Source organism: Sorex fumeus, unplaced genomic scaffold, assembly GCF_029834395.1.
Source record: "Sorex fumeus unplaced genomic scaffold, SorFum_2.1 ptg000072l, whole genome shotgun sequence".
NCBI lineage: Eukaryota > Metazoa > Chordata > Mammalia > Eulipotyphla > Soricidae > Sorex > Sorex fumeus.
The window spans coordinates 53,435,547-53,578,825 of NW_026606129.1; the positions used below are offsets into that span (position 1 = coordinate 53,435,547).

The 143,279-nt window shown below is 49.1% G+C and overlaps 2 protein-coding genes across 3 annotated transcripts; both read right to left on the reverse strand.

Moving 5' to 3' along the window:
* Positions 1–6,231: 6,231 nt before the first annotated feature.
* Positions 6,232–29,055, reverse strand: TKT (transketolase). Its single transcript, XM_056129179.1, has 14 exons — positions 28,834–29,055; positions 18,558–18,675; positions 17,716–17,829; positions 16,449–16,546; positions 13,081–13,272; positions 11,783–11,901; positions 10,717–10,910; positions 10,172–10,336; positions 9,543–9,699; positions 9,311–9,441; positions 8,499–8,582; positions 8,300–8,393; positions 7,389–7,511; positions 6,232–6,497 (listed from the first exon to the last, which is right to left on the reverse strand). Exons 1-14 carry the CDS (start codon positions 28,938–28,940, stop codon positions 6,322–6,324), a joined length of 1,872 nt encoding a protein of 623 aa, XP_055985154.1. The 5' UTR covers positions 28,941–29,055; the 3' UTR covers positions 6,232–6,321.
* Positions 29,056–46,644: 17,589 nt separating this feature from the next.
* DCP1A (decapping mRNA 1A) lies at positions 46,645–98,062 on the reverse strand. Of its 2 annotated transcripts, XM_056129088.1 has the most exons (10): positions 97,828–98,062; positions 93,404–93,444; positions 87,391–87,518; positions 68,264–68,330; positions 65,913–66,051; positions 62,833–62,946; positions 53,503–54,261; positions 51,596–51,661; positions 50,796–51,014; positions 46,645–50,520 (listed from the first exon to the last, which is right to left on the reverse strand). In XM_056129088.1, exons 1-10 carry the CDS (start codon positions 97,960–97,962, stop codon positions 50,437–50,439), a joined length of 1,752 nt encoding a protein of 583 aa, XP_055985063.1. In that variant the 5' UTR covers positions 97,963–98,062; the 3' UTR covers positions 46,645–50,436. The 2 variants fall into 2 exon arrangements, with proteins under 2 accessions (XP_055985063.1, XP_055985064.1); XM_056129089.1 differs by lacking the exon at positions 51,596–51,661.
* Between the last annotated feature and the right edge of the window lie 45,217 nt (positions 98,063–143,279).

The following is a 143,279-nucleotide window of genomic DNA, read 5'->3' on the forward strand; positions in this document are numbered from 1 at the left end:
CATCGGTGCTCAGGGGTTACTCCTGGCTCTATACTCAGGAATGACTTCTGGCGGTGCTTGGGGGAACCATATGGCATGGTGGGAATCTAATCTGGGTTGGCCACGTGCAAGGCAAACGCCCTACTCACTGTGCTACCACTCCAGCCCCTGTAGAGGGAGTTTTTAAAAGTGAAGTTCTCTTTCCCATCCTTCTGGGGGACAGTAGCTGGCAGCAGCAAGGATCGCACATGGCAACGAGGATGGTGGTGTTTGGGAAGCCCACCCGTGACTGCAGGCCCTCAGGAGAGGCCCTTAGTCACTGACCCACAGCCTTGGGGTCCAAAAGATGGATTTTGGTGAAACGCAAGCATTCAGTCGGCAAGATCCAACGAGGAAGAGCCCACCTGAAAGCCAGGTAGCACTGGGATAGGTCAGTGGTGGAGAGCCTGCTCACCAAGCGCAAGACAGCGAGTTCACCTCTGCAGCAGACCCCCACACACAGCGCAATCCAAGTCCCACTGCAGCTGGGCCCCTGGGCCACATCGATACGCCATCTCCCGTGTAGCGAAGGACAACTAAAGTGAATGGCCTGGCCCCGCAGTGAGTTTGACATGCACCACCCTCTGCCCAATCATCTTAACAACAAAAGGGAGGGAGGGAGGGAATATTTTATTTTTTAAAATAGGCAAAGAGAGGGACCGGAGTGATAGTACAGCGGGTAGGGCATTTGCCTTGCACGCGGCCGACCTGGGTTCGATTCCCAGCATCCCATATGGTCCCCCAAGTACTGCCAGGAGTAATTCCTGAGTGCATGAGCCAGGAGTAACTCCTGAACATTGCCGGGTGTGACCCAAAAAAGACGAAAGTTAAAAAAAAAAAAAAGCAAAGAGGATTGTATACAGCTGGTAAGGTGCTTGCTGTGCATGTAGCAGACCCCAATTTGATTGGGGACCCCTGGCACTGTACATAGTCCTTAAAGCACTGCCAAGAATGATCCCTGAGGGGGCTGGAGCGATAGCAGAGTGGGTAAGGCATTTGCCTTGCATGCGGCTGACCTGGATTTGATTCCCAGCATCCCATATGGTCCCCCTAGCACCGCCAGGAGTATATGAGCCAGGAGTAATCTCTGAGCATCACCAGGTGTGACCCAAAAAGCAAAAAAACAAAACAAAACAAAAAACCAAGAACCCAGTTGGAGGCAGCTTGAAGCCTGGTGGAGAGGGATGCCAGGAAGCCCAAATCCCAGCCCCAGAGAAGTCCTGGTGGTCACTGGTGTGCTTGCAGCGTTCCAGCTTCGTCCCCAGCCCTGCCAATTAGAATTAGCAGGGCTAAATCATTAAGAGCATTCCCTGTTGTTGTTTTTGGGCTAATACCCAGTGGTGCTCAGGGGTTACTCCTGGCTCTGCACTCAGGAATTATTCTTTATGGGATGCCAGGGTTGAACTTGGGTCAGCCATGTGCAAGGCAAACTGCCTTACCCGCTGGACTATCACTCCAGCCCCTCATTAAGATCATTCTTATGGAGTTTAGTCCTATACTAAGTTCCTCCCCACTTAGTAAAGGACTCCCCAATGAGTTTTTTTTCCTTCCTACTTACCAATAAACTTAAATTTTCTTTAAAAAAAGAAGGGGGGAAGGGAGGGAGGGTGAGGGAGAGGGAGAGGGAGAAAGAAAGTGAGAGTGCATTCTTATGGGAGTGAACTACAAAAATTCACCCAGAGAACAGCAGACACAATGGGGAACCTTCCTTCAGAAAAGCTTACCCTGGCCAAGGAGTGGAGATAACAGCCCAGAAGACTCTCACAGCTCCAACCGGCTCCAACCAGACTTTTGGGACACTGAGACATGAATGTTTAATGAGTTCAAAGAAACAATGGTACAGGTCCAAGAATGTAGGAGAGCAGAAATGAGAAAACTATAATTAGAAGTGACAGAACTGGGGAGGTGAAATAAAAACTCAATGGAAGCTCTCAACAGAACACATAATTGCTGAGTTCCAAGATGGGATGCAAGAAATGTTCATAAACCAATAGATGATGGAAGACTGAAAAGAAATGAACGGCACTGAGAGAACCAAGGCAAGAGGAATAATATAAGAATCATCAGGAGGGACTGGAGCGATACCACAGCAGGTAGGGCATTTGCTTTGCACGCGGCTGACCCGGGTTCAATTCTCTGCATTCTATATGGTCCCCCAAGCACCACCAGCGGTAATTCCTGAGTGCAGAGCCAGGAGTAACCCCTGTGCATTGCCGGGTATAACCCAAAAAGAAAAAAAAGAAGAATTGTTAGGAGCTAGAGCAATAGCAGAGTGGGTAGGGCACTTACCTTGCATATGGCTGACCTGGGTTCCATCCCTGGCACCCCAGATGGCCCCCGAACACCGCCAGAAGTAATTCCTGAGTGCAGAACCAGGAATAACCCCTGAGCTGCTATCACTGGGTATCACCAGAATCCCTGATGAATAGGAAGGAGAATTCAAAGAACTAGTAGTCCTGTAAATCCTAGAGAAGACTTCCCTAGTGCCGGTGCGATAGTACAGTGGGTAGGGCACTTGCCTTGCATGTACCTGACCTGGGTTCCATCCCCAGCATCCCATAGGGTTCCCTGAGCCCACCAGGAGGAATTCCTGAATGCAGAGACAGGAGTAAGTCCTGAGCACTGCTGGGTAGACCCTAAAACAAAACAAACAGAAAACAGTCCTAGGATTGAGGAGTGCACGCACCAAGGTTCAAATGCCCAAAGAGTCACAGCCAAGAGGGAACCAAATAGACACATTGAGGGGCTGGAGCCATAGCACAGCGGGTAGGGCGTTTGCCTTGCACGCAGCCAACATGACCGACACAGGTTCAATTCCCAGCATCCCATATGGTCCCCCGAGCACCGCCAGGAGCAATTCCTGAGTGCATGAGCCAGGAGTAACCCCTGAGCATCTCCGGGTGTGACCCAAAAAGCAAAAAAAAAAAAAAAAGACACATTGATGTCATTCATTAGACACATTGATCTAAGGCATACTGTAATCAAAATGACAAAATTCTATAAGTGGTTGTCCTGAATCTTATTTGAATCTTATTTCAGCCTCATCTGTAAAGCCAAAGACAGGACAAGCACAAGATCAAAGAAGGACTCAGCACAAAGGAAACCCTACAAAATTCACAGCAAATTTATTAAATGAGACCCTGCGGGCCAGCAAAGAATGGTGGATATACTTTTTATTTTATTTTTATTAGTGAGACACCATGAGGTACAAGGAATGGTGGATATACTTTAAAAGAAAAAAAAAGAGTTAAATGAAAAGAACAGTTGACCAAGAATACTTGACCCCAGCTAGATTATCATTCAACTTTGAATGATACAAAATTTCATGGACAAGCAACACTTAAGAGCTGCTACAATCTCTCATGCTGGCTCTGGGAGGTTTGGTTAGTAGCCTAACCCTGTGTGTCCTGCTGGGGCCAGCTGAGAAGAGGCTGGTGCCCCTCCGCCTATAGCCGTGTCAGTTGGGAGGCGGGTGGGGAGAAGTGGTCTCTGGGCCACCTGCCCCTCTGCCGAATCAGGCCAAGGAGAGCCTTAGGCACAGGCTTTATCCTCCCTGGGGGAGTCTGGGAGCAATGGCAAGTCTCCCGGGCTCCTACGGGAACTCAGTGGGTGGAATTCTAGCACATTCGACACCATGGACATGACTCTAAATCTCTTTAGTGAGAACGAGGAAGCAGAGTTTCAGGGGCTTCTTACACCTCTCAGTCCCTTGAGGTCCCTCCCAGTTTCCTAGCTCAGGAGTGGGTGTGTGGGCTTGGGGACACTGCCCTCTTCCCCCACATCCTGCCCTGGCCCCACGTGCATACCTGCCCAGGCCTTTGTCTTCTCCATAAGTTGTTAGGGGCTGGGGGGCTGGGGGGGGGGGGGCAGCAGAGGACTGTGGGGAGCTGTGGGGTAGGGGGAAGTAGGGACTTTGGGGGGCTGCAGGGGGCAGTAGGGGACTTTGGGGAGTGGCAGGGGGCAGTGAGGGACTTTGGGGGGCTGCAGGAGGCAGTGGAGGGACTGTGGGGAGCAGCAGGGGACTTTGGGGGTCTGTGTGGGAAGAGGGGACTATGGGGAGGTGTGGACAGGCTGGCTGGGCAGTGGAGACAGGCCTGGGCCTCAGCTCACTGCTTTGCTGCCCTTGCCCGCTTTCTGGAGGCTGTGTGGGCTCTGCTGACCGGTGTGCAGGACCTGAGTACCTGCTCAGTCTCCACAGGCCAACGTCCTGCAGAACTCAGGGCCTTTCTTCAGGGGCAAGCAGGGACAGCAGGGGACAGAGCCTGAGGTCCCTGGCTTCCAGTTCCCATTCTGCCCCTTACTCACTGACGAGTTAAGTGGTTGTTCCTGAATAGTATTTCAGCCTCAGCTGTGACGATGAGATCAGAGGGTGCACACCCGGCGCTGGCCTGTAGGGGTTCAGCCTCGCCACCGTCATCTGCAGTACCAGAGATGGCCACCGGGTGGCAGCCATGCCCAGCTCCTACCCCGCGCTGCGCTGCACCACCTGTGGCTGCTCACCCTTTCAAATTTCAGTTTACCGGTTTTTAGTTTTTTGAAGTAAAACAGATTTCATTTGGGGGTTTTGAAGGGAAAGAGGAAGAGAAATGTGGAAGAAAGTGAAGGGTAACATGCTCAAGAAAGAACCCCCGCTTCTCCAAGGGCAGAGAGAGCCCCTACACCCATCCCAGGATTAGACAGGAAAGCATGAAAATCCACATCTGGGGGTGGGGTAGGGGGAGATGCAGGCAGCACACACATATGCACCTTAGTTTTATTACTTTTTTCTTTTTGGGTCACAACCGGTGATGCACAGGGGTTACTCCTGGCTCATGCACTCAGGAATTACTCCTGGCAGTACTTGGGGGACCATATGGGATGCTGGGAATCGAACCCCTGTTGGCCGTGTGCAAGGCAAACGCCCTACCAGCTGTGCTATCGCTCCAGCCCTGCGCCTTAGTTTTAGATCATACGAGAAGGAGCGTCCTAACTGAGCCAGGGCAGGATGCGTGTCCCATCTGTCCCAGGAAGGAGGGACTTCATCCCAAATCCTGCATGTTCCCTTCGCTGCTGGGATTGTCAGACAGAGGCGTGGAGTTCCTAGCAGTCCAAACTGAGCCAGCAAGCAGTTGTGGGCAGCTGTGCAAACTGCCTCCTTCCATCTGGATCGTCAGACTAGCGGGCCTACAGGGGTTTCATCCTCCCCAGGAGGAAATCCGCTCTGAGGTTTCCCCAGGGACCCACCAACAGCGGGGGCGGAGGCCTCTCTCCCAGGTGACTGCTGTAACCGGCAGGTCTGTCCATCAGCACTCCCAAGGGGGCTGCTGATGAAAACTGCATCAGTGGGGGCCCCGGGAAGGAAGAGGTGGGGAGGGCCATGGCTGGAGAGAGTATCAGGGACCTATGCGGGGGCAGGGAGAACTCAGAGGGCGCAAGAGTTCAAATTTGTCATTTCAGCATTGCACCCCCACCCCCACCCCTGGGGTCCCTAGATCCCAAGCACAAATGGGACTGGCCACAAGCAGAGTCATGTGCAGGCAGCAGGGGCTGGGATCTGTGCGGCCCCCCATGTGCTCTATTACCTATCACTGAGCCCAAGGCCCCCCACGTGCCCTCTATCCTACCCCCGGGCCTCCCACGTGCTCTATCACCTGCCCCAGGGCCCCCTACGTGCCCTATCATCTACCACTGACCCTCACCTGTGCTCTGTCACTGACCCCCAAGCATCGCCTTTCAGAGCCGGGGAAGGCAATTTGCACCCAGGGTTGGAGGATCCTGTGCTCCGAGGCCCAGGGGCAAGACCTACTTTCTGCTGCTCCCAGCCCTGATGCACGCCCCCCTTCCCCGCACTGCCCTGACCACCTGGGAAGGAGAGGGGACAGTGAGGGATGTGGCCGTCAGGACACGGACTGGCCAGGTCTGAGGTTGTGCCAGCTCCTCTCACCTCCAGGGGCGACAGAAGTTCTGGGGTGACCACAAAAGGCCTCAGGGCTCGGGCTGAGAGAGTAGAGTAGGCAGGGCACCTGCCTTGCAAGCACCTGACCTGGGTTCGATCCCCGGCATCCCATACGGTCCTGCTGGGAGAGATCCCTGAGTGTAGGGCCAGGAGTAAGCCCTGAGCACCCCCAGGTGTGACCCAAAAGCAAACAACGAAAGGCCCAGGACACCCAGGGGAGGACCCACCGCCCTGGGCCGGCCCCACCCCGACTTCCAAGAATAAGCACTCGGGGCCACTGGGTTTTCTCCAAACATATATTTACCCTCCCAGACCTTTGCAAGCACCGTTGCCAGAACCCCTGGAATGTGTGGCCATGGCACCCCGCCCTAGGCCTTGGAGACCAGGCCCCGCACGGCCTTGGCGATGGCGTCCTTGTCGATGCCGAACATGGCCAGCAGCTCCGCCGGCTTCCCGCTGCGCGGCACCTGGCTCACGGCCAGGCGGGTGACGGTGACGCCGGGCTCGCCCACCACCGCGGAGCACACGGCCTCGCCGATGCCACCTGGCAGAGGAAGGGGAGTCGGTGAGAGAGCCTGGGGGGGGGAGGGCGGGGCCCAAGTGCCCACCCCTGTGAGACAAGCAGGGGAGGGCAGGTGGGTGGGCACCAGGCGGACGCTGCAGACCCTGCCACGTGGGGGAAGCCCATGGGGGGAAGGGCGGGGAGGGGCGCTGAGGATTTCTTTCTGGGTCACAGCCGGCAGGCACTGCTCAGGGGTTAGCCCTGGCTCTGCACTCAGGGATCACTCTTGGCGGTGCTCAGGGGACTAACTGGGATGCCGGGGATGGAACCCTGGCTGGCTGCGTGCAAGGCATACGCCTGACCTGCTTGCTGTACTGTTGTTCCAGCCTCTGAATCTTATTATTATTTTTAATTTTTTATTTTATTTTTGCTTTTTGGGTCACACCTGGCAATGCACAGGGGTTACTCCTGGCTCTGCACTCAGGGGTTACTCCTGGCTCTGCACTCAGGAATTACTCCTGGCGGTGCTCAGGGGACCATATGGGATGCTGGGAATCGAACCCGGGTCGGCCACGTGCAAGGCAAATGCCCTACCTGCTGTGCTATCTCTCCAGCCCCTTATTATGTTTTTTAAGAGGGGAGCCTTCCCAGCAGGATGGGGGCTAACCGGGGAGAGGGGGCAATGAAGCTCGCAGCCTTTCACTGGCCTGGCAGTTCCTCCCCGCCGCCCCGCCTGAATCTCTAACACCAGCCTTGGTGGAGACCTGAACCTCCTCCCTCCTCCTCTAGGAGTGCCATGCAGGGGTGGGGGTGGGGGGCTGCCTGGAGGCTGCTCTCTCTGCCCAGGCACTCAGAGTCCTGTCCTGCCCCTCCCGCTGCCCTCCGCAACCCCGCCCCAGGCTGCCGGAGAGCACCCCGCCCGAGGGGCCGCACCTTCATAGTAGTGGTCCTCCACCGTGAGGATTCGGCCCTTGGTGGCGCGGGCGCTGTCAAGAATGAGCTTCTTGTCCAGGGGCTTGATGGTGAAGGGGTCCAGCACGCGGATGTTGATCTTTTCTGGAAGGGAAGAAGGACGGAGCGTGCCAGAGCGTCAGGAGGTGGGCGCCGGGGATCCGCCCCGGTTCCCCCGGGTGCTGGACGTCCGGAGAGCACCAGCACAGAGCGAACGCCCAGCTGTGGCCTGTCCCTGTCCTGGGCGGGGCCCCTGGTCTGCTCAGGCCTGCAGCTGGGCTCCGGTTGGCCGAGCCCACCTCCGCCTCGGCTCAGTCCTGGCCCACCTCTTCCTCCAGGACTCGCTTGGCTCCTGCTCTCGGGGGCCACCAAGAGCAGGTCCCACCCCATATCCTGCCAGGATGTGCCAAGGGTGTGCTCCGAGCAAGGAGACAAATGGCTCCTCCCTCCATGCTCCCTGAAGCATGGAGGGAGGGCCAGGAGGGGCCTTGGTCAGAAAGGCCCAAAGCAGGGCCGTGGCCAGCAGCCAGGCTTTCTTCAAGCTGGGCACCTCGGCCTCCCCACGGCCCCATAGCCCGGGCTTTCCGCCTTCCTGCTCCTGCCCCCGCTCCTCAGAGCTGTTCCCCTGCCCCATGACATCAGAGCTTCTTTGCAGGACCCTCGGCCCTTCCCGGGGGCCCAGCTCAGCGCAGTTAAGACAGGGAGAAAGAGGTCTCCCTGGCGGAGGTGACTCCTGCCTGCCCCTGGGAGGGAAGCCGAGGCCCCACCCGAGGAACTGCTGAGACCAGCCGTGTTGAGGACTGCAGCTCCCCACCCCCCACTGTGTGGCCCCTAGGCTGGGCCCCCCAGGTTCAGGAGGGGGGCCGTGTGCACCGCAGCGCCTGGAAGCCCACCTGTCTTCAGCATCTCGGCAGCAGCCAGGGCCTCGTGCAGAGTCACACCAGCGCCGATCACAGTCACCTGGTCATCCTTGTTCTTCAGGACCACCTAGGAGCAGCGGGAGGGGGTGGTGAGGCTCAGGGCACTCAGGGACTCGGGGAGTGCGGGGGGAGGCGGCACTCGCCGGGCCCCATAGGCAGGCCCCGCACTGACCTTGGCCTGGCCGACACGGAACTCCTCATTGTTGTTGTAGATGATGGCGTTCTCTGGGCGGCTGGTGCGGATGAAGCAGATGCCCTGGTCGAGAGGCATGGGGGTGAGCGGGGGTGAGGACACGTCCTGTCCAAGAGCAGGTGACAGCCAGCGCCGTCCGGAGGGACCATGACCTTGGACCGGAGCCCCACCCACCAGCACCCCGTAGGGCCTGTGGAAGTGAGGGGGCTCTTGTTCTGACCTGCTGCTCGGGATGTGTGTGTGTGTGTGTGTGTGTGTGTGTGTGTGTGTTGTTGTATGTGTTATGTTTTACGTTAGCTGTGTTGTTTTGTGTTGTATGAGTGTTCCCTTTCATATGCTGTGTGTTGTGCTGTGTCTTTGTGTGTCGTGTGGAGTAGTGGCCCAGGGCCGCCTCCACCCTGGTGAGTGCCCCACACCCGCCTTCAGTTCCTTAAGGGCCCCCTCCCCCCACCACGGCTGGTCTGTAACCCCCGACCGGGACGCACGCAGCTACAGGTGACACACACGAGTCTGTGGCATGCCACTGAGTGGTGGCCACCCGCACCCTCAGCTTGGGGGGGGGGGGGGTGGTTCCAAAGGGCAGTGCTGCTAGGTGGGCGGTGCCAGGGACTGAGTTTTTTATGACCTCATGCCCGCCTTCGGGTACTTCCCACCGTGCAGCCATGTGGGGTGCCCCGGGCGGGGGCCACTGCCCAATGCTTCTCCTGCTCCCTGCTGAGCCCGTGCAGCCAACCGCCCCTCCTGTCCCCAGCCAGAGCGAGCACCCGCCCAGTGGGCCGGGGGGGACCAACCTTGGTGTTGGCGGCCAGCTCCACGGCCTTCTCCGTGGACACGCCGTCGCTCGGGTAGAAGACGGTGGCCCCGGGGATGGAGCGGAACATGGCCAGGTCCTCCAGCGCCATCTGCGAGGGACCGTCTTCCCCTGGGGCCCGGGAAAGGATGCACGGAGGGGTGAGGCCCCGCCCCGGGGAATGGAGCCTGCTCCCCCGCCCCTGCCTGTCTGTCCAGACCCCGGCCGCTCACCGATGGACACGCCGCAGTGCGAGCCACACAGGTTGATGTTGCTGTCGGAGATGGCGGCCATACGGATCTGGTCGAAGGCGCGCGTGAAGAAGGCGGCGAAGGTGCTGCAGAAGGGGACGGTCCTGTTGCGTGTGGCGCAGCCCACGGCGATGCTCACCTGGGTGGGCGTGGGGGGTGACGGGGGCTCTGTCACGCCTGCTGTCCCCACCCCTCCTGCACCCACCCACCCACCCACCCAACCCATGCAACCGCCCGCTTCCACCTGGAACGCCTGTCCCCCACGTCCCAGGAATGAGGGAATCACTTAAGCAATTAGCAAACACCCCACCCCCACGCCCCCACCACAGCAGGCTGTCTCTCCTCCCCAGCCCCCTGCAAAGCCCCCCAAGGTGCCCGCCAGCAGGCCAGCTCGGAGCTTAACAGAGTGGCGTGCACCCCTCCCCCTACCACGAGGGGCTCGTGAGCACCTGGGACCTCCAGGCTGGGGGCTGGGGGGGGATCTTGCCTCTCCCAGACCTAGAGTTCCCATGCCTTCTGTCACCCTGGGGTGGGCTGAGGGCCAGGACACGGCTGCCCCACCCCCCCTGCCCAGGTCCAGGTCCTCCTGGCCTCTGGCCCCCCGCACGCACCATGTTCTGCTCAGCGATGTAGCACTCGATGAAGCGTGACGGGTGCTCCTTCTTGAAGAGGTCGGAGAAGGTGGAGTTCTTCGTGTCCCCGTCCAGGGCGATGATGTGCTCGCTGGCGTGGCCCAGCTTGGCCAGCGCCTGCCCGTAAGCCTTGCGGGTGGCGATCTGGGGGGAGGGGGAGGGGGAGGGGGTGGTGAAGCTGAGGTCGCTCGGGGGAAGGAGAGGAGGGAGATGGGTGGACAGAAGCAGCCCACGGCAACTGACCTCCATGACCTCGGGCTCCACAGCCCTCGCCTCCCCCCACCCACCCCCGTGACGGTTGTGTGGGCCCACCCGCCCCACCAGGGCAGCCCTCCAGGCCCCTGCAGGCCGCGGGGCAGACATGGGGTAGTCCCAAGCTCAGGCTAAGGGACCCTGGGCTCTGGCCCCCTTGCTGTGTGGCTGTGGGCAAGTTCCTGACCCTCTCTGAGCCCTACGAGTCACCCCGGAGCTGGCTGGTGCCCAGCTACTCCTGTCGAGCAGAGAGGCGGGACCCATCTGCGCACCTTGTCCCCGACTTTGTAGCTGGGCGGGGTGGGCATGCGGATGTTGGCGATGTTCACGGAGGGCGCGTCCTCCTGGGGCGGCGTGGCCAGGATCTTCTTCTTGCTCTGGATCTGGCTGTAGATCTCCTGGATGGTCTGCTCTGCCATGTTCTTGGGCAGGGGCTTCCCGTGCCAGGCCTCCTTGTCTTCTACCCCTGAGGGCACGACAGGCGTCCAGCATGAGGCCAGTTCCCGGGCCGGGGACCCCATATGCCCACACCCGGCCTGGTGTCCTCCTGGCAGCCAGCGGCCCTGAGAAGGTAGCAAGGTCCCAGAGTCTCTCGCCGATGTCCGCCCACCCTGGAAGGCTCCCATGGGGCAGGGAGATGGCCACAGCACGTGGCCCAGCCAAACCCCTCAGCCCCACCACTGTAGATTCCCGGCCCCCCCCCCCCCCCCCCCCCCCAATGAGCCAGGCATGCCCCGACAACCTGCAGTCCCAGCTCTGAAGGCGTGAGGCCCTGTCTGGCCCTGGGAGCTGGCACCATCCACACTAACACCAGGAGTTAGGACCATCTACACTAACATGGGAAGCTGGGACCGTCCACACCAACATTGGGAACTGGGACTGTCTACACTAACCCCGGGAGCTAGCACTGTCTACACTATCACAGGGAGCTGGGACTGTACACGATAACACTGGAAGCTAGGACTGTCTACACTCACACCGGGAGCTAGTACCGACCAAGCTAACACCAGGAACTGAGACCCTATACCTGTGTGCCAGGACTAGCCTCACAGTGCCCAGGCATCACAGACTCTCAGCCCTGCGGGCCTCTGAACACTTTCCCACCATCTCTGGGGTGCTTCTCTTGAGGGAGCCCCAGGTTCCTCTGGGGGCGCCTGGGCAAGCCGCCCTTCAGCTCGAGGCAGGTCCTGGAGTTGAGCCTGTGCCCGCAGACGGGGAGGTCTCAGGTGTCCCTTCTCTCTCCCTCCGGGCTCCCCCTGCCCTGTCCTTCCCTCTCCTCCACACGGGCCCTGGCTCAGCCATGCTGACCGCTGAGCCGCCCCAGAGGTGGGCACAGACCTGAGATGCCCCGGCCCTTGAAGGTCTTGGCGATGATGGCCGTCGGCTGGTCCTTGGCCTGACCGAAGGCCTTGCAGAGTTCCTCCACGCTGTGTCCGTCCACGATGATGGCGTGCCAGCTGGGGACAGAGCGGGGGGAGGGGGGGGAGAGTCCATCAGGGGTCCCCCAGAGAGCCCGCCCACCCCCACCACACAAGCCTGGACAGTTCCAGGCCAGCCCGGGGTCTGGCATCTCTGTTCTCCATTTCCCGCCTTCCGAGGACTCTAAGAACAAATCCCCATTTCCGTTCTGGCTCTTCACCCCTGCGGGAAGCTGCTCTGGGGAGGAAACTCTGGCTGTGTGGCCCATGAGCCAGCCATCTCTGGACAGACTGTTTCAGGAGCGCCGTGGAGACACACCTGGTGGGGCTCAGGGGCCACTCCTGGCTTGGTGTGGGGGTCCTCGGGGCCCGAGACCAAACCTGTATCTCCCCATAGGCAGAGCAAGCGCTCCTGCCCACTGAACAATCTCAGGGGTCAGGGGAGCGTGGTGGTATTCAGGGGCGAGTCTGTGCTGAGGGTCATCCCCGTCAGTGCCCAGAGAACCATCAACTATGAACCCTGCTCTGTGGCCCCAGCGGCCCGACTACCTTTGGGCCCAGATTCCACACTGAAGCAGCCTGAGGCTGGAATCACTCAGAGAACGAACCACTGTTGAGCTCAGGGGGTGCTGGGGAGGGCAACCTTTTAAGGCAACCCCTTTGGGGGACCCCCTGACAAGCAGAGACTGATGTGAAGGAAGGTCCCAGGGGATGGTAAGCCAAGCTGGAGGTCCCACCCGGTGAAGAACGAGTGCTCGGGTTCTGCCCTGGGTATCGCTGTCTGCCTCTACCAGGAGGTGGCTGCCAGCCTGCCTGCCCTGCACCTCCACCCGCTGGGGGGCAGCCCGGGGGCCGGTGGGCCCCAGAGCCTACATCACCCAGACCTCGCCCTCTGCAGCTGGAGTCCCAGGGAAGCGCCATCCGATGGCTGCCAGGGTCGGCTCCACCACTGCTGTGAGTTGTTTGCAGTGAGTTTGTTCCCTGGGGGAGCACCTCAGAACCCCCTCCCCACCCAGGGCTGGCCTGTTCCTACTTCCCGGGCTGGTGAGGCTGGGGCGGGGGGGGGGCACCCAGATGGCTTCAGCCCCCGAAGGTCCCCATCCCTCAGCTTCCCCGAGCACAACCCAGCACGCTCAGGACTGTGCCCACTCAGAGCTGCCGGGAACCGCAGGTCAGCGGGGAGGAGCCCGGGACCCCTACCGCCCGCCCCGCACGCACCCGAAGGCCTCGCAGCGCTTCTGGTAGACGTCCACCTGGTGCTGCAGTGGGGCGGGGTCGCTCTGGCCCAGGCGGTTGATGTCCAGGATGGCGACGAGGTTGTCCAGCTTGTAGATGCCCGCGAAGGCCATGGCTTCCCACACGGAGCCCTCCGAGAGCTCCCCGTCACCCAGCATGCAGTAGACGCGGTAGCTGTGGGGGGGGACACAGGGCGTCAGTCACCTGCGCCCACCCCACAGATGCGTCCGGGGAGAAGGGCTGAGGGGGCACTTCTGCAGCTCCCAGAGGAGGGCTGGCTCCCCGAAATCAGGGCACAGAGGGGTCACATCAAGGCCCACCACACAAGGGCAAACAGGGATGAGGGTAGATGGCTGGCTGGACTGTGAGGTGCCCACTTCTGGGGGCAGAGGGGGGCTACTGTGCTGCACCTCTCCGGAGCAGGAATGCTGAGTGACCCTGGGGACCAGGACAGGTGGCCTGGAAGCATCTAGGCGGGGAGGCCCCAGGGGGAAGGACATGAGCCAAGGCTGGGCAGCGACAGGCCTCCCCTTCCCAGGACTGGCCCCTGCCCGAGCCTGGCCCTTCTCCAGGCCAGGGGCCTTGTCTTGCCCCAGGCACTGACAGGTCGAGTCAACTGATAGCACTGACAGGGGGATTACCGAGAGGGGGAGACACAGAGGGGTGCGGGGGGACAGTGGGCAGGGCTGCGACCATGAGCCCCTTCCCTCCCCCAGGCAAGTGCTCAGAGCAGAGGCAGAGGCTCAGGCCTGAGACTCAGCAGTGGGGGAGATTCACTGTTTGCCCTTGGTGAGGCTGGGGTCTGCAAGGCTGGGGGTGGGGGGTGGGGTGGGTCACTCTGCAGAAGGGTAGGCATCCAGACCCATGGCAGCAAGGCCAAGGTTGGGGGGTGCTGGAGCAGAGGCGGGACAGCAGGACTCAGCTGGTGTGGCCTCATGGGGCTGGAGCACAGGTCTCATGGGTCTTGCTCTCCGGCGACCAGCCCCATGAGCTAGAGGCCCCCTGGGAAGGGGGCCCCCCACCCCACCCTGGCCCCGTGGGGAAGGTTGGCTGCCTGCCCAGTCCCACCCACTTCCAGGGAAGGCCAGGAATGTGTCCTGTGTGCCTGAAGCCGTTAGGTTTAGGGGGGGCTGAAATATCCATTTAGGAATAACCCCAAACAAGGGGCAGGGGCCCTGAACGGGGGTCAAGTACCCGCAGCAGCTGCCTGGGAGGTTCCTCGACACACACAGGCCACAGGCACCGCACAAAACTCGTGGTTCGGGGCGTGGCGGTGTATGTGCACGTGTGGGGTGGGGGTGGGGAGGAGGAGCCAGGCGGTACTGGGGACCAGGTCCAGTGCTCCCGCATGCGAAGCCTGTGTGTGCTCCAGCCCTGGCAGCCACCTCCTGGCATCATGCAAGCAAGGTTCAGGACAGGAACTGGCACAGGGAACTGCTCAGATGTTTACACTATCCTTAAGAATCGGGTACGGGGGCTGGAGCGACAGGACAGCGGGGAGGGCGTTTGCCTTGCACGTGGTCAACCTGGGTTTGATTCCCAGTACCTCATAAGGTCCCCCGGGCATTGCCAGGAGTGATTCCTGAGTGCAGAGCCAGGAGTAAGCCCCAAGCATTGCAGGGTGTGGCCTCCTGACTAAAAATAAATAAATAAATAAATAGAATCTCCCCCTCAATAAGGGAACGGTTTTGTAAAACTGTATAAATGTTAGCAGCACAGATTGTCAGTTTTACTTCTTACTACGAAGAGCAGGAAATAGAGCAGGTTGTTGGCACTATTTAAACTGGAGGAGGCTGGCGAGAAAGTGTTTTGTTCCTTGGAATACTTTGGTCTATTTCAAATAGGCATTTTATAGCAAAAAGACAAAACGAAAAACAAAACCACCTGAAAGAAACGTGGAGGAGCTAGTGATGTGGACGGCCGGCCGGGCCACTCTGGCTGGGGTGGGGACGGCCTGGAGCAGGCCGTGGGCTATCAGATCGCCACCCCAGAAGCCTGGCACAGCCTGACAATCCCCTGGCATCCTGCCACGCCCAGCTGCCAGGGCGGCTGGTGCAACCGGCCCTTCTCCTCACTGGGGGACACGACCCTCCCCCCCTCCCCGGGGATCCTCAGGATCCTCGGGAATGAGGAACCTACACCTCTGCTTCTGGGACAAATACTCCAACACACACCCCACCCCCAGGCTTGTTCCACACACCCTGGGGAGCTGGCTTGGCCACAATGGAAAGTAGCTGCTCTGTTAGGCCAGTGCCTCCCTCTCTCTCCAGCCTGCAGTGCTGACTCCAGGCATTCCTTCGGGCCCAGCCCCCAGCCCTGCCTGCACCCAGCTCCCCCTATCCCAGCCTGCATGCACCCAGCCAGCCCAGCCCCCAATCCCAGCCTGCACCCACTAGGCCCAGCCCCCAGCCCTGCCTGCACCCAGCCCCCCCAATCCCAGCCTGCACCCAGTAGGCCCAGCCTACACCCAGCCCCCCGCCCCATCCCAGCCTGCACCCAGTAGGTCCAGCCCCCCAGCCCAGCCTGCTCCCCACTGCTCCAGGTGCAGCCTCAGCCCAGCTCCCGAGTCCTCAGCAATTGGCCACCACTAACGCCCATGGCTGCCCTCTGGCTCTGGCTTCTTCTGTCATGGTGTGGATTGCCTGGAACCAGTAACCAGCCCTAGGGCCGAGCTCTTGCTGCCAAGGTCCTGGAGCTTCCTTCCCAGAGGAACCCCCAACCACGATAGAATATGCTCAAGCCACCAACACTGCACAGAGAATCTAAGGGCTGACTGCTGAGGGTTTTCGATTCCTAAACCCCCCACCCTCGCCCCGTCTACCAGAGACCCCCATCCAAAGGCCCAGTCTACAGCAAGCAGAGTCCAGGGCCAGAACGCTGCTGGGGTGGGGGTGCTGCGGCAGCAAGCCCCACCCCCGGCTCAGGATGCCCACCCACACTAGCAGGCCCAAACCCTTCCTGAGGTGTGTTTCTCAGCCAGCTGAGCGGGGAAGGAAGCTGGGATGCCCAGAACGCTCCAGAACAGGCAGATCTAAGAACAAGGAGCTCAGGACTGGACTCAGGGTCCCGAGTCAGACAGCAGGGGTAACCGGGACTCCTCAGCAAAGACCCCGCCAGGGTATGAGGTCAGGAGTCTGGGCTTGGGGCTGGCCTGGCCTCTGGCCCACCTTTGTCCGCCCGGGGCCCATGTCCTCATCTGAAGGGGCTGTGGGGAGGCGGGGCTTGGGGCCAGGCTCGGGGGTGTCTGCAAGGACACATCAGGTAGGTCAGCCGAGGCTGGGGACCATCCTCTCCTCTGCCCTCCCCTCCCCTCCCCGGCAGGGGCTGATGAGGGCGGGTGCGCAGGTTACCTGGCTTTGTCGAAGTATTTGCCCGTGTAGGCCATCCCGCAAGCAGCGCCCAGGCCCTGGCCCAGCGAGCCAGTGGCCACGTCGGTGAAAGCTTGTTTCTGTCAAAACAGGAGGCGGGTCACTCACGGGGACAGACGGGGAAGCAGCGTGCTGCCCAATTTCCTCCCTGGACTCGCGGCTTTCAGACCAGAAGCGTAGACCGGGGCCGCCAGAGGACTGTACACCCTGGGACGCTCCCGTGCCCCCCACAGGCCGCAGGACTTGGGCGCGTTCTCCGAAGCCCCCTCAGCAGTAGTGGCAGTGGCGGGAACTCAGCCTGAGCCTGTCTGGACCACATGCCCTCAGCCTCCGGTTGTGTCCGCCACAACTCGCACGGTGGCTTAGAGTAGTCATAACAAAGCCAGCAGCACTGGCCCATTTGGGTGACCCTGTTTCCCTTTACGGCTGGGTCTCAGGAGCGGAGCCTCCTAGAGGTACCTTCTGGCTGGCTGTGCGGACCTGAGGGTTCTGAGCTTGGGGACACACAGACACACACACACAAAGCTTGAGCTTAGGACACACACACAGCTTGTGTGACCTGACACACACATACACACAGAGTTTGTGCAGACCTGAGGGTTCTGAGCTTGGGACACACACACACACACACACACACACACACAGCTTGTGCTCCAGCCACACACACACACACACACACACACACACACACACACAAACACACACACACAACACACACTGAGCTTGTGCTCCAGCCCGTCTTGATGGGTGCCAGGGAGTGTTTGTCTCACATATACAGCTTGTGCTCCAGACACACACACACACACAGAGTTGATGCTCCAGCCCCAGTCCTGATGGGTGACAGGGAGTGTTTGTGGCAACCCAGGAGCTGTGAATAGCCAAGGGACTAGCACCCCAAGGAGAAAACGGGGTGACCGGCTTCGGCTGCATCCATCTCACTATTTCCCAGTGAACCCCCGTCTGGCTCAGGAGGCCCCGCAGGGGAGAAGTCCGGCATTTGGCGGTTGAGGGGAGGCTCCCTGCAGCCTACCCTGATCCCCGCCGGCCAGAACCTGAAAGGTCCCAGCGGCAGCACCGCCATTGGGGGCGTGCCCGGAAGCCCCCAGGTCCTTCCTTCCTCCCTCACAGCCCCACTGGCCTTTCAACACTCCCAGCATCTCCGTGGGAACCCCACCCACTCCCCACAGGCCTTGGGTAACAGGAAGTGAACACAGGCCTGGGGGAAGGCGCCTGGGGGAGGGGCACTTACAGGGACGGGGTGTCCATCTAAGTCAGAGTTGATCTTCCTCAGGTTCAGCAGCTCTCCTTCGGGCAGGAAGCCGGCCTCAGCCCACACAGCGTACAGGATGGGTGCCGCATGGCCCTGCGGGGGGGGGGGGGGGGGGGGGGGGGGGGAGGAGGGGAGGGGGGGTTAGGGAAGGTGGGCAGGTGGGGGGGGGAGGGCTGCTTCCTGGGGGCTCCCTCGGCACCCAAAGACCAGGGCCTGGCTGAGCCTGCTGGGCAGGTCCCCTTCAGAGCCAGAAGCGACTTGGAGGTCACTGCCCTTCCGTTCTTCCCAGACCAGCGTTCCCGCAGCCAGCAGCCCAGGGCCGCTGGCCGCTGGACAGGTGCTGGGAGCAGCTGTGAGGTCAGCCCCTGCCAGAGCCTGGCGGGCGGGCAGCCGGCTGCCCTGATCCCTGCTCCCTGGCACTGAGCGAGCTTGGACAGACTTCTGAGAGCCCAGGCCTCTCCCCGGGGACCCAAGGCCAGGAGCCTGGCAGGGGGCCGGGCACCGCAGGATCTGCGGCATGGTGTGTGGCTCTGACTCTCCCGGGTATGCATCTGTGGGGGCCGGGGAGCCCACGAGAGCCAGTGGCAGCCTTGGGACAGCGGCTCAGCCTGATACACACAGCAAGTCACAAAGCTGCACCCCAGACCCGGACGCACGTCCCGCCCGCCCAAGCTTAGAGACGGGCAATTCTTCCCCCATGTCTTCCCGCCACGCTGCCAGGTGGGCAAAGTCAGATGCCCAGGGAAGGGCAGAGCTCAGCCAGCACCCCTTCATCCCCCAGGGCCGGAGGTTAGTGGTGGGCGGGCTGCCTGGCCCCCTACCTTGGATAGCACGAAGCGGTCGTTGTGAGGGTTGCGGGGGTCCTGGGCCTTGTAGCGCATGGTGTGGAAGAAGAGGACGGCCATGATCTCGGCGGCACTGCAGCAGGACGTGGGGTGGCTGTGGCCGGGAGAGAGACACGCCTGAGTCATGGCCCCTGGCCCTGGCCCCTGTGCGGGGACCTCACGGCAGAAGGTCCCCACGGGTAGTCACGGCCCGGTTTTTCCGAAAGCCACACGCTCCTGCTCCTGGGACGGGGGTACCCGGGGTCACGGAGAATCACAGGTTGTGGCCTAGGGCAGCTGGGGGGGTGTCTGAGATGGCAGTGACCCTCAGGGCCACAGTGGGTGGTGGGCAGACCTGCTTCCCACCTCGGGCTCCAAGCAGGGCCCAGACTGACTGCCGAGCTGAGCGGTATCTGGGGGGGTGGGGGAGGAGGGCTTGGCCCACTCAGCAGGGGTGCCCTGCAGCTCCTGGGCTGAGCCACCATGAACCTCTCTCTCCCTGCTGCCTCCACCGTGGCGGTGGATGTCTGCAAACTGGGCCCTGGTTCCCTTCGAGCTTCATGGCCCAAGTCAGGGGCCATATTCAGAAAAGGACATTCTGAGGGGTGCTTGGAGTCACACTTCGGGGGCAGAACTTCCTGGGCCAAGTGCACTGCCTTGTCTCCTACAAAGGGTATGTTTACACGGAAGCACAGATTCCTTCTGCCCCTGGACAAGAGCCACTTGTCCTTCGGGGGCTTGGGGGGGGGGCACGTGCTGAGGGGTCCCCGACTCTTGTTCTAATAATTGTTCTTACACTTACAAGACGAAGGAACTGGCCCTAGGACATGCCAGAACCACATCTTACAGAGGCAGCTCGCTGAGGCCTTCCAAGCTTCCCAGGGCTTGTCCAGGCCTCAGACGAACCCTCCGATCGCGGACCGCATGCATGCAGCCTGCTCCATGCGGCCTCCGGGGCTGCCAAGGCCTTTCACCCCGAAACATGCCCTTTCACCCTGAAACACCCGCGGCCCACATGCAGCGTCGCGTTCACGAGAGCTTGGCGCCTCCCCAGTCCTCGGTTCCACTTACGCCACCCCGGGCCCCCCCCATCCTCCCCCAGCAGGTTAGGGGTGAGTCACTCCCAGCACAGACACGTTCATTAGTAGAGAAATCCGGAGCGGTCCATGCCGGTTTAGTCGCCACACCCCCCGGCACACGAGCACCTCAATACTTAGCCTGTCTATGGACTCCTGGCAGAGGGAGAGGCACTAGACCTGGAAGAGGGAGGTGAGCCAAGGTCAACGAGAAGCCCTGGCCCACCGGGTGGGGCCCCACGCCACCCTGCTCAGCGCCAGCCTCCAGCCGAAGTCCCAGCACCCCTCAGCTGGACCGCTGCCCTGCCTACCCCAGGGGCAGTGGGCACCATCACCTAGGGACTGGAGAGAGGGTACGGCCGGCTGAGAGGCGACCCCAGCACCCAAGCCCACCAGGAGTGATCCCGGAGTGCTGAGCCAGGAGTCACCCCTGAGAACTCGGGTGTTCCACCCCCCCCAGCCCCCCCCCCCCCCAACACACAAACACACAAAACAAATCGAGACCTTGTGGGTCAGAGCTAGGAACGAGGTAGGGTGCCGGTCTTCCATGTAGCTGACCTGGGTTCGAACCCTGCCACCACACTGCTGGCTGCCCAGAAACGCTGGAAGTAACTAAGCGTAGAGCCAGGATGAGCCCCAGCCCTCCCAGGAATACCCCAAAACCTAAACTTCCTCGCAGTGCCCCCCCGCCTCAAAGCCAAGACCTTGTGCCGGAGACCCAATAACGGGGGCTAAGGCACGTCCCTTGCATAAGCTGCCCATCCCAGTTTGGCCCCCAGCACCTCACGGTCCCCCCACGGCTGCTGGGGTGGCCTAGGTAATGGCCGAGACCGCCGGGCCCAAGCACCAGTGCATCCTTGGGCCTTTGTATTGGACCTCGGGTCCACTTGGCCAAGAACCGCCAGGAGTAGCGCCAGGGTCCTGGAGCACCACCTCGGCGGCCTCCCAACGAAAAGAAATCAAACCCCCAAAGTCACAAGGCTGTCAGAGAGAGAGCAGAAAGGAGGCACAAAGGAGGGTGAGGGGGTAGGAAGAAGCCCCCGCTGCCCTGTCCACCCCACCGGGGACAGACGTCAGGGCGCACGCACTGGCGCACATGGCAGGAGCGTGCCCAGGCTGGCAGAGTGGGGGAGGGCGGGCAGTCCGTCGTGAGAGCACAGGTTGCACAGTAGCTGGGCCGTGGCCGCCACCTGCCCCACGAGGCCCGTGAGGTGACGTTTGGTTCCCGCCCCTGCGCAGGCTAGGCTGGCATCCTGCTGGCCCGTCTCCATCTCTGCTGCTGGGAACAGAATAAGGGAGCCCGAGGGGCCAGCGGTGCTTCCGGGGACGCTCCCTCTGCCGAGGAAGGGTGAGGGCTTGTGCCATCGAGCTGGGTGACGCAGGCCAGGCTCCATCACAGGACTAACAGGCCAGCCAGGGACGCCAGCACTCTGACAGCCTTGGCGAGATAAGCTGCTGTGCTTCAGAATACAGACAAGATGCCCATGAAGAGAGCACCGACCACGGGGCGGGAGAGAGAGGGCAGCGGGCACGGCGTCTGCCTTGTAGCCAAGCCAGGTTTTGATCCCTGGCACCTCACCCACTCTCCTGAGCCCTGCCAGGAGTGATCGCTGAGAGCGCAGAGCCAGGAGTAAGCCCTGAACACTGCCAGGTGTGGGTGGAACGAACGAAAGAAAGAAAGAAAGAAAGAGAGAAAGAAAGAGAGAGAGAGAAAAAGAGAAAGAGAAAGCAAGAAAATAGGAGAAAGAGAGAAAGAGAGAAAGAGACAGACATTATCCAAAATTGGGGGGAGGACACATGAATGAAAAATCAATCGCTAAGATCCACTAGGAAAAGTTGGAGAAAGATAAAGCTCAAAGGCAAGAGGAAGATCAACGTGTGAAACTGGAAGTAAATACGGAATTAAATAAATCGGGTTGAAAACAGAGAGTCAAAATCTAAGGAATGCCTGATAAGGCGGGATCTCGAAGAAGAAGGGGTAAGAAGGTGGAAAGAAGGGGCACAGGAGCATGTGACAGCGGGGCCGAGAGGTGACCCGGCTGGTACGGCCATGCATGCGGCTGATCTGGGCCCCATCCCCCAGCATCCCATTCGGGCGGGCCCCAAGCCCCACCAGGAGTGACCCCTGAGCCCAGCCAGGTGTGGCCCCCCCAAATAAACACCAACCAAAGGCGAAACAAAAGCGAGACGGGGCTGGAGTGAGAGCTAGCGAGGGTTGGAGGTGTTAGTGTGGCAAGCTGGACGCCCTCCGCCCCCACCCCAAGTGGGATAAAAGACTCCCAACAACCAGCTGCAAATACACTCGGAAAGAGAAAATGGAAAACAACTGCGTGCCCAGAAGGATTCAGGAAGAAAGGGAAGAGCAGCACCGCCCTGAACTCTCACCAACAACGTGGGGACGACAGGGCTCTGCCCGGGACCTGCTGAGGAGTAGCCGCGGGTGTCGCCGTGGAACGAGGCCCCTCACCGAATCCAGGGGCAGCACTTCCAGAGAGGAGGAGGGGGCTGCCCAGAACTGCCAAAAGCCCCGTGACAGCCCAGTGATGCCTGTGGATGGGCTAGGGGGTCCACTACCTAGAACTCGCACGTTACTAACTATAGCACTGTCCTCCCGTTCATCAATTTCCTCAGGCGGGGCACCAGTAATGTCTCACAACGAATCGTGAGACTTGCTGTTACTGTGTTTGGCATATCGAATACGTCACGGGGAGTTTGCCAGGCTTCGCCGTGCAGGCGGGATACTCTCGGTAGCTTGCCGGGCTCTCCGAGAGGGGCAGAGGAATCGAACCCGGGTCGGCTGCATGCAAGGCAAACGCCCTACCTGCTGGGCTATCACTCCCGCCCACACATTACTAACACAGGCACTTAATCTCCTCCTGGTGGTGCTCAGCGGAACCTCGTGTGGTGCCAGGAATTGAACCTGGGTCGGCCATGTGCAGGGAGAGCGACCTCCCTGCTGTACTCTCTCTCCGGCCCACGCGGCCCTGTGTGGCATCTCCAAGACCCTTGGTCTTTCCTGATGCTCCCAATCTGACGCCTGAGCTGGGTTCTCCCTGGAAGAACTCTTTACATCCCTGAAGACAGTTTCACGCCAACCCGCCAACCTCCGCACCACATCACCTCCTCCAAGAAGTCCACCCTGACCAGACTATCTCAATAACGCTTGTCATCGCCGGCTGGCCCTCTCTCCTGCTGTAACCTGAGCTCAGGAGGGCACTCGAAGCCTGAGGCACGTGCCTCACCCAGCGCTCCCGGTCAAGTGGAGACTGGACAGTAAGCGGAACCCAACAGAATGAGGGTCAGGTTTCCTGCACCTGCAGAATATTCCTATTTGGGATAATTTGGTAGGAATGTTAAAAAAAAAAAAGTTTCCCGTAAGATTAACAGTAATGCATAATACTCAAAAGGACAGAAAGAGCAGGTGGGATTGTGCCTGCCACAGAGGCAGGAGGTGGGAAGGGGTGGGGGTGGGGGGAGGGATACTGGGAACATTGGAGGTGGGGAATGGGCACTGGTGGAGGGGTGGGTACCTGAACATTGTTGGACTGAAACGCAATCATGAAAGTCTGTAAATGTATCTCACGATGATTCATGAAAATAAAAAATTGAAGGAAAAAAAAAGATTAACGGTAATTGCACCCTCCGACTTAAACAACAGCCTCCCAGACCACCCCAAAGAGGAGCTCCACGTGTGGGTGGGGCCCAAGCCTCAGGGGTCTGTTTCAAGGGTCTGGCACAGTGCACAGAAAGCGGCAACTGCTCAGCAAATAATAGCACAGCGGTAGGGCGTTCGCCTTGCACGCGGCCAACATGGCCGACCCGAGTTCGATTCCTCCGCCCCTCTCGGAGAGCCCGGCAAGCTACCGAGAGTATTCGATATGCCAAACACAGTAACAACAAAGTCTCCAATGGAGACGTTACTGGGCCCACTCGAGCAAATCGATGATCAACGGGAGGGCCTTTACCTTTAACTTTTACTATAGCAGACTGCGTCCAATCTATTCTTTTTTCTTTTTTTTTTTTAGATTGTTTTTTGGTTGTAGGGCCACACTTAGCGGTGTTCAGGGTTTGCTCCTGGCTCTGGCCTCAGGAATCACTCCTGGCAGGCTCAGGGGACCAGACGTAATGCCAGGGATAGAACCTTGGTGAGTCACAGGCAAGGCCAGCGTCTTATACACTGAGTGACCTCTCCAGCCCCAAATCTATTCCTCATCTTGAGGGACGGGGGAAATAACCGGCCCAAGGGCAAACTGGGGAGCGGAGGATAAAACACAGCACTCAGCTTCTTTACTAACGGCCTAATAATGGCCCCTGGGCCCTGGGTAACTGCCCCAACCATGCGCTCCAGGGCAGGGAGGCCAGACCTGGGGGGACTTCGTGCTGCTCTGGAAGAGGATGAGGAGCAAGTCAGGGGTGTTGCTCGAAGCTGGGCTTGGGGAGGGCTTGCCAAAGAGCGCCATGGCTTCCCGTGGTGGCACGGGGCAGTCCTGACTCGGGTGGGGTCCACTCAGAGAGGCTTTCTGAACACTACCTTGGATGGAAGTTGCTGAGTTAACTGAGCTCAACTCTCAAAGTGCTGGTATGCAGATTACCCCTCGGTTAAGGAATTCTCGCCTGGGTTTGTTTGGAGGTCACACACACACACACACACAGGGGCTCTGGAGCCAACACCTGCCTGCCTGTCTGCCCGGATGGGACCCACCCGGGGCCCCGGGTACACACAGCACGGGCTCAGCCCTTGGATTTGACATCCTGGCATACCACCAGGGGCTCACACTTGAGTGAAGCTTAAGTAACATAAGTTACAGCTGAAGTCAGTGTGTCAGGTGTGTTCAGTCTAGTCTACCCTGAACGGAAAGGCTTTAAAAGGAGGGGGGGGGGTGTGGGGTGTGTGTGTGGGGTGTGTGTGTGTGTGTGTGTGTGTTAAGGGAAGTGCACTTGCCTTAACACACACACGTGGCCAGCCCCAGTGTCTCCCTGGCACCACATACGGTCCCCTGAACACAGCCAAGTACACCTCCCCTGCAAATACATAAGCATTTTTTAAAAAGGAGGTGTGTGTGTATGGGGGGCGGATTGATAGTACAGTGTATAGAAGGCTTGCCTTGCACACAGCTGACCCAAGTTCAGTCCCCGGCATCCCACATGGTTCCCTGAGCACAGAGTCAGGAGTGATCCCTGAGCACTGCCGGGTGTGGCCCCAAACAAACGAACACACAAACAAGCAAGCAAAAGGAGGTGAGCTGCTGAGAGCGCCACAGAGAAAACTCGAGTGTCCTATTTGGTACGGCCCTCAGAGACGACACCCAGAGTCTGCCTGGGTGCGACTGACCCCTGAACAAGAAGCCCCAGCCGGGGTGGGGGTCGTCCCAGTTCTCACCAGCCCCCGCCGAGTTGCGTCCACTGTGCAGCACCATCCAGGGGCGTGCAGAGTCCGCGGGAGGACCCGGCGGGGCGCAGAAGGCTGCGTGCAGGGCAATAAGGAAGCTCCTGACTTGGCGGGATCAGGGTCTGCGACAGAGGCAAAGTGCAGGGGTCAAAGGGGCGCTCAGGGTCAGGGGAAGCCACGAGAACCCGTCAGCCTGGGGCTGGAGCAACAGCTCAGCGGGTAGGGCGTTTGCCTTGCCTGCGGCCGACCCGGGTTCGATTCCCAGCATCCCATATGGTCCCCTGAGCACCACCAGGAGTGATTCTTGAGTGCATGAGCCAGGTGTAACCCCTGAGCATCGCCAGGTGTAGCCCAAAAAGAAAAAAAAAAGAGAGAGAGAGAGAGAGAACATGTCAACCTGACCCTCCTTCGGGGCCAGGCTGGGCTCTCAGCTGCCCCTCAGCCCCGTGGAGGTCAGGGGGGTGGGGCAAACGGCCTCCCCGGAAGTCAGTCAGGGAGCCCCACAGTGCATTGGGCAATGCTGCGGCCCGGGCAATCCAACGGCCGCCCAGGCGGGGAGGGGGGCCACACGGGGTCAGAGCCAGGCTGCCGCAGGCCTGGTTGCTAGGGCAGGGGGTGGCGGGGCATTTCCTGTCCTGCCAACTCTCCCAGGTCACTGGGAGCACAGCCCCTCGGAGCAGGCCCACAGCCGAGAGCCCCAGTTTGAAAACAACCTGTCGGGCAGGGCAACCTCTTCCAAGATTTGGGGAAACCGAGGTCGGAGACGGGCCCACCAGCCAGGCCAGGAGACGCCCCCCCCATACTTTCTGAGGCCTCCTGAGGCCCCTCAGCCATGCTGGACGATGCAGTGTAGCCCCCCTGCGCTGGGAGAACTTGACTGACTGCCCGACTGTCCCCCCGCCCCACCCTGGAAGTTTCTCACAGGGGAAGCTGGTGTCACTCTTCACACACCTAAGTGAGCTGTTGGACCCCAACTGCTGCCCACCCACTGCACCCCCAACTCCACCCCGCCAACAATGAGCCTCTGTGTGCGCTGTCCCTCCTCACTGGGCCCAGCTCCCGAGAGGTCAGTGTTCTCCCTGTGCGGCCCACGGACCCGGGTCACCAAAGGCCGGAAGCCACGAAGCCAGCTGACCCCCCTCGGGCCCTCCGTGACAGCTCGTCTCAGTCCAGCCCTGGGCAGCCACGAAAAGGCTTCACCAAGCGGAAGCCCCTGCCCTGACCTGGTCACTGCGGCTAGGCCAGCGCCCACAGCACCCAGCTTCCACTTGAGGGAGCTCATCGCTGCCCCCGCCCCCCCGTCTTGCCTTCCTTTACTACTTCTGGGGCACACAGGGCCTCCTGGCACACCCCTTTCAAAATCTCTCTTGTGCCAGGGCTTGCCCTGCAAGGTCACTTCCTTCACTGGACTCTCTCTTTTCCTGTGTCTTCCACACACAGCAAGCACAGCCCACCCCCCCGGGTCCGGAGCCTCCCCCGAGGCCAAGCCAACACCCTACGCTGAGCTGTCCCCCACCAACCAGAGCGCTTTGTGGCATCATCACAGTGGAAACACACCCCGACCCTCACTTGCCACACACACTGTCTATTATTTTTCAGGGGAATGTTTGTTACAGGGATCAAGGCCCTGCCTTGCACGTGGGCAGCCCGGGTTAGACACCCGGCGCTGCATACAGACCCTGGAACTGCCAGGAGTGATCCCCGAGCACAACCAGGTGTGGTCCCCTCCCTAGTCCCCCCCAAACAAACAAGAGCCAACGAGACCCAAGACCCTTCTTCTCTGGAGCCCCTCCTGCAGTTTTAGATATTATTTTTGTGTCCTTTCAAACGGTGATTCATCCCTGCACCTGCCGGTCCCCTCCCCAGTTTCTCTCCATTCTCGGACCGTGCGGCCCACCTGCCTCAGGGATCTCCCAGGAACGACTGTCCATGTGGACCATCCCCACTCCTGCTCTGCCCCAGTGCCAAGGTAGGGCAAGTCACAGAACCAAAGACTCAGTTTTCTGGTCATTCAAATGGGAATGAAAGAGGCTGTCTGGAGGGTTATGTTCAGGACGTAGGACATGCTGCTACTGACGAAGGCTGTTGTCACAAGGGGTCCCTACCACGGATCTCAGGTCACCAGACCCCAGAGAGCCTGCTGCCTGCCTATAGGGGGTTCAGCAAGGCTCTGTGGGACAAATGGCCCCGGAAATGGTCAAGGGAAGTGGGTTTAGTCACACGGGGCATCTAATGCAAGGTGTGTAGGCCTACTCTGTGCAGGGCTGGGGGCTGGGGCCGTGGCTCCCCAAGTCAATGGGGGTCAAGTGGATATAAACCACAAGAGTCCGTCCAAAGGGTGCATGGGAGGGAAGAGAGAGCAGCCAGAAGAGGTTCTATCCCTTCTGAGAACTTTTTCCTTTTCCTTCTCAGAACTAACTTCTCTATCACACTATGTAAAGGTGGGGGTGGGGGGGCAGGGAGTGTCTCACTGACTTGGGGCAGGACCCAGATGTCTAAAAGGCACAAACGGGGAGTATGGACTCATCCAAAGACCAAAACCAAACTTCCTTATTTTTTTTTAACTTTTTTTTCTTTTAAATCGAATCATCGTGAGATAGCCCATTACAAAGCTGTTCATGGAAACTATTTTTACCTATTAGTAAGATACATTCTGGGGGCAGGAGTGACAGCATTTGCATTGCACGCGGTCAACCTGGGTTGGATTCCCGGCATCCCATATGGTCCCCTGAGCACCGCCAGGGGTAATTCCCGAGTGCAGAGCCAGGAGTAACCCCAGTGCATCGCCAGGTGTGACCCAAAAAGCAAAAAAAAAAAAAAAAAAAAGGAAAAAAGACACATTCTGTATGAGACTGGCCACAGGTCCGCCTTTCTTTCCTGGGAGGGCAATTTGAATGAAAAACGCCCCTGGGAACCACACCTCCCTCGCTCGGAGCCCTCGGTGTGCCCCCCAAGCCCCCACCCGGGTATCTTTTCCCCGAACTGGGGGTGGAGGGGGGGGCCCTGCGCTCAGTTTCCTGGGATCCCCACAGCCTCCCGTGGGCGTCGTCGAGAGGTTCCCATTTTACAGGCCAGAGAACGGGCAAGGCTGGGACCCTCTCGGCCCCGCTACCCCCGGCCCTCGGGCTGCCCGGCGGCCACTGTCCGCGTCACCGGACACCTTCCCGGAGGGAGGGAGGGAGGGAGGCTCCCGGGGCTCAGCGAGGGCCCTTCGCTCCACCTTCGGGGCCGGGGGGAGGGCGCTGGGGGTGGGGCGCGCGGCGGCCGGCCCGGGGACTTCATTCCGGACGGGTGGCAGGGCCCGGCAGGCCTCCCCTCCCCCCTCCCGTTCCCGCCGGGGGCCGGGCCCCGCACACCGCACGCACACACACACGTGGCCGCCGTGCCCTGCACGCCCCGCACCCGGGAAACCCCCCCCACCCTCCTGCCGGGCGCGCTCCAGGCGGGCGGCTCGGGCTCCAGCTCCAGTGCTCGCCGAGCCAGACCCGAGGAACAGTTGCTGCTGGGGGTGCGGGGGGGGCGGGGAGGGCGCGCGGGAAACGCGGAGCGTCGGTTTATCCTCCCCGGCCGCGAACGGGCGGGCGCGGCGGGTGCCCGCGGGGAGCCGCGAGGGGGGGCGCGCGCGGGCGCGGGCGCGGGCGCGGGCGCGGGGTCTGCCCGGCGCGGCGGCCCCGGCGACCCGGCAGGACCGGCCCGGGCGCCGCGGTCGGCCCGGCCGGGGGCGCGGGGAGCCGGGCCCCGCGCGAGGCGCGCGCCCCCACCGGCGGCGCGCCCTACAGCCGGGCCCCGCGCGCGCGCGCGCACTCACCCCGAGCCCGCCGCCGTGGTGGCCTGGATGGAGCTGATGCGCAGGCGGTTGGCCGTGTCCTTCAGGGCCTGCAGCTTCTGCTGGTCCGGCTTGTGGTAGCCCTCCATGGCGCGGCCGGGAGCGGGAGGATGCGGAGACGCGGGCGGCGCGGACACGCTCGGGCGGCGACAGGCGGCGGCCGAGGCGCGGCGCCGCGCGGGGGCGCGTTAAGACCCGCGGGGCCCCGCCCGAGGGGGCGGGCCGGGGCGGGGCGCGCGCATCACCCCAGCCCCGCGTCGCCGCGCGCCCCGCCCCGCCCCTCCTCGGCCCCGCCTCGGCCCCGCGGCCCGGACCGGGAAACTGAGGCCGCCCTGGGCCCGGTTCCGCCGGCCCGGGCTTGCCCCCGCCTTTTCCCTCTGCCCCCCGCCCCCCGGGCGGGCGTTAACCTCCGGTTCTGTGCTTGCCTGCTGGGGGCTCCAGTTTGCCCGCGCGCTCGCGTCTTCGGGGCAGGTGGCTGCCTCCTCCCTCCCTCTCTCCCTCCCTCTATAGCCCTGCGTGCAACTGAAATGGAATTTCCTTGGTCATCCCACGGCTCAGACGAGCGAATCCAGCCTGGTTCGTGCAGGTGCTCTGGGGCTTTGGGGCTCTGGTCGCTCTGGTCCAGCCCTGTCTGCACACCCCATCCCCAAGGGAGAGAGAAGGGAGAGCCCAGGACCTGGAAGAGGGACAGGAATTATGGAAAAGAATAACCTCAGGAAGAATGTGTGTGTGTGTGTGTGTGTGTGTGTGTGTGTGTGTGTGTGTGTGTGTGTAAGAGAAAGAGAGAGAGAGAGAGAATGAATGAATACAGGTCAGATGTGTGTGTGTAAGAGAAAGAGAGAGAATGAATGAATACAGGTCAGATGTGTGTGTGTAAGAGAAAGAGAGAGAGAGAGAGAGAGAGAGAGAGAGAGAGAGAGAGAGAGAGAGAGAGAATGAATACAGGTCAGATGTCACCCGAAAACTTAAAAAAGAAATAATAGTGTGGACTGGAAATCAGTAGAAGCTTGTTCCTAGGGCCTCAAGCGCTGCTGACTTTCAGAGAGGTGACCGGGAGTTTCCAAGTCTACTGCAGCCTTGCTTGTAGACCCTGGATGATCCCCCAGGGTGCCCAGGGGCATCGAGGGCTCTCAGACTGGGCCAGGAGGGACCTGCATTAAGTCCACTCACTCACAACATGGAAGAGAGCATAAAGCAACTCGCCATAGCCATGCTGTAGAACCCGCACCAGGCTGTTTCATTCAGGGCACCCTGGAGGGGGTGGGCGAGTGAGGCCCCTTCCAACTCCAAGGGACCCAGCCCTGGCAGCTGACTATTTCCAAAACTCAACTGCCGCCATGCCCACGGCCACTCTCCACTCTCTCCAGCCAAGCCTCACCCATGAGTGAAAACTGTTCCTGGACTGTGCACATGGCTGTGCGTCATCTCATACCTCACACCACTCATAATACAAGAGTAGTGCACCACCACATATGATGGGGGTTTAAAGTAGAAGGCAACCAATCTTAGAAGAAAATATACTTTTACAGATACATAAATAAGCACACAAGGCTCAACCTTTAACAATATGTTAGTAATCTCTTATAGAAGGACTTAAAGGCCCCTGGGTGAAATACAACAATCTTTGCACACTCTCCTCTAAGGAAACTTTTTCGGAGCATTTTCAGCGGTTTATTCATAACAAATAATACCAAATAAATTATTTTGGTTCTGCTTTGGGGCAGGGGTTGGGGCTCAGGATGGAAACATCCGAAATATGGTGGTGGGAAGATGTAATGGTGGTGGGTTTGGTATTGGTGTTCGAATATTAAATGTAATCAAACATTGTGAACTACTTAATAAAAAAAATCCACTCACAACATAGGCCCGTGTGTTGATGACATCAATGAATGACTGGCAGGAGGAAGCTTGGCTGAGCTGGGGCCCTGCCTGCTCAGAGGCTGAGCCCCAAGCCCTGCCAGTGTCCCTCTGGGTCCTTTCTGTCACAGTCCTCAGAGCTTTGGGTCATATGGGACAAGGGACTGAATGTGGGTGGATCACCCACGTTGGCTACTCCTGAGCTAGTCAGGCTCCCAGCGGCCCACCCAGACCCCAAGTTTGGCATCACCGGCACATGGGCTCCTGATGACTCGGCCCACAGACCCACCAGCCTGAGGCTGGCCCCACTGCTGCTCACTGCAGGCTTGGGGTGGGGGGGAATAGGGGGAACCCCCAGGGACCACCTCTGCCCTCAGGCTGTGCAAAGTTGGAGAACAAAGAACACTCCTCTGAAGGCCTCTGCAAAGGACCACAGCAAAGTCGCTGTGCCTTCCAGTGTGGTAGTCCTGAGAGCAGAGGTTCCGGTTCCGGTTCTCAGTTTCCCCATGTGCCTGATGGGGCTGACCCCTGCCACTCAGATCCTACCCTTGCCTGCCTGGTGCTGGCAGGGGACTCCTGAGGTTGAGCCCCTTCCCCCTGACTGCAGGAGGGGGAGCTCTGCCCTGCAGGGGGGTGGAGGGCAGAGGTGGGGTCTCTCAACCTCCCCTGCAGCCTGGGTTTCAGCACAGCAGCTCTTGGGCTTCCCTGGAGTCTGCTTCAGAGCCTGGATCTGAGGCTGGTGGAGAGAATTTTTTCATTTTATTTTGAGTTTTGAGCCACAGCCCACGGTGCTCAGGCCTTACCCTGGCTCTCTGCTAAGGAGCACTCCTGGCAGTGCTCGGAAAACCCTATGGGATACCCAGGTTGGCTGCAGACAAGGCAAGCAACCTGAACTCTTTTTCCTCTGGCCCAGAAATGATTTACAGTAAACCAAGAATGTGCATAAGTTATATTCAAATACTATACCTTTTCACTTAAGAGACTTGAGCCCCATGGATTTGGAGGTCCAAGGGCGGGGAGGGGGGTTCTGTAACCAATTCTTTGAGCATACTGAGGGAAGGCTACTAGGGGGTTGTTTGGGGTCACCTGAGGGTGCTGATGGGTTGTTAGCGATTGCCTAGGGGGAAATGTGGAACAGCTGAATTTGGGGGAGTGTTTCAGAGGAAAATACCACAGCCTTCAGCGATGCTGACAAGGAGAATGGGCACGCATACTCCCCTCTGCCTGGCGCTGTGGGGTCCAGAGTCCAGCACGTGGCGGGAAGATGTACCAAGCGTGAGGAAGCTGAGGTTTTTGGAACTCTCTCTTCCTCCCTGGCTCTTTGCCTGTCTCTCTCTCACACGCACGTGTGCACACACACACACACACACACACGCACACACGCACTCCTCACTGTCCCTGCGCTCGGCTCCTCACTCTCTCCCGGGGTTGTGGCAGCCCTGAGCACGCTGGTGCCCCTCACACCGCTCCTCACTGGCCTCCCACCAAGGCTGTGTGCTTGGCTAAGGCGAAGGGCAGAGCCAAGGTCCAACTTCTTCCGCCGCTCAGTCCCGGGAACCTGGCCAGCTCTTTAGACATGGAGGGCCCACGTTGCTTGTTCCTTTTCAGTAAGAACTCGGTGCCCGGGAGATATCCCGAAAGAAACCCCACTTGAGGACTTGCTGTTGCATCCTCCATAGCTGGAGAGTGTCACTCCAGCATCAACAGTGACAATAAAAGGTAGAAGGGGGTTAAGAGAGAGTGGGGGGCAGGGCCATAGTATAGTGGGTAGGGCATTTGCCTTGCGCAAAACCAACCTGGGTTTGATTCCCCGGCACCCTATATGGTCCCCAGAGCCCTGCCAGGAATGATCTCTGAGCTTAGAGCTAGAAGTAAGCCGTGAGCACTACCCAAAAACTTCCATATGGCATCCCTCATATCCCAGATGGCCCCCTGAACCTGAAAGGGGTGATACCTGAGCACAGAGCCAGGAGTTAGCCCTGAGCACTGGCAGGTGTGGCCCTAAACCAAAAAAAAAAAAATACAAACAGAGAAAAGAAAGAAAGAACTAAGAGAAAAATATAAGGTTAAAATCTAAGGCTCGCTTGATACCTATATTGCAAACCGTAACACCCAAAAGGACAGAGAGAGTAGGAGGGAATATGCCTGCCACAGAGGTAGAGGGTGGAGAGGGGTGGGGGCGGGGAGGGATACTGGGAACATTGGTGGTGGAGAATGGGCACTGGTGGAGAGATGGGTACTTGAACGTTGTTTGACTGGAACGCAATCATGGAAGTGTGTAAGTCTGGGTCCCAGAGCAATATTACAGTGGGTAGGGCATATGCCTCGCATGCGGACAACCTGGGTTCGATCCCCGGCATCCCATATGGTCCCCCGAGCACTGCCAGGAGTGATTGCTGAGTGTGGAGCCAGGAGTAACCCCTGAGCATTGCTGGGTGTGACCCAAAAAGCAAAATAAATAAAGTTTGCAAGTCTGTAACTGCATCTTATGGTGATTCATTAAAATAAAAAAAAATTTAAAAAATTGGAGCCACACCTAGCAAAACTCAGGGTTGACTTCTAGTCCTGTGCTCAGGGATCACTACTGGCAATGCTTAGGCCATATAGGGTGCTGGGGATCAAATCTGGATTGGCCACTTGCAAGGCGAGTGTCTTGCCTGCTGTGCTGTATCTCTCTAGGTCCGTTTTGTTGGGTTCATTTTCCCTTTAATTTCCCCAGGTTCAGAGGTGTGTTTCAGAAGCCAGGCTGCTTGCCTGGGATTTTTTTTTTCTTCTTTGAGGGGGTTATTGGGAGGTGGTGAGTTCTCACAGGTGTGGGCCCCTCCTTCCCACGCTTCACTGTCATCATGAGACTGGCAGATGCATCTCTTGCACATCCGCTGAGCAGGCACAGACGAGGTGGGACCAGCCGGGCAGATGCTGCCTGAGTGACAGCACCGAGCATTACTTTGGCAGGGGTGGCCCACGCGGGCCCTACGGGGCAGGTGGAGACCGAGGCCCAAGAGCCTGCATGGGGTTAGCATGGAGCCAACACCCCAGTCTGGGTCCTCAGGACCCTTTTCTTTTGGCTCTGTGCTGGAGCCACATCCACCAGTACACAGAAGCTGCTGAGGGCCCAGGGACTATTCCTTGCTGGGGATGGATCTCTGGCCCACAGTCCTTGAACTCCCTCCTGGCCTTTGGGGTCCTTCCTGTGATGCACCCGTGGGTCTGCTGGTCATACACAGGCTTGTAGGTAAACTGATGGAGTTGTATAAAATCCTCTCTTAGCAGCCAAAATTTCTTCCATGAGGTCTTTCTGCTGCTCTATAAGAGACACCCATCTTTAAGCTTGTAATATTTTGCTGGACCCGGGAAGGTGAGATCAAATACAGTCCAGCTCACTTGGAAAAACTGATTTTTTTTCCTTCTTGCCTTGGTGTTTTGTTTAAAAAACAAAGAACACTGGACCTGGGAGCAATCTCAAGTGGCTGAGCCTGTGTGGGGCCCTGAGTTCAATCCTGGCCCTAGACGTTTCCTTCAGGCGCTGCCAGGTGTGGGCTGCCTTGTTCAAGCACCAAGGGGCCGAGCACTGCCAGGAGTGGTCCCTATTAAAAAATGAAACAAGGGGCTGGAGCAATAATATAGTAGGTAGGGCATTTGCCTTATAAGTGGTCGACCAGGGATCAATCCTCGGAACCCCGTATGGTTCCCTGAGCGCTGCCAGGAGTGATTCCTGACAGCAGAGCCAGGAGTAACTTCTGAGCATCACCAGGTGTGACTCAAAAAGGCAAAATAAATAAATAAACAACAAACAAATAAATAAATAAATAAATAAAGCAAGGTAGAGAAAAGACCCAGTGCCACATCTCCAAAAGAATATGATACGCCAAATCTTCCTGGGTAGATGGGTCCAGGCTGAGATCTCTGGGGCCTTCTGGGAATGGGGACAGGCAGATCCCCCTTTTTCTGCCTGAAGAAGCGGCAGCCCACAGCCGTACCCAACACCCTCTAACTTAGAAACCGTCCAGTTTCACAAGTAAATCTCCTCCACTGCCAAACCACCAATTTGTTCCAGTTCTGTAGCTCCTGAACCACAGGCTGTGTATTTCATAGTACTGCCAACCCAGTAGGATCATAGTGAATCTGATGGTAAAGATGCGGAGAGCCCACCAAGCTCAGTGAACATGAACAGGAACCCAGAAGGCTCGGCTCGCACCAACCAGTATCGCAGGTCCTCAGAGAGCGACGTCAACGTCATTGTGAGACATAACAATGATCACAAATGGACTTATTGATTTAAGTTTTGTTAATTCCATTTGCCTTTGTGTTGTAGTAAAACTGTGAAGTAAATTTGTTTGTGCCTGTCCCCAGGGGGCCGACTCGGGTGGTGGGTGAGGGACTGGGGACATTGGTGGAGGGAAGGGTGCTGGTGGTGGGATTGGTGTGGAACATTGAATGTCTAAAGCAACTGTATTATGAACTACTTGTTAAATCAGTGTCATAATGAAAAAATTAAAACAAATAAAGCAAAATAGGGGGCCAGAGTGATAGTTCAGCGGGTATGGCATTTGCCTTGCATGTGGCCGAACCGTATTTAATCTCTGGCCTCCCATAGGGTCCCCTGAGTACTGCCTGGCATAATTCCTGAGTGCAAAGCCAGGAGTAACTCCTGAGCATTGCTGGGTGTGACTCAAAAAGCATTAAAAATAGATAGATAGATAGATAGATAGATAGATAGATAGATAGAACAAAATTGTGGGGCCAGAGAAATAGTTCGGTGGGTAGGGCACCTGCTTTGCACAAATTTAATCCTCAGCACCACATATGGTTCCTTGGGCCCCTCCAGAAGTCATTTCTGAGTGTATAGTCAAGACTAAGCCCTGAGCACTACCAGATGTGGCCCAAATCCCCTCTTTTCTACACCACCCAATAATTTTTTTAAATTGGAGTATGTAGAAAGTAAGTGTAAGGGAAATTAAAATGATGCCTAATCCTACCCGAAGTCAATCCTCAATTTTTTCACTTAGTTTTGGTTTGGGGTCACACCCAGGGGTGCTCAGGAGTTACTCTTGGCTCTACACTCAGGAATTACTCCTGGTGGTGCACGTGGGACTATAGGGGATGCCAGGGATTGAAGCTGGGTGAGACACGTGCAAGGCAAATGCCCTACCCACTGTACTATGACTCTAGCCCTAAAAAAAAATTTTTTAAAAAAGGATTCCTTAGGGTGGAGCAATATTACAGCAGGTGGTTTGCTTGCCCTGCACACGTTCCACCCAGGTTTGACTCCCACATCACTGGTGGTTCCATTGCCAGGAATAATTCCTGACTTCAGAGCCAGTAGTAACTCCTGAGTATCGCCGAGTGTGACCCACACCACACACCCTCCTCAAAAAAAAAAAGTTCCTCTGCAGGTCTGAGCACTTCTCGTAAACCTCTTGTAACCCAAGATTAACATCCATTGAACTTCTTGAAGAAATGCCCTCCACAAGCTAGGTGAGGGTTACAAGCAAAGCCAAAGCTTGAATGTGCCCCAGCCTCCAAGATATTTGGCAAAAATGACTTTAATAGCGGTTGTCTTGGGCTCAGTAGACTGAGATGGAGTGCAGGCTTTACATGCAGGTGGCCCAGATTCAATCCCCAGCACCACGTGTTCCCTTGAGCACTACCAAGATTAACCCCTGAGCACTGAATCAGGAGTAGACCCTGAGCACCACTGGGAGTGCTCCAAAACCAACGCTAAATGAACAAATTAAGGATTGACTTTGGATGGGATTAGGCATCATTTTATTTTACCTTACATTTACTTTATATACACTCAAAACGAAACAAAAACTATCTTTTGAGGCAGCGTGAATTACAAGGCAGCTCATGACAGAGTTTCAGGCGTACAATGTTCCTACACCAATCCCTTCTCCAGTGTCCACTTCCCTCCACCAATGTCCCCAGTTTCCTGCCTCTATGACACTATGATTTACAATACTATTACTGGGAGGTTTTTGTGCGTAATACTTTACCACCTCCCAAACACATTCACAGGAGGAATTATTTTTGTTTGTTTGTTTTGTTGTTGTGGTTGTTGTTTGGCCTTACCTGGAGATGCTCAGAGGCTAATCCTGGCTCTGCACTTAGGAATTACTCCGTGCCGTACTTGGGCCGTCAGGGATCAAACCTGAATTGGCTGTGTGCAAGGCGAGTGTCCTACCCCCTGTACTATCACTCCAGCCCTGAACATGAGGAATTCTTATTTTTTTGGGTGTTTGACATTTATTTTTATTTTTGACACACATATCGCTTGAGGGAAAGGAATGTCAATTCAGCTTCCCGGTTCAGCTTTCCAATTCAGCTTCCCTGTCCTGGAATCCTAAAAATTACTTAATTTAGTAAAAGCAGGGGTATGCAGGAGGAATTCTTGAAGCTTCCTTCTTTTACAAGGGCCAAACTCATCTTTGTGAGTTTGCATCAGTTGTGATGAGCCCGTGCACCCCGCGCTGTTGGAGCCCTTTGTGCTAAACCCCAAGTCGGTTCAGTCAAGGTTGATGATGAGAAGAACTAGGGGAAGCAGAGGCCTCTGCGATCACAGAAGTTTGGAGTCCAGAGAGAGGGTGTTTGGAGGGTATCAGGACTGTGTCGGGGAGGCCCAGGCCAAGGATGATGTCCAGGAACACTCCAAATGCAAGAGATGAACAAATAAAGAACCTGGCACTTGTTCCTCAAAAGACAAATAAAGAAAAAGTCATTTGTCCATTTGACCAATATTGACTTACTACAATTATTATGAATAAATTAAAACAAGGTTGAGGGTCAGGGTCAAGAGGTGAGAGGAAGTGGGGTACATTTGGTCTTTTTTTGTTTTTCTTTTTCTTGTGGACAATATCTGTCTGTGCTCAGGGGTTACTCTGGGCCCTGTGCTGGGTCACTCCTGGCAGTGCTCAGGGGACCATGTGGTACTACTGGGCATCAAACCTGACCCTCTTGGTACAAAGCATATCCTCAGTCGATTAAGTTATTTCTCTGGCCCTGTCAGGGTACCTTTGGACCTTAGGTAATCAGGCAAGATGAAAACAGACATTTATCACTCCGTATTTTCTTAGTTAATTTTTTTTTTTTACTCTGTCAGGGATACATAAGATTTGCCATTTTGGGATTTGGAAAGATAGTACAGAGACTAAGTTACTTGCTTTGCATGCATCTAACCTCAAACAAGTTCCCAGCACTACAAATAGTCCCCTGAGGGACACGAGGAGTAACCCCTGAGCATAGAGCTGAGTATGATCCAAATACCAAAAATAATAAATTTAAAAAATTGCCATTTTTCCTTCTACACTTTCACATTAACATTCCAAAATTCGTCAAAAGTGTCACCTCTATCACTAATAAAAATCTAAATAAAAAAATTTCAGGGACTGGAGCAATAGTACAGTGGGTAGGGCATTTGCCTTGCAAGCGGCCGACCTGAGTTCGATTCCCAGCATCCCATATGGTCCCCTGAGCGCCGCCAGACTGCAGAGTCAGTAATAACCCCTGTGCATTGCTGGGTGTGACCCAAAAAGAAAAAAAAAGTGTCACCTCTACTAGCTGTGTATTGTCCTTTCAGAGAGTTATACTCCTTTGTTTTCTGAGGAAGAACACTCCCAGGGCTGCTCAGCGGACCATGTGGTGCTGGGGATCAAACCTGGGCACGCAGAACACATGCTCCAGCCCTCTGGGCCATCTCCCTGGCCCCAACCTCATCTGTGAGGTGGGTACTGGACTCTGTTAGTGGTGGGTATTGGAGTTTTCCCTTCTTGCCGCGTTTATATATTGCCCTAACATTTTGGTACTGAAGTCTTTGTCCTTCTGGGAGATTATCTCCAGAGTCAAGGTTTGGAGTGACTAACTTGTGGGTCAGAGGGTGGTAGCCCTTCCAAAGCTCTTGGCACATATTTGGCAAAGTGCCCCCTGGTAAATCTGGTTCTGCAACCTGGCCACCTTTGCTTCTGACTGGAGAGGTCCCAGCGTGTGGTAGGAAGAAAGCAGAGAGAAGGAAGCCAAGATCTGCCTCAGTTTCTTCAACCTGAAAAATGGGCTTCTCTTCCCACCAACATAGAGGCTGGGTTGCACTTTGTGTTCAGGGACCCCTGACCCAGAGGAGGACCTTTCTGGCAGAGGGAGGCAGATGCCACTGAGTCAGGCAGGTCTGGAAGGAGGCTGTCAGCTCCCCAGGTCGCAAGCTCCTCCTGGCACTGGTCCGGGGGCAGTGGGAAGTGTCCCCCATGGCCAAGTCCAGTAAGCAAAGGGATGGGGGGGGGTTACAGGAAAGAGAGAAATCTGAGATTTTTGCATATGGCTTTCTCAGGGACATATGCAGACTCTGGGGTCCTGGGAAAAAACCCACAAGATGAGAGAGGAAGGCAAAAAAGGAAGGCAGGAAGTGGGTAAGGGGATGCAGAGAGATAGTACAGTGAGGAGAATGCCTGCTTTACATGCAGCCAACCTGGGTCTGATCCCTGACACCCATATGGTCCCCTGAGGCCCACCAGATGTGATCCCTGAGCACAGAGCCAGGCGTCAACCCTGAGCACAGAGCCAGGAGTCAGCCCTGAGCACCACCGAGTGTGGCCCAAAGTAAGAGAGAAAGAAACAAACAACCATTAGAGGAACTGTCAAGCTGTTACCCCAGGTGGCCTTACGAGGGTCAGAGATTGCTCAATAGGCTGCACACGTGCTTTCCATGTTAGAGGTCCCTCGTACTACATGATCTCTCGAATACCACCAGGAGTGACTCCAGAGCCACTAAGCTGGGAGACGCCTTGAGTACTACCACGAGTGGCCCCCAAACCAAAGAACAATAACAAAAACCAAGGTGGCTGTCCCAGCTAGGGAGACAGCTCCAAAGACTGGGATGCGTGCTATGCGTGGCAGAATCCTTGGTTTGATCCCCAGCATCTCATGGTTCCCTGAACACTGAGTTGGGAATAGCTCCCAACAGCACCAGGCATGACCTCAAAACCAATAAATAAAAACAAGTGCTAAAGGGGCTGAACCGTTTTATAATTTCATCAGTAATGAGTGAAAGTGGAGCTGGAGTTGTACTTCAGGGGTGAAGGTACTTGCCTTGCTTGACGCCAAGCCCAGTTTGAGCTCCATCACCGCATGTCATCTCCAGGAGTGAATCCTGAGCACAGCTAGATGTGGCCCCCAAACAATTTATTTTAAATTTTTTTAAAGATTTTGGGTTTGGGAGCCACACCTAGTGGTGTCCAGTGCTTACTCCTGGCTTTGTGCTCATGGATAATTCCTGAGAGCCCAGGGGACCATATGGGTGCCAGGAACTGAACCAGGGTTGGATACATGCATAGCATGTGTACTATCCACTGTACTATCTTAACAGCCCCATCTATTTTTTTTTGTTTTGGGGTCACACCCAGAAGTGCTCAGGGCTTCTCCTGCCTCTGTGCTCAGGAATTATTCCTGACAGTGTTCGGGGAACCATATGGGATGCCGGGGATCGAATCTGGGTTGGCCACTTGCAAGGCAAGTGCTCTACCTGCTATACTTTTGCTCTAGTCCCAAACCTCTCCCCACCCCTATTTTATTTTTTAGGGAAGAGATCCTTCTGGTTCTGTGCTCCAGGGTCACTCCCGGCAGTGTCTGGGGCACTGTGAGGTGCAGGAGATCAAACTTGGTCCTCCCCTATGTATAAGTATTTACTTTTATTGTTATGGGAGCCCGTGTGGTGTCCAGGGGACCATGAGGGAGTAAACCCAGGCCGCCTGCATGCGAAGCAGCTGCTCAGCCCAGTGAGGCCTCTCTAGTCCTGTACGGCTGGCTTAAATCTTTTCCCGCAGTGCTGCTTGCTTTTTTGCTTTAGAACTGCCACTGACACAGAGGAAGGTCACCGTTATGGCCTTTGTTTGGGCATTTGCATGGCTTCCGCTTTTTGCAAACGGTGCTGTGCTTTCGTGCCAGTCTGCAGGGCTTCTGGGAGAGCGCTGTTTCCGGTTGTCCCTGCAGACAGGACTGTGTGTGTCCTTGGCCAGACGCGGCTTTAGTCAGCCCCAAAGGCCTGGGGCTGGAGAGACCTGCCTTTCTCGAAGGGGAGCAGCGGCGGGAGCCCTGCCAAGCCTACAGGCCTGCTTTTCCTTGAGCAGAAAGAAAAGGTGCCTAGTCATTGCGACTTGCAGTTTTAGTGGTGAAGCCTGGGCACCTCCCTGGGCAGGGAGTCGGGAGCCGCCTCGGCAGCCCTGTTAGCTCCTTCCCAGGGGCACGATGCCAGGTGGGGCTGGGGTGGGGTTGTTGACAGGGCACTCACTGAGTGGGGAGGTGGCCCTGCTTTCTATCTGCCGGGCAGAGCCGTGAGACTCTTACCTGGGCTCCTTTCCAGCAGCTCCGGGGTGCTCTGGTGCCAGGTAGGGGAGGCGGAAGCAGGCATTTTGTTGGCGATATTGGAGAAGGGTGTTTGGGTTTCACTGGGGGTGGGGTGGGGTGGGGGGAGATTACGTGGATTTTCTCCTGGGCTGAGGATGCAGATTTGCACCTGAGCAGGTGGGTCAGGTGAGGGCTTGGGGAGGGACTGCCCAGGGTTCTAAGCCCTGCCTGGGAAACGGGGAGTCTAGCCTGCTTCTCGCAGGGATTAGAGGGGAGACACTCAAGGGCCACGGCCAGCTTAGTGACCCTCCAAACACAAGCAACAGGTCCCCATTAGCAGCCTGCTCCAGTGGCTTAGACCTGCCTCCTTCCACTCCCGCCTCTCTTCATCCCAGAGATGCAATCCGGGCTGAGCACTGTTGGAGACAGCTCGGACTCAAGAGGGGGGGTAATTTTGTTTGTTCTTTTGTTTTGGGGTCACACCCAGCAATGTTCAGGGCTTACTCTTGAAACTGCACTCAGGAATTACTGCTGGCGGTGCTTGGGGGACTATATGGGATGCCAGGGATGGAACCTGGGTCGGCTGTGTACAAGGCAAATGCCCTACCCGCTGTACTATCGCTCTAGACCTGAGAGGTGGTTGATTTTGAATGAATTTTCTGCCATTGTTCCTCAGAAACCTTTTACTGTTGTCATATTTTTTGGACCTCTCTCCACAACACCCCCAACCCCACTTTGGTGACCCACTGTTTCAGAAGCCTGGACAAAGTTTTTGCTGGGTGTGGCTGTGTCAGTGCGAGCGGGTCCAGGGAACTAGCTGCTTCCTGGGCCCTGGTGCCGTGTGACACCTCTGGGAGGGAAGACCGGCCAGTGTTGGAGGAGTGACCGTTGGGCGGGTGGTGTCCTGTGTGAGCTGCTGAGGCTGAGGCTGCAGTGAGGGGAGTGGCCACAGATGGCAGTATACCTCCCACTGCAAAACTGACCTGGGTCAGCATGGCAGGGAGAAGGCAGCTGTGGCCATCAACCCACTTCAAATGGGTTGCTTGAGCATTTTGCAAACAGTGCTGCTTTAAGACCTTAGAAGCTGTGATGGTGGCCTGGGCGGGGAGGAACCAAGTAGGCTGAGACTCCCCCTCCCTCCCCGTCTGCATCCTCAGCCAAGTCCCGGATGCCTTGGGGCGACCTTTCACTGCAATCCTCCAGAGCCTCGAGGCCGTCTCCACATTGCAGGAGTAGGTGTGGGGCTGGGGTGGAGAGGTGAACCCACTGCAGCATAACCCTTGCCTGGCCGGCTCTCTGGCTGGTCAAACTTGGACAGGAGGCCTGGGGTGAGACACTCACTCTCCAGTGCCCTCATCTAACACAGAGGAAATGACACGCTGGCCAGGGGGTCACGTGGGTGAGTCCACTCAGGTCGGGCAGCGTCAAACGTGCTGTGGGCACAAACATTTGCAAGTTGCCCGAATTCCCCGCAAAACACGAGCTAAGGGTGAGTGGTGCGTGCATGCGTGTGTGCTCACGTGAGCACGTGCGTGTCCGTCAGCATGTATGTGCTTGCATGCCCTGTGGCCTCAGCCCTGGGGCTCAGATGAAGGTTAATAAATGTCAACTGCTAGGGCTGCCTGTCCCTTATCTGCCCTCTCCATGGGACACAGGAGGAGAGATGCTGGGTGATCCACGGGGCTAAGCCTCCAGCTCCGGTGCAGGCCCGTCATTTAGGGTAAAGTCCTCCGGGAGACAATTAATTAATAACCTCACTGTTGTGGGCTCAAAGGCGCTGCAGTTTCCTTTTTGGGCTGGAGCCCAGAGGCGGCAGGGTGAAGTGGGCAGGGTGAAGTGGACTTCTGGGCCCTGCAGGCGGCTGGTGTGAGCACTGTGATCTCTGAAGGGCGGGGGAGAGAAAGAGCAGGGCTTCTAGGGCCCTGTTTGCAGAATCTGTAGTTGGGCTCACGCATTAACGTATTTACTGCAGAACGGCTCATTAGTAATTATGTTCAAAAGCTCCTTGATGTCATAATTAGAGTATGACTTTCAAGTTGTATTTGTATGGATTCCAGCCCCGGTGGTACAGGGGAATTACAAAACATTGCTTGGAAAGGAGGCAGGGGCGCCAGGGAGGTGGCAGGCTCAGGCGGCAGGGTTCAGTTCCAGCACCCGCGCCTCAGACCCCCTCAATGGCCTGGGCTCACTCTGCAGTTCCTTGAGCACCACTGGGTGTGGCTCCCGTTTAAAAAAAAAAAGCTGGAGAGAGATCAAAAGGCACCTGCTTTGCTTGCAGGAGATTGGGGTCTGACCTCCAGCACCCCAGGGGCGACGCCCCACTCCTGCTCAGCACAGAGCCAGAAGAGCCGGGCACATCACTAAGTGGCCTCAACAACAAAAAAGTAAAAAAGGCGTGTGGGGGGTGGGGCAAGTGCCTGGAGCTGTGGCTCAGTGGGAGCTTTGCAGGCATGAGGGCTTGGGTGATGCCAAAAGTGTGTGTGTGTGCACATGCATGCACAAGTGTGTGTGGGGCACCTTTGAAGTTCTAGAAAGCATCAATGACATCTCCCCTTCCTTGGCAGACATGTCTAGATCAGTCTCCTAAAGAACCTAAGACCCACATCAGGACGTGGAGAAGGGGTGGGGATGAGCTGAAGTCGGAGGCTCTGTTACCCACAGGATGGGAACAGAGTGCTCACCAGTTGATTCAGGGGACAGACCACCCTCAGCTCTACCCAGGGTCGTGGGGGCACCCTCTGCTGGCAGATAGAGAGATGGGAGCAATAGAACGTGGCCACAACAGTCATCTGACCCCCACCTGCTTCACCGCTGAAGCTCTCGAGCGGCGCGGCAGCAAAGGGAGGGTGGGTTTGTGGGGCTTCGAGAGCTGCAGAGCTCAGGCACCCACGTGGTTGCGGTGAGAACACACAGGTACCTGCCTTCTGGCCCCATTTCCCGGGTCCCTTTCCTGGTGACAGGGAGCTTGCAGTGGTGTGTGCAGGGGGCCGTGTGGCCCCTTCCCCAGACTGTACCGTGAACGCCCACCTCAGGGGTGTGGAAGGGGCTGTAGGGGAAAAGCACGAGCAGCCCACAGCACCATGCACTGCGGCAGCGACACGTCCCACTTGTGGTTCAACCAGGTGGGCTCCATATCACCTCCATTCAGGCCGTTCTCCCTCTTTAGATTGGGGCCAGAGAGGACAGGTGTTCAAGTGCTTAAACTTGCTTGACTTGCAGTGCAAGGCCCCAAGTTGAGGTCAAACACCTGCAACGTGTGGGTTTCGCCAGGTAAAGTCCAGAGGCCCCAGGGCTGCTGGGTCTAAGTAGCACCAGATCCTTGGGCCCGGCCATGGAACCTCCTGATAATGCTGGCAGTCCCCCCACTCCCCATCTCTTGGGACGGCGTAGCCTGCTAAACCTGAAGACTCCTAAGGGGTTTCAGAGCCATCCTCCTCCTGTTTGGCCAACACAGGTCCTCTGGAGGTGCCAGTGGTGTAAGCATGGCAGTTGTCTTCTGGTCTGACCCAAGAGAGCAAACTCGAAGTTTAGAGTCTTGAATTAATCAGATAGGTCCTCTGGCAATCCGTTGGTCTGTTCCAAGTACGTGAATTAGATAAGCCAATGGGCGTGATGGGAGGAAGGGGGCGGGGACATGTCGGGGTGGGCTCATGTAGCGGCTACTTCTTACTGGCTGCAGGAGGACCTGGTTTCTCCTGGGCTTGCCTCACAGTGACATGTCACTGCCCACTGTCCAGCTTCTCAGCCTGGAGAGGGCTGGTTTCTGGTAGCTCTCACAACTTCTCTTTCATGTACTCTTTACTCAGACATCAAGGCCTGGAGAGTGCTGTGGGCTGAGTGTGTATTTCGCATGCAGGAAGCCAGGGTTGGGTCCTGGCATGATCCACTGAGCATGTGATCCTGCCCCCTCTTCCCCCCACCCCCCACCAGTGCTGGGAGAAGCCCTCTGAGCACTCTGCAATGGAACCCAATCAAAGCAAATTAACTTCTGCCAGCCCAAACATCTATTAATCTTTGAAAAAAAGATCCACTGACAGTGAGTGAAACATCATCAGAAACTCGAGTTGCTTATGCTGCCTGAGCCCATGTGCTGCTTGTGCCCATGTGGCTGGGCACATGTGTCGCCCGCATCTCCCCTCTCGAGATGTGGACTTTCATGTTTTCCTCTCTAATGCTGGGGGGGGGGGGGGTGTAGGGGCTCTCTCTACCCTTGGAAAAGCCCAGGTTCCCTTTTGGGTATGTAACTCTCCACTCTCTTCCACTTTCTCTCCCTTCAAGAACATCCAAATAAAATCTGTTTTACTTCAACTGAGAAAACCTCTATGGCTTCCTTCACCCTCAGGATCAAACTAGAGCCTTAAACATGAGGTGTTTTCTCTACCACACCCCCTGGCCTGTCCCAGAGACTCATGCAGAAACCCACTGATCTTGGTTTATTAATCTTTTGGATTTGGGCCAAACCCAGAGGTGCTTAGGGTTTTCTCCTGGTTTGCCATTTGTGGTGCTGAGGGGTCGAACTGGGTCGGCCACCTGAAAGGCCAGTGCCTTAACTCTCGTATTGTTAACCCCACTGATCTTAGTTTTTCATGAATTCCAATGAAGTGAGCTGCATGTCTTCCTAAGACATGGAAAACAGCGTGCTACTCCAGCTCTTCTAAGCAACGGTAAAGAGTGACCTAAGAAATCATAGAAAGCAAGCTAGGATAATTTACTGTGGAGGAGGTAAAGAAAGGAATTCTAGTTCTAGTTCTCTGATCTCAATGGTCAACACCGTCTGGCACGTTTGTCCCTCTCTCCAGCTTCAACTTCTCTCTAAAATTGATTACTGCAAAGAACTAGAAAATTCTGGGTCCTTCAGTGTTGACCTCAGCATTGAGCGTGGCCCTAAATGACTGGGCTGTGTATGGAAGCCAGTAATGCCAGGGTCTGCTCCGTTTTTAGAGCAGGCAGCGATGCGGATAGCTTAGCGAGCTCTGGGGGAAGATGCTGAAGCCTCATCAGGAGCCACAGTGAACTGCTGTTTCCGGTGTGTCTCTTTTCCATAGGAATCCTATTGGACTTTCCTTTTTTTTTTTTGCTCAGGGCTTACTTCTGGTTCTGTGCTTAGAGATCACTCCTGGTGGGACTTGGGGCACCAAAGGCATGCCAAGGATTGATTGAACCCGGGTTGGCTGTGTGTGAGGCAAGAGCCCTACCTACTGTACTGTCACAGCTTTTTTTTTTTTTTTAAATCAGCCTGGATGTCTGGCAAGAGACCATTCAGTATGTGTCCATGGAATCAATGTGGGAAATGGTCCAGACTGCAGAGTCCCCTGGAAGGCCATTTGGGGCGTGATGAGTGATGTGCCTTGACCTGGGGAGCCCGTCTGGGAGTAAGCGAAGTTTTTCAGGTGCCTGCCTGTAGGACTCATGCACAGAAGGGTGAGATCCTGGGGGCCTGTGTGGCCCACATCCCCACAGCTGGGAGCAGGCAGAAGAGGGTCTTTGTTGGTTTTGTTCTCTGTCCCTTTTTATCCCTCCAGCGCAGGGCTCTGTGAGAGTGTGGCAAACTCATTACAAGTTCCCGTTTCTACGAATTAAAATAAAACACAACTAAGATTTGGTAGGTGCTAAAAGTTGGTTTTGAACTTTTATTAAAAAAATATATTTGCAAACATATAAAATTTAGGATGAAAAATGCTCATTTGAAAACATGTAATAACTTAATATTTGCAAACATACACAGATGGTATAAAATTCATACCGTTAAAAATGTTAGTGATGAAGTATTGCGCTTGTGGAACAAAAATCTTGCTGCAATTCCAGATCTTCTCAGCCCTCCCTTCCAGGGAGCTGAGAATCTGGCACAACCAAAGTCATGAGAACCACAATGCCAAAGCAGAAATACAGACTAGAAAACCATTTAGAACACATAGTTAAAAAACACTTTCTTAAGGAATCACACAGATAAAAGGGAAACACAACCTTGCATTTTCCCCATTCAAAGTGAACAATATTGCATCATCTTAGCGTTTCAAGCGAAGATGTGAAATACAACACCGGGTGGAACATTGCACACACCTCTCCCGCTGGAGTTGCTGAGAAACGGGCTCCTCGAGGCCCCGGCCCTCGACGGGAAATGTTCTCAAGCACAGCCTTTCGGGGTGAGTTGTTTGACTTGGTTCAGGTCTTAAAACTTTAGACACCTGACAACACAGGGCACTGTTGGCTCCAGAAGGTACTCTGACTACAACCCGAAACAACCGGAGACAGGCAAGCAAAAAGCATGCTCAGTAGCAAATGTGCAGCAAGAACGTGGGACACGCACGGGGTCCCCTGGGTCCTTGTCTTCACTTACATGCGGAGCCCACTGTGCCCGTGCACCCGCTCGCTCCTCTGTGTTTCTCCATTGTGACACGAGTTACAGTATGATGGCTGATTTTGTGTTATAAGCAGTTAGGCACCTTCAATTTCATGTTGCATTATTAGTAATACAATGGCAGTTATGGCCTCTACTACCAAAATGAGAAAATTTCAAACTACATTCTTTGGGGGAGGAGAGTAATAAAGCTGCATGGTTTAAACGTATATACCTAGGAGAGGATTCAGTAACTCTGACAAGGGAACACCCGCAGAAAAGGAACAAAGGCTTGACATGCGAAATCTGGCCATTTTCTAAACCAAGTCTGTGCGCTCTCTGGTGGAGAAGAATCCAGGTCAACTTGGCTGCTTCTCAAAACATTTCCCTCCCGCTCCCCCGTGGTGGGATGGCTGTGGCCTCAAAACTTCTCCTGAGCCTGAGAGTCACACTGCAACTCAGGGTCCAAAGGTCCGGCTCACTCAGGAAGCCCCAGAGCGAGGAGGAGCTTCTGCTGCAAAAGAACAAGGCAGTTTGGGAGGTGCAGGAGTCCATACAAAGACAGCCCAGAAACTACAACAAAAGAAGCGCAGGACCACCTGCTTGGGGGTACAGAAGGGGCGTGCAGGGTGGCCTTAGCGCAGGCCCCTGAAGCCCTGCAGGACTCAGCAAGAAGCAGCTCTGTCTGGGTGTCCATTTTGACTCAACTAAGATTTCAAACTAAGGTTAAAGTAAAGACACTGCAGCAATGTAAACATGCAACCTATGCTAGCATGAGGTTCTGGAGAGTAAGCCTGAATGAGGAATAAGGCAACTGAACTGTGACTTTTGGGCCAGGGTTAATCCAACTGCAACTGACCAGGGTTGGCCTGACTCTGAGCCTGAATAGTCAGAATGATGATGGTGAACTTCTGGCTTCTGAATTGGAAGTGAATGGTTTGAATATAAAAATTTGGGAGCTGAAACAGGGTTACCCTTTTCAAATCTCCATGACTTGGGCACTTAAGAATTTACTCTCACGCTGAGCCAACCTTATCATAGATCCTTTTTACCATCCTGCATTATTCACTCCTGGAACTGAAGCTTGGAAAGTAACAGATTTGATTACAGACCCTCGTTAGGGTATCTGCTTTAAACGCTCATAATATTATGCACACTCAAAAGCATCATTTAAATGTCTACTCTAACAAGAATCCCTTGATTCTTCCACTCACCCAAGCCCACGAGACGACACTTTGGGTGTGACCACCCCACCTGGTCCAGCCTCTCTCTGTGGCCAGTCAAGGGGCTCCCACCCACTGCCAGTGGTCAGCGGCACTCCTGACTTCGGCGGCTTTCCCGGGGATGCATGAGCAATTCATTTTTGGTTGCTGAATTTCCCACATCACCTTTAAAAACTAATCCTAGAGAGCATGAAACTTTGTAAGCTTCCCTGACCTCTGCACAATTTACACATTACTAGGCAGACAGCGAGAGAGAAATGAGATTGAGAAGCAGGAAAGCCAAGGAAGCACACTGAGATGAAGAGAGTCAATCAAGCAAAGGATTCCTTACACTAAAAAGTCAGACCAAACTAAAATGAGTATAATTCACAAGTATTCTTTAAAAAATTTTAGCTAGGGAAAAAAAAATCTATGGACTTATGATTGAGTTACCATTAAAGCTTAAATGACTGTTCCCAAGGAACCATCATATCTGTCAGCATTATTCACAGCTAATTCTTACGCTAGCTGGTTGAGCCAATTGGGTTTTTACCCCATCATTAAATAGTGCTCAGAAAAGTAAGCAGTGCATCTTAATTGGTTAAATACTACAAAATGACCTGTATCATAGAAACGAAGACACTTTCATTCAAAGAATTATCTTAAAATTACCATTACAGAAATAAATCAAAATCTACATTAAAATATTACTAATCACCATTACATGCCATAAAAGAATAAATATAAACCATGGCAGATCAATAGCAGCATAACGAAGCATCTTTACATATTTTCACACCTGGGACTAAAAAAGTACTCACAGCCTAGGGTACAATGGTAGAGTTCTGAATTTCACCTCTGTTTTGAATTCCATCTCCCACAATAAAGTAAGGGCAGTGTGAAATAGCTCCCTTTTCTGCATAGCTTTGAAACTATTCTCAGTAGACTTGACGAACGGAACCAGAATGGCTTTGTCAAGATTGGTCCACTGGTCCCTTTTGTCAGAAAAGCCTGAAGGAAAGCTGAAGGAAAACAAACAGTGACTTCCGTGTTTAGAGAGAAAAGAAAATAAGGCCATGCGCCACACAAAAACGTAACATGTCCAGAACTACCAGAGTTTCAAGTGAAGGTTTCTGACGGTGTCCAGCTCCAGGTAGCCGGCCTGTGCATCTACTCTGACGTGCCCGCTCCCAAGCCTCCAGGGGCCTCGCAGGGATGCGCTAACGGGCACGACCAGGACGGGCGTCTGCTGTGCTGAGCTGCAGCGCTGGCCACACTTAAAAACAAAACACGAGGAAGAAATTCCACAACTTTTAAGGCCCAGTGGGCACGCGTAAAAAACAGACGTCACCTGCAAAGATCGTTTCTGATTTGCTAACTCTGATCCTGAACACTGGCAGGTCACTGCACGGCGCCACCTTGACTCTGTTCAGAACCTCATTCAGAACTTCACCATGGGCCTGACGCCCAGGGGCAGGAGGTGGGAGGGGCGTGGCTGGCCTGAACCCTAGCTGCTGCAAGGCTGGTGACTACTCTTCCCTAAGACCTGGAAAGTGAAAGGAAGTGGGAAAACCAGACTCATTTCACATACTTGTGTACAGCTGATAAAAACACCCATACAACGCAATGGCCCGTTTTTGTTTTTGCCAAAACAAAGGTCTGCTGGTGATGCTTCACAGTGAAACCTCCATGATCACTGAGAACGTCACTTGGAAAACATTCGTAAGAGAGGAGTCTCTATCTCACAGGCTCAATGTCAGGAATCTCGAAACTCAAATGTTCGGCTTAGAAGCTTCCAGGATGAGGCCTGTCTGTTTCTGAGGTTGCCAGTCTGCCTTCGCGTCATTCCGGCTCCAGTCATAGGTTGAGGGGGTTGTCTTTATTCTTGGTCAGAACCTGCAAGTAGACTTCATGGAGGGTACTGAGGAAGCTGGAATCATTCTGGAACGAAACGTCACATTTACCTCATCAGTACTTATTTCCTCAGCAGCTTAAAAAAAAAAATAAAGCCGTGCTAATGATTTGTGTAACGACTTACTCAAAGGTAACCATGATCAATACTTTGGAATCTGCTCGCCCTGGCCCCCACCAGGAGTGTGTGTTTCCGGAGAAAAATCTACAACAACCTAGTCCTGAATCTATGAACTGATTTTCTAAGCAGCAATGACAACGGAAACCAACGACGAGAATCCACACTGAATGGAATCCCTCCGTACCTTGATCAGGTGGATCAATGTATCTTGGAGCTGCGACTTGCTGAGGATGAGGGGAGGCTTTCTCGGATTCTCCGAAGCCCCGACAGTGAGGGGAGAAGGGGAGCTTGCTTTCCTTTCAAGGTCAGTGGGCCTGGGAGCTGTCTGCTGGAAAACGCTGGGGGACAGCAGGACTGAAGACACTGCCGTGGTTGCTGCAGTAGCCAGTGGAGGACCTGCAACCTGTGGGGGACAACGGTCACTCACACCCAAGGGCAGGAGCCGGCAGCCATGCCAGCCACCGTAAGCAGCAGCAGAGTAGGGCGCAGGGGTGGAGCAACAGCACAGCAGGGCGGGCGCTTGCCCTGCAAGCAGCCGACCCGGGTTCAATCCTCCGTACTCCAGAGGACCCCTGGTCCACCTGGAGCGACCTCTGAGCAAAGAGATGAAAGTAAGCCCTAAGCACCACCGGGTAAACAAACGAAAGAACAGCGCAGAGCCCTACCCTAGCTCCTTGACTGCGGGTATAAAAGCTGAGTGCTTTGCATTCAGCTATGAGCTTGTTAATGAAAGGACCAGGAGTCTACGGATATGGTAAGAATGCCTCAGAGTTCACTCGTTACTGAAGGGGAGCGTGACAAACAGAGGCACACAGGTGTGACGTGCAGCAGCACAGCTGTGTCTCAGTCCAGAAGAGGGCCGCTGAGATGGGTCTCTGCCTGAAAGCGAGCACTGGGCACTCAAAAGACAAAATTTTGCTTCATACTCAGCAGAATACCTTAAACGTACTTAAGGACAGTCTTCAGAAAAAAGGGAGTCCTTACCGGCACAGCACTGGGTAACACCTTAGACTGGGCAAAGACTTCAGGATCCTGGTTTTGCTGCATAGTCTGCAACGTTGAAAAACGAAACAAAACACAAAGGTGAGAGAGAGGTGCCAGGGAGTGGTGGGGTGGCTCAGTGGTTTAAGGTGCTTGCCAGACAAGTAAGAGGCCAACTGTTCCAAACGCAATGCTGCTTGCAAGATCTGAGGGGAACCTGACAGTCCTGCTCGTAGGGCTTCCCCACGCGAGAGAGCCTGAGCTGGCTCCCACACAGTTCCCAGTGTAAGAGGGAGATCATGAGCTTAACCACTGCCTGACCCTACTGTGGTCTGGGCTCCCCAGTGGTGGGCAAGATGAGTAAGTTTTAGTTCGCAGTGGGGGAAAGGTAGCTTAGTGATACGGAGTGAACGGTTCGGGCACCATCACACTGACCCAGACTCCTGAGGGAGAAGGCATGGCCAGCACTGCTGGCTGCTCCGCACCACGGGCAAAGGACAGGCCGCCTGCCTGAGAGACAGCCTTCTCCTTGCACTGGAGGGAGCCTCAACGGAAAAGTCCAGTGAGGGAGCCACGACACTTTCCTGTCTTTCTCCGTGAGTTTCCAAAGGAAAGAAATAAAATAACCCATGAGCTAAGACATAATTAAAATAAGCTCTTCTATAACAGTATCTGGTAAAGCAGTAAGCTTGGGGATTATCATCAATGGGAATAATATGGTCTTGACACTGGAAAGAACCCTTTCAGTTCTGTGTTCTTACACAAGTCATTTCAATTCTGAGCCGATTTTCGCATAAACTCACTGATTTTTTCCATAAACTCATTTTTCTATAAACTCACTGATCTCATAGATTAATGGGTTTGACAAACCTCCTTAACTCCCATACACAAACCGTCTCCAAATCCCATTACAGGACCTTTGTTGAGCGGTGGAATGGGGTGTCTGGTCACACCCAGAGGTGCTCAAGAGACATTCCTAGTGGGTTCAGTGAACCATTTGGAGTGGCAGGGATCAAACCTGGGCTGGCCATGTGCAAGGCAAGGGCGCTGTGTACTACTGCTTAGGCCTCTGATAAGAGGTCTTAATAACCTCTTATGGGGTCCACAGCTTCCCCATTCAGGGCTCTGTTGTCTCAAGCCTGGTGACCACTAGCCTCTCTCTTCAGGGTCAGCACTTCCCTTTCCTAGCAGGTTACCTTTGTTCAGAGTCCTTCAAAGACTGCCCAGGGCTCTGGGGACAAACCTTTAATCCGCAGGCTTGCTCTCCCTCGTCTACACTCTAGTGGTTGAAGTTCTGCAAAAGCCTCCTCATCACCAGGCCTCTGAACCCGTGGCTGTCCCTCCCTCTCCCCTGCCGCTAGGAAAGGCCTGAATCGCTGGCTTCCAGCTCACTTTACACCTCCACATCTGGGTGCTCTGGTGCCATCCCTATCGCACCTGGCACAGGTAGGTACTCAGTGAGGGCAGTCAAGGAGGCGGAGTCTCTGGAATCTGTGGCCCTGAATCAAATGACACCTGAACTGTCAGGCAAAAACAAAAAGCCTTGAAATGCAGACCCTGACAGGGAAACGCAAATCAAGTTTTTTAGCTTGGCTGAGTTGAAAAAAAAATTTTTTTTTTTGGTAGGGGTGACAAGGGGGTTACACCCAGGGGGCCATAACAAACATAAGGCTCTACCACTGAGCTGCAGCCCTAGGCCTGTGTGGAAAAGACTTTGGGAAGTGGAATTAGGTACAGCACCACTGAGGTCAGGGAGGTGGCTGGGTTGGATCCCCACACTGGGAGGGAAAAAAAAAAGGTGCACCACTATGTCCTCATGTACCATAAAGTATTTACTCCCTTCTCTGAATATACAATCGGTCTTACAGGAGTTAACATTAAGATCTGCTCTGATCCACAGCTGCCAGTACCTGGAGGGGAGTGAGCGCCATGCTGCCCAGGGAGGCCGAAGCCGCTGCTCTGGCTGCCGCCGTCTTCGAGGAGGGCTCGATGAAGCTCTCAGGAGTGGCCAGCTGGCCGGCCGACGCTGAGAAGCCGGGCACCACTGCGCCTTTTGCAAGAGGCTGTGTCTGTATTTGGTCATGCTGTGGGGTCAACCTGAGTTTCTGGAGAAGATCAACACTCGGCAGGCATGGCCCAGCTGCACTGGTCACACCCAGGGGGGTCCTGAAGGGGCTCTGGCCGGCAGTCAGACTGGGGTGGCCCAGGTCGGGAACTGGCTGGCCAAGCAGCGGAGACCTCTGCCTGGGCGTGGTCTTCACCGCCTGCATCGTGGTGGTGTTTCGAGGTAAGCTGGGGGGAGCCTGGGCAGCAGGAGCTTCTGCGGGCAGCGTGGGGCTGAGCAACGGGCACAAGGGGACCGGATAGCTGGGGGCCTGCTTCTCACTGGACTGCGCGATGGAGGCGGGAGTGATTAGCACCGGCGTGGTGATGTCAGGCTGGAGCGAGTGGTGGAGAGCAGCATGGACACCCAGGTTTTCAGACTGAGAAGGTCCACCCGGCTGCTCGAAAGAAAACGGCAGGAAGGAGCTGGGCTCTTTCTGGGGGGCATCGCCCGGTAGCTTGTCCGCTTCTTCTGAATCCAGACCCCCAATTATTGGCTGTTCCTTTGGCAAAGAGGTCCCAAATAATTCTTCCACTGTCAGATGCTTATGTCCAGATGGAGCAGACTGAGAACCAAACAGAAACCAAAGAAACAAATCTCAAACCAAAGCAACCAGTGGAAACATCCCTGTGGAAACCAGTGGAAACATCAGTGGAACCAAACCTTTTTTTCTGCCAAGCCTGGCAGTGCTCAGGGCTTACTCCTGGCTCGTAAGAATCACTGAATCACTCCTGGTGGGCTCGGGAGACCATCTGGGATGCTGGGGATCGAGCCTGGGCTGGCCGTATGCAAGGCAAGCGCCCGACTCACTATACTATCACTCTGGTCCTGAACTCTTTTCTATCAACTTACCTAACCTGCAAAGGGCCAGAGATACAGCTCATGCACATAACATGCACATGTGAGATGCTTGGGCTCCACCCCTGGCACAGCAAAGGCAAAAAGCTGGCAGAAGCAAGGAAGCAGAGTTTGAAAATAAGAAAACGGGAGGAAGAACAGGTAAAACAGAGGTGAAGGCCACAATGCACCCGTTTCTCCAAGCTGGCACACAAATCTGCATCAGGAATCAAAATCCAATTCTAGGGCCCCAAATAGTATCAGAAGTAAACTTTATTTTCTAGCAGAAGGATCTAAGTGAAAGGGCAAATATCTCACCGTAAAGTGAACTGGCTCTGGGGCCGGAGTAATAGTACAGCGGGTAGGGCGTTTGCCTTGCACGTGGTCAACCTGGGTTCGATTCCTAGCATCTCATATGGTCCCCCAGCACCATCAGGAGCGATTCCTGAGTGCAGAGCCAGGAGTAACCCCTGAGCATCGCCGGGTGTGACCCAAAAAGCCAAAAGCTAACTGGGTCTTCCTGCCCCCCCCCGTAATACATGTAGGGAAATGACCCTGAGAGAACAGAGAGACCCGAGGCTGACCAAGCACTTCTATTTCCAAATGACAGAAAGCAAATTTAACCTGTTTTTGAACAGCAGACCATCCTTCCTCTAGACCCCCAACTTGCAGATTCCCAATTTGTAGAAAAGGTAGTCATTTAAGCTTGCAAATACCAAGTGCACATACATTTCAGCCATCTGGCTTATTGATGCCACTGCAGATATCCCAGAACAAACATCCGGGCTTTCCACATGGGGCTCTCCTGCACCCATTATCCTATTTATTTTTATTTTATTTAATTAAGTTTTTATTAGTGAGACACCATGAGGTACAGTTGTAGACGTACATATTTTTGTGCTTGGGTTTCAATTATACAATGATCAAATATTTTTTTCAACTAAGCCTGTAGCTGTGAAGGTGACACCTGGCAGTGCTTCGGGGGTCAGCCACACCCAAGGTGCTGGCTGGAGAGGCAAATGGTGTTGGGACTGAGCCTTAAACATGCTACTTGGGTCACGTTACTGGCCCCTCCGGAGGAACTGTTCAGCCCTGGGCCAAGAGACAGGAACACACAAAAATGTTCCCTTCTAGTGGGAGGCAAATTTTGAAAATATAAGCAGCTTCAACTTACACTTTTACACTTAAAAGTGTGTGGGCTACTTATGTGCTGGATATAGTTTATATAGTACAAAAATAGCCACCGCAGCACAGGATTCTCAAGTCTTCAGAAAGTCTACAAAGGTCAAAGATTATACTGCATCTAAAATACGATAGTACGTCATATTTCTATAGGAGAACCCATGCATTTTCCCTAGACAAGCTTTTGCTTTCTTATCCACCTAAGGAGGAATGGTCGAGTTCACCAGGTGGCAGAGACACTGGGCTGTGAGCGGAAAGATGCAGAGCAGGGCTGGAGGAGGCCACTGGCAGCAGCTGCCGGGGATGCTAACGGACAGGACTGCACCTGTCAGGACTCACAGCTCAGAGACAGGAAGGCAGGTGAGCCCATTGGGTATTTTCTTTTTGTTGTTTTGGGGCCATACAGGGATCACTCCTGGTGGGGATCTGGGGATCGTAAGGGATGCTGGAAATGAATTGGTGGCCGCATGCAAGGCAACCACCCTACTACTGTACTACTGTTCGGGCCCCACTGTGTTGCTTTCTTTTTTGGGTCACGCCTGGTGATGCGCATAGGCTACTCCTGACTGCGCTCAGAGGACCATATGAGACGCTAGGGATCAAGCTAGGCTGGCCATGTAGAAGGTAACCGCGCCACCCACTGTACTACTGCTCCGCACCGTCCCCTCCCCCCACCCCCCCAACTGTGTATTTTCTACACCATGTAAGTGCTGAACCAACTCCCAGGTGAAGCACATTCTCCTGAGACCTGCTCTGAGGCTGCCTCAGAGCAGGTCTCAGGAGAATATGGCCAGATGAAGTAATTTGAAAAGGAAGATGAGACTCTTCCTCCATCTGTGACAAATGGTAATTTCATAACAAACCATTTTTATCTTAGAAAATATTCAATAAAAAATTCTAAAAAGTGAATAAAATATATCTTGGCAAGTTAATGTGACAAGAAGCTTTTGTTTAAGTAACGAATTCTCAAATGGTAAATTCAGGCCCCCCACTAATAATGCTGAAGTGAGACTAGGAAGACATTCTTGTCACAACACTCTCTATCACTTTAAGGAATTTTCCCATAATCTCACTTCAAATAAAAAGCAGCACTAATATCTAATTATAAACTGTACAGATAAAATATATGCAGAATAATTTTTATACCTTTTATTTCTTAACATTTTTACTTCTGAGAAAATTGTAGGGTCTGAAATGAAAGATATCCAGGTTCAAATGCCATCTGCTTACTGGGAAAATGACATTGAAATCTTTCTACTTAGTACCATCACCTGAAGAATGGGGACAATTTTAACTACCTCAAAGAGCTGCTGTGAAAATTCAGTTCTCAATATAATGTTTGACTCCCAGCATTATTCAACACATGAAGCTGGTTCTTTTATTTTTATATCATTTATATCGTTAGGATTTTTTGATCAAGAATCAGGGACGCTGTCTCATTTGCCAAGGTGTCGAAAATCAGATGGGCTGGTCACGTAATGAGATTTAAAGACGACCGCTGGACTAGAGCTGTTACCGACTGAATTCCACAGGATGTCAAAAGACCGCGTGGCCGCCCACCTACCAGATGGTCAGACTTCTTCGTCAAGATCATGAACGATTGGTTTGAGGCCCTTCATGTTCCCGGAGCGAACAGATGTCATTGGGCTACACTAGCACGCAACGGGGACAAATGGAGACGTTACTGGCGCCCGCTCGAGCAAATCGATGATTAATGGGAAGTCAAGTGATCAAGGGTTTTTTGGGCTTTTTTGGGCCACACCTGGCAATGCTCAGGGGTTACTCCTGGCTTCGTGCTCAGGAATTACTCCTGGTGGTGCTCAGGGGACAACATGGGACGCCGGGATCAAATCCAGGTCAGCCGTGTTCAGGGCAAGTGCCCTACCCACAGTACTATTGCTCTGGCCCACAATCAACACCATCTTCAATAGAAAACACCACCCTGTCTTGTTTTTCTGGGGTGGTGGTGGTGGTAGCTTAGGCCACACCAGACTGGGCTTAGGCCTACTCTTGTCTTGTGCTCAGGAATCACTCTGGCATTGCTAAGGAGACCGTATGTGGTGCCAGGGATCAATGCCGGGCTGCACGCACTGCACGTACCTTAATGCTACGCTATCTTGCTAGCCCCACTTCTGCCCATTTTTGAACTTTATACACAATATGTTTAGAAAAAATAATCAAGAATGCTTGACTGGAAATAAAGTACCAGAAAAAGTACTAGAAAAATCACATGGATTCTTGTTCATTAGTATAAAGTATAGAGATCTTAAACAAAGGGTTCTGCATGTAAACCTCAATTACATATTTCCTACTTTGAAAAACACAGACCATACGTGACGCTGGGGATCAAACAGGGGTCAGCTTTGTGCAAAGCAAGTGCCTTATCTGCTGTACTATCTCTCAGGCCCGAATATTTATAGTTATAATGATTTTACATTCTTTGAAAAATAGACATTCTAGGGGCTGGAGTGATAGCACAGCGGGTAGGGCATTTGCCTTGCACACGGCCGACCCGAGTTCAATTCCCAGCATCCCATATGGTCCCCTGAGTACCACCAGGAGTAATTCCTGAGTGCAGGGCCAGGAGTAACCCCTGTGCATAGCCAGGTGTGACCCAAAAGGCAAAAAAAAAAAAAAAAAAAAAAAAAAAAAAAAAAAAGACATTCTAATGAAATGAATTAGCCTACTTCATTTTAAAAATATGAAACTGTATGCTAAAACTCTGAACTCAAAAGAAGCAGAAAGTCACCAAACTCAGCAAGCTGCCTTCTTACAACTGAGAAGCTGGTGACAGATTCTCAGAGCGTCTTTGGAAGCTGGTGAGTGGCACAGTTCTAGAGTTGCAAAGATATCCTGTGTGAGGCTGGATAAAGGCTCACTTTGTGGGGAAGCTGGGCTGCACGTTTTATCTGCATTATTCTATTTAGCAGCAAAGGCAGTACTGTAAATGCCCAGAGATGATGCCCAAGTTTAACAACAGATTAAACTCAGATCTAATGCTGGAGTCTACATTTTTCTTCTGGTGTTTGTACCACACTGAGCTCTGCTGAGGGATCACGGGATCCAGTAATCAAATCCAAGGCTTCACACATGCCAGGCAAGTGCTCACTGAGTCATATCCCTGGCCCCTGTCCACATTCTGAATGGTTAATGCCACAATACTAAAATGCCAAGAAAGCAGATAATAGGTTACCTATCAATTGGATAGTGACACTAATCGCTGGAAAACAAGTGCTGCTAAAACTTGAATAACTAAGAGGTAACTTATAGTCAGTTACAGGTAATTATGTGCCAACTCTGGGAGGCCTGCCTAACTGAATCTGTCACGAAAGGCTCAGTGAACAGAGCCCACTTCTCCACTCCCCAAAGTCCAATAATCTCTGCATGGAGAGAAAGGTCCTATTGAACACTTCTGTGCCTATAGTAAGGAAAATAAATGGCGGAAGCCACGTATTTTCTAGCAGTTGGGTATATTCCTTTACAGATTCATCTTCTATCAACCACACTATAGCACTGTCCTCCCGTTGTTCATCGATTTGCTCGAGCGGGCCCAGTAACGTCTCCATTGTGAGACTTGTGACTGTGTTTGGCATAGTCACAAGTCTCGCGGGGAGCTTGCCAGGCTTTGCCGTGCGGGCTGAATACTCTTGGTAGCTTGCCAGGCTCTCTGAGAGGGGCGGAGGGATGGAACCTGGCTTGGCCAGGCCGGTGGCTTGCAAGGCAAATGCCCTACCGCTGTGCTATTGCTCCAGCCCCATCACAAAGTTTAGTAAAAATCCTTGCCTCAAGCCTGAATTTATTTATAGTTTAGAATACAAGTGCTTTTTTTTGGTGCCACACCCAGTGGTGCTCAGGGCTTACTCATGGCTCTATGCTCAGGGATCACTCCTGCTGAGGCTCAGAGGACCATATGGGGTGCCCAGGATCGAACCCGGGCACAAAGCAAGCTCCTTACCCACTGCACTATTGCCCTGGCCAGGATTCTGAGTTTTACACGCCTCCTTTAAAAATAAATGTTAATATAACCCGTATTCTGGAGAAATGGAATTCAGTGAACAGTTTATAAGGGACAAAAACCCTTGTACTATCTCTTCAGCTGGGTTTGCAGTATCTGTAATCACTGTCACTGTCCTCCCGTTGTTCATCGATTTGCTCGAGCGGGCCCAGTAACGTCTCCATTGGAGACTTTGTTGTTACTGTGTCTGGCATATCGAATACTCTCGGTAGCTTGCCGGGCTCTCCGAGAGGGGCGGAGGAATCGAACTCGGGTCAGCCATGTTGGCTGCGTGCAAGGCAAACGCCCTACCGCTGTGCTAATCAAAGAAACCAAAAACAACACAAACTATGAAATAGTGTCAAGGGAATTTTTAGAAAGTAAACTATAGCATTTCTTTAATTTTTGTTCCTAGGCCACAGCTGAGGCTACTCCAGGTGATAACTGGGGATTGAACTCGGGCCCCTCACATGCACACTAAGCCTTCTCCACCATCTCCCCGGCCCCTAGAGTGGAATTCTTAGGCCTGGCAGCCTTACAGTACTTGTTCCTTGGCACTAGATGGCAGTGTTATTCAACAAATGTACCATACAGGGCATACCAATATCCAGGTCTCAATGTTTCACCCCTGTGGCCTGTGGGCTGGCATCTAAGCAGGAAGTGAGAAGAGCAGGGATCTGCCTGGAGGCCTCTGGAATGCCGAATTCTCGAATGCCGAATGCCATCTGTCTGTCTCTAGACCTGTTTCTGGTGCTGTGAGAGGGCTGCATCACCTTTCTGGTTGTCAAACTCAACTCTAACCATTCAACAGAGAGGTAAACCAATCCCCTTTATGTTTTCTTTTTATTGGCGGGTGTATGTAGGGGGGAATAAACACATCCAGCAATGCTCAGGGGTTACTTTTGGCAGTGCTGGGGGAAACCGTATGGGATTGTGGGCATCAAAACTGGGTTGACCATGTGCAAGGCAAATGCTTCTCTGCCCCAGTCCTTTGGGGTTCAGTTCTTCCTTTAAGTCAGCTAATGCATGAACTCTTAGCACCATGACTCAGAAAGGAAAGATCTGGGATTCAAAACGGGGAAAAAACTGGTCTGTTTCACCTGGCAGATCATACAAGAAGGAATCCAGGGGCCAGGGAGAGAGTACAGAAGGTAGGGGGTTTGCCTTACACTCGGCCAAACTGGATTCAATCCCTAGTATCCCACATGGTCCCGAGCCTGTCAGGAGTCATGCCTGAGCACCCAAAAATAAATACAAAACATGTCCAGGGAGACAAATCCAGGGAGCCCCTTCTTCCATTTCCCTCTGCCCCCCTCCATCAAAATATATTGAAAAAAAAAATTTTACATAGTACCACTTTTAGGTTTAATCTTCAGGATCCTTAATCCAAATACAATAAAAATGGAGTGTAGGAATATAGTCTATAAAATCTAGCTTAAACTAATTATCTAAGTACCAAATGACTTTATGGATACATTGTTGATAGAATTATCAGAAAGTGTGGCAGTCTCATTAAATGAGAACAATTACCAAATGAACGAACACTTCTACTCTCGAGATTTAATCCTGGAGAAATGAATATATTACTTATGTAAAAGAAACTGTACACAAATGTTCATAAAAGGGAGCTTTATATGTAATGGCCAAAACCTGCAAACACCCCAGGTGTCCTTCAACAGGTAAATTGTTGAATATGTTTCATACAGGGGACCTGGAATGACAGTAAAGCAGGTAGGGCACTTGCCTTGTATGCAGCCAACCTGCATTCAATCCTTGACACCCCATGTGGTCGCCCAAGACTGCCAGGAGTGATCCCCACCTAAGTGTAACCTAAAGATGAAAAAGTAACTAAAAGATAGTACAAAATTAAAGTGTTTGCCTTGCACGTGGCCAAGCCTGGTTTGATCCCTGGAACTGCATGTGGTCACCCTGAACACCAGCAGGCGTGATCATCCTGAACAGAGCTAGGAGAACCCCGAGCACCGAGTATGTGTGGTCGCCTCTCCCACCCCCTACCATAACACAAAACTGAATGTTAACACAATGCTGCAAAAAAGGGGAACAAACTTGATACAAAAAACAATTTCAATGAACCCCCAGCAATTATGTCCAACAGAGACAATCCCCAAGGGTCGTATGCTGTAAGATGCCACTTTCATAGGAAAGGATTTCCTATGAAATTTCATAGGATTCTTGAAATTAAAGCACTAGAGACGGATGAGGATGTTTGGGCTAAAGAAGGGAAGAGCTGGTGTGTCTCCAAAATTGACACACAGATCTCTGGAGACAGGGAGGTGAGAGGAGCCTTGGCACTGCGACTGGATGCTGGACACATAGCACACGAGACAAAATTTGCCGTAGTGTAAACACAGACACAAGCCAATAATAGGAGTAAAGAAATGTGAAGATGGGAGATTGTGTCACCTTCGGATTTTCATACAAAATCTTGTAAAGCTGTTATCAAAAAGGAACTGGCTTTGGAGGGGTGAGGAATAGTTCAAAGGGATGGAAAGCTGCGTGCCTTGAGCCCTGGTACCAGGATCCCCTGAGCGCCACCAGGTGTAGCCAGGTGGTCCCAAAGTACTGACAGGCATGGGCCTGGGAGCACTGCAGTCCTTGGTCCCTAAGCACTGCGGTGGAGAGCACTCTTCCCCCCCCCAAAAAAGAGTATTGGCTTTTGAATGAGATGGGACACTCCTGGGAGTTTGAAGCAGAAGAAATCCATGATGTAACTTGTGCTTTGCCAGGATTACTTTGGCTCTGGGTTAAGAACTGAAAAGGAAGTGGTAAGGACAAAAATGAGGTAAAGAAATGGAAGTCTACAAGAAAACCCAGATGCAAGACAGATAAGGGGAGGTGTGCTCCCAGAGGCTCCGGTAGCCCAGGACCCGCACACTGAACTGCTGGGCCTGCACTGCTCGCTGAGTACCACTGGAGGGGGCCATTTGCCGTGCCTGGCGACCCTGGGGGTGACCCCTACTTAAACAAAAGAGTTGTCACATGAATCAGGAAAAACGACATTACTTCAGTAGATAAATGACAAACCAAACTTGTACTCATTAAAATCTTTCCATAATATTTGTTTGGTCACCTGGATAAAATTAGCACGCTGGCTGTACAGACCTTATCTTGCGACCCCGGCGGCATCTCTTCTAAAGTCTCGGTGCTTCCCAGATTGGAGAGCTGAGAAACGGGCTGTAACCCAGGGCTGGAGATATTTGAATCACCCATTTGATTCTGAAATCAAAAGGAAAAGTTCATCTTGTGAAAAAGTTTGTTGCCTACTATTTGGCTCACAAACAGCATTTGAAGTGATCAAAGATGTTTTTTATTTATTCCTCTTTTGTTTTTCCCCTGGCCTTCTCCGGCAGTGCTCACAAGACCAGGTGGAACTGGGGACTAAACCCGGACCCCCTGCAGAGAAAGCATGTGTTCAGGCTGCTGACATCTCTCTGTTCTCTTGGGACATTTTTTGATATAAAAATTTTCATTAATAATAAGTACTGCTTACAAGTAAGAAAAAAAAAGGTGGTTCTATTTGTTTTGAATTGCTTTTTCGAGGTTTCTGTTCCTAGTGATACCTGGTCCCAGCACTGCTCAGGGGCCAGTGGTGCCTGGGGGTTCTATGTGGTACCAGCTACTGAACCCAGGGGCATGCAATTCCTTATTTTTAAAGAAAAAAGAAAACCTGGGTTTAAAGTCCAGTGACTGATGACAGGAAAATGCAGACAGAAACAGTTTTTGAGGCTTGGGGCTACACCTGTCAGTGGTCAAGGCCCACTCCTGGCTCTGCACTCAGGGATCACTCCTGGTGAGGCTTGGGGGATTCTATGAGGTGCTGGGGATGAAACCTGGCTTGGCCGTGCGCAAGGCAAATGCCCTATCTGCTGAACTATCGCTCTAGCCCCTAAACTAAACTTTCAAGAAAGCTCTACCCTCCTTAATAAAGTTTCAAAAACTGAAGTCATTATGAACAGGGAAGATTCAACTAAACTATTAAAGGTTTGATCTAACACAGATAATATTTCATTAATTTCCACAGAAGAATTTTCTTTTCAAGAAAAATGATTGTGTCCTTCATAGTCTTTACATAGTCCAGTATATAGAAATCACAACAGATTTTCAAGTTGCCCACTTGACCCTAGAGGTCCTTTGAAAGCTCTCTCTATGAAACCAAGCTTTAACCCAACTTTCCCTTTGCAGTTCCTTGCTTCTCAGACTCTGCAGTCAGGCCTTCTCCCCAATGTCCGCTTGACTGTGGAGTGCAGCATCTTCACGTGCTGTCCCTCTCATCGCTCTGGGATGTGTAGATGCTTATTCCTGGCTCTATGCTGAGAGCTCATTCTTGGCGAGGCTGAAGGGACTGGGCGGGGGGGGGGGGGGGGGGGAGAGCATACGCAGTGCCATGGACTGAACCTGGGTCAGCCACATGAAAGGCAAGCAAGTTACCCTCTGTAACCATGGCCCCTCTGCACGACACCATGATCTAGTCATCACCTGTAATGGGTGACAGAGGCTCAGATTTAACAGAAACATGCTGTGAGACAGGTTTCTGTGAGACACAAAGGTTTCCACAGAAAAGAACAAGGGATCTATGGAGATCATCCAAGTCTCACAAGGGCATGAGAGGGAACTATGGAAACACAGTTAACTGTAACGTTTGAAATAGGACTCCTATTGGTGTTGCTTTTTTTCTCTGTAGCTTCAATACAGTTCACTGTGAATGTGACTATTTTGATTTAGAGAAAGCCACTCTCTGGGCCACTATGTCCGAAATTTGTTTCATTCTCCAAACTCTAGATTCTTGAGACTGTAAAATGTAGACCACAAAAATATGTCCCGGAGCAATAGTAGAACAGGTGGGGTGTTTGCCCTGCATTCGGCTGACCTGGGTTTGATCTCTGGCATTCCATATGCTCCCCTGAGCCCTTCAAGAGTGAGAGTGCAGAGCCAGGAGTACTGAGCACTGCTAGTTGTGGCCCCCAAACCAAAACCAAATAAAATTTTTAAATAAAATAAAAATGGCCCTGTAGTTGAATGAATCTGGGAATGGTGTTGCTGTGTTCTTTATTTCAGAATCCTGAATGTGTAAGTCACAAGAGCATGGGCGCAGGACGCTAACAGTACTTCCTTAACTCATTTTCAAGAATGGCCTTAACAGCAGAGAGGTTCTTGTTAGAGTGGGAATGATTGTGAATGTGGTCTGAGATTATTCCTACCTTGATCCTTCAACTTTTGGAAAGAAGGATTAAGCATGAAATGAAAAGAGGACTGGGGAACATTCAGCCTGCAGATAGTGAAAGGCCCAAGAAATCCTCCAGTCTTGCTCTGGTTTATGACAGGGACAGACATATAAGCTTTTCATAGGCCTGTATTATATGGCTTATGAATGCTGTTATAAACATCCAAATGCCTTCGGCAAAAAAAAAAAAAAAAAAAAAAAAAGGTTCAAAAGGTTCTTTCCAGCCCTGCAGGGTGAAGTTCACGTACCAGTTATAATGAAGGTCCCAAGTTGGATCCCGGCATTGCATGGTTCACCAGGAACCTCGGGGTCAGCCCTGTGGCCCCTAGCACCACAATCTGACTGACCTATGAAGTCAGACTGTGTACCACTGGGAGAAGCCCTGAATACACGCTGAGCACCGCTTGCCCTTCTTCCCACCCTTACCCACCCCCAGTGAAGAGCAAGGTGTCAAGTGCAGTTTTGCAAACAATGTAGCAGCAGTCGAACTCCTTAGTCTTGTTCTAATAAGTATGAGGTTTGGGAATGGTGAGGCCAAATGGAAAGCCAGGGCAATTTCCAAGTCACAAGGTTTAGGAACACTGAGGCAGTGTCCACTTCTTGGCATATAGTGGACATTAAGTATACACTGTAGTAACAAATCAATATACCAAGATTCCCGTTTCATTCAAACTTTTGGGAGAGAACAGTTCACTTTAAAGCTAAACTATGAAACAGCAATGGGTGTCTTGTGATGCAAAATTAATGTAAAGTAAAATAAAATGCTCAGCAGAAAAAAGCATGAACTTCACTAATGAAATTCTGAATACCGAACGAAGGCTGCAGCCCTGTACACTGATCTGTCTGAGGCATAGACTCTGTCCTCCTGCAGGTCCTGGTGGTGACCTTCCCAGCACTACCCCCCCCCCCCACCGCGCCTCCTCCCCCCCTTCTGGTCCTCCCTGGGCACTGCAGTGCTCACCCTCTCATACTCATCCTTGGCTCTGCTGAGCATCTCCAGGATGTCGATGGGCCTGTGGTCACTACAGCCGTTGGCTTGGCTGGGGCTCTGCTTGTCCCGAGCAGCCTGCTGGGACCGCCGTGTCTCCTCTTCTACCACACTGGAGGACAGAACCAGGTTTTAGCGAGGCCTCTTTATGCACAACCTGAACCCCAAAGACATTTTTTAAAAAACTGTTTATTCCCCCAAAGCCCTTTGTGTCCACCTTGGAAGAACAGAACAGGAAGAATGCCACATGGTAGCACTGTGTGACAAAGAACGGAGCCTTCATCAACTATCTCACCCCACTCCTCATTTACAAGAGTGTCAACCCACAGATCGACCAGTAGAAGGACAACCATACAAACTGCCTCTTAAGATTTGCTGGAAACAGATACATTAAAACTCCACTCAAAATTTCTTCCCTCCCCCTCCACTTACCCTCCCCCCCCATCCCCAAATGTGCCCTTGAAGACTCTGGAAAACCAAGACAAAGGTCTGCTCTGTGACCTCTCTGAACATTACCGTCAATGCAGTTAGTAGACACTCAAATTCTACTTATTTAGAATGGTTACCAAGGGCTGCAGACAGAGTCCAATGGCCTGGAACCACATAGTTCGCATGCAAGGAGGCCTGTAGTTATTCCCCAGCACTGCACGGTCCCTGAGTAAGCCCTGGGCATGGCAAGGTTTAGTCCAGGCCCCTGTCTCCCCAAATAAAACGTTTCTGAGGCTAGGGAGAGAGCTCAAAGGATAGAAATGTGTTGAATACTTTAACCCTGGATCTGATCCCTACTACGAGGAGCAATCTAGGAGCATTGAGCAAGGAGTAGTCCACACACAATGCCAGGAGGTATGGCCCACAAATGAAAATTGCAAAAACGACTTTTTTGGCAGGGGGGTGTGGTGGTGGTGGACAGGATTTCCTCCTTAAGTCAAGCCCTCCAAATTCAGTGGGCTTCCAACTTTGTTACTAACCAAAGAAAATCTCCAAATACAGTTCTAGAAGTCTGACACTCCTCTCCGTGGTTTCTCGGTTTTAGCAAATACCTTTTGGGATAAGTATTTTTTCCCTTGGGAATTTTTTAAAATTGTATTTCAGCTGTCAAAATCATTATTTAAAGAACAAAACCGAGTAGAATGAACAAAATTTTAACCTGTGTTTCTGTAAGGTTAGCAAAGTTGATTATTTTGAATTGTAGTGAATAGAAGTTGTCTGAAGGCAAAGTTAGCACAAAGAAAGATAAAGTAGACTTTTTTTTTTAATCTTTGGTGACCAGAACACTATTCATCACAAAGTTAATGTTAACATAAAAGGTATTCTCTTCTGCCATAAATAGGCCAGACACTTGAAAACTTCCTATCAACAGTTTCATGAGGACATTCTCAAATTGCTTTCAGTAACATCTCCCCTGCTTCTAGTAGAGCAAGTTGAAGGCTTGAGCAAATCCCCCTTCCCCACTCTCTCTCTCTCTCTTTTTTTTTGGCATTTCTAGGAAAGGATCCTGAAGGCTCTTTTCTTTCTCTATACCCTGTTTCTTCTACTTTCTCAACCTATTTTTGATTCAATACAATATTTTCACATAGGCTTTCAATCTTCCACTTCATTTACCAACTTAAGTCCTACATTAAAAGTACTACTCAAAATAGTTTCCTTTGAATAGTTGCTTGAGTTAAAAAAACAAAACAAAACCTCCCCCCCAAACCAAAAAAACAAAAAACAAACAAACAAAAAAACAACCAGATTTTCTCACTAAGGGTCTAAATGCTCTCTATTTGTGGAGTATCTATTTGTATCCTGAAGTTCAAATAATTATCATTCTAGATTTCAGGATAACCAAGAATCAAGACATCTTCTAAATAGCCAGAAGAAAGCTAATTTTGTTGTCACTTTCATTTTTTTCGTTTTTTGTTTTGGTTTGGGGGGCCTTATCTTGTGATGCTCAGGGGCTACTCTCAGCCTGTACAAGAGTAACCCTTGGTGGCGCTTGGGGAACCATATGCAGTGCTGGGAACTTAACCAGGGTTGGCTGCACGCAAGTACCTTACTCCCCTATACTATCACTCTGGCCATCAACATTTTTTAAAATTTAAATTAAGAAACTAATGCCTCTCCCAAGTGATTCTAGGGACCTGGGTCACTCCCATGGATATTTGAACAGCCGGAGGATTACAGATCCTTTTAGATTTCCTTTAATTTGTTGGCTTTTCTAAATCTTTGACAGTAAGCAAGAAGTTGGGAAAATACATAATTAACAGACACTAGCAGCAATAAGAGAAAAATCATCTTTTCATCTTACATCATGAGTTAAAACTACGAAATAATATACTTACTTGGCCATGAGTTTGGCTATGCGGTGACAGTCATTCTTGTCATAAAACCAGATACTGTATATTGACACTTGAAAAACAAAGGAGAGAAAAGATGAGGGAAAATGAGGTTTCATCTGGTTTTATGTAATATATTAACACTGAGGAATGTCAGAAATTTGTTAATTGTTTATGGTTCCTCCGGAGGAAAAAATACCTATTCCCAAACTGTTTAATTAAAGTAAAATCAGCACAAGTAAAACAATTAGATAAAAATTATTTCACAAACAGTTTTTTCCCCCCGGGGGGGAGCCCCCCCACCCCCAGTGGTGTTCAGGAATTAGTCTTGGTTCTGTGCTCGGGAATCACTCCTGGCGGTGCTTGTGGGAACCATATGGCATACTGGGGGATCAAACCAAGGTCAGGTGCATGCAAGACAAGTGCCCTACCTGCTGTACTATCTATCTCTCTGGCCCCCAAATAGCTGGTTTTCACTGAACCAAAGATGCCACTAAGTGTAAGATGAACAAGTATTATGTATTGTCAAGAAAAAAAAACTGCCAATTTAACTAAGAATCAGTTTGATTATAAGATGCATTATAAATTGACATAAAATGAAAATTGATAGAAAAAAAAGGCACTTCAGTCATGAAAACCGAATTTACTGACTAGTCAAACAAAGAATTTTCACTAGTATCTTTTGCAACTTAAATGCTGGGACTGTATTTATTCTATTGTACCTTCCCCATACTTTTTTACTCCCAGTCGAAAGAAAGCCCTTGACAGATACTTGGTGAATCAATGGTCTGTATTATTAAAGGTTAACAATCCATGAAAAAATACCTCAAATGCTTTCTAGAAACACTGAGTAAGTCAAAATAAACATATGGATGGCTTTGGCACTCACCATGACACAGATGGGCGAGTCCCAGGGGGCACTCCTCTCATACTTACAGTGACTGGCACAGAAAGAGCAGGGACCATCACGCCCTTTCCTCAATTAAACTTTTTGTTTTTGTGACACATCCGTTGTACTCAGGGGTTACTCCTGGCAGGGGTTGGGGACCATATGGAATGCTGGGGACTAAATGCGGGTTGGCTGCGTGTAGGGCAAGCACCCTACCCAATGAGCTATCACTCCAGTCTTTCAGGTTTTTAAATTATCCTTAACGGGAGAAGCAAGGAGAGACAAGTCTGTGCCATGCTGACTGGACTAGAATTCTCACATGGAAAGCAGAGATTTATATTTTCTCTAATAAAGCAGAGATTAGAGAATAAGTCTGCCCTTAAAACTGTAACTTAGTTCTTCTGATTCTTTTCTCTCTTAACCACTGAGATACACACACACACACACACACACACCCCTTTTCACATTGCCCCCCCCCACACCCCTTTTCACATTACACACACACACACACACACACACACACACACACACACACACACCCCTTTTCACATTGCCAGGAATCAAACTCAGGTCTCACGCGTGTAAAGCAGGTGCTTTGTTTGTTACTGCTTTATGTTTCTGGCCCCCAAATACAATTTGTTGGTAGAAACTGAAACTTAATAAGCTTCAGATTTAAGACTGAAGTGATAATTGAAAACATTAGGAATTATACATGCGGGTGAGGGAGATGGTTCAAAGGGTAGGAGCGCTCTGGATTCAATTCCCAGCACTGTATCCACCCCCCTCCAAGTACTGCTGAAGTGGCCATGCACCATCAGGCATACACACAACCTCCAAAGAATTACACATGAAAACAGTAACAGAAAATATATATACAGGTACAAGAAGCTAAAAAAACCCATCCCCTTAATATTTAAACATTCCAAAGATACTATCAATATATATTTATGGGCTGAGCAACAATCTAGCAGTTAGAGAACTTGCGTTGCATGCGGCTGACCCAAATTTGGTCCCCAGCATCCCCCAAATGGTCCCCTGAGCCCTGCCCAGAGTGATCTCTGAGTGCAGAGCCAGGAGTAAGCCATGAAAACCACTAGGCATGGCTCCCTTCCTTGTGTGTGTATATATATGAATATATATTCATTTAAAAAGCTATTATATATAATAAATGCTATTTTTATTAATTTTGGAGGCTTAATTAAAATTAAATTTTATTAATTTTTTGGTGAAAGTTTGGGGCATATCTGGTAGACAGGGCTCAGGGGACCATACGGTGTTGGGACTCAAGTCAGGCCTCCAGCATGCAAAATGAGCCCGGAGCCCGGTGGGCTATTTAACTCTCTAGGTCCCAACAAAAAATATTTTAAAGATGAATTGGTTTTACCCAAATTAAGGCCATTAGATCCTGGAAAGACTGCATGCCCAATCACAGCTTTCAGCACACCCTGCCTTTTCACAAGTGCACACCAACCCCAGAGCCTCCCACTTGCAAGGCCTGTGCTCCACTGCTGAGCTGCAGCCAGATCCGCCATCCAGAAATTTCCTCTTCAATGGAAATTAGTTCAACTGGATTTTCTACCGTCACTGGAGAGTGACTTAAAAATTATTAACATACAGAGCAAGTGAATGTCTTTTTTTTTTAAAATGGATATACTGGGACCGGAGCAATAGCATAGAGGGTACAGTGCTGCCTTGCATGTGGCCAGCCCTGGTTCAATCCTGGGCACCCCAATTGGTGTCCCGAACCTGCCAGGAGTGATCCCTGAGTACATAGCCATGTGTGGTACCCAGACTTAAGGGAAAAAATAAAGAAGCTTTCTCTTGCAGTGTAAGTCCCTGGAACCAGCGGGGTGGTGCTCAGTGTCACAGAGCTACACAGAGCCATGCTGGGAAGGGGAGGACTCGAAGAGCTTAGAGACTGAATTCAGGGCCTTGCACATGCTAGGTGTCCTCTACCACTGCGCTAGCAATTGTGGCCAAACAAGTGAAGCCCACTAATAGCAGCGGTTTTCCTTACCCTGCTGACAGGGCTTCTCTGGCAGGGGAACCTTGCAAAGGCACCAAGACTGTCAGCACTATTGTGGCTTTGTGTCCGAGCTGCCAGCTGGCTGTGAGTAGCTCCCCGGCTTGGAACTCGTATTCTGCAACCCTATTCTGTCCACAGAACTTCAAACCACTATCAATGCCTCAAAAGAGCGGGCACTCAATGACTAACAATTCTGGAAAACTTAGATGATGTAAATGAACAGATTAAATTTAGCCTTGACACCCCAATGGAAGGAGCACAGAAGCAGCCTTCTCACAGAGGGAGTAATTGTTAAGCATTAGCTACTGCAGGGTTTTAGTTACTGTGCTTATAACACAGAAGGATGGCCCAACACAGAGTAAATCAGACCCGAGTTTGAAAACAGATTCCAGATATGGCAATTGCACAATTAGCACAGTTACACACAACTAGCCTTCTCTAAATACTCTTCTTCTAACTTTAAAGAACACCCAAAGTTTAAAAGTCCAAATATAAAAGATTTCAGTTTTTTTCCCTAGTGGATAACTTAGAAGAAATTTATGATATGCAATACAACAGTCTTAGGAATACACAACAGAGGCATTTTGGGGTTAAACAGGCATTTTAGAATGTCTTCTAAATGGGCTTATAAACTAAACTCAGGAAAGCAGTCCATATTTGATAATCAAAATAAGCTCACTGGAGTGGTCTGTCAACTTAGAACAAATCTTCACTTAAGTCACCCTTCTCCTTTGAAGAAATGCACAGTAATTCAGAAATAAGATGCCTGTCTTTCACTCTTGTGCATTATCAAGCAAACTGCCAAAAAAGAATCAAACACTTTCAAAGGCATGTTTGCAGAAGAAATAAAGATAAGGAAGCCATAATGATAGCTTAATGGGTGAAGGATAAGAGTCACACTCAATTCTGCCAAAAGCAGACCTGTAGAGGTTCAGACACGCATCCAAAAATCAACTCTGTCTGCCAACATATCAAACGTGCAGTGCATGCAACTGGGAGTAGGTCCAGGGGTGGGGGGTGGGGGTGCCTCTGAGCCTGTCACCGTCACCAGTGAGGAAAGACAGACAGACTCGCCTGATACTGTGGAGGATCTTGTCTCCAAAGCAAAGTACTCTTCCCTTAGGAGTATTTAGATGGAAACACCCCAAAATAATTTTTAACTCCTTCACAGAGGGTTTTAGCAATACATTATTTTATTATGGCAAACAATGGTGGCATCTTATAATTTGCTTTCTCAAGATGAAGACAAACTAGTGTGTAGCCTGGCTGTTCGAAGATGACCCAAATACGTTAAGCAATCTAGGCAAGTCTCTGCAGGGTTAGGTGTGTGACAGGACACTAAATTATCTTTAGTTGCACCTCCATTAAAAAAGCAAAACAAAACTTGATGCTGACAATAGCCAAAATGAAATTATTTCTTTCATTTTTCAAGACAGTACTTTTAAAAGTGTGAAAAATAAGACAAAAACCCCAATCCTTGGATAAGTTATTTAATGCTTGAAAAATAAAAGGGTATAAGAGTTTTCTATTTCACTACAAATCCCCCAATCTAGCAGCCTACTTTCTATCTTATCTGGAGTCGAATAGGGGACACACAAAAATAAAGAAATCCATAATAACTTGGGGTCTTTGTGATATTCCTTGAGACTTCCAGAAATCCTGTGAAATGCCACAAAAGCAGATCTGGGAATCACTAATGCATGTGTTATCTTTTTGATTCATTTGTTATTTAGATCTGACCTACTTTCTAAAAGGATCTGAGGCTCCTGGAGATTTTCTCAGTATGGTGCCAAACAGAAAAGGGATTTGATCAAAGCTTTTGGGGAATGGCTTTCACAGCTAAAGCCTATGAAACTTCTACAGATGACACTGACAAATACTCCCAACACTAGGAAACGAAAATAAGAAAACGGGCTTTGAACACAGCCCAAAAAACTTTTACTCTAGATATAAAGAAGATCCTTCTGATCATAAAAATAATGTAAGAATGGTACAGACTGCAGAAACAAGCCTGTTTTGGCAAATGAAAAGCAAATGCCCATGTTTTTATAGTTCATTTCCTTTAAGGCAAGAATAAGCCTCATGACTCCACATCAATATCAAAAGATTGGGAAGAAGAGCAGAGAAAGGCACTGAGGTGGCAGGACAGAGCACACACACAGAGGAGAGGCATGGAGCCGAAGACGGATGGACCCGGGCCCACAATAAGCGATGGGTAGGTAGACTGTGGCCAATGGGCAGGTAAGGAATGCCACGAATCTCTAAGGCAGGCTAGTAAATCTTAGCAGTGTCCTATTTTTTTGGCCAAAAGAACCTACATCTTCAATTTATTTAGGGCTGGGGACAGGATAGTGGCTAAGGTATTGCCTTGTACGTAGCCAATCCAGATTCAATCCCCGGCTCCCCATATGGTCCCTTAAGTCCTCCTAGGGGTGATGGTTGAATACAGAGCCAGTTCTGTGTGCCTGTGAGCACTCCCCTCCCCCCCCATAAAAACCAAAATAGGAAAGTCAATAATCCTATTGATAAAACTGTCAATCCTGTTGATAAAATATCCATCCTTAATGATGAGCAATTCCAAATAAAAGTGTGGTAGGCTTTTATCTCTACTCTTAGGTGTAATGGGCAGCATTCTTCACACACAGTACTTGCCACTCCTTCACACAAAGCTTCCCCTAGTCATGAGTTGCAAGTGATACTGCATAGGACACATTGGTAAATCCATCCAGCTCCCACTGGAGGTGTGTTCACCTTCATATTCTACACAAACATTGCTGTTCGTAAGTGTCACAGGGGACAACAAAGTGTGAGAAACATGAGCCTTGGCCTCCATGGAGCTGCGTTCCTGTTTCTCGGGCCTCTAAAAAACTACAGTCAAGGGGCTGGAGCCATAGCATAGAGGGTAGGGCGTTTGCCTTGCAAGCAGCCAACCCGGGTTCGATTCCCAGCATCCCATATAGTCCCCCAGGCACCGCCAGAAGTAATTCCTGAGTGCATGAACCAGGAGTAACCCCTGTGCATCACTGTGTGACCCAAAAAGCAAAACAAAACAAAACCAAAAAACTCAAAAAACTTACAGTCAAGATTTTGGGAAATGTGTTAGTGGCATTAGAGAAAGGGGAGCTGGAGTGGAGTGACAGTGGGTGAGACTCTTCCCTGGCACCCGGCTGACCCAGGTTTGATCCTCAACACCCACATAGCAAAGCTACCAGCTATGACTACTGGTTCCATCTTCTTGACTCCTTCAGAGGACTGAAGCTCAATACTCAGGTTTATTCTGCCTCTCCCCGAGTGGCTTCAAATCTTACATGGTAGCTACTGCCCCCATTTTTTATCTCTATAATGAACTTCACTATATAAACACAAGACTGAAAACTAAGTACATCTATATTAAGGAAACATTACCACTTAGCTGTAAGAAATTACTGCTTTCCTTTTGGAATTTTACAAGAAAACTCTCCAAGTGATAAATGAGCGCGCATGCTGCCCAACCCCATGTACTGCTTGTTCCCACGTGGCTCAGCACACGTGTCACCTGCATCTCCCCTCGAGATGTGTGCTTTCACGGTTTCAAATCTAATGCTGGGGTATGTGTGTAGGGGCTCCCTCCACCTTTTGGAGAAGCCCACATTCTTCTCTCTCTCAATCCTTCCCCTTCCTAAAACCCTCCAAATAAAATCTGTTTACGTCAAAACAAAAAAATGACAAATGGTGTATACAGGATAAACTTTTAAAACCTATTCTACAAGGGCTGGTGATAAAGTACAGGGGCCGAGGCACACACCTGGCATGTGGTTCAACCTGCTTTGATCCGGTCCCCACACGATCCCCAGTGCATCACTGGCTACAGTCCTAGAGGCTCCTGAGTACACCCCGGGCTCTTGCAATACTGCACATTTCAGAACCCCTGGCCAGGTGGGTTTAGAATCACTGAGCACTGCTTGGGAAGTCAGCCCCTCCAGCCACCCCCACCTCCCCAATATTTACTGTTAGCATCACATACATAAAGAGAAAAAATTGCTCTTTACCTAGTAACATTCCCTTGGCAAAGCAGCACAAGGCAGTAATAAGAGACGCACAATGAAAATGATGTACCTTGGAAATTCTGAAATGCTCACAGACTTGCAAAGTCCTCAAGAAGGTATCTGATAGAGGCTCAAGCAGCCAGAATCCTAAGCTACGGCCTAAAACAGAAAACAATCTAGATCCTGAGACATTTGACCTAACAGTGTCGCCAGGTCAGCAGTGCTGCGTCTTTATGGGGTTTTTACCTCCCCAATCTACAAATGTGGCATACAAAGGCTCTTCCCTTATCTTGGTCCAGAAGGTCTGGCTAATGCAGTTGCCAGAGATGCTTTTTCCTTCACTGATTACAGACTCACATCAACCACAGCAATGCTGCGGCTGCGGATGGCGGGAGACTGACTTTTCTTCGGACTAAGTGTGAAGTACCGTCGTGAAGCTAAGATCACACAGAAGCAACCACAGAACTTTTCAAATCATTTATAAACTCACCCTTCAGTTTAGAGGTGGAACTCATTTTTTTTTCGACTGACAAAATACACATTTCTCTTGCAAGAGAACTGACTGCACTGTGTTTTAAGTCTGAAGATTTGTGCCAAATGCCTCCAGCCATCAATCCTCTCTGTCGTTCCGAGTCTTGCCCTTGAGCGGAGAAGGGCAAAAAAAGCCAGCGTACAGGATTTTTTCCACGAAATTTTCCACTTGGGCAGCTACATTTTCAACACTATGGAAATGAATCTCCCGACTTTTTCTAGTGATCTAACTCTAATCAAAAAAGTTTTACATCAAGAGACAGATGCCCGATATAAAGGAAAAGTTATAAGTGAAGCAGAAATGAAGGGGTACTTCTCACAGGTTTCTGAAGGTAAGTTCTTATGAATACTTAACAGCAGTATTTCTGCATTCAGTTGTTCTTGTTTTGGTGATCTGTTGTGGTTTTAAAGCAGGTTATAGAACAACACACTATAATAAGAGATGGCATTACTGTCAGATTCAGGACATTTCAGAATAGACTGTAGCCATGCAATCACTGTGTGAGTGTTTTATACAAACGGAAAATCTGTTACTGCTAAAAAAAAGTCAAGGAAAACTAAATTCAGGAAATATTCTGGAAAACTAAAAAGGATTTTTTCCCCCCAGAATTACTTTTGAATTAGTGAAGACATTTTAGACTCTGAAAAGTGTCTTTGGTGGGAAGGTGCTGCTGGGTGGTGGAAATATGAAGAGCTGCTGTCTGTGTTAAAATGATGATCTTCCATGAAAAAGCTGCCAAGCCGAACACATACCTAAAGTACAACAATCCCTTTTTTTCTGATTAAAACCACCACCGCACACTGGTGTCAAGACAGTAACGCCAGGCCTGAGAATAGGAAACTAAGCTGGTGCGTTCTGAATTAGCGATGGGCATTACTGATGAACACAAGGAAAATCCCCTAAAAATGCGCAGTCTTTCAGGCACACTCCGTTTTCAGTACTTCTAGCTTTGCTGCCTAAACATACAACTGATAATTCTCAAATCACTGATATTCCTTGATTTTTACCCTTGGCTAACAGGGCTTTGTTGTTTGTGAAGTCAATAATTTTATTTATAAAACATAAGAAGAAAGAGCCTGATAAAGTAAAGGAGGGAAATCTTGGACTCCGAGTGGGGTACAGGCAACTCTGGAATGGAGGGTGCCAATAGGATTGTTAGCAGAGTAAATATCCGTAGCATTGGGCTTAGTACAGTAGGAGATTTCATTAAGAATCTCCACTTTACCAGGAAGGGAAAGCTTGAAAACAAAATTTTTAATACATTCTGCTTATAATCTTCTAAGAAATCTGCAGTCCTACGGACTAAAGGAGAAAATAACCAAATTCCTTAAAACACAATACTCTGAATGAAAATGGTATGGTACCTGCTGAAGTGCTTGGCAAAAGGGAGAGCAGCGTAACTAACAGCTTATTAAGGTGTGTGTCTCAATTAAACAATTAGGGGCCAGACAGAGAGTTGGCTTGTAAGCAGCCAACCCAGGTTTGATCCCCAGGATCCCGTATGGTCAAACAAGCCCACCAGGCATGATCCCTGAATGTAGAGCCAGGTGTAAGACGTGAGCACCCCTGAGTGTGACTCTAAAACCAACCCCCCCCCCCCAATAGAAGCCCAAACTATAACCCCCCTAACGAAACACTATTAAAAATGTAGTTGTAGGCTGGAGATATTATAGTGGGTTAGGCAGCTTGCCTTACGTGAGGTTGAACCGGGTTTGATCCCCAACAATCCCCAGAGTGTAGAGCCAGGAGTAACCCTGCACACTGCTGGGGGTGTCCTCAAAACAAAAGCAAAAATTTAGTTGTAGGACTGGAGTGACAGTACAGTGGGTAAGGCACTTGATGTCTTACACACTGCTGACCTGGGCTTGATCCTGGTTACCCTATATGATCCTGAGCATTGACAGAAATGATCCCTGAGCACAGAGGCAGAAGTAAGCCCGGAGTACTGCCAGGTATGACCAAAATCAAACAAACAAAAAACCTGGTTGTACTAGGCATGTTTCAAATGCTCGAAAGCCATGTAACTAGTGACCACTGCACTGCATAGCACTACTTCAGAAGTTCCTTTAGCAAGGGTCTGCTTTTGCCGAAAAATGTCCTTTTCCAGGAGGCCTGGGCTTAATCCCTGGCTGTACTGGGTGCAACTCCTGAATACAGAAGTCAGAGCAATAGTACAGCAGGCAGGGTGCTTGCCTTGAACACAGCCAACCTGGGTGCGATTCCTGGCATCCTTGAGGCCAACCTTAGGGTGTAACAGTCCCATGTCTGACTTCATATGATCCCCTGCGCAGCAGGTAGGAGTAACAAAACAACACTAAATCCCCATCTCATGAGAGGGAGAAAAAAGGCCTTCTTGTTTTTCTTAATTACAGAAATTCCTCCCAGTACACTGAGAATACTTCTACTTGCTCTTCTCATCTAAGCATGTGCAATTAAATATGCTGTAGGTTTAATAGATGCTACTTTGTAAATAACCTGTCCTAAGCAGTCTTTGGTTGCTTCTGGGTCTTTCTGTACCTTACTGTCTTGTTTTGGGGCCACATCTGGTACTTGGAAGACCATTAAGATCAGGTGGAACCCAGGACTCCCACTCCCAAAGCCTGTGCTCCAGCCCTGTGAGCCATTTCCCTGACCTACCTTTGATGTTTTATCAAAATAAGTTCAAATATGTACTTGCTTCTGAATCTTATGCCAGAGGACTTACTCTAATGCCCAAACTTGATATTTATGTCTTTCATGGATTCCAAAAAATTCTCAATCATAATCTCTTAAAATACTGCCTCTGAATCTTACTTTATCAGTCACAAATTCTTTGTCCTATTAGGCGTTTAAGAGCTCTCCTATTTTCCATTTCTTTTCTTTTCTGGGATACATCCTGAATAATAACCTCAGATGTTTTTGCTAGTATACCAACCTCAAAAACCAAACCCAAACAAACAAACAACAAAAGATAAAGTTGGATTAGAGTACTCACCAGTGATGACCTAGTATTTTTTTGGTTTGTTTTTGGCCACATCCAACAACGCCCAGGGATTACTCCTGACTCTGCTCAAGAATCACTACTGGTAGGCTTGAGGGATAATACAGGGTGCTGGGGATGAACCCAGGTCAGACATGTGCAAGGCAAGTACCCACCCTGCTATCCTATCACTTTGTCGCCAGAGAAGATTTCTGTTAGAAAATGCTGAAGTTCTATTCCTCTAAAATGTGAATGGAACTTTAAAAATCCCCAAATAGCCAAAGCAATTAAAAAAAATTGCATTCCTTGACAAACTGTATTATAGGGGCCGGAGAAATAGAACAGGGGCCAGGGTACTTGCCTTGCACGCAGCCAACTCCAGGAGTGACCCATGAACACAGAGCCAGGATTCAGCCCTAAGCACTGCAGAGTGGGGTACCAAAACAAAACAAAAACTAGTATTATAAAGTGATAGATCAAAACAGTGTGGTACTGGAGTCAAAACAGACTTTCAGACCCCTGGAACAGAATTGAAAACCCAGAAGTAAATCCTTAATTTATGACACAGGAACTAGGAGTATTAAGAGGAGTAAGAGAACCCTCTTCAACAAATGGTGCTGGGAAAACTGATATTCACATGCAAAACAAAAACAACCAACAACAACAAAAAACCCCAAAATGATTAAATACCTTAAAGTCTTAAGGCAAGCATCCTAGCTGCCATAAAAATCACTTTTGCCCCATGATTTCTTTTTAAGGTAAGTAAATCAGACCAACGGTTAAGTGATTTATCCAAGGTTACAGCTGATAAAATGGCTAAACCAAGAATAGGATTTTTGTCTGCAAACTAAATTCCATGCCAAAAGATGTTACCATGACAAAACCACCCCTGGGGATATTTTCTGCGCCTTTGTATCTTGAAATCATTTATAAATTTTAAAGAGAAATTTATAAATTACTACCTGGAAGGCATAAAGACTGAATCCAAAGCTTAATAAGTGGTTGTTCAATTCAAGTATGGCACAATGAAAGAGGCATCTGAGTTTGAATTTATGCTCAGTAGCTTTTAGGCTCCTATGACTATTAAAATTCATGTTGATCAAATTAAATAAGCATAGGAAAATTTCCTTGGTTGCACAAGACACATCTAAGGAGCTGAACAAATCACATGTGGCTTGCCAAAAGCTGCCTGAAGGCGGGGTACTCACACAGGGCATGCCCACTGTCACAGAATTCTACTGCACAGCACTACTCTGGAATAGCACTTCCCAAAGTGGGGGAGATGGCCAGCTGGCAGACCCTGGTGGCCAGTAGTAGACTTGGGGGTAACAGGAGCATGGATTTGATAGCAGGGGGTGTTTGCTGTTTGTCCCCTTAAATGTTGGTTTCTGTGGGGTGTCGAGTAACTCCCCCCTCCACCTCCCCAATTGAAGTCAAGTAAATTTGGGAACTTGGCTCTAGAACGTGGATTGATAGGGAAGTTTTTAACTTCTCTGGGACTTTAGTAGGGAATCAGAAACAAGGTGCTGGAAACATCCCTTTTTGCTCCATCACTGCAGAATCTGCAATCTCCCTAACCTTAGGGGCAGGCCCAGTGCAGTCTTGTGGCTGGCTGCCAAAGGCCCTTGTGAGGACAGAGATACATATTGTTTATGAAAGATTCAAGAGACTCACGAAGCCTAAGCCACTGGCTTGTATAAGAACTTCCACTTACAAATTTTAGCCCTCCCCCCCCTTTGGCTTTTAAGCCACTCCTGGTGGTGCTTGGGGACCATCTGTGGTGCAAGGATTGGACCAGGGTCAGTGACATACAAGGCAACTGCCTTAATCCTTACTACCTCTGGCTCTAGATTTACCTTTTCTTGAAGGGTATTCTGTATAAAGGAAAAAATAAATGTAAGAAATAATTAAACTGGGCTGGCGATATAGAGTAAGCTAGAGCACATGCTTTGAGGAAAGTATGTCGGAGCCTTGGGTTTGATTGCAGACACTACAGGCAGACTCCCATTCCAGCCCTGCACCTCCAAGAAGGGCCACGTGTGGCCCAAAACTAGTTCGTGTATATAAGCTAATTTAAATAAAAACAGAACTAGAAAAAGATAACTTAATTGTGGATCATTAACTCTGAAAAGCAATCTGAGTGAACCAGTTGGATGTGAAGGTAGAACTTAAGTAAAATGGGTTTGGTGTCTTAGTGATTATTTCCCCAAAGAAAAAGACAGAAGGACATCTACAGAATAGACATAATTACCTGAAAACACAATCAGAAACTAATTAACTTTTTATTTAAAGAACAAATCCCTAAACAACTCAATAAGCATGCTGACCTGACAAGACAGTTTTCCACTTTCAAGACTGGGTAGACAAAACATAGACTCCAGAGAAGACTTAACCGTGTCAGAATTATGTATACTGCCTTGTTACTTCTCCCTGATAAGCGATTCTTTAAATACCATCTCCCAGCTCTTCTCCTAGACTGTTATGCACATACCCACAGTGTTGTACTTAACCTTTCCAGGCTTTTCTCTTGTCTGAAAACAAGATGACATGCTACTGAATTTCTAATTAGCAATGTTAGAAACGACATAGCCCTTCGGAGGTGGAGAGATGGTATAGCTGGCAGAGCTTTGGACATCGCTGACATGGGTCTGATCCCCAGCATCCCATATGGTCCCCTGAGCACCACCAGCAGTAACCCCTGAGCAATGCCTGGTGTGTCCCCCAAACCAAGCCCCACGCCCCCCCCCCCCAAAAAAAAAACTACATAGCTCTGAGATAATGAGATGATTCAGGGCCCAATTAAGCTAGGAATAAAATGACTGGGTTAAGTAGCATTTCAACTAAATTAAGGGATCCTCTTTGAGCTCTGATTGAGCATCTTTTGAATTTCTTTTTTTGGGCGGGGGGAGGTGGAGGATGGAGGAGGACCCTGGAGGGCATGAACCTATATCCAGTGGTACTCAAGGGTTACTCCTGGCTTGGTGCTCAGGGATTGTATCTGGAAGTACCTGGGACTGTATGTGGTGTTAGGAATTGAACTTCAGCCTCTTGTATACAAAGCATGTGCTGAGCCCATTGTGCCATCTCCTGGGCTCTGAAAATCTTTGCATAAAACCCAGGTCTCCTGGTCTGAGCCCCCAAAACTTGAATGTTTATTCTCAAAACAAAACAAACCACCAAAAACAAATAAAAATTTAATCTATGATACTACAGTATGGATAAGGCTTTATTAATGCTAATATTTTTCTTTTTTTTTAAATTTTTATTAGTGAAACACCATGAGGTACAGTTGTAGACTTACAAATTTTTGTGCTTGGGTTTCAGTTATACAATGATCAAGTACCCATCCCTCCACCAGTGCCCATTCTCCACCACCACGGGTCGCAGTATCCCTCCCACCCCCCATTCCCCCCATCCCACCCTGCCTCTGTGACAGGGCATTCCCTTTTGTTCTCTGTGTCCTTTTGGGTGTTGTGGTTTGCAAAAGAGGCACTGAGTGGCAATCATGTTTGGTCTATACTCTACTTTCAATGCTAATACTTTTAGACTGATCTCAAGTTCCTAAGTTTGAAGTCCTAAGATTTAAGATCTCAAATCCTCAAATTTGTAGGAGTTGGAGGTGGGGGAGAGGGGCACACCTGGCATTGCTTAGGAGACTTCCTTCTGGCTCTGTGCTCAGGGATCATTCCTGGAGGGGCTACAGGGAACCATACAGGGTGCTGAGGACAGACGTGGGTCATTCATAGGAAAGGAAACCACCCTATCCACTGCATATCTCTTCAACTCCCTAAGTGTCTAATTTTACAAAATAAAACCTAGCATTTGTCCATACTTGTGAAAGAAATACAACATGATGCAATTCAGGCTTATGCTAAAAGATATTAAGTCCTCATAATTTCCCCAACTACTTTAAAAGAACTTTTTTTGGAGGGGTGGGGAACACCCAGAAGTGCTCAGCTACCTCCCCCGGCAGAAACAAGAGGATTCAAGGAATTGTATGAGATGTGGGGGATCAAACCCCTGCAGCTGTGTATGAGCCAAGTGTCTTACCTGCTGTACATCTCTCTGGCCCTGAATAAACAAAACCTTCCTTCCTTCTCTCCCTTCCTCCCCCCGTGTGAAGCAAGTAGGTGGGCTTTTTTTAAAAAATACTGAATCACCATGAGATACAGTTACAAAGCTTTCATGCTTGAGTTTCTGTCATACAATGATTGAATACCCATCCCTCCACCAGTGCACATTTCCCATCACCAATGTTTCCAGTATTACCCCCCACCACTCCCTCTTCCCAACGCCCCCCCCCCACCCCCCCGGCTCTATGGCAGACAATTTTCCCAATATTCTCTACTTTTGGGCATTAAGGTTTGCAATATAGATACTGAGAGGCTATGACGTTTGGTCCTTTATCTACTTTCAGCACACATCTCTCATCCCAAACGATTCCTCCAACCATCACTGACTTAGTGATCCCTTCTCTATCTCAGCTGCCTTCTCCCTGAGCTCATGAGACAGGCTTCCAACTATGGAGCAATATCTCTGGCTCTTGTGTTTACTGTCCTTGAGTGTCATTCTCATATTTTGTTATTTTATATTCCACAAATGAGTGCAGTCATTTTATGTCTGCCCCTCTCTTTCTGACTCATTTCACTTGGCATGATACTCTCCAAGACCATCTACTTAAAAGCAAATTTCATGACTTCTTCTCTCTTAATAGCTGCATAGTATTCCACTGTGTAGATGCAACAAAGTTTCTATAACCAGCTGTCTGTTCTTCGGCACTTGGTGTTTTCAGATTCTGGCTATTGTGAAGTGCTGCAATGAACATACAGGTGCAGATAGTTTTTAGTGAATGAAAGTCACTTAGATGTGAGGAGAGGAAAAGAGAGAAAGTATGTATTCAAGAGAGAACACATGCTTGTTCAGAGAGGAAAAAAGCAAGCAAAGAGACACAAAGATAGAAGTTCAAGGAAGAACACAAGCTTGAAGGAGCAAGACTAAATAAACTTTTCTCAACAGCAATACTTAGATCACGGTTCCTGATAGTAAAGAGGAGTATTATGCCACTTTCATTAAAATAAATGGGTCTATGTCTTTTAACAGAGTATTACCACAAAGAACCAGCCATGTGACAGGATTCTTAATATTAGGTTAAATAAATCTATCTGAGCTTATAAGTATTAAAAAGTGTTCCTAATATTGATGTTTCTAATATTAACAAAAATCTATCTCAAAAATTATATGATTACGGGGGTATGGTGCTGCTAGCAGGTCAATCTGTACCTGTGAGGCGAGTGCATCAGCAGCCTGATGGCGCCTTCAGACTTCCAGATACCCCAGAATTGCTGCTGTGCCTTTGGCCAGACCCCAAAAACTTGGGGCAAAGTTTACCAAGAAAGTAAATGGCCAAAAGTTAGGGATGTGGGAGACACACCCACAAACCACCTTGGGCTCAGCTATATAACTGGAGGCATGGCCTCTCTGGTTCCTGATTGAACTGCTTAATGGCCATGATCCCAGAGACTCAGAAACAAATTTCAAAACCCAGTGGCTTTTGGCAGAAATGCGTCCGGTCCTTGCAGTAGGTTACCGGTGCTGGGCGACCCCAGGTGGGAATAGGTTTTGTGCCTTGGCCTGTTCCCCTTGGAGGCCCACTGGCTGCCATCCTCCAGAGGCCACTGGACAGATTTGGGCCTGCAGTGACGAGACACGCAGGGCCTCATGGGATGGGGGTGGAGCCGGTCCTTTCCTCTCCACCCCAACGAGATCCCAAGTCATCGTCCACGAATGACCTCTCTGGCTCCTGATCAAGCTGCTTAATGGCCATGATCCAAGAGATTCAGAAACAAATCTCGAAACCCAGTGGCTTTTGGCAGAAATGCGCCTGGACCCCTCAGTAGGTTACTGTCGCTGGGCCACCCCAGGGAGAAAAGGGTGCTGTCCCTCCTCCTGCTCCCCCTAGGCGGCTCAGTGGCCACCATCCTCCAGAGGCCACTGGACAGTCAGGTTTGGGCCCTCAGTGACAAGACACGCGGGGCCTTATGGGATGGGGGTGGAGCCGGCCCTATTCTCCCCGCCCCAACGAGATCCCAAGTCATTGCCCACAAATGGCCTTTCTCGCTCCTGATCAAGCTGCTTAACGGCCATGATCCCAGAGACTCAGGAACAAATCTCGGAACCCAGGAGGTTTTGGCAGAAATCCCTCCAGATTTAAGTGTTAAAATTTTGGAATTTCAAAATCACGCAGCCACTACTGCTGCCACACGACATCATATGTTATTCCTAACCAGCAACAGAAAACAAATTGTCTACGGTTGCCTTTTCAGCAGATATGAGTGTTGGGGTAAAATCCCAAATAATAATGGTGGGTCTGGTGTTAAAATATTGAATGTGATCAAAGTAGAGAGAGAGTAATGTGGAAATCATCTGCCCCACAGGTGGGGGGGGTGCGGGATGGGGGTATACTGGGTTTGTTGGGGGTGGAGAATGGGCACTGGTGAAGGTACGGGTGTTTCATTGTATGACCGAGACTTAGACCCGAAAGCTTTTTAACTGCTCTCACAGTGATTCAATAAATAAAATTATAAAAAATTGAAAAAAATTATCTGATTAGCTCATTAAAAATAATCAAAATTTTATTTCACTTAGATATTTAAAAGTGAATTTAGAGAGTGAGAGAGAGAGAGAGAGAGAGAGAGAGAGAGAAAGAAAGAAGAAAAGTGCCTGCCATAGAGGCAGGCTGGTGTAGAGGTGGGAAGTGGTGGTGGTGGTGAAACTGGGGACACTGATGGTAGGAAATGCACACTGGTGAAGGAGTGGTTGTTGGAAAATAAATTAAGAAATAGAATTATATATAGCACTGCACTGCATAGCACTGTATAACTCCTGTTGCTCATTGATTTGCTCAAGTGGGCCCAATAACGTTTCCTTTGTGAAGCTTTTTACTGTGTCTGGCATATCGAATACGTCACGGGGAGCTTGCCAGGCTCTGCCGTGCGCGCGAGATACTCTCGGTAGCTTGCCGGGCTCTCCGAGAGGGGCGGAGGAATCAAACTCGGGTTGGCCGGGTCGGCTGCGTGCAAGGCAAATGCCCTACCCGCTGCGCTATCACTCCAGCCCAGAATTATATATATAACGTATATATAAAAGTGAGCCTAAGAATAATCATTGGGGAACAGACTGATGGTACACGTGCAGGGCACTTGCCTTGCACATGGCCAGCCTGGGTTGAATCCCCAGCATCCCATATGGTCCCCTGAGCCTCACCAGTAGTGATTCCTGAGCACAGGACCAGGAGAAAGCCCTAAGCACAGTCAGGTATGGTCCAAAAACAGAACAATAAAGAAGATCTTGGGGCTTCAATCTTCAAAATAGTTTGCCATATGTAGGAAATTAAAAAATGCATCATTTCTTGTATTTTTATGTTTTATATTGAAGACATTACCACAATATCAACTATCAGTCAAGTAAAATTCAAATACAGTATTTTCACATTTTAAATTAGAAGCAACATACCTACAAGCACTTACTGCCATAACCAGTTGCGATATTCCTATAATTAATGTCAAACAAATTGCCTGTCTCTGTTCTCAAACACACAGCTTTTCAATATTCATAATGCAACACAGGAACCAGGGGCTGGAGACACAGCACAGCAGGTAAGGTACTTGCCTTGAATGCAGCCAACCTGAGTTTGGCAGAGCCAGGAGTAATCCCCGAACACTGCTGGGTATGGCCCCCAAACAAAACAAAACAAAACAAACACACAGGAACCAAACAGTTTTCATACCTTATGCTTTTTGGAAGTGGGGGTTGGGCGGGGGGAGGGCATATCCAGTGGTTCTCAGGGTTTTCACCTGGCTCTGTGTTCAGAAATCACTCCTGGCACGGCTCAGGAGACCATAATGCCAGGGATTGAACCCAGGTCACTTGCATACAAGGCAAACAAATGCCCTATACATTGTACTACCTTGCTGGTCCCAGTACTTTACTTTTTGAAGGACCATTCTAGCTTTGCGTACTGTATCCATCCATTTTTTGGTTCATAAAAATGCCCTAGTGAACCCTGGACTCGGAAGCAGAAACTCACTCTCCAACTAAGGGTCAGCTGACTTAACTTCACACAGGTCACTAGATGATCAACATTAACACTCACAACAGAGTGACTGTTTTTTTTATCACCACATTAACTTTGAAGCTGTGCTACAGTGCTTGTACCCAGTAAACACACAATTCGAAAAATACCGTGAGGGTAAAAGTTAGTATCTTCTTTGTAGAATGGTACATCGGTATTTGTTTCCTTTCTGGTGTTTCTCAGAATTACGCTAGGTTGCTCAGGACCAGGATTGGGATATTGAATGATCTCCAACAACCGAGAAACTTACTCTCATTAAATAAGCAAAAATATAATGCAAAGTTGTTAAATAGAATAGAGTTAACTGAAATAATATAAGTAACCATATATTAGCTTCCACCAGGACCCCCCCCCCCCAAAAGTCATTCATTTATAACTGCAAGAGTACAGAACAGTGGTTTTCAACATTTTTATACCTGTGGACTGCCACTGATCCATGAACTGGCAGTTAAAAACCACTGGAATAGACGTACTTTTTATTGCAATTTGAAACTTCAAAATTAATGTGGTGATAAAAAGTAGTTCCTCCGTTTTAATTACATTATGTGAACTGTAAAACAAATATACTCACAGCTTGCATTTCTATACAGAAGAAATGGTTCATGAAGCTGAAACTCCAAATCTTTATTCACTGGCTCAACTAGATTGTGCATATTGAGTCGATTCACAATAGTAAAACCATGGTAAGGTGAAGCCGACCTTAGATTCAACAGAAGAAGAAAGAATCAAGTTACTGTTTAATAGGCAGAAATGTTATCCACTACTTTATTATAGAGTATTATTAGCAATCAGAATTATAAAGAACGCATTGAAGTCAGATTCCCTTCTCCACCCATAAGTTTCCAAAGACGAAAAGGTCACCTAAGTCCTCTGGTATGTGCCTCCTTTGCCTTCATCTCTGCTCTTCTCTCGATCCTCCCACTCCACCCATACTAGTCTCCTCCTCCCTCTCCCTAGGTCTGCCTCTATCAAAAGATCTCTGTTGGGGCTGAGAGACAGCTCAAGAAGGGGTTGGAGCACATACTTTGGAGAAGGAGGCCTAGATACAATCCCTGGCACCACATGGTCCCCTGAGCACCACCAGAAATAACCCCACGCATCACTACTAGTGTAGTACAACGCCCCCCCCCCCCAAAAAAAAAACACCTAAAAAGCAAAATAAGAAAAGATCTGGGTTCAATCCCCGGCATCCCATAATGGTCCCCCAAGCACTGCCAGGAGTAATTCCTGAGTGCAGAACAAGGAGGAACCCCTGAGCACTGCTGGGTATGACCTAAAAAGAAAAAAAAAAAAGAAACTGGGAAGGGGACACATATCTGGTGGTGCTCAGGGGACCATAGGTGCTACTGGGGATCACACCTGGGTACAGTCACATGCAAGGCAAATACTCCATGACAGAGCTATGCCCCTGACAAGAATTACCATTTAACTAGTCCCAAATGTAATAACTCTATTTTGTCCTTCTTTTGTCCGTATCAACTTATTAGCTTTTATATTTACTACCTTTCTCCATTGGGCTGGAGCGGTAACACACCGGGTAGGGCATTTGCCTTGTACCCGGTCAACTCAGGTTTGATTCCTCTGCCCCTCTCGGAGAGCCTGGCAAGCTACCGAGAGTATCTCGCCCTAATGGCAAAGCCTGGCAAGCTAACCCGTGACGTATTCAATATGTCAAACACAGTAACAAGTGTCACAATGGAGAGGTTACTGGGCCTACTCAAGCAAATCAATGAACAACGTGAGGACAGTGACCTTTCTCCATTAAGATACAAGCTCAAGACAAACAGGACTGATTTACTTTTTATTTTTTTTATTTACTTTTTTAGATGTATTACAAGATAAAATCCCAAGATGCTTAACATGCATTTTCTTCATGAAAATATTCTAAATAAATTACAGTACTGGTTATGGATAACAATGGTCCACAAACAATGATTTTTTCTTGCTCCAAAGAGGTCTTTCCAAAGTTCTCCTTAGCTAGGCAGAAAATGACCTGAACCCTTTGGTCCCCATATTGGGGGAGGGAGGCAGAAGATTACATGATCCTTTAGGCACTTGTTTTTTGTGTACATATACATAATCTCACTATTTATCATAAATTTCTTGATTAACAAAGAGGAGATACCAGAATCCAACAAACAGAAAGAATAAACTTGTGTCCAAAGTCACACAAACAATACAACCAAAATACAGCAATAGTTTTTCTTTTATTTTTTTATTTTTTTGCTTTTTGGGTCACACCTGGCGATGCACTCAGCAGGTACTCCTGGCGGTGCTGAGAGGACCACAAGGGACGCTGGGAATTGAACCCGGGTCGGCCGCGTGCAAGGCAAACACCCTACCCTCTATGCTATCTCTCCAGCCCCAGCAATAATTTTTCTGACCCTAAATCTAGGTCTCTTCTGTATTATGGTTTCTGCAAAGTGATATCTGATACCTAGACATACCACTTGAAAGTGATATCATTTCTGCAAAATGATGTTCCGTATTTATGTATACTGTTATCTAAGGTACAAAACATTTCTCGTATTTCCCAAAGGAAGTAGTTCTTGTCTCCTTTTATTAGAATCAGTACAAGTGAGCCTTTATTTAATCACATTACTATAAAAAATTTCACATTTTCTAAAATCAATGGATCAGCACTGTTTTGATCAATATGACTAAGAAAAATAGCTTCTGAATATTAATAAACATCAGGATTCTAATGATAAAAGTTGGAGAGTTTCTAGAGATTTATATTAATAATAAATAATGAAGGTAAAAGATTAATAACGAAGCAGGTGAACAAAGCAGAAAAAGAGGTTTTTATATTTTAGGGCAACAATAATGTACTTGCCCATCCAGGTTCAATCCTCAGATCCCTTATGTTCCCCAAGAACTGCCAGGAGTCCTGAGCACAGAGCCAGGAGTAACCCCTGAGCACTGCCAGATGTGGTCCCAAAACAAAAAAAAAAGAACGGGGAATAACAGGCAAAAAAATGACAAAAAGCTAGGCTTAGAGTATCAACTGGCACACAAATGTCCTCCCGTTGTTCATCGATTTGCTCGAGTGGGCCAAGTAATGTCTCCATTGTGAGACTTGTTGTGACTGTGTTTGGCATATTGAATACGTCACGGGTAGTTTGCCAGGCTTTGCCATGCGGGCAAGATACTCTCAAAAAAAAAAATCAGTCAAGATCTCAAAATTTTAATTAAAAATTAGAATATTTAACAAAAAACTTTTTTGTGTTTTTGTTTTGAGGCCACATCCAGTGGTGCTCAGGGCTTACTCCTCGCTCTGGCTCAAGGATCACTCCTGGTGGTGCTCAGGAGACCGTGTGCGATGCTGGGGATGAAACATGGGTAGACTGCATGCAAGACAAGCACCTTACCTGCTATACTACCACACTGTCCACAGAACGACGTTTTAAATTACTTTAAATTTAGAAAGTATGAAAGGGGAGAGAAAAGGGAACCCCATGAAATGCAAGAAAGGAACTCCACACCACAAGCTGGATGAGGAATGGAATCTACCATGAAGCAGACGCCCAGCATCCCAGCGAGCGGTGCAGGTGACTCCAGTGTGGGGAGTGGTCAACGACCATACAGAGACTCCTTCAAAGAGGAACCCACAGCACGTACGGAAATAGGAAAAGTGGGGCAGGAGCTATGTACAAAGGGTCAGGTACTTGCCTTGTACGTGGCTGACCCAGTTCAACCTCCCACATCCCAGATGGTCAGTCCCTTGAGCACCCCTGGGAGTAATTCCTGAGCTCAGAATCAGGAATAATCCCTGAGCACCGCTTGGTGTGGCCCCCAAACAAACAAAAACCCAAATTAAAAAACAAAGAAAAGAAAAGAAGCAGGTGTGGGTGAGAGTGCTTGCAGTGTCTCTACATTTTAAAAACCAAGTCAAGGAATCTGTGTCAGTCAGGCAAGATCTATTCATATATACAAGGAACCCCATCACTGTAACTTCTTACTTACCATTAAGCCACAACTGCCTAACAATACAAAAGAAGCAATTTGGGCCAAAGAGATAGTACAGTGGGTAGAGTACTTGCTTTGCACACAGCAGACCTGGGCTCCATCCCCAGCATCCCGTATGGTCTTCAGAGGACCACCAGGAGTGATCTGAGTGCAGAGCCCAGAGCACCGGAGTGCGGGTCCCCAAATCAAGCCAAAGTAGTGATTTGCAAACCAATTCCCCTCTTTTCTCCCTTTTGTTTTATTTTTGGGCCATATCATGCAGTGCCCAGAAACTACTTCCGACTCAGTGTGAAGCTCAAGGGTCACTCCTGGTGATGCTGTTGGGAACCTGGGATCAAACCCAAGCTTCCTACATACAAAACTTGTGCTCCAGCCTGCTGAGCTATGTCTCCGATCCACCAATTACATTTTAAGATAATACATTCTTTAAGGGCAGGAGCAATAGCACAGTGGGTAGGGCGTTTGCCTTGCACACGGCCGACTCAGGTTCGATTCCTCCGTCCCTCTCGGAGAGCCCGGCAAGCTACCGAGAGGATCCCGTCCGCATTGCAGAGCCTGGCAAGCTCCCTGTGGTGTATTCGATATGCCAAACACAGTAACAACAAGTCCCACAATGGAGACGTTACTGGTGCCCGCTTGAGCAAATCAATGAATGGGAGGACAGTGCTACAGTTCAGTGCTACATTCTTTACAGTCACAGTCCTCCCGTTGTTCATCGATTTGCTCGAGTGGGCCCAGTAACGTCTCCATCGTGAGACATATTGTTACTGTGTTTGGCCTATCGAATACGTCTGGGTAGCTTGCCAGGCCTGCCGTGCGGGCAAGATACTCTCGGTAGCTTCCCGGGCTCTCAGAGAGGGGCGAAGGAATCAAACCCGGATCGGCTGGGCTGGGTGTGCGCAAGGCAAACGCCCTACTGCTGTGCTATCGCTCCGGCCCACATTCTTTGAAATGTTGAAAATAAAAAATGTGTATTTACTGAGCCAGGGAGAGTTCAATGGTTAGGGATCCAAGTTGGAAGCCCAGGACCACGTACCTCCCCTGGCAATGCCGTAAGGCTGTGGGCCAGAGCACAGAACAATCTGGCCTTGTTGGCTGAGAATCACAGGCTATAACTCTTGGATCTCTCGAGACTCACTAGCCCTCCACCCCCAACTAACTAAAAAGAATCTAGGCTTGGGGCCAGAGTGATAGTACAATGGGTAGGGTGTTTGCCTTGTATGTGGCCAACCCGGGTTTGATTCCTGGCATCCCATATGGTCTCCTGAGCACCTCCAGGATGATTCCTGAGTGCAGAGTCAGGAATAACCCGAGCGGCATCTGGTGTGACCCCAAAAGCCAAAAAATAAAATAAAATAAAAAGAATCTAGGTTTTCTAAGACCCCTAAACGAAAAACATACCTCATTAAAGACATTTCACATAATCTAGAGCTTTGTGGTGGGGGAGGGGGTGTTCTAATTCGGTAAATATGAAGTGGTAGGACATTTCAACTATACTCTTTACAGCTAGTCTATTCAGTACGTTCAACTACCTTTAAGAATTTAATGCTGAGAGAGAACACAAGCATATTTCTTCTTTATGAGGGCCATGCCTGGCAAGATTCAGCTCACCCCTATGGTGCTCCAGGGTCTCACGGTCACCTGGCACTAGCTGTACACCCCTGGAGACTGAACTAAGTGCCCAGAGTAAATGCAAGGCTTATTTCTGCCCCCACCCCCCTCTCAGGGCGCTCTGGACTCATTATTACTAGACACTGTTTCCAATCTTGAAATGGCTCTGAAATAAACTCTACTTCTGGTTAGGTTTTCTCCCTCCCCTTCCCCTTCCTTGCTGCCACAGACAGAGGGGACTCATACATCAGTGTGGTTCGTGACTGGGTCAGGCTTTCGGTTGTGCTTCTTGCCCATGTGCTCCCTGGAGGCTAAACTCTCCAGTGCGGGGCGGGCACCCATTCTTGCCGCAGTGCTCCAGAGTCACATGCTTTAGTGGCAGAGCTCTCACGTGTGCTCACTGAGCTCGCAAACCTGGCTGTGTGCTTGCACGCTTTCAGCTGCAGTGCTTGTCAAGTTGAGGTGTTTGCACACACCTGACGAGGGGGCACCAGAGACCACAAACTCTGTTGTGGCTTGGGGACGGGATCCACCGGGGACAGCACAGCCCCCACTGTGCTCAGTACAACTGGGAGACACTGGTCTGGAGCTGCAGCCTTTTACTGACAAGGCTGATGTTTCTCCCACCTGGCCAGCAGTTGTTCAATATGAACCATAAGAAAGTTCAGCAGATGGGGCCCGACAGGTAGTATAGCTGGTAAGGCTCTTGCCTTGCATGAAGCGAAACTGATTTTGATTCCTGGCATCCCAAACAGTTTCCTGAGCACTGCCAGAAGTGATTCCTGAGTGCAGAGCCAGGAGTAAGCCCCAAGCATTGCCAGGTGTGGCCCAAAAACCAAAAAAGGAAAAAGAAAAAAAAACACAGGAAATGGCTCAGCAGTGATTCAACTAGGTTAGGATCTCACAACTAGAAAAGGGAAAGCAGAAAGGTTTTAAAAACAAATGTACAATAAAGTCATACCACTTTACATGATGCTGTTCAAAATTACATAAAAAAAGCTTACCTTCGATATACAAATAACGTTCCCTCTATGTCAGTTTTCTCCTATAATGAACAAAGAGTCAATTAGCGTGTGTGTGCGCGCGCGTGCATTTTCCTCTTCATAGCCGAACCCCAAGATAGTCACAAAACTTTTAATGTTTCTTATTTTTCGTTTCTGGGCCACACCTGGTTTCTGGGTCATTCCTGGCTCTGCGCTCAGGCATCACTCCTGACTAGGCTTGGGGGACCATATGGGATACGAGGGATCAAACCCTTACCAGATATATTATCAGTCTGGCCCTGAAACCTTTTTTTAAAAAATGTTTAAGATCAATGGATAACTTTTAAAATTAGTCAAAGCATTTCTCCCTCTTCAAACAAGTTAGTCTCCCCCCCCTCCACACACACACACACACACACACACACACACACACACACACACACACGCACTTTTTGGCCAACCCAGTGGTGTTCAGGGCTTATTTATAGCATGCTCAGACAACCATTTGGGATGGTAGGGACTGAAACTGGTTGGCTTCATGCAAGGCAAGAGCCTTCATTGTACAGTCGCTTGGGTCCCCTAAGGTTTTCATTTCTTTTGTAACCTTCCTCTACAATTGGTACATAAGGTAAATGCTATGTTCAATCCAGCCACGTGCCAACACTTTGATCTCACAGCATTTTTCTTCTCTCTCTTTCCGTCCCCTTCCCCCCCACCCCCACTATCTCAGGGACAGAAAGAACCCTGGACTTCGCAAATGCAAAGCAAATCTACTCTATTGCTGACTAAAACCTCTTGCCTTTTTTGAATTCTTAAAGGAGAAAACCCTAGATTTAGCTCTCACCTTTTAAAGCTAAAACGTTTAAGTCTTATTTCTTAATTTTATTTAAAAATTTTTACTGACTTACAGAGTTACTGTTGTTACTGTGTTTTACTGTAATTGAGTTTCAGGCATATAATGTTCCTACACCAATTGCTTCACCTGTGTCCACTTCTCTCCATCAATGTCCTCAGTTTCCCTCCCACCCACAGCCTGCCTCTGACAGGCACTTCCCTCCCCCCTTTAGACACTGTGGTTTACAACACTGTTACTGCCATAGGACTTCATGCATAATACTTTCCCACCTCCCAGTACCACCTCCTGCTCCAGGGAGTCACTTCCCTCCACTGTTCTTCCAGTGTTTATTTCTTAATTTTAAAGCAAAAGTCCTAAACACAGTGATTTCTTTCCTCCTACAGCTTATAGTTTCTAAGTGTTTAAAGATAGCAGGAGAAGAAAGGGAACTTTTACCTAGAAGACCCTTAGTTTCATCACTGGGCAATTTTGATATATTTTCACCAGTTGCAAATTTTGTGGTTAAGAATTAACTGCCAGTAGCAGCTTGTCATTTTTAGAACTCTGATGATTGATGAAACTATAATCTGTCTCAATGTAATTACTGTTGACTCAATTCAGAATTTTAGCTTAGAAGTGTTCTGATTAAGAAAGCACAACTGAGAGCGTAGGAGCGATAGTATAGTGGGTGGGGCGTTTGCCTCGCACCCAGGTTCTATGCCCTCCCTGGTATCCTATATGGTCCCCTGAATACTGCCAGGAGTAATTCCTGAGTGCAGAGCCAGGAGCACTGCTGGATGTGGCCCCAAAACAAACAAACAAAATAAAGTATAACTTATACCCCATTTCAGGAGCTGTTACAGAGTGTACTTAGATTTAAAACACAGCTACAATGTTAAAAACAAAACAAAACATGAACACAACAATGTAGCCAGTACCTAAATATTTTCATGGAATCAACTATTAGAAAATTTTAAATATGGGGGCTGGAGAGATTGTACGGCTGGTAGGGTCCTTGCACTAAGTCAAACAAGGTTGGACGCCCAGCACCTTCTACGATCCCTAAGACCCTTCCCAGGAGTAAGCCCCGAGCATTAATGGATGTGTCTCAGAAACAAACTTTAAAACAAACAACAACTTTAAATGTTAGCCATATGAACTTGGGTTTATTGGGATAATTAAAAAAAATTAATCACCTTGAATTCTTCCAGAGTATTTATTGCCTTAGCTTACTATCTCGTAACTTTTACTTCCTAAATATTCACAGGCTTTTGTTTGCCTTTCAAATAGAAATTGCTAACCAACAGTCTCAAAGTTAAGGAACACTTGTTTAAACAAAGCACTGCAGTTACAACTCTGCAAATGGAGAAAAGATTCTGATTATGCTCTTTATGCCAAAATCCAAACAATCAAAAGGCAGATCCGTTTTTAATTCCGGTTATTGCTTGTATTTCATATGTGAAACAAAATTTTAAAAACTACATATGTATGTTTGTTTTGGGGTCACACCTGGCAGTGCTCTGGATTGACTATTGGCTCTATACTCAGAGATAATTTCTGGTGAGGTTCGGGAAAACACATGGGGTGCTAGGGTCAGTCACATGCAAGGCAAGTGCCCTAACTGCTGTACTACCGCTCTGGCCTTAAAATCCCCAAATATCCGAGTCTGAAAAACTAGGAACAAAAGCTGGTGAATATAGGGGGGCAGAGAGATAGTACAGTGGATAGGGGTCTTGCCTTGCATCCAGCTGACTGTGGATTCAACTCCCTGCACCTCATATAGTACCCTAACCAGGAGTAACCCCTGCGCACTGTAGAGTAGGTTCCAACACCAAACAAAAAAATATTTTTTTTTTAAAAAAAGCTTGTTAGCATAACAATGACTCAAGTCTTTACCATCTGTCTCAGAGTTCATAAACTTATACACACAGACCAAGAAAATGATCAAAACAATTAAAAGTGAGGCACTACCTAAAATTACCTCATTTTATTTGATTATTTTTTTGCTTTTTGGGTCACACTCGGCGACGCACAGGGGTTACTCCTGGCCCTGCACTCAGGAGTTACTCCTGGCCGTGCTCAGGAGACCATATGGGACGCTGGGAATCGAACCGGGGTCGGCCACGTGCAAGGCAGATGCCCTACCCACTGTACTATCTCTCCAGCCCCAAATTACCTCGTTTTAAAAACAACCTATAACTGCTCTTTGTGGCTTTCCACATGTCCTTCTCTCTCCTTTACTTTTTGAGCCTCAACTGTGATGCTCAGGGTTTACTCCTAGCTCTGCAAAGGGTTCACTCCTAGCATGGCTGGGGGCAGGAATTGGGGACCGACCCCAAGTGGTTACTGCCAAGGCCAGTGCCCTTCCCACTGTACTCTCTCTCTCTGGCCCCAACCTTTCTCTTCAAGGAGATGAGGCAGAGAGAGGAAAAACAAAACAAAACAAAACAAAAACCAAAGCAAGATTTTAAAAAGTTGGGGCTGGAGAGATAGTACAGCAAGCAAGTAGGGTGCTTGCCTTGCATGAGGCCCAACCAAAAATCTCCCCCCACCCCCATCCCATTTGGCCCCCTAAACACCTCCAGGAGTAACGCCTGAGCATCACCGGGTGTGATCTAAGAGCCAAAACAAACAGAAACAAAAACCACCTTTCTCCCTGATTTAACTGCTAATAACAGCCAAGGGAGTTCACAGAATGACAGCGGGCATATAATGTGCCTGTACAACACTGCAAAGGACACAAGAGAAGTTCTTTTAAAGCATTTCCCATGAACTGTGAATGACAGTTGTTAATTCAACGCGGCAAGCATCCACGGACTACTTTCTAAAAGTGTGAACCTTAGAACGGGATGAATTTTAAAAGGCCAATGACCAGGGAAACGAGGAATTACGTTCAGCAACTAACTGTCCTTCCAAACCGGGACTAACAAATCCGTGAACAAATTCAGGGATGCAACGTCAGGGACCTCTCGTGCAAAAAAAAAAAAAAAAAAACCCCAAAACCCCTCCCAGTGCTTAGCCTGCCGGTAGCATGAGGGGGGTGACATCACCACCAACCTGGGAGGAAAGAAGACACTTTCCAGGGCCTTCCCGCCAGCCGGGGGAGTCCGGGGACTCGGACGGGCAAGAAAGTTGCTTTCCGAAGTGCCCCGAAACCTTTTCCCTAAAGGGCTCCGGAGACAGAGCGCAGCTCGGGGCACGCTGGACTCACCGCCAGGCACCGGGGCACCCCGGCTTCCGCGCGTGCCAACGACGGACTGCATTTAAAGCTTAAAAAACCCCAGTGACCTCCGCGAGGGGCCCCTCCTGCACGTCGCCGAGGGCTTTCCCATGCAAGATGGTGTGTCCTTCTGCCCCCAGGAGCCCCCTCGAAGCTTCAAACGCTCTCCCGGACTCCCTGGTTAACCTTGTGGAGCCCCTCGCGGAGGGGAGGGGTGGGGAGGGGCGGGGGGTGGGTCTCGGCTCTTCTGCAAGGCCGGCGGGCGGCCCGGGGGCGCGGAACAGAGCCCGACCCCCGGGGAGTGCGGGGGCCCCGGTCCCGGCCCTCCCCCACCCCCGCTCCGTCTCCCCCCCCCCCCGGGCTTCTCCTCCCGGCGCCCCCCGCACGCACCCACTGGTTGGCCTTGGGGCAGAAGGTGTAGAGCGCGACCTGGCCCGTGAGGTCGGCGATGCTGGTGATGTAGGGGTCGTGCTGCTTCAGCGCCGCGAGGCTCATCTCCTGGCCGGCTCGGCTCAGCGCCTCCATCTTGGCTGCCGGAGCCCCTGGGCCGCGGGGAGGCGGAGCCGCGCACAGGAAGGGGCCATCGCGGCCCGCGCCCCACCCCCGCCGCGCCGCGGCCGCCACTTCCGCCGGGCCCGGTCCGGCCGCGCTTCCCTTCCGCCGCGCGCGCGCGCCCCGCCCGCGCTCCGGGTTCCGGCCACGTCCGCGCCCGCGCGCGCCGGAACTCGGCTCGGCGGCGGGAGGCGTCCGGGCTGCGCGGCGTCCCACGGCTCGGCGCGCTTCCGGTGGGCGTGCCGCGGCCTGGGTGTCTCCGCGGGCCCCGCGCGCGCCTTGGATCCCGGGGGCGACGGGGAGGGGAGCGGGGAGGGTCTCCTCGCCCCTCACTGCTCGCCCCAGCACCGCCCAAAGCAACAATGCGGGGCTTTTCCGGAGGAAAACAAAGTCTTGGCCAAACACCGAACGGCCTGGCCCGGAGCGGCCCGACCTGTGTCTTTTGCTCCCTGCGCTCGCGCGTTCTTTCTTCTCTTCGTCTGAACCCGATCCGGACCGTTCCCAGTCTCGGGAAGCCAGGCCGGTGAAAACCAGGCCTGGACGAAACGGCCTGAGGCCCACGTGCCCCCGCCCCCTCCCCCCCAGGCCCCCTGAGCATCGAAGGATGAGGCCCACGTACCCAAACCCCCCAATACGCCCTGAGCACGGAAGGATGGGACCCACGTGCCCCTTACCCCCGACCCCCAGGACTAACCGGGAGTAGCCCCCTGAGCACGGAAGGATGAGACCCACGTGCACCCCCCCCCACCTCCAAGGCCCCCTGAGCACGGAAGGATGAGGCCCACGTGCCCCAACCCCCCAAGACCCCCCTGAGCATGGAAGGATGGAACCCACGTGTCCCCACCCCCGACCCCCAAGGCCCCTTGAGCACGGAAGGATGAGGCCCACGTGCCCCCTACCCACGACCCCCAGGACTAACCGGGAGTAGCCCCCTGAGCACGGAAGGATGAGGCCCACATGCACCCCCCACCTCCAAGGCCCCCTGAGCACGGAAGGATGAGGCCCACGTGTCCCGACCCCCCTAAGGCCCCCTGAACACGGAAGGATGGGACCCACGTGTCCCCACCCCCCCATCTCCAAGGACCCTTGAGCATGGAAGGATAAGGCCCACATGCCCCCAACCCCCGAGACCCCCTGAGCATGGAAGGATGGAGGCCCACGTGCCCCCACCCCCGACTCCCAGGATGAACGGGGAGTAGCCCTCTGAGCGCCTAAGGATGAGGCCCAAGTGCCCCCCACCCCCAAGACTGATCGGGAGTAGCCCCTAAGCGTGGAAGGATGAGGTTCACGTGCCCCCCTCCCCCCCCCCACCAAAGACTCATTCTGTTATCGAACGTCCTGTGGGCATTTTAACTAGTTCTAACGCGCCAGATAGCTAAAGAGTATAAAAAACAAGCACAGGCTAGAGGGAACATCCCCTCACTCACCATCTTCTGATTTATTCAGTCAAGGTTTTCTTTCTTTCTGGTGTTTGGGTCTCACCCAGCAGGCACTGTTCAGGGCTTACTCCTGGCTCTGCAATCAGGGATCACTCCTGGTGGGCTCAGGGGACCCTATGGGGTGTGGGGTTCAAACCCAGGCTTGGTTGCAATGCTAAGCCAGTGCCCCACCTGCTGTACTATCTCTCTGGCCCTGAAAAGAAAAGCTAAAAACCCAAATGCTTTCTTGGGGAGATTATTCAGAGATTTGAGCACTTTGATTGCAGGATCCCGAGTTTGATCGTGGGTACCACGTGGTCCCCCAGCACCTCTGAAAAGGACCACCATTCTTTCCAGCCCTGCACACCTGAGTGAAACCGCCAACCTCCCTCCCCCCAAAACAAAAAATGAGTAAGTTGAGTTGGGGAATGTTTGGGTCACACTTAGGGGTGCTAGGGGTTCCTCCTGGCTCCTTGCTCGGGAGTGACCCCTGATTGTGCCAGGAGGACCATATGTGATGCCAGGAACTGAACCAGAATAGTTGCATGCCAGGCGCGTGCCATAACCTCTGTACTATCTTTCTGGCCATTGGCAGTGTTTCGCCTGAAACCTAGAGGATGATTCCACTAACTCCATCTGGTCAGGAGCATCTAGAAAGACTTCACAGAGGGGGTGATGTTGCAATTAGTATCCTAGAGGTGAGCAGGCTTGTCAGTGAAGAAATTTCATTTCCCAGTCTGGTGGAGAGGAAGGAGGATGTGGTCATCTTGATTTGACAGGTTCAATTGTAATTATGTGGAGCTAGATTGTAACACCATAGTTTAAATTTCTATTCAGGTAGCTTGCAGTATGGGTATCCAGGAATTTTCAGGCATGGGAGATAGCATAGAGATTCAGCTCTTCATGCTTTGCATGCAAAGACCTGGGTTCCTCCCTGGGACCTCATGTCACCCAAGCACCGCACAGAGTATTCCCTGAGCACCGTCAGATGGGATCCCACATCAAAACTCCAAAAAAGAAAGATTCCGACCTCTTGTCTTCTGGCCCAAGGTTCTTTCTTCCACACCCTGCCTGCTTTCCTTAATCCTGGAGAAAAAGATGTATTCCCCTCCACTTAATTCTCCATCAAACTTAAAAAAAATCAAGCTGTACCTCAGTTTAAAAATAAAGTATTAAAAAATTAGCACAAAATTTAAAGGTATACCTGAAATGGTATTTTCTTTTTCTTTTCTTGGAAATCTTAGAAGTATTTTTTCTTTCTTTCTTTTCTTTTCTTTTCTTTTCTTTCTCCTTCCTTCCTTCCTTCCTTCCTGCTTTTTTTCTTTCTTTTTGGTGTGGGGGGGCACATCTGCAGTGCTTTGGGTTTACTCCTGGCTCTATGCTTAGGGATCACTCTTGGCAGACTCAGGGCACCATATGGGGTGCCGAGAATTGAACCTGGGTCAGCTGTGTGCAAGGCAAGTGCCTTACATGCTGTACTATTACTCCAACCCCAGAAGTCCTAAAATAAATTTAAGACTTCAATTTTTAAAATTCTTTTTAATTGAAAGGGCTAGACTAGAGAAAAATGCCAACCTATTTTAGGAAGTTTTCATACTCAGAATAAAAAAAAGGCACTTCATGTCTCGGGCACTAGCTGAAAGGACCAAGAGCAGCTTTGCACGCTGGAGACCTGCAGTCCCATTCCAGCGCTAAGTGATCTTCAGCACTATTAGGAGTGATCGCTAAGCAGCAAGCCAGGAGCACCTCCTGAGCACCCTTGAGAGGGGACAACCCCGCATAGCATGAATGCACGCCCCCAAACATGTTAATATTGCTTCATGCCCTATACATATCATGAGATACTAAAGGGATTGTAATATTTTGGAATTGAGAATCTCCCTTAGGGCTAGAAGATAGTCCAGTGCTTGCCTTTAAATCAATTGACCTGAATTCCAACCCCAGAAACGCTTACAGTTTCCCAACCACCACCAGGAGTGATCCCTGAGCAAACAGGAGTAAGCCCTGAGTGCCCCAACCCCCCTGAAAAGATAATCATTTAGTTTTGAGGCCTAATTTGCATTATATGTTTGTTTCAAACCCAAACCTTGAGACCTTCTCTTTTTTTTTTTCTGGGCCATACCCAGAGTCAGTAGAAGTGAGAGCTGTTTGGTTGTGATTAAAGATGGAAGGAGTCTTACTCTGCGTGGGAAGTCACTTTTGAATTGTCTTCCATGATTGTTAGTGCATTAAAAAAATAAAATCTAAAACTCAATCTAGCCTCATTTCTGCCCCACACTGAGAGGTTTTATGGGAAAAAAGAAAAGTGCATTAAAAATCATGGTGTCAGGCCAAGAGTTCATATAAAAGCTAAGGTTCTTGTCTCACATGTGGCTGACCCTGATTGAACTGCCAGGAATGATCCCTAAGAACTTCTACAGTGACCCAACATCCTTTCTCCCCTCAGAAATCAGTAAAAATTAAAAAAAGAAAATCAGCAGAGGTACTAGAAATGGACTGAGTACCTGCTTTGTACATCGGGGTTGGTCCCTGAACCACCACCATAAAAGTCTGAGTATAAAGCTAAGAGAATCCCCTGTGTTCCACTGGATGTGACCTCAAAACCCAAATACAAACAAAATCAAACAAATAGAAAAACAAAACCACCAGAAACCAATGCTACATCTCATATGGCACCTGCCAGTTTATCGCAGAGGACTTCTCCATTCAATAGCTGCATGTTTGAAGCTGGGGGGGGGGGTGTTGCTAAAAAGTCCATGGTGGGTCTGGTGAGATAGTACAGCAGGTAGGGCATTTACCTTGCATGCTTCTGACCTGGGTTTAATCCCCGGCATCTCATATATTCCCCTGAAGTCACCAGGTGTAATTCCTGAGTGCAGAACCAGGAGTAATTCCTGAAAACCACCAGGTGTGCCCTCTTCTCAACCTCCCATTCCCCCAATGCTCATGGTGTTGGAGCAATCATGAGGAAGAGGCCAGAGATGCTGCTGCTGCTGCTGTCTAGACTGTAGAATTCAGAGGTTGCAGTGCAATTGCAGACCATGGGAGGCGGGAGGACTCAGGACTTCGGGGGGCACTCAGTTCTCCAGAACCCCAGTGGGACCCTAGGGATAGAAGTAACCAGGTGTCCATGATAGACTGGGTGCTGTAACTGATTTCTTCTGAACACAGCAATTTTGGCAGGAACAGCATGATAGGAAAAGTCCTCCACTCGCCCTCAGAGCTAAATCTGTGTAGCCCTAGAGAGTCTGCTGGCTCTGCAGAAGGGAGTTGCATCTGAGCTGGTTATACTCCAGACAGGGAGGGTTCCTGGATTTTGAGGATGTGCATGTTCCTTCCCAGAAGAGAGAAGCCACCCAAGACTGGGTACTGTGGCTCTGTTGCTGGTGGGGGGACTTCAGTCTTACCTGCCAACATATTGTTGGTTGGTGAAGTGTGGGAGGAGGTAGCCACAATGAATCGTGCTGCCTGGCCCCTGCCTGGCTTGCCACCATGCTGTCATTGCCGGGGGGGAGGTCAGGACTGGTAAGCTTGTTTCTTGGTCATACCGGGGGCGCTCCAGGGTGACAGTGTAGTGCTCAGGGGATACTCCTGTTGGTGTGGGAGGCCAGGCAGTGCCAGGGCTTACATTCAGGCCTCTCCACAGGAAGCATGTGCTCCAGCCATTCCTTTGGCTCAAGTTTGTGTGAGCTGCAGCCTGGAATGGACATTAAAGTCCTGCCAGCCTTACCAGAGTGATTATAGGTTGTGCCTGAGAGAGACCCCCTTGATCTACTTGATGTGGGTATTGGTCTCTGTCACCCAGATTTTTAGGAGCTGTGACTCTCAGGCTGGGGTTTTTACTTTCCTCTTCAGATAAAAGGAAATGCAAATCAGTCCTGACCTCCACCGAAGTCCTAGGTTCTTTGGCTATTCTTGGAGAAAGGAATTTCAGGAGACAAGGAGCAGTGAGGGAGAATCATTTCCAGAGAACGGACTGACGAAGGGCACAGGGAGGGAGGAGCTCTGGATGAGCACCTGCCCTGTGCAGGCAAAAACCTGCCAGTGTTTCCAGGTGGCTGCTGAGTTCGGTCACATGTTTGTCCACTGGATCTTCTTGGCCTGTGAGTGGACCCCAACCACCCACAACTTCATGGTGGCTGTGGAACTTACCTGGGACAAGGTTTGGCTGTTCTAGGCCCAGAAAACAAAATGTGAAAGTGATTTCCACCCAAAGAACCCAGGTTCTTTTCTTCCCAAAGGAAAGAATTCAATCAGGAGACTAAATGCCGATCTAAGTTTGCCATGGCCACAAAAGTGATCTGTAAAAAGGAACAGGGGCCATATAAAGTAACAAAGTATGAGATTAATACCCAAGAATAGCTGAGATCAGCACCAGGAGGATTACTCCATAATTTAGAGGCCAGCCGGGTATCCTAGAGCAAAGGGCAGTTCAGATAGAGAAGGGAGCACCAAATAAAGGATGTTTGGAGGATCCTCCCAGAAGGGGAGATGCATGTCGAAAGTAGACTATGGACTGAACATGTTTGCCACTCAATGCCTCTTTTGCAGACCACAACACCCAAAAGGAGAGAGAGAACACAGGGGATTGCCCTGCCACAGAGACGGGGGTGGGGGGAGTGGGGGGATGGGGGTGGGGGGATATTATCCATGGTGGTGGAAAATGGGCACTGGTGGAGGGATGGGTATCTGATCATTGTATAATCGAAACCCAAGCACAAAAAATTGTAAGTCTACAACTGTACCTCATGGTGTTTCACTAATAAAAAAAAAATCATAAAAAAAAAAAAGGAACAGGGGCCAAGACCTTGCTGTACCTTTGTTCATCTTTGTTGGGGAAAGAGTTCAAGGACAAGATAGTGAAGATAATAGCAGGGAGATTTACTGAAGAGGTAGTATACACCTAAGGCTTGGGGGACATAGCTTTTCAAGGGGTGAGTTAATTAAGGGGAAAAATATACAACAGCAGCCTGATTGGAGGGGTGGTGCTTAAGTGCATAAGGACTACTGGCTGCTTGTACATTGTATGTATCATTAGCATCTGAGGGGCATGTAAACTAATACTATGCATTTTGTTTTTTTTTCTTTTTTTGTAGGAGTACTGCTATTTATTCAGCAACTGATTAGCTGATTGAATTGTGCATGAACTCCACCTTACTTTTTTTTTCTTTTTCTATTTTTTATAATTTTATTTATTGAATCACCGTGAGAGCAGTTACAAAGCTTTTGGGTCTAAGTCTCAGTCATACAATGAAACACCTGTACCTTCACCAGTGCCCATTCTCCACCACCAAAAATCCCAGTATACTCCCATCCCACAACCTCCCCCTGCCTGTGGGGCAGATGATCTCCACATTACTCTCTCTCTCTCTACTTTGATCACATTCAATATTTCGACACCAGGCCCACCATTATTATTTGAGATTTACCCCAACACTTAGATCTGCTGAAAAGGCAACAGTAGACAATTTGTGTTCTATTGCTGGTTATGACTAACATATGATGTCGTGTGGCTGCAGTAGGGCCATGTGGTTTTGAAATTCTGAAATTTTAACACTTAAGTCTGGAGGGATTTCTGCCAAAAGCCACTGGGTTTAGAGATCTGCTCCTGAGTCTCTGGGATCATGGCCGTTGAGCAGCTTGATGAGGAGCCAAAGAGGCCATTCGTGGGCGTTGACTTGGGGTCTCATTGGGGTGGGGAAGACAGGCCCGGCTCCACCTCCCCCCCCCCCATCCCGTGAGACCCAACAAGTTTCGTCACTGCGGGCCCAAGCCTCACTGTCCAATGGCCTCTGGAGGATGACAGCCACCAAGTCGCCAAGAGGGAGCAGGCAGAGGGACAGCACCCATTCCCCCCTGGGGTGGCCCGGCGACAGTAACCTACTGAGGGGTCCGGACACATTTCTGACAAAAGCTGCTGGGTTTCGAGATTTGTTTCTGAGTCTCTGGGATCAAGGCTGTTGAGCAGCTTGATGAGGAGCCAGAGAGGCCGTTTGTGGGCGATGACTTGGGGTCTCGTTAGGGTGGGGAGGACAGGCCAGGCTCCACCTCCCCCCCATCCCGTGAGACCCAACAAGTTTTGTCACTGCGGGCCCAAGCCTGACTGTCCAATGTCCTCTGGAGGATGACAGCCACCAAGTCGCCAAGAGGGAGCAGGCGGAGGGACAACACCCTTTCCTCCCTGGGGTGGCCCGGCGACAGTAACGTACTGTGGAGTCTGGATGCATTTCTGCCAAATGCCACTGGGTTTTGAGATTTGTTTCTGAGTCTCTGAGATCATGGCCGTTAAGCATCTTGATCAGGAGCCAGAGAGGCCATTCGTGGGCGATGACTTGGGGTCTCGTTGGGGTGGGGAGGACAAGCCCAGCTCCACCCTCATCCCGTGAGGCCCTGTGTGTCTCGTCACTGGGGGCCCAAATGTGACTATCCAGTGGCCTCAGATGGATGGCGGCCACTGGGCCACCAGGGGGAATAGGCCAAGGCACGAAACCTATTCCCACCTGGGTTGGCCCAGCACCGGTAGCCCAGACACATTTAGCAGAGACCAGACGCATTTCTACCTAAAGCCACTGGGTTCTGAGATTCATTTCTGAGTCTCTGGGATCATGTCCATTAAGCAGTTCAATCAGGAACCAAAGAGGCCTTGCCTCCAATTATATAGCTGAGCCGGAGGTGGTTTGTGGGTGTGTTTCCCACATACCTAACTTTTGGCCGTTTACTTTCTTGGTAAACTTTGCCCCAAGTTTTTGGGGTCTGGCCAAAGGCACAGCAGCAATTTTGGGGTATCTGGAAGTCTGAAGGCGCCATGAGGCTGCTGATGCACTCGCCTCACAGGTACAGATTGACCTGCTGGCGGCACCATACCCCCTGCATTAAGGTCCAGGTTCTATTCACTGAGCATGCTCCACCAACTGGCTAGAATTGGTTTTCCAAAGTCCTCTTTTTTTTTTTTTTTTAATCAGGAAGTTGGTAACCAAACTTGTCTGGCTTGGAGGCTGGAGGTCCCTTTCTTTTGTTTTGTTCTATTTCGGGGTTATATCCAACTTGGGGCAGGGTGGGTATGTGAGGGATTTACTCTAGGTCTGGTGCTTGGGAATCAGCCCTGGAAGTACCTCGGAGATAGGAATAGCCAGGAATAGAACTTGTGGTTCCTGCATGCAAAGTGAGTGTTCCCACCATACTTTACAACAGAAGGGGGACTTATTATAGCTATCTCTTCAGGCCCCACTAACCCCACATCAAGATTCCTTTATTTTTCTTTAGACACATGTATTAGTCTTTTTTGTTTCTTTTTTTTGGGGGGGGTCACAACCGGCTATGCACAGGGGTCACTCCTGCCTCTCTAATCAGGAATTACCCCTGGTGGTGCTCAGGGGACCATGTGGGATGCTGGGGATCGAACCTGGGTCGGCCGCATGCAAGACAAACGCCCTACTTGCTATGCTATTGCTCCAGCCCCTCTTTTTTGTTTCTTATAGTGATTTTCCCCACACTGCCTCACCTGTTGCACTTTTATTTAAGAACCGTGAGAGGAAAATGAGGCGGGCTGTGGGCAACTTTGTCCTGGAGTGTCCAGGGATGGGGATGAACCCAGAATGGAGACCCCCAGTTGCTTTTGTTGCTGGTGGCTCGGTGAAGTGGGGGGCAAGGAGGTACATCCAAGAAGTATCTTCACTCTCTGCTCAACCGACCTTAACCAGCAGTGCTCAGGGAAATGCCTGGCGTGGATCAGGGCTGGCAAAGACAGTTCAAACCTCGGTATAGGTGTTTTGGGTCCCTGGCCTTTATCTCATAGAAGAGAATTCCAGGAGGAGGTAAAATGGTGAAACAAGATAGTTTTTATTGAAACTTACTTAGATGTGAGGGGAGAGAAAGAAAAAGTAAGTGTTCACGAGAGAGCGTAGGCTTCTCCAGAGTGGAAAAAAGCAGAGACGCAGAAACAAGCAAGCGAAATACCTTTTTAAGGGAGAACCTGGGCTTGAAGAGCAAACCCTGAATGGCTTTTGGGAGGAATTTTTATAAAATTCTTCCAAATGGATTTTCTTGAAATTTTGCATATGTTATCTGGGTGTTGTTGCAGGAAAGTCTGCACCATTAATGGTCTTTTCATATTTTAATCTCTTGATAATCTCATAGATTCTTCTGTTGCTGCTTCTTTTCTGCGGGGTCCACCATTCTCTGGGTGGAGTCTTGGGTTTCTGTATCTGGGTAGTGCCTCAGTTTCTTCTCGCCAAAGAGTTTAGGGAATATATGTCAAAAGGATGCTGTTTTTATGCCTTTGGGCTACTTCAAAGCTTGGAAATCTCTTTCTCTCTCTCTTTTTTGATTTTGTTTTGGGGGTTTTACCTGCTGTGCAAAGGACTAATTCTTGGCTCTGAGCTCAGGAATCATTCCTGGTGGGTTCAGGGGATCATATGGAGTCACTGTCACTGTCCTCCCATTGTTCATGGATTTGCTCAAGCGGGCCCAGTAATGTCTCCATCGTGAGACTTCTTGTTACTATGTTTGGCATATTGAATACATCACGGGTAGCTTGCCAGACTTTGCCGTGCAGGCGAGATACTCTCGGTAGCTTTCTGGGGTCTCCGAGAGGGGCAGAGGAATCGAACCCGGCTCGGCCCAGCCAGCTGCGTGCAAGGCAAATGCCCTACCGCTGTGTTATCGGGGATCAAATCTAGGTCAGCTGCATACAAGGCAAGCTCCTGACATACTGTATGTTCTCTTTGGTCCCACTAGAAAGTCTCTGAAGGTGCATTTGCTGCCTGAGCCCATGTATTGCTTGTGCCCACGTGACCGAGCACATGTGGTACCCGAGCACATATAGTGCCTGCATCTTTCTTCTTGAGATGTGTACTTTGATGTTTCATATCTTATGCTGGGATGTATGTAGGGCTCTCTCTGCCTTTGGAGAAGCCTGCATACTCTCTTGAGAGTATTACTCGTTATTCTCTCACTTTCTCTCCCTCCTTCCTTTTCCTAAAAGCCTCCAAACAAAATCTATTTTACTAAAAAAAAGGGCATATCTTAAGTTTTCTTATTATTTCACAAAAGTACATTACTGGTGACTCCCCTATCCTATCTACCTTCAATATTTTGGAAAACCAATTTCCTAACTTTCCTAATGTGCCTTTTCTAGTCTTTTGTTTCCCAGTCTTATTGGAATAGTATATTACTACTTAAATTAGGGTATTCTAGACTGGAAGTTATTTGGGGGGGGCATTGGCTTGAGGGAAATGCCCAGCAGTGCTTAGAGGCTATCTGGGTTCACTGCTCATGGATCATTACCAGTGGAGCTCAGGGATCAAACTCCGGCTTCCTGCATGCAAAGGTGTGTTGAATTCTTGGAGCTATCTCTCCAGTCTTTGAGCTACCTGTGGGACAATTCAGAGATCAAATTCAGAGCCTCATTGGCTGCACAAAGTAAGCAAGGAAGGTGCTTTCCCACTGAGCTCTCCAGTTCCCACTTTTATTATTTCTTTGATTCGGCACACAGATATTCATTTCCTTTTCAACCTGGCAACTTTTCTCCAGTGTCTGCTTTATGTCCCTCTTCTTCCCTCTCATCTCTTTCTTCACCTTTGCCCTTTCGCTCTCAGACTTTTGCTTGTTTGGGGGTCACTTTCATTATTGCCTGGGGTTCACTTTCGGCAGGGCTCAGGGGACTGTGTAGTAACGTACCATGAAACTAGTTCTCCCACATGCTAAGCATACATCTCTCCAGCCCTCTCTCAGATTTGTAAAAGGTTTACTTAAAAAAGTCTTTGCATATTACCATTTGTCTTTTTGCATTTGCTTGTTTTATTGTTTTGAGTAACACCGAGGCTACTCTTTACTCTGTAGCTGTACATCGGAGATGGAGCCTGGATCTCCTGCTGGCAAAACACGCACTCCAGCCTGTTGAGCCTGTTTGCCTTTGTAGTCAGAGAAACTAAGCTAGTTAATTTTCCCAAGGCCATATAATGATTCCTTCCCTTGCTGGGGATTAGCATTTCCTAGCCTTGGCTTCCCGGTAGATCATGTATCTTGCAGCCATGCTGTGTGGCACACTATTAAATTACACTGTTCACCTGTGAGTGGAACTTCTCTGTGTGCTGAAGTTTCACTATCAATGTTTACGGCCCACCTCTGAGATTCAAAGGGCTGCTCTTACTACAAAATTCACCCTGTGGTCCTTACCACATGCTTAGGATATGATTCTTCACTTCAATTATGTTGCAGACCTTTGTATTTTATTTTAATTTTTGTTATATTTTATTTGAGGATATGCTCAGGGCTTACTGATTTTATTACTTATTTTATTTTATTTGAGGATATGTTTAGGGCTAACTACTGACTGCACTCAGGGATCACTCCTAGTGGGGTAGAAGGACCATATGTGGTGCCAAGGATTGAACCTAGATCAGCAGTGTGAAAGGCAAGTGTCTTACTCGCTGTACTAGCCCCAGAACTTTGTATTTCAGTTTAGGTTTTGTATTTTTTTTTTTGGCCACAACCCAATGGTGCTCAGTGTTTACTCCTGGCTCTGTGCTCAGGAGACCAAATGCATTTTCAGGGATTGGCCACAAGCACCTTACTCCTGTGTAATGTCTCTGTCCCCGAACTTTGTATTTTTGTTGCTGTTGTTTTTTGAGCCAAACCCGGCAAGGAACACAGGTTACTCCTGTCTTTTACCCAGGAATTACTCCTGGTGATGCTCAGGGTACCATATGGGATGCCAGGGATCAAACCAGGTGCGGCTATATGTAAGGCATACACTCTACTTGCTGTACTATCACTTTGGCCCAATCTGTGTATTTTAAAATGTTACTTTATTTATAAGTTATCTTAAAAGTCCCAGATGAATTTTAAAATTACATTTCTGGTAAGTGAAATTATTCAGTCTGTCAGTACTAAAGCATAAATATGAATGCTTCTAATCAGGAAGAAAGAAATGGTTGTTCCATATGGAGTATGTAGCTAGAAAAAATGACCCTGAAGAGTAAAAAATTTGGTGTTGCAGGTGGCTTGGTAAAGTGGAGAGCAAGGGAGGTAGCATTGAAAAAAAGTGCTTTCACCTTTCTGCTCAGTCCACCTTTGCCTCTTGGGAAAAATATGGCATGGGTCTCGACTGGTAAAGTCTGCTATAAGCATCTACAAGGCACAGATGCTCACGTCCTGTTAGCCCCATGAGGCAGCTGTCAAACTGCTCTTGAAGTCCACTTTTCTGCACAGTGTGGGAGATTATTTCCTGCCACTCGATTTCTCTGGCTAGACTAGAAATGGACTCAGGCTAGAGCAGAAATCGCTATTTGTAGGAAAAGAAAAGTCAGACCTAACTTTGGCACAGGTATTCCAAATCCATCGCCTTCCCTTACAGAAAAATATTTCAGGAGGGGAGGGCATGAGCAATAGCATAGTGGGTAGGACATTTGCCTGACATGAAATCGACCTGGGTTTAATCCCCAGCACCCAGTTTGGTCCCCTGAGCACTTCTAGGAGTGATTTCTGAGTGCAGAACCAGGAGTAACCCTTGGACATCACCAGATGTGACCTAAAAAGCCAAAAAACAAAGGAGGAGACCAAATAGAAAATCATTATAATTTTTATTGAAGAAATTTACTACTTTGGGGCTGAACTGATAGCACAGAAGGTAGAGCACTTGCTTTGCAAGCTGCTGACCTGGTTTAAATTCCTGGTATCCCAGATGAGCACCACCAGGAGTGATCCCTGAGCTCAGAGTCAGGAATAACCCTGAATCCCCCCCCCCTCCCTGAATTAAAAAAATTTACTTAGATGTGAGGGGAGAAGGAGGAATATGTATTCTATGTGGTATTCTATGTGTGCAAGAGGCTAAATGAAATGAGTCAGAAAGAGAGGGACAGACATAGAAAGATTGCACTCATTTGTGGAATATAAAGTAACAGAACGGGAGACTTACACCCAAGAATAGTAGAGATGAGTACCAGGAGGATTATTCCACGACTTGGAAGCCGGCCTTACATGCTGGTGGTGGAAAAGGCAGCTGAGATAGAGAAGGGACCACCAAGTAAAGGGTGCTTGGAGGGCCTGCTCAGGATGGGAGATGTGTGTTGACAGTAGACTATAGACCGATCATGATGGCCACTCAATACCTATAGTGCAAACCACAACACCCCAAAAGAGAGAGAGAGGGGCTGGAGAGATAGCACAGCAGGTAGGGCGTTTGCCTTGCACGCGGCCGACCCGGGTTCGATTCCCAGCATCCCATATGGTCCCCTGAGCACTGCCAGGAGTAACTCCTGAGTGCAGAGCCAGGAGTAACCCCTGTGCATAGCCAGGTGTGACCCAAAAAGCAAAAGAGAGAGAGAGAGAGAGGAGAGAGAGAGAGAGAGAGAGAGAGAGAGAGAGAGAGAGAGAGCAAAAAGGAACACCCTGCCACAGTGGCGGGGTGGCGTGGGGGAGATGTGGTGGGGGTGGTGGGAGGATTACTGGGATCAGTGGTGATGGAGAATGGGCACTGGTGGAGGGATGGATATCACCGTATGACTGAAACATAAGCATGAAAGTTTATAAGTCTATAACTGTCTATATACCTCATGGTGATTCATTAAAAAAAAAAAGAGAGAACACAAGCTTCTCCAGAGTGGAAAAATTGAGGAAAGAAAGAGAGACAGACATGCTCAAGAGAGAACAAGGTTGATAAAAGCAAGCAGGCCTTGAATGCTTTTGGTTATATACAATTTCTCCAAATAGTCTTAGCCTGGAATTTTCTCTATACATAAAATTTGAACTGGGCCTTGTCACTGTTGATGGTCTTTTCACAATCTCATGAATACCTTTAGATTTTGTAGCTTCTCTTTTCTGAGAGAGTCTACCTTCCTCTGGGGCCTCACATTTCTGCCTCAGGATGTGCCTCAGTTTCTTTCTTTAAAGAACTCAGAATTTGCATCTCAAAGGGGATGTTCTTTCATACCTTTTTGGCTATTTCAGGGCTGGGCAATTTATTAAAAGTTTTATTATTTCCCTAACGCTCATTACCACTGCCTCCTTACCTATCTGCCTGCAACAAGGGGACTGGAACACTATCTAGTGAATTGCATTATTGCCAATTTCACCTAGCTTTTTTTTTTTTTTGTGGCTACACCCAGTGGTGACCAGGGTTTACTCTAGGAGGCTCTGCATTTAGGAAGCACTCCTGGTGGTGCTTGGGGTACCATACGGGATTCCGGGGATCAAATTCCAGATGGCTTCATGCAAGACAAACACCCTACCAGCTGTATTATTGCATTGTTCCCTAATTTAGCATTTGTTCTCCTCCTCCTCCTCCTCCTCCTCCTCCTCCTCCTCCTCCTCCTCCTCCTCCTCCTCCTCCCCCTTCTTCTTCTTCTTCTTCTTCTTCTTCTTCTTCTTCTTCTTCTTCTTCTTCTTCTTCTTCTTCTTCTTCTTCTTCTTCTTCTTCCTTCTTTTCCTCCTCTCCCCTCCTCTTTCTTCTTCCTCCTCCTTGCTCCTCCTACTCCTTTCTTCTTCTGCCTGATGACCAGGGGCTGCACATATGCCTGGCTGTGGTGCTGACCAGGGCTGCAAATCAGGTGTGATGCTCACACACTCTGCTTCGGTGCTCCTTGAGGTTTGCACTCAGGGGATCATATGGGATGCTCAGAATCGAATCCGGGTCGGCCACGTGCAAGGCAAACGACTTACCTGATGTACTGTTGCTCCAGCCCCAACATAGCATTCTTGATAAGATTCTTTGCTAGAAAGTACATTATGTTGCTTACTGCTACTTAATCCAAGGTAATGTTTCAAATTTACATTAGCATGCAGTGGCATGAACCAGTAGTGGCTCTCTTAGCCTTTTACACCTGCAGACCTGCACAGGCTGACAACCATTGACATAAACAATAGCTGGATATTTAATTGACACAGTGCTTAGTCAGGGAACTGAAAATGATGCATAAGTATTGGTATTTGATATTCAAAAGCTCTCAATATTGGGTTTCAACACAAGTAATTGTTACCTATTTGTAAATAAAGGAGACCAGAGATACAGGTTTACATGCACACCTCAGATATTATGGGTTAGGTTACAAACCATTGCAATAAAGTCAATATTGATAAAAAAAATAGTCATTTTTGGTGGTTTCTCTATGTGAGATATGTTTATGGTGTACTGTTTATGTTTATGGTATTACATGTGTGATAGCATTATGACTGCAAAATGTACCTACTTTAATGAAATATGAAATAAAGAAGAGCACAGGCTGTTTGTGCTGATAAGAACTGCATGGAGTTGTGTTGCCACTTTAATTTATAAAAAAAAAATTATCTGCGAAGCTCACAAAAGCAAAATGCAATCAAGCTAGTTCGTCTGCACTTTTTACCAAAGATCTATCTTTAAAATTAATATTTAATTAAAAAATTGAAGTAACATTGCATTGTAATAAATAAGTTACAAGACATATGTTTCAAAGGGCTTGAGTGGATGCTTTGCCTGTAGGAGCCCAGGTTTGATCCCTGCACTGCCTTCTGAGCACTGCCAGGAACAACCCTCAAGCATGGAGTCAGGAATAGCCCTCATGTACAGGTGTGGCCCCCAACAAAAACCAAACCCAGGCCAGAGTTTGATCCTTCCTACTAGAAAAAAGTTTGTATTTGTTCTATTAATTGAACATTCCTTGTTTAATTTAAATATGGAACATTTAATAATATATTTTTAAATGATTTATTTGGGAACTTTTGGAGTATTTTTAGACCATACCTTGTGTTGCTCAGAAGCTCTTCCTGGTGTGGTGCTCGGGATCATAATGGGACAGGAGACTGAACCTGGGACTCTCACGTGCAAAGCATGCGCTCTTGTCCTTTGAGTCATCTCTTCAGATCCTAGTTCACGGTATCACTGTATCACCATCAACCTGTTGCTCATCGATTTCCTTGAACAGGCACCAGTAATGTCTCCATTCGTTCTAGCCCTGAGATTTTAGCAAGTGCCACATTGGAGGCTCTTTCTGGTCAGGGGAATGAGACCCATCATTGTTACTGGGTTTTGGAATATTGAATACACCACGGGGAGCTTGCCAGACTCTGCCATGTAGGCGGGATATTCTCTGTAGCCTGCCAGGTTCTCTGAGAGCGAGAACTAAACCCTAATTATGTTTTAAAATTATAACATTCATTTTATTCATATTTCCTATTTAATTTCGTAAATTAAATCACAGCATGGCTGTGGCTGGGATCACAGCATGGGTGTGGCTGAAGACCTCCAGTTCCAGCCACAGCCATGCTTATGACCACTCTCCACACGTTCAGATGAGCCTCATGCATGAAGGAACAGGCAGAGGAACCCAGGTGTGCGGAACCTGGGGCGTAGATTTCCAAGCCTGCTCAGATTGGCACTGGTCCTCCTCCACCCAGATCCCCCATCTTCCAGTATGTAAGTGTTACACTCACCAACTGCCCCTGGTGCTGTGTGATCCCATCAACCGCCAAGTCCCAGAGACTATAAAACCCAGCTCCCGAAAGCACGTGGCCACATTTGCGGCCGCGCGAATTCTTATTATCTAGTTCTTACTCTGGAGAACCTGGCATGCTACCAAATGTATTCTGCCCACACAGCAGAGTCTGGCAAACTCCCTGTGGCATATTCAATATGCCAAAAAACAGTAACAATGATGGGTCTCATTCTCCTGACCCTGAAAGAGCCTCGAATGTGGCACTTCCTAAAATCTCAGGGCTAGGATGAAGTAGATGTTATTGGTGACTGCTTGAGGGAATCAACGAACAACAGGATGACAGTGATACAGTGAACATATATAATTGTCTAAAGAATAATCAAAAACAATAATTAAAACTAATGTTATCTGTGAACGGAATTTTATTTATTAATTTGCTTAGCACAGCGGTAGGGCGTTTGCCTTGCATGCAGCCAATATGGCCGACCCGAGTTTGATTCCTCCACCCCTCTCGGAGAGCCTGGCAAGCTACCGAGAGTATCTCGCCCCACGGCAAAGCCTGGCAAGCTCCCCGTGATGTATTCAATATGCCAAACACAGTAACAAGTGTCACAATGGAGACGTTACTGGACTTGCTCGAGCAAATCGATGAACAATGGGAGGACTGTGACCGTGACTGTGAATTTGCTTATGTATTTATTTATTGGTTTTGCGGCCAGACCCAGCACTGTTCAGGGTTACTCCTGGCTCTGTACTCACGTATCACTCCTGGTGGGCTTGGGATCATATTGGGTGCCAGGGATCGAATCCAGGTGGGCTGCATGCAAGGCAAATGCCCTAACTGCTGTACTATTGCTCTGGCCCCTGTGAATGGAATTGTAATACCTAAACTTGCATGTGCATCACCCCACCACACCTTCCGTGAACTTTTAAGCCACATCTGGTAGTGATGCTCAGTGGCAACTCCCAGATCTGTGCTCAGGGGTCACTCTTGGAGGTTCTTGATACCATGCAGTGCTGGGGATCAAGCCCTGGCCCTTGTATTGTAAAACATGTACTCCAGGCTGCCCAAATCTCTCCCCCCCTCCAATATGTGCTTAGTTCTACATACACTGTGGTTCTTCTTTATGAATAGTTCTTTCCCCCAAGTGTTTATTTCCTTCTTAGCTTTTCAACTCATGTATTCCCAATGCGTACTCACAATGCCAGGTAGCTCATTCAAGAGCTGATTCAAATCTCAGTGTGCTCTGAGCTTGAAATAACTTCCGATGTCACAGAACTTGTCACACTTACCTATTTGTTATGAACTCCAGTTGTTGTTGTTGTTTTTATCATTTAAATTGAAATTAAATTGCATTATGATATTTACGTTTCAAGGATGTATAACCATCCCCTTATTTTTTGCTGTTGCTTAAGGCACAAAGAGAGCCTTCATTTCCCAAGCTCCATTGGTTTGGGTATGACTCTTTGACCTAATTCTGGTCAGTGGAATGTTGGCAGAAGTGCTGTGTGTCATCCTTAAAGGAGTACATTGGCCTTCCACACTTCTTCCTGCCCGCCTTTGTTTGGCTGGGTAGATGCTGGCAACTTTGAGACTCTGAGCAATTAACAGAGCCACAGAACAGAAAGAATGCAACCCCCAAACCACTGCACAGAGGGAGCTGCCTTCAGACCAACATGTGAATGAGAAGTAGGCTGGACTGGTTTGAGGGCTTTTCTTTGGCCCAGGCTGCCTTCCAGGTTGTTTAGAACATCAGCGATGAGTTTTCAGCACTCCAAAGAAGATTTTTAAACAAAGCATATGATTTACTAGAACACGCTGCTAAGATTTTTGACAATGTTAAGATTTGAAATGAAATCCAGCGAGAGCCCTGCATTTATATAGTCAGCTACAAGGCAGAAATTTGCAGAGTCACAAAGTGGCTATAGACCAAAAATATTTTCGCCAATGCCATTAGGCAATTGATTTTGCAATTGTGTATGAAGTAACCCGTTAAGCCAAAGTAGAGGCTGTCCTTTATTTTTTATTTATTTATTTATTTATTTATTTTTCAGGCTGTCCTTTAAATGCAATTCTCTGTGAGTGTTCACAGATACTCTCAGACTCCTTTTATTCTCCCTTTCTTTTTCCCTTGGGGGATACATATTATACTTTGTTTTTGGACCACAACCGCCTGTGCTCAGGTTGTGTTTGGGGGTGTTTGGGAGACCATATATGGTGTCACTGATCCTATAAAGGTCAGCTACATGAAAGGCAAGTTCTTTACCTCCTGTGCTATCTCTCTGGCCCCCCTTGGAGATATTAAGAAAATAAGTGTCTGTTAAGTTGACGATAAGAAGAGTATGAGTAAATATCATGATGGAAACATAAGTAAAATATATTTGCGCTACAGACTCTTGTAGTTTAGGTACTCTACTTTGGATCTTTCCAGTTTCCATTCTGGCTTGTTTTAAAATAGTTTTAAAATACTATGGTTTATTTGCTAAAACTTATTTATGTGTTCCCCCCCCTTCTTTGTTTTTGACCACATCTGATAGTGCTTAGGGGCTGCTCCCAGCTCAGTGCTCCAACGTTGCTCTCGGGAGTGACCAGGGGACCAGGTGGTGCACTGGGTTGATCATTGACCTCCTGCATGCGAAGCATGTGCTCAGTCTTTTGATCTCTCTCTCCAGCCTGCTAAAGCTCATTTAACTGACAAAAATTAACATCCTTGCCATTTTATGTATGCATTTGTTCTATTTTAGCTCACTAGAATTTCAAATTTGAGTGTTCAGTAGCTAGGATAAATTAACAAGTTGTTGAACCCCTATGGATTGGATTTGCAGAGAACGACTCTTAAGAATGAATTATTCTATTCATTGTGCTCTCACTTTGAGGTAAAACCACAGTTACAAATTTAAAGGATTTAGTGCTTTCTGTTTTTCTGTTTACATATTGTCTTAATTTGGGTTTCCAGCATGTGGTCGATTTAAGGCAAAACTGACATCAAATTCAAGTGCAGTCTTTTTTTGTGCAAATCATTCATTATATGATTTGTGGAATAGTAAGTGGGGGTATAGATTGACTTATGCTACTTTGGTAAACCTGAGTTCTTTTTTACTGGTACCAAGTACTAGGAAATTCTCTTTCCTCTCTGAATAGCACTAATAACATAGAATTTATCTTGCTAATCAGGATATATTAAAAACCACTCTGAATTAGCAAAATGCTATAATTTCGTGGAGAAAATCTAACAATATGAAAAAACCATTCACGTGTCTGCATGTTCATTGCATGAAACCTTGAGTTTAAGGAACAGTGCCTGTTATGGGCCTTGAAGGTGATCTCAATATTTATATTTAAGGAGGATATAAATTATTCTTCAATATTCCCAATAATTATTCTTCAATATTCAATAAGTATTCAACAGGAAAGATAATAGAATAACCAGTTTCTCTTGAGCAATAAAACTATTGCCACTCCTTTAATGAAAGATGTTGAATTAGGTCAGGAGTGGTCCTCCTGTGTCGCTCAAGAACACTAGGAAGATTAAGAATTTATAGATTACCTCCTAGAAACAATGATCTGGTACAGAAGTAATAGAACACCCACTCTCCTGTGTCTTCCGAAGCTCCTGCGTGCCAGTTCATCTTGTGTGTGATTGTATTAGCGTGACAACTTTCCAAAGCTCTAGAAATTGTCTTCTGGCAAAGATGAAGATATTCAAACGAAAGGATTTTTATTGAAAATACAGAGGCAGATGGTGTAGAAAGGTAATGTCAAAATGTCAACCAAATAGAACCTCATTTTGTATACTTTGTGATTCTACTTTACTTAGGTTGTTCAGTTCATGCAAAAAACAGATATTTGGGGGTGGGAGGGATATTATCCATGGTGGTGGAAAATGGGCACTGGTGGAGGGATGGGTATCTGATCATTGTATAATTGAAACCAAAGCACAAAAAATTGTAAATCTACAACTTTAAAAAAAATAAAATAAAATAAAGGGGAAAAAAAAACAGATATTAAAAACAATCATGCAATATAATTTTTTCTGGATAAAATTGTATGAAAGATATAATATAGACTTTGTTTTGGTGCTCAGGGCTTAGTCCTATCTCTGTGCTCAGGGATCACTTATGGAGGGACTTGGGGGACCATATGGGATGCTTGGGATTGAACCTGGGTTGGCCTCCTGAAGGCATGCATCCTACTCACTGTAATACCTCTCCAGCTCCAATGTAAACATTTAAGATATGAAATAGCCCAATTAAAGCTGCTGAAATAATTTTTTGAAAACCTACGTCTAGTTTTGAAAAGTTAGTCATTAATATTTCTTTAACATTTCAGACACTTTCAGACTTTTTTAAATTTATATTTTTTAATTTTTTAAATTTTTAAATTTTAAAAAAAAATTTTTAGGAGTAATTATAGAACAAGGCATATTTATTTGTATATTATTTAATACTGGAAAATAATTTAAGTAGAACTCTTGGGACTATGTATTGCTTAGTTGTATAAAATGTATATAAAATGTATAGCTATTTTTTGGGGGAGGGATTGGAATTTTTAATTTCTAACTGTGTAAATGCCATGTATTTTCTAAGCATTGGTGACTTACAAGGATGCTTGCATGTAGAAAGATCTTCTTTTTCTTTTTTAGTAATCCTGGTGCTATCTTTATTTTCCATTGATACCCTGTTATTCTTCAATAATGAAACACATGAGAACATACACAGTATCAAATTTTCCATTTATCTGTTTTTTCAGCTAAATTGCCCTGTAGTTTAGGAAAGGCAATGGAAATATGATTACTCTGGTGAAACACTAGCGGGTCAGCGTTTTCTTGTCTACTGATTGCTGCATTTGAAATGATCTACTGAGAACAGAGGCTTGGGAGGAGGAAATGCTTACCCATAGTTTATCCTAATGGCATATATGCAAATGAAACCTTCGATTCTTTAGTTAACGAATCCCGGAAGGGTGGAGGTACATCATCTACAGAAAACAGTCAGAGATCCGTCAAACGGCGTATCACCCCAAAGAAATGAGCCGTGTAGCCGGCAATTGCCAGAAATACATCAGCGGAGTCAAAACTGACAGGTAATCTTAATGTCCTATTTTGGTGCGCTTTCACAGAATAAGTAAGGAATCTATTCTTTTTTTTTTACTCCCCCTCTTCCCCCAAAGATGTCAATGGCTTTTAAAATATTTTGAATAGCTTAGATCTCTCCTGATTGATCTGGAAAGGTCAGGAACAGTCTTTGGAATTTTGTCCTTCAGGCTGGAAACTGGTCATGCAAAGTAGGTTTCAGAGGCAAAGTCAGCACGTTTCTGTCATCCTTCTTGAGTCCGGCAGAGGGTAAAGGGATTAATAATCGAGAACTGACCTTTTATGACAATATGGGTCAGGCTCACCTCTGTGAGATCTGCGTATTTCATAGAACTGAGCTGAACAGAGAAAACGGTTGAGTGGCTTTCTGCTTTGGGGGTCGCCTGTCCTCCAGGTTGTAGATGGTGGAGAAAATGTTACTTCTTTCTATCTTCAACCCAGCACTTGAATCCAACTTTATTATTTACTTTAAATTGAATGTCAACATTTCTGGTTCCTTACTTTTGTTGTTATTATTACCAGGGAGTGCGAATGTTTGCTTGTGGTGCTTGCCAGGGGTCATGCATCTGGTTGGGGGCTTGCACACATCTTGGTCACACTGCTCACACTTGCTGTGTTTGTCCACATACTCACCGGGGAGCGCATGCACATTCGAGTGTAATGTTTGTCAGGAACCCTGTGCCCATCAGGGGTTGCACTGTGGATAGTAGAGCTCGCGTTATCATTCACCGTAGGTATGGCTGTGGGAGAGGGTCAAGCACTTTTAGCTGTGAGGCTGGCACACATCTGGTGTGCACTAGAGACTGCATACTCTGTTATAGTCTTTGGGGTCCCAGATAGCAGAGACACTTGCTTTGCTCTCAGCACGTATGGGCAGCACTGGGGATTGAACTCATAAACTCGCGTCTGCAAGGCAGGTTCTTTTAGCTACTGAGTCATATTCCTAACCCTGAATCCAATTTTAAATAAAAGCCTCACATGTGGGTATACTAAATAGTTTGTTTATTTGGGGATTTATGTATACTAAGTAGTTCATTTACTTTTGGGTTTGAGGCCATATCTTCCAAGTTGAGGGCTTGGGAGATATTCCCTTATTTTCAGGAGAACCAGTGATGCTGGGAATCAGACCCAGCACCTCACAAGTGCAGGGCAAGTGCTCTGTCACGGAGTCATGTCACGCGGCCCTGAAAATACTTTAAACTTTACACCAAAAACATAAGTAACAAACCTTTCAGGATTCAGTAACATTTCTTCCATTAAGATTTAGGCAGTCGATTTTGTATAGAATTAACTGAACAATGTTGACCTGACAGTTGGATAAGAACATTGATAAGGGGCCAGGGAGATAGTACAGGGGTTAAGGAGCAAACTTGCCTGTGTTCAAACCCAGTTTAATACCAGGCACCATGTGCCCCTTCCTTTAGCCCCTCCACTGCCCCTCCCAGTCCCCCAACTGTCAGGTGTGACCCTGAGGTTACTCATCATTGCATCACCTCTTCTTGGGCCTCACGTTCAACCATCTGGCTCATTTTGTCAAGAATTGTTGTGAGTGATCCCCAGGGCCCCAAGACCTATTTGGGAAGCTCCACTCCCTCGCAAGTAGAACCTTTATAAACTGTGTTCAAACTGCCCTGAGGACAAAACCTGATGCTTCTGGTTGTGTCTGAAAACTAGGTTGACAAACCTGGGCAGGAAAAATAATGATATAAATTTTGGCTACTAAAAGTTTTCTGTGACACAGGAGACATCCTAAGAGAGCAAAGACCCAAAGATAGATTAAACCTGAGTGTTTTGAAGCCAAATGTGGAAGAGAGGCCTGGGAAGGCGTGACGTGCCTGAAGAGTTGCTTGGGGCCGTCAGTTGGAGGACAGGAGTAAGGCTTCCGGCTCACATGCCTCTCTGTGGCCCTCTCATCCCGAGGTGGGAGTGCAGTTTTCTTGGATCTCGGGAGGCCTCCTCACATATGACCTGTTTCAGGGAACAGCAAGAAGCCCTTTGTCGACAGGCCACTTCTCACATTCCTTCGGCTTGATCTGTCAAATTTCTCCCTTACATACACCACCCCGTCAACTCTTGCTGGGCAAACAAGGTTTCTCCTTATTTGGTTTAGGGGGACATGGGGATCTCTAACAAATGAGCTGATGGAACTTGCTTCCACCAAGAGGGAGTTAACACCATCTCCATCAAGAGGGAGTTAACACCATCTCCATCACACTGCCTGTCCCCCAGACCTCTGCTTCACTGCCCTGGATTCATCTGGCATTTCAGTCCTTTGGTGTCTAAGGGATCAAGATTCACTGTGATGCCAGTGTTGGTCTAGAGTCTTGCTTCACAGGCGGTGGTTTCTGACCCCACATGGGGTAGTGTCACTGGACATAGGGGGCACAGAAAATTTGGCAAGTATGAAAGGCTTCTGAATACCAAAGACCACAAATCAACCCCAAAACAACAGTGTCATGAATCTGAGGTGTTTTTGGAGGCGTTTGCCTGTGTTGCATTTCTTGAGTGAGAAGGGAAAAGTTTGAGAGAAAGTTTCCTGGAAATAGATACTTTACCTGTGCTCCTGCACACACAGGTGGATATTTCAGGAAAGGCTGGGTAAAATGGCAGAATCATTCTTGATGCAAAAGAGACACAGAAAAACTTGTGCGGTGCCTTAGGGTGTAGCTCAGAGGTCATGTGAATGCCTCCCATGCCTGTGACCCTGGGCTTGATCCCCATGAGATGGAAACAAAAGCAATCTCTGGTTCCCATGAGTTTGCTAGTTAGCCTAAGAATAAGGACTATGGGAAGATGATTTTTTTTGAAATCTTTTATCTTTGACTTAATTCTAATTTGTTGTTGTGGTTTTGGGGTCACTCCGGGAAGAGCTCAAGGATCACTCATGGTGGACTTGAGGAGCCATATGGGGTGCCTGGGATCAAACCCGGGTTGGCCATGTGCAAGGCAATATAGTGACACTATGCCTTAAAAACTGTACTATTGCTCTGGCCCTTAACTCCGAATTTTTTTCTTTTGCTTTTTGGGTTATCCCCGGCGATGCACAGGGGTTACTCCTGGCTCATGCACTCAGGAATTACTCCTGGTGGTGCTGGGGGGACCATATGGAATGCTGGGAATCGAACCTGGGTTGACCGTGTGCAAAGCAAACACCCTACATGCTGTGCTATCACTCCAGCCCCTTAATTCTGAATTTTGAGGAGCTTTTTCCTTCTGCTCAGGCTCTCCTCTGATTATATTTCACCACATATGGTCACTTCCTGCATTATATTATTATTGTTATCATTATTATTTGGTTTTGGACCACATCTCTCAATGCCCAGGGGTTCCTTCTGGCTCTGAGCTCAGGAATCACTCATGGAGGTGTGGGGAGACCACATGGGGTTCTAGGGATCAAACCTGGGTTGGCTGTGTGCAAGAAAAATGCTGTAGCTACTGGAATATCGCTCTGGTTCCAATATCTGCACAATTTAGAAAACCTTCACATGGTAGTCACACCCTGCTTTGTCGCCAAAACAAACAAAGGCTTGGCATAAAACCTGAACCAATTATGATGGAAGGTGCTCTATGGGCACCCCTCCTTCTCTGCGGGAGGAACAGGGAGGCCAGAAGACTATGATGCTTCTGCTGAAATTGAGTTAATTCTGGCTTGTCAGTGTTGATGAACCAAGTTGTGGGGTGTCCAGGATTTTTCTGCCCTAGAATTTCGCAGCTTATTAGACTTTCCAGTAGGTAACTAGGACAAGGGAAGGACAATGAGGGAAGGGGACTAAGCCCAGGAAGCAGCATATATTAGGCGCCATGCAGCTGGGCCTGGAAGACAGGGCCAAGGGTCCGATGAAGGGCACAGAAGCATGGAGGGAGAGGCACGGGTGTGGTGGGGGACAGGGCCGGGGATTCCCCTGGGAGAGGAGGTGAGTCCCATTTGGTTCTGTATGTTTTTGGCTTGAAGAAAATCTCCTTGGGGTTGTATTTTTGAGTAGTATTTCTTGGAAACTTCTTGTAAAGATACCTCTCTTTCCTTTACTCCTATGTGCTGAGATATGGTAACACAGCATTCCACCTTTAATTTTTTTTTTTTTTTTTTGCTTTGAGGGGGGGCCATATCTGGCAGTACTCAGGGATTGCTCCTGGCAATGCTTGGGGGATCAATGTTGAGGGCTGAACTGGGTGAACTGGGCTTGGCTGCTCGTAAGACAAACAACCTAACCCCTGCCCTATCTTTCTGGCCTCTCTCATCCACAGGTTTTGTGTGTGTGTGTGTGTGTGTGTGTGTGTGTGTGTGTGTGTGGTGTTGCATGGAGGTGGGTCACACCCAGTGATGTTCAAGAGCTATTCCTGGTTCTGTGCTCAGGAGTGATCCCTGGAGGTGCTCATGGGACCATATATAGTGCAGGGATTTGAATCAGGGCTGCATTCGATGCGGCCACATGCAAGGCAAGTGCCTTAACTTCCTGTACCCTCTCTCTGGCCCCTCACTTACAATTTTAAGATACTCAGCATCTGGGCATTCTAGATCAGAAAGTTACACATAAATTCCATCTTAGCTCTGATGCCTGGTACCTCAGAAGAAATTATTTAAATTCTCTGTATAAATTTTGTGTTTGTTTGGTTTTGTTGTTTGGGCCTCACTTAAAGATGCTAGGATTTTCTCCTGATTCTCTGCTCAGGGGACCAGATTTGACCTGGGGTCAGCCATGTAGTAGATTCTGTACTATCTATGTGCTAGATATGTACAGATGTGCCTTGCTTTCTGTACCATCACTCTGTCCTGACTCTTATAAATTTTATTTATTTATTTATTTGCTTTTTGGGTCACATCTGGCAATGCACAGGGGTTACTCTTGTTTCTGCACTCAGGAATTACCCCTGGCGGTGCTCAGGGGACCATACAGGATGCTGGGAATCAAACCCGGGTCGGCTGCATGCAAGGCAAACGCTCTACCCTCTGTGCTCCAGACCCTTATAAATTTTATTTAAAAAAAAAAAGTAAAGAAAAAAAAAGCAAAGGAAAAGTCTTATTACAACATACTTCCCAGGCTTTGAGAAATTGAGAAATTTGCTCTCGTGCAGAAAAGGTGGGCAAATCAGCTAACAGAGTCCTCCACATGGTAAGAGTGTGTGGTCAACACAGTTCTCTCCTGGCTAGGAGGCCATTACAGAATAGATTTGTTTTCAGTAGAGACAACCAACATGACTCCTGGCAACCCATGAAGTATGTGGCACCTCTGCTGAAAATGTTTGTGTCTGGTACTAGGCTCTTGGAAACCAGAAGCTGATCTCACCCGTAGCTACCCAGAAAACTTCAGGCCGCATCCTGGTGCCCTTCCTGGCCTGGTGCCCTCCACAGTTCCCAAGAGCCTTGGAATTCTTGAGAGCAGGTGAGAGGATTGGGGGCTGCAGAGCTGAGGTCAGCGTGACGTTAGCAGAGAGGATGCTCTCGAGGCCAGGACAAGGCCTGCTGCTTGGAGCGCAGATGCTTGCTTCTCAGCGAACTTGTCTAGTGGGGAGCTATTGGCATATTTCTGACACTTATTCTCCTGGATGGGCTTCTCAAATCCTGTGGTTAGTGCCATCAGACAGGGCCGGAGTGCTGCATTTATTGAGGGAGACAAGGCTTCTGGAAACCAGTGACTCTAAACTTTTTTTTTTTTCTGGGGAATCAGCCGCTATGAGGGTGAAGATCTTGCTCTGGAGCTTATTCCAAGCCTGGTGATGAAAGAGAGAGGGGACGTTGCTTGATGATAGGCCCTTGCAAGAGGAATACCTTCCTTTAAAAGCAAAAATATTTCAGAGTGAATCAGGATACACCTAAGGTCTTGTGTATTAATAATACTACAGGATTTCTATTGAATTAATAATATTAAAAGGAACTGGTGGTGTCACTCAGTGACAGAGCTCCTGCCTTGCACATGTGAGGTTCTGGGTTTGATCCCTCACACTGCAGGAAAAAAAATAACAAAAGCAACAAATAGACAAATAGTTCCAGTTAGTTAAATGGATCCAAGGTGACAAAAACAAAACAAAACAAAACAAAAACCCACATATGTACTCAACTGGAAATATATAAAAGCATCTTTAAAAACTTTTTTTGCAATATATGCTATTTGACCAAAGAGACCCAGAAAAAAAAAACCCTATCATTTAAATAGGGATACATTTTTAAAATAACAAAGTTTTTCATTTTTTCCTTCAAAGTTTTCAAAATTCGTACTGTTTTTATACCCGTGGCATATTTTAGCTCTGCCTACCTGTATTGCGAGTGCCAGGTAATCATACCCAACCGGTAGCTGACATATTGGCCAGCAGCTCTCCAAGCTATTAAAATTATTCGGCTGCCAGAGGTTCTCAACGTTAGCTGCATCTTGGCGTCACCTGGGAAGCCTGGGAAACACACCATGGCCGGAGTCCTTCTGGCCCAGCACCAGGAAGCCAGGACACAGGGAATGGTCAAGCTCCCCAGCTGATTCCAACGTTCAGGCAAGAATGAGACTCACTGCACTGGACACAGTGATCCTCAATGTTCTCTATGTTCTGTGTCTTATTCCACTGTCTTTCCACCATCAAGAAAGTTCCTGCAACTTCCCCTTCTCCACTCTGTTTTTTAAAGAACTGTATTTTTGAATATCTTTCACCAATACTGGAAGGGAGAAACCTTTGTGACTGAGGATTTGACTCAACTGGGTAATACTGGGAAATGTCTGAACCTTTGTTTGTGGGTGCATGTGTGCGAGTGTGCGTGTCTGTGTGTGTGTGTGTGTGTGTGTGTGTGTGGATTTTGGTTTTTGGGCCACCCCCAGTGGTCTCAGAGCTTCTTCCTGGCTCTGAACTCAGTTATCATTCCAGGCAGGCTTGTGGAAACATATGAGGTGCCCAGGATTGAACTGGGTTGGCCACCGTACAAGAGAGATATCCTACCTGCTGTACTATTTTCCAATTTCAATACTTTTATAAAATATTTATTTATGATTTTTTGGTTTATTTGGGGACCATACCCCGCAATAGGAGGGGATGCTTTACACTCTATGCTAAGGGTCACCCCTGACAGTGCCCAGGGAACTATATGGTGCTTGCTGGGGATTAAACTGGGGCAAAACAGCACACAGACAATCTCCTCAACCCCTGTACTATCTCTCCAGTTCTAGAATATTTTTTTGCTGGGGGAGTGGTTTTGGGATACACTTTGTGTTGATCAGGGTTTACTCTTGGCTCTGTGCTCAGAGATTACTACTGGCAGTGACCATATGTGATACTGGGGATCAAACTGGGGTCAGTTGCATGCAAGGCAGGAGCCATAACTTCTATACTATTTCTCTGGCCCTAGAATAATGTTTTAAATATAAATTAAAATTGAAATCTATTCTCTCAAAAGCAGTGGAAATAAAAATATTTCAGGGGTTTCAGATTGCCTGTGAAAACTGAATTTATGCTGAGATATTGCTTCTGGCTGAGAAGGCTTGACACCTCTGATAAGAGTTAGAGTGATTTAAAGTCACGCTGTGAAATGGATTCAAATCATACTGTAGCTAGACCTGGTTGCAGCAAAATGATGGGTGCTGAAGATGCTGTTTGCAATGAGTTTTCACTGAGGGCCTGTGGCTACCTTGTGATTAAAAGCAAGATTTGGGGCTCAAAAGATTACTCTATGGCTTGGAGGAATGTTTTGCATTTAGGAGACCAAATATTTTTTTGCCATATCCAGCTGTGCTCAGGGATTACTCCTGGTTCTACACTTAGGAAAATCACTTCTGGCAGTCTTGGGGAACTATATGGGGTTCTGGGGATGACTAAGTTTGGCTGTGTGCAAGGAAAATGCTTTACCCAAAATACTATCACTTCAAAACCTTTTTGATTTTGTTTTCTTTTGTGATCACATCTGGTGGGGTTCATGGGTTATTCCTGACTCTGTGCTCAGGGATCACTCCTGGCAGGGCTCAGGGATCCATATGAAATGCTGGGTATTGAACCCAGGTCAGCCACGTGCAAGGCAAGCTCCCTACCCACTATACTGTCTCTCTGGCCTTCTGAGGCCCAGTATTGCATAGTTTTCCAAGCACTGGCAGTAGAAAGCTCAAACACTGAGTCAAGAGTAGTCCCTGAGCTCTGCTAGTGTGACCCTAAAGCCAATCTCCCCCCTACCCTACCAAATAGCAAGCAGTAAATTGTGTCAGAAGAAGATTGGTGATTTATATCAGATTCCTTTTTAGTGAGAGGGGGCCTCCACCCCCAGCGATGCTCAGGAGTTACTCCTGGCTTTGCACTCAGTAACTACTCCTGGCAGGCTCAGGGAACCCTATGGATATCGGGGCTCGAACCCGGGTTGGCCATGTGTAAGGCAAATGCCCTCCCTGCTGTACTACGGTTCTTGTTCTTAAAAGACTTCATATCACTCCCCAAAAAGAAAAGAATCACAAATACTTAAGTGCTCAGTTTATAGGACAAAATTTAGAAGTTTATTGATAAAAAGAAATCTTTCTGGGCATCTATGTATTTTCTTTCAATATGAAAGGTTTAGAATGTTAGACTCAATATCCTAATAACATCCCTTTAGAAAATGGGAATATGAGTGCTACAAAAATATTTATAAATCATAGAAGTTCTATAAAAATATTCTTTTTTGAGGGTGTCGGTTGGTCTTAATTCAGATGAAGAATTTCTTGTGAACAGGTGGATTCTGGACCTTGCAGGCTGGGTACGGTGGGCGGACAGTGTCACCGGTATGCCACTGGGAGGCGCTGTGGCACAGGGAGTGAAGGGATCTGGGCCCAGTGCACTTTGCACCCGTGAGACCCTGGACAGGTCATTTAACTCACTGTGGGTCTGTTGAATCTGCAGAAGATAGATATTTTGTTCGCAATGTATTTCAGTGAGACCAAAATCTGAAAAAGAGGAAAGAGCTTTTAAAAAAAAGCGTACTGTGGAGGCTGGGAGATAGCAGAAAGGACCGGAGCGCAGGGTTTGGATGAGGGAGATCCACGTCTGATTTCCTGCACCACAAGTGTGTACCTCCTTCCCGCTCAGCTCTGCCAAGTGTGCTCCCTCAGGAAAAAAAAAAAAAAGAAAAGACAAAACCAAAAAAAGTGCACTGTGGTTATTAAGGTAAATAAATGTGTTTTGAGAGATTGCCTAGAGAGAATTTTTTTCCCAATGTATCACCGTGAGATACAGTTACAGACTTACAAACTTTCATGATTATGTTTCAGTCATACAATGATCCAGTACCCATCCCTCCAGCAGTGCCCTTCTCTACCACCACAGTATCCGCCCCCCCCCCCACCTCCCCTGCCCTCTGCTGTGCGCCTCTGTGGCAGACACATTGCTTTCTCCCTTTGGGTGTTGTGGTTTGCAATACAGGTATTAAGTGGCCATCATGTTCGGTCTATAGTCTACGTTCAGCCCGCATCTCCCATCCCGAATGGGCCCTCCAAGCATTCTTGACTCGGTGGTCCCTTCTCTACCAGAGAGAAAATTTGAAGAGAAGAGTGAAGTTAGAGTATTTTGTTTTGGGCCCACACCAGCAGAGCTCAGGGCTTTCCCCGGACTGTGCTCAGAGATCACTCCCGTGTGGATATGTGGAGCCTGGGGTCCAACCAGGCTTGGCTGCGTGCAAGGCAGGTGGCCCTAACTGAAAAGTTTAAAGAGAAGATTCAGGAAGGGGTGCTGGGCAGGTGTTCGGAGAATCATTTTAAGTGACAAAACTCATGTTACATTTAAAGAGGACACTTTCAGAAAGCTGCTCCTAAGGGATGAAGAGGAACGGACTTCCAGGTCATTCCAAGAGAGCAAACCTGGAGACGCACTTTTTTAAAAAAAATTTTTATTAGTGAGACACCATGAGGTACAGTTGTAGACTTACGAATTTTGTGCTTGGGTTTCAATTATACAATGATCAAATACTCATCCCTCCAACAGTGCCCATTTCCCACCACCACGGATCCAAGTATCCCTTCCCACCCCCCCATCCCCACCACCCCCCCCCTCCCTCTGTGGCAGGGCATTCCCCTCTGTTTTCTCTCTCTCCTTTTGGGTGTTGTGGTTTGCAAAAGGGGCATTGAGTGGCAATCATGTTTGGTCTATAGTCTACTTTTAGCATACTTTGGAGACGCTTTTGTAAAAAAAAATTTTTTTTAAATTGAATCACTATGAGGTAGACTGTTAAAAAGCTGTTTATGCTTAGACTTCAGTCATACAATGTTCTAATACCCATCCTTTCATCAGTGTGCATTTCCCACCACCAAAGTCCCCAATTTCCCTCCCATCATCTCTCTTCCCCCCCCCCCCACTCCTATTCCCCGCAAGCCTGCAGGCACTTTTCTTCTTTCTCTCTCTCCCTCCTTTTGTAATTATGGTTTGCAATACTGGTACTAAGAGGTTATCGTGCTCTTACTCTGTGAAAAAGAGAGAACTCACCTGGGCTGAGCTTAGGTAATGCTCCAATGTGCGCCTGACAGCTCCTCCAGCTGGCCCATCTCTCAGTGCTTTACTTCCCACAGGGTCATTCTTGCATTTTGGCATCCGTATTTGAACCTTTCCCAACGCCTGCCATCTTCAGAGGGTCCTTATTGTACCCCACCTTCTCTCCTGCCACTCCATTTTCCTGCTTCTCTGATGAGCAGGCTCTACTTCCTCTTCCCAGGTTTTCTCCTCCCAGTCTCTCTTCCAACTTTTATTTTATTGGGGGGGTCGTGGGAGGAAGGGCATATCCGGCATGCTGAGGGCTTACTCCTTGCTTTATATTCAGAGATTAGTCCTGGCGGTGTTTGGGGAACCATATGTGGTACCAGGGATGAACTGGGGCCAGCCACATGCAAGGCAAACATCTTACACACTATATTATATCATTGGCCTTCTCTGACTTGTATTTGGTGGTAGCTTCAAACTGATTTAACAAGGAACAGTAGAAGGAGCCCCCAATTACTCCTCCACCACATTCATGTTGACCAGCCATGGCTCATCTCGTTTCAGATTTCCTTGGCTCCTTCTCCTTCCCCATAATTTGAACGAGTTTAGATACCGTATCACACCATCTGTAAACATTTCAGTGCATATGACTAACAGATAAGACCCTTGCGTCAGCTGGTGGAGATTTGTGATGCTGGCAGGGGTGCCGTAATCTTGTACATCGATACCACAAACTCTAACACTATTGTAGCAACCAAAAAACATAAAAACAAAACCAAAAACCATCCTAATAAAGGGATACAGTTAAGAGATTAAAGGGGCAGAAGAGATAGCATAGTGGGTAGGTTGCTTGCCTTGCATGTGGCTGACTCGGGTTCGATCCCCAGCACCCCATATGGTCCCAGAGCACTGCCAGGAATAATTCCTGAGTGCAGAGCCAGGAGAAACCCCTGAACATCACTGGGTGTGGCCCCAACCTCCCCTGAATTAAAAAAAGATAAAAAACCAAAGATATTATTGCACTATAATAATACCTTGAAAAAGTGAAAGATTTTTGGGTGTCAAAGGGGGTGAGGCCAACCTCTACAGTGATCAGGGGATCTTGTGATGCCATGTATCAAACTGGGGTCACTTGCATGCTTTTAAAACCTGTAGTTGCTTTCTAGATCTGAATGATTTCTTAGTGTCATTAAATAATTAAATATTCTCTCTCTCTCTCTCTCTCTCTCTCTCTCTCTCTCTCTCTCTCTCTCCCTTCCCCCCACCTCATTTGTCATTTGTTTGAGGAGTTTCCTTCGATACTCTCATAGTTTGAATTTTGTTGATTGTAGCCCCGTCATGGAATTTGATATGTTTCTCTGTCCCGTGGCCATCCTGACAATTGGTGGTTGGGTGTAGAGACTTGGTGGGGTCCTGATTTGATATCAGGATGTGGAGTGAAGACTTTCAGGGTTGGTATGTGCTTCCATCAGGAGGCACATAAAGTTTGCTTCTATTTTCAAAATGCCAGCTGCAGGGAGATCAGTGCCTATTCCTGTGAGTTTATTAGGCGTCTCATAATGGCAGCACTTTAATTGCACTGTTCCTTCTTCACTCATTAGCTAAAATGCCTTTTAAAGAATATCCCCCCTTCCCTTGCCTTTGCTATTGTCGTGGCGACTGGGGGTCGAACCCTCGTTGTCCTGCTGCCTGGGGAGTGAACATTTTCCGCTGTCAGAGTTTGCACATCTGTGGCTTATGATGTTCCAGAGAGCCCACACTTTGTGCCAGGGAACCACAGGTAGCAGCGTGCACAGCATCGGGTGGGCATTCGGGGGCTGGAACTCCTCTTTGTCTCTACCACTGCGATACCACTTGGGCTCCAGGTGCAGCTGGAATATCTTGCAAAAGTGAAAGTCACGGGGGCCTGAGACAGCTCGACAGGATGAATTGCTGGCTTTGCGTGCAGGAGTGCCAGGTCCTACCCCTGCCATCAAATAAATGCTCTGAGAGTGATCTCTGAGCACAGCCAGGTAGGGCTTGAAAACAAAGCGAAACAACACATAAGGGAGGGGACAGAGATTTACTCAATACAGGGGTTGAGGTGCTTGCTTTGATCATGAGTGACCTTGGTTTGATCCCTGGTACCATATGTGGTCTCTGAGCACCAGCAGGAATCACTCCTGAGCAATGAACTAGGAGTAAGCCCTGAACTCAGCCAGGTAAGCCCCAAACAAAGCCCCCAAAAAATAAAAAAGAAAAAGCTATTCTCATATGCAATTTTTTAAAAAAATTTTATTAGTGAAACACCATGAGGTATAGTTGTAGACTTACAAATTTTTGTGCTTGGGTTCAGTTATACTCTCATATGCAATTTGGATGCCCAATGGTACAGTTTAACTCGTGATTTTTAAAATATTTGCTAGTCTCAAAACAATGAGTGTTTCCATAGCCTCTCTTAATCTGATTTTGATTAGATTTATTAGGTACACTAGATTTCATTCCATTATAGCTACAGCATTGATGCATTTATGCCCACATTTTCTCATTCCTACTTCCCTAAACTCTCTTCTGTGATCCTATCACATATCAGTGTTGTCATTGGCTACCACTTTTCAAAAGTCGAGTCCATTCTCTCTCCCTCCCTCCCTCCCTCCCTCCTTTCCTCCTTCCCTCCCTCCATCCCTCCCTCTCTTTCTCTTTCCCTTCCTCCCTCCCTCTCCCTCTCTCTCTCTCCCTCTCTCTCTCCTTTCTCTCATATTGAGGATAACCCTGGACTTCATCATATGAGACATGTTCTTACTGCTGAGTCACATCCCTGGGCCAGAGTTCTCACTTTTCAAATTATAAAAAAAGGATATAAAACACTACTAGACCATTAATTCTGTTTTGTTTTGGTTTTGGGCCACACATGGCGGTGCTCAGGGTTTACTCCTGGCTCTGTGCATAGAGCTCACTATTGGTGGGACTCGGGGGACCATATGGGATGTGGGGGACTGAACTTGAGTTGTCCCCATGCTAGACAAGGGTCCTACCAGCTTGACTATCACTCCAGCCCCAACACTGATTCTATTAATGTACACAAGTCAGATCTTCGGATGTACCTCCATGTCAGAGCCCAGGCCTCATGGGTGAGAGGCCTTGGGTTTCATCCTCAGCACCACCCAATCTGATCAGACAAAACAAGGTGGACGATTCCCGAGCTGTTCGGCTATTCACGAAGTTGGTCAGACACCCCCACTCTCATTCCAGAATGTTTTAGTCATCCTTCCAAAAGAATCCCACACCTGTGAGCCTCTCTCTCGCTGGCTGCTGGGAGCAATGCATCTACTTTCCATCTCTTTGTATGGGCTCACTCTGGATATTTTCTATGGATGAAACCTGTAGTATATGACCTGTTAAAAACTATTTGTTTTCATTTGGGGGCCACAACTGGCGGTGTTGAAGCTATGCCTGGCGAGGCTCTGGGGACCATAGGTAGGCTGGACATCTAACTGGGGTCGGCTGCATTCAAGGCAAGTGCCTTGACCCCTGCACTCTCTCCCTGGCCCCAAATGCTTGCTTTTCCTGACTCTGGATGCTTTCGAGTTTTCCCTGTGTTCTGGAGCACCCTCTCACTTCGGCCCTTTCTACTGACTGGGACCCTTTTGCCCCCTGAGACTGAACACCTCCCCTGAGGTGTTTCGCCTTCACCTTCTGGACTCTGTACATTGGGAAGCACTAAACTCAGGCCCCAGACTTCTTTTTTGTTTGTTTGTTTGTTTCCTTCCCTAGTGGAGGCTTATCCAGCTTCACAGTTTTGAATCTCTCTCTCTCTCTCTCTCTCTCTCTCTCTCTTTCTCTCTCTCTGTCTCTCTCTCACACCCATATGAGATTTAAAGATTATATAAAGATTATATAATCTATCTTTTGAATTCTCGAGCTAGTTCTTCGTCTCTGCTTGAATGTCTAATATGCATTGCAAGAGCCACAAATCCAAAACCGAACTCTTGCGTCACCACATCCTCCTGCCTTTCTGTCACTTCCTTTTCCAGTTTTTCCTCGAGCTGGTCAGCCCAAACACAGCAGTCATGTCTGATTCTGCTTTTCTCTCCTCTTTCCCAGCCATTGCATCTATTAACGCAGAAAAGTACGCCCAGAATCCAGCCCCTTCTCATTACCTCTGGAGCTAAAACTCCTTGTCTAATCCCTGCCACTTCTCGTTTGGATGATTGCAATAAGTCACTGTTTGCTGTCCACCTCTGCAGCATAGTCTTGGCAGTTTGAGAGAATATTTTAATCAATTAATTGTTTTTGGACCACACCTGGCAGTGCTCAGGGCTTACTCCTGGCTTTGTGCTCAGATACCACTCCCGGCAGAACGCTGGGGCCCCGTGGTGGTACAACCTGGGTCAGGCACATGCAAGGCTTTATCAACACCCACTCGCTGTTGCTGGACTTCCAGGTTGATTTCATACTCTAGCGATTGTGCCAAGTATGCAACAATGAATAACGGTGCGCATATGTCCTTTCAAATGGGTGTTTTGTGTCCTAGGGGTAGATACTGAGAAGTGAAATTGATGAGTCATAGGGCAGTGTATTCTTACCTTTCTGAGAAGTCGCCATACTTTTTTCCATAGGGGTTGAACCAGGTAACAATTCCAGCCAGTTTTGATGAGAGTTCCTTTTCCTGTTGATTTATTTATTTATTTACTTAGTGATGGCCACGCCCAGTGGTACTCAGTACTTACTCCTGGCTCTGTGCTCAGGGATCAGTCCTGGTTATGTTATACATAAGGAACCAGATGTGGTTTGGTGTGCAAAGCAAATGTCCTATTTACTGTAGTATCAGACTGAGTGTTCCTTTCCCCCAACTTCTCCACCAACACAAATTGTTCCCAAGTTTCTTTTTTCTTTCTTTTTTGGGTCATATCTGGCCATGCTCAGGGGCTACTCCTGGCTCTGCATTCCGGAATTGCTCCTCACGATGCTCAGGGGACCATTTGGGATGTCGGGGATCAAACCCTATGGGCTGCGTGCAAGGCAAATGCCCTCCCACTATACTATTGCTCTGGCCCCATTCCCCAATTTTTTGATATATGCTATTCTCACTGGTGTAAGATGATATATAGTTGTTGTCTTGATTTGAATTTCCTTGGTAATAAGTGATGACAAGCACTTTTTATATGCCTTTTGGTCATCCATTTGTCTTCTTCAGAAAAGTGTTCACTTGCTCTCCCTAGTTTTAGATCGGGTTTATTTTTTAAATAAACCCAGACTCCATGCCAGGCTGTGGGGTGGGTGAGAGCCCTCCCCACCTCAAGGGACCCAGCCCCAACAACCAACCTCCACTGTCCAAGCACTGCCACACTCCAGCCGCTTTATGGACCACACATTATAAGACACTTCATTTATGCCTCTTGAGAGCCTGGCCAACTACTGAAAGTATCGCGCTCACACGGCCAGAGCCTGGCAAGCTCCCTGTGGCGTATTCGATATGCCAAATACAGCAATGACAATAGGTCTCATTCCCCTGACCCTGAAAGAGCCTCCAATCATTGGGAAAAGATGAGTAAGAAGAGGCTGCCAAAATCTCAGGGCCGGGAGAAATACTGATGTTACTGGTGCCCACTCGAGTAATTCGACGATTAACGGGATGACAGTGATACAGTGATATTTTAAATTTACTTTTACTTTTAAATTTAAACATCATGGTTTATGAGGTTGTTAATTCTAGAGTTGTGTCAGGTATTCAATTGTTTCAACACCAATTCCACATGACCTTCTCTCCACTAATGTCCCCAAATTCCCACCCCCCCCAAGACACCTCCTTTAATAGGCACAAACAAATTTAATTCATATTGCTTGTTATGACAAAATGGCCAATGAAATGATCAAAAAATAGATCAATAAAAGAGAATTTGTGACAATTGTTATATTTCACAGTGATGCTACTTAAGTCATTGTCTCAGTTGATTCGAAGGATGTGAGTTATTGTTAATCTGTTTAAGTGGATTTACTGAGCTGGTTGGTGCTAGTTGAGCCTTCTTTGAGCTTAGTGAGTTTCTATGCAACTTTCCTATGTAATTTTCTGTGCTCCTATTGGGCTGTCAGTACTATGACATTTGGATAGGGTTAAAACTTTTTTTTTTTTTTTGCTGCTGATCTTTGTGAATTATTTATGTATCATGGATATTCACAATCACAACAATCACAACCATCCTGTTATTCATCGATTGCCTCGAGCAGGCCCCAGTAACGTCTCCTTCGTCCTAGCCCTGAGACAAGGCTATTTTCAGAGTTAGGAGAATGAGACCCTTCATTGTTACTGGTATTTGGCATATTGGGTACGCCACGGGGAGTTTACCAGACTCTGCCGTGTGGGCAGGTTACATTCGGTAGCCTGCCAGTTTGTCCAAAATAGAAATGAGATGATAAGATATGGATATTCACCCTTTATCTAATATGTTGATACCTCACATTCAGATGGATATCTTTTAGTGTTAACCTACATTTATTTTGTTGGAGGGCACATTTTATTTTACTTTTTGTTTTTTTGGGCCACACCCACCCTTGCTTAGGTCTTATTCCTTGCTCTGCATTCAGGGTTTGCTCTTGGTAGAGCTTGGAGGACCGTATGGGGTGCCAGGGATTGAACTGGGTCAGCCAAGTAAGGCAAGCGCTCTATTCACGGTACTATTGTTCCAGCACATGGAGAGCACATTTAAAAACACAAGTCAGATCAAGCCTGTCTTCTGTTCATAGTTGCTCACTGGAGCTCCATGATGCTCATAATAAAAGCCAAAATCCTTTTAGTGTCTGACAGGCCCTTTCCCATGTGCCCTCTCTCTCCCACGCACCTCCTTTCTCTCTTTCCTGGAAGTCTCTGTCCAGCCACACTCACTGGCTTCCTCCCTGCTGCTAAGACTCATTGTTTTCTCATTGCGGGCACTTTCTACTCCCAGCTCTTGCAACATTCCTTCTGCCCTCGCAACCCTCACCTTTCAGTTTGGTTTCTCTGTGTTGTCTAGTCCATGAAGCCCTCTCTGGATATCCTGTTTAGCAAATTTCACTTGGCTTCCTCGTCTACTCTCTTTGCTCACATACACACACACACACACACACACACACACACACACACACACACACACACACTCATCGCATTCACATGCTTTGTACACATAAGCACACACAAGCACTTACTTTTTCATTTATCTGTTGCATGTATTTCCCTGTAAATGTAAGGTTTTTTTTGGGGGGGGGGCGTGTAAGATCTAAGGTTTCTTTCTGCAGCTGGAATGGTGCCTGGATCATTGTAGGCTCCCCATAGATATTAACTGAATAACTGATGAACGAAGTCCTCCCTGTCACTCACTGCCCCCCACCCCCAAGTCACAATCAGAAACCTTACAGCAAGGTATTGGTTTCCTCTGGTGGATATGAGCTGCTTGGGGTCTTGGCTTTCCTCTCAGGCCTGGTCTGGCAGGGAAGACACGGCTTTCCTGAGCTTGGGGACCACAGTAGTTCCCTGAACGTTTAGCCAGCTCACTCCTCCCATGATCTCCCACAGTGTTCTTGGCGAGTCACTGTTTATGTCCATCTGTGTACCTGGCGCGTGGAACCTTCCTTCCCTCCAGATGTATGGATGCTTGACTTTTGGGGTAGAGATGCCAAACTTAAAAAATAAACCAAAACCAACCAACCAACCAACCAACCAACCAACCAACCAACCAACCAAATAACCACTGCTTGACACCCTCACCCCCAAAGGTTAAAAAAAAAACACCAAAAAAAACTCAGGAGAATTATTTTTTGAGGTAGAGATTATTTCCAGAAGACAAATGTGATAAAGCGCGATCACAAAGGTTAGCACACGCAAATATCTTGAAAGCTGGCTTGAATATTCTGCTTGCTACAAATAGAGATGAGAAGAAAATCTAAATGTAGACCCAAGCAATCTGACTTTCAGAATCAGAAGGGCGTTTCTTTCCAACTCCCTCCTTCCTTCCATAAGGGTCAGAGATAGGAGACGTATCTCCAGGGTCTTGAAGAGCAGCCGGAATACCCACTCTCTGATTGCCTAGCTCTCCCTGCTTGGCACACCGGACACCACTTCTGATACGCCAGAAAATAGGAAACTCGTCAGTTAAATACCACGGGGGATATTAACCATTTAGCTCTCAAAATGCTGTGTTTAGTGGCTCCATCATGATTCAAGAGATGGAAAAATGAACGTTTCTTGGTTTTTTAAGTTTCTGGTTTACCTTTTAATCTTTTCAGTTTCTTCCAAGATTATCTTAATTTTCATCGAGGGGGGAGGGGATTTAGGTGCTCAGGGCTTATACCTGTACTTGGGGACCACTCATGAAGGTGCTTGGGCAACCAATGCGATGCTGAGGATTAAACCTAGGCTGGCCTTGGGCAAGAAAAGCACCTTGCCTGAAGTACTGTCTTCCTAGCCCCAAGGTTATTTATCTTTAGCCCAAATCATTACTGGTTCATTTGTTTGCATAGAGCGCATAGCCTTTAATGGGCAAGAGTTGTTCCTAAGGAAAATGTGTTATTTAAAAAATTACTTTAGGGTCAGAAAATAACTCAATGACTGGAGTGGCTGCTTTGCATGCAGGAGACCTTGGTTGAACCCTCAGCACTCTATGGTTCTCTGAGCACTGCTAAGAGTAATCCCTGAAACCACTAAGACAGTAATAGAGGGAGGGGTCAGTCTAGATGGGATTGAGTTCTGAAAGGAGGCAGAGTGCTGTGCTTTGTACCCTGTCAGTAACAGTACTGTAAACCACAGGGCCTAAAAGGAAAAAAAGAAAGAAAAAAAGTGTCACCAGAGAAGCAGGCTGGGGAGTGGGAGAGAAACTGGGGACATTGATGGAGGGACGCAAACACCGGTGAAGGGACTGGTGTTAGAACATTGTATATCTGAAACCCAATTGTGAGTAACTTTGTACTTCACAGTGATTGAATTAAAAAGACAAAGTGTCCTCTGAGCCCCAAGCTGGAAGAAGCCCCTGAATAGTACTGCCAGGTGTAGTCCCCCAAACAAAAAAATGAAGAAAAACTCAAACTCAAAAATCATTACTATAAATCGACTGAAGCATCTGTTAAAAATAGTAGAGATGAAACAGTTGACAGGGCTGAGGAAGTGCTCAGTGATCGCACACTGGCTGTGTATGCGTGAAGCCCTGGATTCAGTTCCCATCACCATAAAACAACAGCATAAAAGTAGTTGGCATTTGCTAGTGTATTATGTGTGGTGGGTGCCATTTTGTACTCTTAAATAAGGAAAATCCCAAGCAGTGCTCAGCAGGCTCAGGGCCCACTTCTGGTAGGACTTGGCCTGGCTATGTGGGCTGATGACCCGATGCAGTGCCTCTGAGCCCCTCTGAGCTCCCTCGGGGACTGAGCTTGGGGCCAGCAATTGCAAGGCATGGCACCTAGCTCTGTGAACTCTCTTCCTGATCCTCCCATAATGACTTTTTATACATTATCTGACTTAATCTGTTTAACCATGAGATAGGCATTGTTACCGCGATATTACAGAGGCAAAGCTAAGGCCTAGAGATTAGGTAGCTAAAATTGGGTATTTTTTTCCCCCTACGTAACTATTTTTTATCTTGGGTTTTATTTATTTATTTATTTATTTATTTATTCATTTTGGGTCACACCTGGTGATACACAAAGGTTACTCCTGGCTTTGTAGTCAGGAATTACTCCTGGCGGTACTCGGGGGACCATATGGGATGCTGGGACTAGAACCTGGGTCAGCCATGTGCAAGGCAAACACCTTACCCTACCTTGTTGTTTCCCCAGTATTTTTAAACTGTGAATCAACAAATGATTTTTATGAATCTTTTTTTTTTACCTCTTTGTGTTTTAGCGGGCATGGGATTGCATATTTATACAATGCTTCTGTTTTCACATATTTGGTTTGTAATGGTAAGTACAAATACATCAATAGATAAATAAATCATGATATCGGTATATGATGCAATATTCAGCAAGAAAAAGGAACGCAAATTGGATTCAAGCTGCTGCATAGTCTGTCGTGGAAAACATGTGAAGGTGAAGGAAACCAGACAAAAGAGGCCAAATCGCATATGGTTCTATGAAAATGGAGTGTCATAAGTAGGCAAGACCATAGAGACAGGAAGTAGATTGGACATTGCCAGGGCATCAGTGTCAGGGGGACTGAGACTAATTTGTTAGAAGACAGGTTGTGTAAATTTTATCTCAATAAAGTGATATTTCTAAGCTTTAAGTAGATACTTTCTTTGAGGGGGGACACATCCGATGATGCTCAAGGATTGCTCCTGGTTCTGCTTGAAGGACCATATAGGAAACCTGGGATCAAAACTGGGTTGACCACAGCACAAAGCAGATGCCTCACCTGCTGTAGTATCTCTCCAGCCCTCACTTTAAGTGATACTTAGTTTTGAATCATTCTTAAAAATTAAGTCTCTGTATTCTTGATTGCATGCAGCTTTGCGTCCTTGTATTCTGTCAGAGTCTGATAAAGAGGCAGCACAGGTTGGGGGTAGGGCAGTGTTTCTTGCTCTCTATCAGGCTCTGTACTGAGGTTTTTATTGTCTCAACAACTAGTCATCTTGTCTTCAAGTCCCACCTTCAGAGTGCAGGAACCTGGCAACCCCACATGAACTTACGTTATGCCAAAGCATTTGGTGAATTTGACCTATAAAGCAGAGCCGGAGAAAATAGACTCGGAAGTTAAGCTTTGTGGTCACTGTTGGGGAGAGGGATGATAATGACTTAGAAGGAAAAACAAGGAACATGTCTGCAGGGCTGGGATATTCAGTATTTTGAGCCAGGTGCTGGTTCCATGGGGTATTCACTTGTGAGAATTCACCTGGCGGTCTACTTCCAATAAGTACATGGTTCTGCTTTCTGCCATAATTCAATGACAAATAAACAATTAAGTTCAGTCTCCAGAGAAGTGCGGATGATAGCAGCTGACTGGTGTGGCCAGTTCATGAGGCCAGCATCCGCCCACTGACTTGACCTGCTGCCTGGAGATGACACCCCAACATGATGGTTAGGAAGGGTTCCATTTCAGGGAGAAGAATTTGTAGGAGCTCTCCGAGCTCTGCATCAAGGCCGTCTCTGTGGCAACGGCTACAGCTGTGACATCTAACAATTGCTTTTAAGGCCTGGCTAATCTGTGGCTTCTGTGTGTTGGGAATACCCAGATGCAAACCTCCTTGATGAAGTGGGGCTCGGAGCGGGGACGGATAGTCACTTTGTGCTCTCCCCGCTTTTAAAAAATTGATTTATCATTAGTTTACAACACTGCAGAATTTAAGGGATGCTTAGTATTTCTGGGATGTTAGTACCGTGAAATTTGGGGGAGGAGTTGTGCAGCTGCATACGTGGCCACATGCTTTAGGAGCTGTTTATTGGGGAGGAGGTTGGGTGATGGCTGCCAGCCCCAGCTAGAAAGGGCGGGATTGGGAGGATGCGAGGGGGAATCTGCTAGCTCCCATTCTGAAAAGGCCTCAGAGTTTTTAGCCCAGAGATTGATCTACCCAGAACATGGAATAGTTCAGTATCTTGTTGAGGATCCCAACATTTGTTATTTCTAATCTTTCTGGGGTGTTTGGGGGGTTGCCAATCAGAGCTCAGGAAGTCCAGGAGCCCCACTGATAATGCTGCTGGACCCGATGGTGCTGGAGATACCTGGGCCATTACAGCAAGGTCGCACCTGGCAGTGCCTAGGGACATGCAGGTATACACTTGGTGACGGGTCGGGATACCACGTGACCCCAGGAACCCAGGCGGGGTGGGGTGCATGCCTGACAAATAGTTGTTCTGTTTCCTGGCCTCTGTTTCTCATCTTTTTTGACATAGGCCATGCTTCCTGGTGTGAAGTGAATGCTCTTTCTGGTTTTGATCAGTGATGCTGAGATGCTGACCCGTTTTTCATGTGTCTGTGGCCATCTGCATGTCATCTTTAGAAAAGTTTCTGTGATGGTTTCAAAAAGCTTTTGTTTTCCATTGTTTGGGTATTTGGAATCCTTCAGGAGAGAACATGGATCTGTCAGTTCCGCAGCTGAGCCTGTGCAGCTCAGTTTTCTTGCAGGCTTTATGGACCAACTCGTTGAGTGGGAGCGGAAGAGGGAGAAAGTATCACGTGGTATGGAATGTCTCTCTCTGCTGGGGTTCCGGCTGTGCCTCTGTGTCAGCACATGTAGGTGCAAGATGAGGCAGGGCAGAGAGGCGAACTGCACACAGGCCTGTTTGGATTCCGTGTCTCCGAGCGGCTCTGGCTGAGCTGTGGATGCTGTGTATCATCCCAGTGGTGCCTTCAGCACGTTAGGGACTTTCTTGGGCAGTCAACCATGGCCAAGTTTTATAATGTGAAGTTCCTGATGGTGAATATTTATCTAAATTAAGTGAATTATAGGCTTGATAAAGCTCACTTAAATATTTCTTGAAGAGATCAGAGTTGAATTTCCTAAATAAGAAGCAGGAAAATGCTTTTCCTGGAAAATTGATTTGCCATCAATCCTGGTGATCGTTCAACAGGCATAAGTTCACTGTGGGAGTGGCTACTTCTTTATTTTGAGGTGGGGGGCAGTGGTGCTTTGGGGTTACTCCTGACTCTGTGCTCAAGGGTTGCTTCTGGTGGTACTTGGGAGACCATGTAGTGCTAGAATTGAATCCTGGTCTCCTGCATGCAGCGCATGTGCTCAATCCTTTGAGTTCTTTCTGGTTCAAACATGGGACATGCCACTGGCTTCACTTTTGGATGTTTGTTGGTTTGCTTTTTGTTTTTGAGGACCTACCCAGTTGTGCTCGGGGGCTCTCCTGGCTTAGTGAGGAATGGACTTTTAAATGTCTTTCCTCAGGACTATTTATAGGGGTTGGAGGGGAATAAACAGACACCGTTCACATTTCACTGGAAAAAAGGTCCCCCAAACCATAGTTCCTCTTGACTAAATTTTTCAAAAAGAACAGTTGAGAAATGATGGTAAGGGGCCATGGTG

Excerpts from the sequence above, each read along its gene's own strand:
- TKT (XM_056129179.1), bottom strand. The coding sequence starts at position 28,940 with ATGGAGGGCTACCACAAGCCGGACCAGCAGAAGCTGCAGGCCCTGAAG. Across the intron at positions 10,911-11,782 it reads CAAGGGCCGGGGCATCTCAG|GGGTAGAAGACAAGGAGGCC; the intron begins GTCTGTGCCCAC and ends TCGTGCCCTCAG. Across the intron at positions 9,442-9,542 it reads GCACTGCGGCGTGTCCATCG|GGGAAGACGGTCCCTCGCAG; the intron begins GTGAGCGGCCGG and ends CCCGGGCCCCAG.
- DCP1A (XM_056129088.1), bottom strand. The coding sequence starts at position 97,962 with ATGGAGGCGCTGAGCCGAGCCGGCCAGGAGATGAGCCTCGCGGCGCTG. Across the intron at positions 93,445-97,827 it reads GCCCCAAGGCCAACCAGTGG|GAGAAAACTGACATAGAGGG; the intron begins GTGCGTGCGGGG and ends TGTTCATTATAG. Across the intron at positions 51,015-51,595 it reads TGTTACCCAGTGCTGTGCCG|GTTGCAGGTCCTCCACTGGC; the intron begins GTAAGGACTCCC and ends TGTCCCCCACAG.